Here is a 121,896-nt window from a genome sequence, read left to right on the forward strand (position 1 = left end):
AAATCAACTCAACGGGTGCAGCACTGTGTTTTCCTCTAGCAAAACAAAAAAAAACGGCTTTTGTAGTTAGAAAATGCTAAGAAAACAAACATGTAGGTGTTTCGTTTCCCCCAGAGACGACACGCTCATGGAAACTGTTAAGTGATGTTTCCTTTTGCACTGATGTGGTTACATTTTCCTCATCGCCATCCATAAATGTAAAATAGCCCAATGCCTCTAATGTTACACCACTTTTTCTTTTTAAGTTGTACACGAAAAAGGAAATCCCGGAGCCATCACATCATGGCTGTAAAAGGCTGGTGTATTCAGCCATTAACCCTTGAGGGATGTTAACTGGCTCGCGACCAGAGGCCAGTACACAGTGCCGTCTCTCTTCACTAAAGCTGCGGAACTGGTCGTGGGAAGTGACTGTGAGCTTGTTGTGTCTCCAGGACTTCACGTTGCGCTGCTTTCTACACGGGGCGGGGTGCTGCTCAGTTACGCGCATTGCGCACCGTCGCCAGCTACTCTGCCTGAACCGACTGCCTGTCTCTGACTCGACAACATGGGGCTGGAAAAGGATAAATCGGACACAAGCATAATTATGGACGAATATGAATTTAATAGGTCCATAGAGCCTATTCTGTCGAAAAAGGGAAAGTTGTACACTGCGGCTCCGGATCGAGATCCACACGATGTCAACGCGCATTTGAAGGTAAAGTGTGTGCAGTGCGTGGGAACTGTTTTTTTTAAAATGAAACTTCAAAAGGTCGGAGCCGCCCAGTTGAATTATTACATATTCTATGAACTCATTGTAACCCTTTTGTTATTATTTAACAAAGTGGTAATCTGCAGCGTAAATACCTGGAAGTCTCTGCATGCGAGTCAATCCATCATCTCTAAACAGTTTCCTGCCTGCACTGATGTACTGCTCGTTCACAGAGGTTAATTGTTTGGCCCCTGGCTTTTGTGATCCAACAGGTGGGTTTTGAGGATGTCATTGCGGAGCCCATTTCCACACACAGCTTCGACAAAGTGTGGATAGGAAGCCACGCTGCCTTTGAGCTGGTTAAATTCATCTTTTACCGCCTGCTGACCACACTTCTGGCTGTGCCCATGGCGTTCATCCTCGGACTAGTCTTTGGCATTCTCAGCTGTATTCATATCTGGTAAGAAGTTCTGCTCAGCCAGCAAGATTCCATTTGGTGCTGTTTGGAGTCTGAATTGTCTGGCATTGCATCTTCTCAAAGCAATACAATTTTTCCGAACACACACACCTAAAGAAAGAAAATAAAATAGAATGTTTAATTAAATGATTCTAAGCTTGAGTTCAAAAGTATGGTTAAGAGTGTCATAAACAAGGAATATTTAGCCAGAAAAGTACATATATCTTGTTTACGTGGTACAATATCTTGATCTTAGCGCCAAAAACAATGTTTAAATCCATGTTTCATGAGCAGAGTCTTTCTCATGGATTACTGCTTCCTGGCCACTGCTTTAGGCAAACACTGGACTTAGTTTTTCTAGTAATACATGTACATATGTTCCTAACCACAAGCCAAAGAATCCATTTATTAGCACTTGATAAAACAACATTTTAAAGCCCACATGTAAGCACTTTAGGGAAAGTTGGGAGGAATGTTGAGTTCCACTGGTAGTGTGGGGAAAAAACATCTTTTGCTTTGCCAGACAGATGGCATTCTCGAGCCCATTAAAGCCTGTTTTCAAACCAGAGTGGGACATTCTTTATCCGTAGATGTAGCACTGCACAGAAACTCATGCATGACCTCTCACCTAGGTGAGGTCACGAGATCAGGAAGTCAAGCCAAGTCTTCAATAGAGAGCTGAGCTGCCATACAGAGCTGATCAATTCATCTTGAATGTCAGGGTGGAAGATCACACGTCTCTTCAAAGGAAGCCAGTGGTCTCACAACCCTACAATACACTAGCACAAGATGCAAAATTCCATACAGTGAAATATATGTCTTTATAGCTGAACTACCTTACACAGAGGACAACAACTGAGGCTGATGAGATTATTCAAATTGGACCTCAATGCATCGTTACTGAAAAATATAAGAAATCAGCGTTTAAAAATAAGATTGGACACTTTCTATAAGATAAAAGAGGCATGGACTTAGACAAATCTTTCAATTGAATGGTCAGAACAAATATTTTATAGCAGTTGTGACAATTGTGACTCACCTGAAAGTTGCTTTGGGTTATGACATAGCTATGGATTTCAAACCGGACATTTTAATGCCAACAACGTCCATCTCTGTTAACATATGGGGATCTTCATGGTAGCTAATACTGAACGGGTTCAGAGTTTTGAATTTAAATTTCATCATATTCTCGCTGACTGATAGGAATGTTAAGATGAGGGAATACATTACACATGCAGGACCGTGAAACTGCACATTTGGTAATTCTACCTAGTGAAGCCATGTGGTCATGTGGAGTAAACTGTCTGTGTATGTACAGTTTGCAGCTTCAGTTTCATTTGGCCCAAAACTAAAGCAATTTCCACATATTGCTTATTTTTGGGCAGCATCTATGGTTTGGTAGAGCATATTCTTCAGTAAGAAATGTCATCTCTTTTAAGATACGTAATGATAAAAGAAAGAAATTTATGCCATGACATTTTCAAATTTTGATACTTTTACCATAAAGCATCACACCAAACATTTGTGAAAACATTGATTCTATCTATTATTATTATTATTGTTATTATTGATTCTATCTAGTGTAAATATGTACTGACTAATTGTTTTTGTTCTTTTCTTTTAATCTCTAACCTAAACAATGTATTTAACCTAAATGAACCTATTGAACATAAATGATGGTACAGAACATCTTTTATGGATTTGCTACTGAACTAATACCTTTAAATGCAAACCTATATCTTCCTTCAAATAACTTTATTGAACATGGGAGGGCTACTTGTATTAAAAGCTAACAAGTCCTCATTCTGCAAACCTAAAAAACTCAGAGATGCATAGTACTCAGAGAGTAAATAACCACATTCTTAATGTATTCTTAAAAAACTGTTTGTTGGCTTTGTCTCTGCAGGGTGATGATGCCCATGATTCAGAGTCTCATGATGTTCTTGCCGTCGTTGCAGAAAGTATGGAGGAGTCTGATGGACATGTTTGTAACACCACTCTTCCAAAGCATGGGAAAGAGCTTGTCCTCCATTCAAATGCAAACTACAGAAAACTGACACAGACATCTGTCTGTCCCAGAGGAGGAAGAGCTGGTGGACGGAGTCAGGTTGATGTTTGAATGATTCCAGTGGAACACATGAGCTCCTATAAAGTGAAAAAGGAAATCCTGAAAAGTTATATACAACATAATGGCGTTCTTAAAATTTGAATTGTTTCAAATTATGGAGGCAAGATTGCATCTTGCTACAGCAGGTCATCACCAGGGTGGACACATTGTTCAAACTGGGCCAAATTAGGTTAAAAAGTGAAGAATTTTTACGCTGTCGACAACATTTCTTTTGCTCTTTTTCAGTGTGTATTAAGTCTGGAACAGATACACAGTAAATGACCGACAAATCAACAAATGGAGGTTTATGGATGTTTATGATGAATATGCACTGCATATCTGTTTAAGGCTTTACACAGAGCTCATGTGAAGCATCCAGAATTCAGTTGTTTGCTGATTGTGACCAAACAAATTCTTGTCATTCCATTACTGTGTGGCTGAGAGAGATGTGGAATCAGTTAATTAAGGCAAACATGCTGCTGACATGCTGATAGACATAAAATGTATGCTCATGAATATAAATATATATTGCAAGGCATTCACCTAAAAGTTGAGTCAGTTGGCCGCCCATTAGAGTGTAGTTTATTTGAATATTAACAGCTAATATGCAGCTTGTTGCACATTTGAAAGCTTATGTTACTGTATCTGCTGTGTTGATCGCACAGTGCATTGGCAATAATGTTGGGCATTTGCTTTTATATGAACCTATCTATTATTTAAGTGTGTGAGAAGAAACGGGAAAGCAGGTGGTTTGGGAAGGGTGCTGTATAATCTTAACCTGCAAACACTGACACAAGTTAACTTTTTTTTTCCAGAGGCGATCCATATTTACAACATGTTTGGTTCAAGCCTCGGCAGAGTAGAGACTCTGGTACATTCATTCAGCAGTTTAGGGATGCTTTTGTTGTTTGTTGTTAAACGCTCCAAGTTAGTTGGTTGGGTTTGGAAAAGTTGTACAACCAAAAGGAAACAAGACAGCAAAATGATTTTTACCTTTTTGCAGTGGGTTTGATGGCCGTGTTTTACATATAGGTCTGAATACCTAAAAAAAAGTCTTAGTTAGCAAATAGCTGCTACAACTAAATGCTCCACTGTTATCAGCAGCGAGTAGCTAAATTTTTCCGTTTGGGGTTTGGTTGCCCATAAGAGTACTCTCAGATATCTGATTTTAGCCAGTTTATGAGCCAATAAGCCTGTTTAATACAGTTAACAGTCTGTAGCAGATGATCATCCAGATTTTCCAAGAGAGAGGAAGCACATCCGAGCATGCAGTGTTTGTTTTAACTACTTCAAGCAACTGAAACTTCTAAACCCCACTGCATCTGAACAATCATGGGATGGTGTTCAGCGTTTGTCTGTGCTGCCTTGTGTTTAGGTTTGCATTTGCCGGGATACATTCAAGATAAATAGCGTTGTGCAATAAAGGAAGACAGGTATGTGAAGAGATTGTTTTTTACTCCTCAGCAATACCATGTAGCACTTATCAACCTCAGTTCAGCCCAGTACTCATTCTTCAAATGTCATAAAGGCATTTAGATTAAAAAAAATAAAAAATGTAATAAAATAAAAAAAATTATACAATCTATCTATCAGGAAAAATATTTTTATCAACTTGGATTTATTTTGTGAAAAGCTTTTGACTTGCTTTACTCTTCAGATTGGAATGAAAATTTAGAAAGCTGAAAATGTTCTTTATGAGCTAAATAAAGACGTTTTTCCTAAAGGTAATAGTTCTATGTGTGGTTTCCTGTTTCTGTCTCAAGAGATTAGTGTGGTTGTGATATGCAGCTGAGTGCCAGAAAGGTCTCGTAAATCACTCGCTGAAATTGCCTAAGAAATTTTCCTTTGCAAATGTGAGCTGTGGGTCGATGGAACATCACCTGAGGCTTTGCTGTTATACCTGTAGGCCTGCACAGCTTTTGCACTCCACTCAACGTCGGTTACCTCTGAGATTCTTTCTTCATCAGCAAGATTTTGTGATGTTTTGCACATTCCAGCTGTTATCTTCATTGATAATCAGTTAGGGCTTTGCTACTCACATATTCTTATTGTTCTCCTTCTTTCTTTCTCTAAATGATCCAGATCCAAATGTGGTACCTGCTCTAAAATCCCTGCCATGTACAGTACAGTACACAAGATGGGAGGATACACTGGCTGAGAGGAAAAACTGAGGGTACATCACTCATTACTGAGGGTCTGCCTATTTCAAAACAGCATACCAGTACTAACTGACTCTGTGTTGAAACAATTTGAAAACAGTGGTTCAATACTGCTTAACAAAAAAACGTTTTTTTACTGTGCAACTTTGCCCCGTAAACTTCATCTGTTCCATCTTGCACTGCTCCATGCCAAACGCAGTTCTGTCTGAAACTAAGCATTTTGTGCACCGACATTGTTTTAAGTGACATTCCTTCACAAATATGTGCCAGGAGTGTCAAGGGGTTTGATGCACACCCTGACCTTTGACCCTCAGATGTTGACTGGTGTCCACTTAAACAAAATTCCCCCAAACGTGTTGCTGCAATCACAAGTTACACAATTATGTACTGTAACCACTTGATGCCTGAATGCTGAATGAGCCATCCTGAGATTAGGAAACAATGATCTATAAAGTGTTCAGCAGCTAACTGTGTCCCAGTTCCCATTCTGTCTTGATGTCTTTTTGGCTGGCAAGTCAACAGAGCCTCCACAATCCTCTGCTAGTTTGAACTAATAATTTAAGTGATGCAGCCTAGTACTGTTCTAACAACAGCAGTGATCATTATTACAGCAGCTGAGGCTTTCATTGCTTCCATTGCAACAGACAGCAGTTCTGCCATTTTGTTCCTGTGGTGTCACAGTTGCAGCTACTGTATGAACAAAAAAATGGTCATTGTGTAAAATGTAAATAAAAACAAACTGCAGTGATTTGCTAATCAGTTCAACTCCATGTAGATTTTTTTTAATCAAATGTTGAAAGGAATAAATTCAATTGTTTTTTTTTTTTTTAAATATATGCTATTTTTTTTTTTACTTTGCATTCACATCCAGAGAAGTAAAGATGAGGTTGAGTTAGTCACTCTGTGAAAGGCTGTGTGGGAAAATTAATTCAACAATTTAAAAAGAATGTTTCATAGTGTAAAACTGCAAAGAATTTAAAGATTTCTTTGTATATAGTAGGCCTGTATACGCCATCAAAAAAGTCAAAAGTCCAAAAACTTCTGTGTGTATGAGCTCATTTAAGATAGAGTGAAATGGACAAATTGTCCTCTGGTCTAATGGATCACAAATTGATATCTTTTATGGAACTCATGGACACGAGATCCTCTGGGGGGGATAAGGAGATGGATAGTCCAGTTTGTAATGAGAGCAGTGTTGATTAGCCATCATCCATGATGTTACAGTATATGGTATCATTAATGGACATAACATGGGTAACCTATTAGTGGTAAAGAATTTATGCAGGTTTTGGAGCAATATGCATATTGTAGTCATTTAGTCGATATTTGATTTAAGAGTCATTTACAGAGTAATTTATTTCAGCAAAACAATGAAAGACATATTTTTCCTGCATCAAAACAGCTTGTTTGGTATAAACCTCCTGACAGGAGGTCCCTTCTCATGCTGTTGCCTACTTATTTGTCTTTTCCAGATCACTCAAATATCAAATGTTAGGTTTGATGTAGATTTGAGTCATGCAATCACTGTCCTACATTTCTTTTGTTGAATACTTTAACTACAGTGTGTGACAGGGATATTATTGCATTTCGCTTCGTGTTTGGGGGCAAATGAGCACCTGGCAGCAGTTCACCTGTCTTCTGTTAAGTCTAGTCAAAGTGTCACATTCAAACTGTCAGAAAGAACCGGTTGTCATTTATTACTATCAATCACTGATCATATTACTCCTGTAAAAACTGTTAATATAGATGAACCACCCAAAGCATATTGAAGAAAAAGTTAAAAAGTAAGAGTAGCAAAAAGAATCTGCCAGAGAGCTGAAAGACAATTTAGAAAAAATGGATTTTCAAATGTCCTGGCTGCCTAACAAATTTACAAAAAGCACACACAAAGCCACTCACATTATTTACTATGACAGAAAAGCAACATTTCCTAACAAAGCTAAAGCCCAGTCAACTAATCTGATATTTCAATTTGAGAGTTGTTATGATTATGTGTCTTTCATGGATTGAGTCCTTTTCTTTTTTCTTATAAACAGCATAACGAAATGGCAGCCTTTTTATATCCTGTAATACTACACTGTGATTATTTAGGGTAGGTTAATATAAAGCTTATGCTAGATAAATGTTATTATGGACCATAAAAGACAGACATGACAGGCAGAACAAACCAAATCACTTGAAAATCCTTTAAAAAATGACCAATGTCTGATTCAATGTGTCTCCATAATGACATTTGCAAGCACAGATTGCTGCATATTCTGCAGTGTGACACACATGATCATACTTCAATCTAATAAGGGAATAAAAACAGACTGGCTACCACTGTAAACACATCATACTCTGTCTAAGTAAAAGAAATGTTTGAGACATTCCTTTGTTTTAAGTGAAAAGTAGCTAGTTAAAGCAGTAGAAGAGAACTGCCACCAGATGCTGCATATTGAGTCGGTGGTGGTGGGGTAGGGACTTTAATTGCATTCTATTCATTCGTGTAAATAAAATAGTTATGTTTATAATTGAATATTTGAAGGGAAAATAGTTTTTCCAAGATGTGGCAACATTTGCCTCGTGTCTGCCCCATGACTTCCTATGCAGACTGATTTCATTTGTCTCAATGACCCAATATAATGAATTTGCTCCATTTCTCAGAAAAAAACTTTTTAATATCGATAATATTTAGCTTTCTGTTGTAACCCATCAAGCTCTGCTTCACCCTCATACCAAACTACTGACACAAATTCAATGTTTACATTCTCATCTATACATTCCCAAGATCTGAAGACATTGTTCATCACCTAATGCATGTCTTCTCTTGATCCCATCCCCACCAAACTGTACAAACGCTTATTAACTGTATAAATGACTTAGAAGATATTATCAGTAGCTTCTTAAAAAGTACTGATCGATACACTGCCCTTCTTTTACCACACATCTCTTTCTTCCCTGATGCATTTTAAGGCATCTAACTGATGTTACTTTCTGCCAGCCACAAGGACAAATCTGGAGCTTATTTCCCTCTAGCCTACCACTTTTATTTTGTCCAACTACGCTCTCTTTCCTCTGAGAACTATTCTGGCCAGTTCTAGCCCTAGAGAATAGGTCCGTGCCCCTATCCTTCACTGAGTCGCGTCTCCACCTCATTCAAATATTAACTTCAGGCTTGAAGTTATACTTGTAAAAACTAGATAACAGTCTTTTAGATTATTGAATTTACGATAGGTACTAATTGGGTTACAGAGCTAATCACAAGCACTGAAACAAGTCTACTCAAAGTAATCAATGAGCTCAAGATTAACACTGACTCAAATAGCCTCAGTTTTATTTCTGCTTGACCTCATTATTGATAATGTCGTTTTTTAATCCGAAGGCTTCGTGTTTTGGTTGGTTCACCAGGTCAGATTCTGAATTAGTTTCCATCATACATAAGTAAGATGAGTCTTAGTGTTTTAATAGGTAGTTTTAAATCAGCAGAAAGGGGGTCCACAAGGGTCAGTTCCTGGCCCTTTACTCTTTGGCCCATACATTCTCCCACTTGGTAATAAGATACCTCAAACTGACTCTAAGAAATTGGTTCATGCATTCACATCGAACAGGCGAGACTTTGCAGGATTATCCAAACAATCACAGGGACAGCAGCTCATTCAAAAAGTGGCAGCCAGATTTTTTACATGAACATGGAAGTTACTCCCATTTTGGATTCAGTTCATTGCCTCCCAGTTAAAAACAAACTCACCTTTGAAAACCACTCCACTAAGCCTTTAATGTTTTTGCCCTCTCAGGTCATCAGCTGCAGGTCTTTTAGTTGAATTAGATCCAATTTTGCTGAGGGTGACTCTGCTCCAGCTCTCTGGAACGAGCATCCGGCTGAGGTCAATTACATCTGTGTCTACATTCAAAATCAAACTCAATTTTTCCTATTCTCACAGGCCTATGACTAATAACGGTGAGTATATGTGTGTGTGTTTGAACTAATGTTGCATTTTCCTGTACAGATCTTTATACACATTCCAATTACTGTAAAGTATGTTAGATGTACTTTTTTCGCATGTTTGTTTCACTTATTTGTTACTACTAACATCATGTTTTTGTGCCAGTATATGTGTGTGTGTATGGATTCGCATTCAAAATATGTGTGTGTTTGTCTATATTTATGTATGAATGTTTTAATTATTGTTTGTTTTGTCTTTCTGCATTGGACACATTGAATTTATATTGAATAAAATGTGCTCTATGAGTAAACTCCCAATATTAGATATTCTGTGCGTCACGGAGCTTTTCACCACAGGCACTTGGGCAGAATTTGTCGTTTCAGAACAGGTTCTGTCAGTGTTCTGAGTGACATTTACATGTTCTGCCATAAAGTTAAACTGGAGCAACTGAAGGTTCACACGCATCACACACTTTCAGTAGAAGTGAGGTGGTGTGGTGGTGGAATGCCTCAAGAGGAGTCACACGCTAACCCTTTCTATATTCTGTAAGTCAACAGTTGACCATGTCTATTCATCTCAGTGGGAAATGCTCATGCTCAAACCTGTGAACTTTGAGAGCAAATAAGGATGTTGAGTTTTCCATTTTCACTAAGCTGTTCATACAGTGCAAAATCAAGATGGTTCTCATGCTGCAAAATAACTTTAGAGTGAAACAGTTAATGTGGCCTCCTCTTTGCAGCCACAGCAGAATAACATCTTTATTTGAAACAGGTGCTCATCTGGATATTTTCACCCATGTTCAAAGCCACTCCCTATAAAGTAAAGAAGGATAAGTGGGTATGCTTATTTATATCACAGGTTTCCAGTGCAGAGGCCACAAAGTATCTAACAACAAAAGACACAGGAAACAGGATTTTTCTGTGTAGTTGCTGTAACAAAGAAAAGAGGCAAAGATGTGAGAATAGAGGCAAAATTGTTAACAAAGAATAAAAAACTCCTCTAGTTAAAACAACTATATTGCTGTTAATCTCAGTTAGTATAACAGCAGGCTTAGTCACCAAATAGTTGTTATAAAGGCATGCCAAATAGATATACATACTTATCCTACCCTCTAAAATACTACTAATACTACAACAATACTACTAGGATTTTGGACCGCTCCTCTTCTTTAACATTCACAGAGTCTTTGAGGGTGGAAGGCTTCTTTATCATTACTCTTCTCTGAGGTCCCCTGCATATTCTGGATAAAACAAAATTAAAATAAATTAAAAATACTTTGTCAATCCCAAAGGGAAATTATATTGTTACAGTTTTTTAATTTTTTTTTTTTACTATCTTCTTAATACTGCAACTCTCTTCTTGATGCTCAATATTGAATCTTGAATAAGATAAGAATCGTATCTCGGATTCAATCTTGGACTCTGTTTGGCTCCAAAGTGCTGATAATGCTCTCTGTTTTCTCACTGTTTTCTTCACTTTATCTGCATGTTTCGTTGAAGGGTCCAATGATGCCCAAGAACAAGCTTATCTACAATCTGCTGATTGCCGGATGTTTACCTCGAGAATCTTGATATTCCTCTTCTCTAATGATGCCATTTGTGTTGACAAGGTTGCCTTTGCTACAGGCCAATGAAAACACCACGGGGGTTCTTTGGCATTAATGCTTCTCTTTTCTTTTACCAAACAGTTCCATGTTTGTGTCATCTGTCACAAACAAGTTGCATTGTTGCCCAAAAGCTTTTTTCTTTTCTATGACTGGCTGAATGATTGGAGTCCTCCTCCGTCCGTGTCAGAGACTAGCCTTGAGCAGAGTCCACTTAAATATCTGCCATGAGATGTTGGTACCAGAATCAATGAGATTCACCAAAGTGTTCTTGATTATGCTCTGACAACTACGCAAAGATGATGCAGAGACAACTACACTAAGACTCTGGAGGAAAACATAAGGCAGTCTTGGACATGGCTTTTTATTAGAAATAACAACAAAAAAAAAACAGAAATGGCTCTTTATCATAAACATCTTAAAGACAATGTCCTACTGTGTTATGACTCTTATATTCCATTTCCAGCCTAAATAAACCTTTTAGTCAAGCACAAATTCACTTCAAACCAGGATTTGATATGTGAATGTATGAATGTTTTAGGGTTTAACTGTAAAAAGGCGGGCTGTAATGTTGTTAGCCTGATATTCCAGGTTGTAAAAACCTCTAAGGTGTTAAAATGGGAGCCACTGACAACTCTGTTGTCTTAATTAAGTATTTACAGTATAAAGAGCAATAGTCTTCATCCACCCCTCATTTCCTACATTTTGTTTCCAAGCAGCCAGACCTTCTTGTGTAGTCTCCAACAATATTTCTCCAGGCTTTCTGAAGGTCTTTCAAAGTTTTTCTTTGGGCACTGGCTGATTTTTTGCTCATTTCCAGTCAGTTAAAATGTCTCTAAGTAAAAAATTAAAAGTAAAACATTTAAAAAAACATTCAAATGTCTTCTAATAGCCCCAAATAACACTCATGGGTTGAAACTTTAAATTTCCAAGTACTTCAGTGAGTGCCGTTTAAGAAGTAAAGAAGTAGGAAAATCCAGCAAAGATGTGCAGGACTTGAGAGATGCATTTGACCTTTTACTTGATTCATCTATGTTGACTGGATTCTCATCAACAGCCACAGACCATGGAAGGGTGGCAATCAAGAGGACATCTGGGAATCAGAGAGAAAAGGCTGCGGTGTACGAAATTACACAAGAACTGGACTAAAAATCAGTGACAACAAGTTAAGAGGATAACACAATTTGACTGTCATAAAACAGTGTTTCTTCATCAACAAGGCCATTCTCAAAAAAACTATTAGTTAAAAGCTTGGCCTATTTCAGCCTCCTGTGCAGTGTCTCCTGAAAGAAATGAAGACACTGGAAACGTGAAGAACAAAAAAAGAAGTGGCAGACCTAAAAACCTATCTAGAACAGATGAACAGTATTTGAAAGTGATGTTCTTACAAAACAGGAAAAAGCTACAGGATACAGGACTTGAGAGATGCATCTGATCATTCACTCTACACTGAATCCTCATCGGAAATTGTCTCTATCGAAGGGTATCACAGGAAGAAAAGGCTGAGGTAAGTCAAATAACACAAGAATTGGACTGAAAATCAGTGGCAAGGGTCTTACGGAGTGATGAATCCTCCCCAGAGCCCGCACCTCAACATTATTGAAGCAGTGTGGGATCATCTTGACAGAAAACAAAGAACAAAAGGCAGCCAACATCCAAAGAAAAGCTTTGGAATGTTCTTAAAGAAGTCTGAAGAACTGAGTCTCTGACATGAGCTGAAATCTCTGCACTTTGCTTCCTCAGCAGAACACGATTGAGAGCTCAGAGACGAGTGAAAATAATTGTTCATTGTTTTTGTTTTGTTTCATTGACACGCCCATCAGACACACTCATACCAACAACTGCCTGTCACTTTTTCTGGCCGGGCGTGCCAGCTGTTTTCACTTCAAGGTAAGCTAAAATAAGAATACCAGACTAAAGTGGTCAGTGGGCAGATGGGCAGATGGCCAGTTCAGAAACACTGGGAAGCCTACGCCTTTATTTGCTAAAATAGTGTTTGCTTCTTTAAAACGTCCATACTCCATTAATTTATTAACTGATTTGAATTGTTTTCTCTTGCCCCACTATATCCATTTAAACCACTTGGACTGATTCCCCTTAGGAAGGCATCCACACCTTGCCATTCCCAATTAACGCCCACATTTCCCCGGACAAATATGCTATTTTACTCTGCCTTGATCCATAAATAAAGTCATTCCATGCCAGTTACAACAGCTCTTCAGTGTGAGATCACGTCAGTCTCTCCTCCAGTCGGACAGGTTGCGCGGTGGCTCGCACCGTCTGTTCTTACAGGTGACTCCCATGCAGCACGGACGAGCTCTGCAGAATTCGAAGAAACAATAACTGGAGGTTTCCCTCAGCTCTCCGGCATTACATTTTAGTCACGTTCTGAGCTAAAGGCAGGAATTAGTTCACTGTCAAGGTCTCTGAGAGGAACCCCGGTCCTCTAAGTTTGCCTCCACGCCTCCCACTCAGTTTCCTATATTGTCGCCTTGCCTTGTTCAACGCGAGAAACTCTCCAAACCTGAGCACAGAATGACAGGAGAACTGAAGGACGGCGAGACAGACGAGGTACAGTATGGCTCTCAGCTACTCATGACTAACTTTGTCTTGTAAGTTTGGAGCTAACACTGATCCTTCCTCATTCAGGTGGTAGTATTTACACTCATAATTTGCAGACACGAAGAGCTGTTATCATTTTCTTTTTTAAACCTCTGGCACATAGTTCTGAATGCTTCTCCGACATATGCTGGAGGGAATTTTGGAGGTCCATTGATTGCTGGCGTGAGATCTTACGCGCTGAAACCCTTGCGGAGTACCGACTTTCGTTCAACGCACCACCATAAAAATGTATGTTTCCTTTCGTAAAAGCCGGAGAGCAAATCAGTCCCATTTTTTTTTTTTTTTTTTTTTGTCATAAACTATCCACACAAATCAATGAAACCAAAAGACTTACGTGTTACTCAGAGATTCACTGATGGAGTGGAGCAGTGGGGGTTTTACGCACGTAGTTTTCAAAGTAATTTACACGGAAATTTAACATGTTTTCACGAGTCACAGTACAAATAAGAACAGATAGCTCCCACTTGCTTAAAATAACATGAAGATGTTCATTTGCATTGTCTATTTTGATAAGATAATTGTTTAATATCCAGGATATGACTTTTTACACATTTCTGTAAAATGTTGCCATGCATGTTAAACCAACTGCACGGAAGGGTCAAGATGTTGAATTTCTGTGTGGGTGGTGAGGACCCCTTGCGGCTGAACGTAGGGGTGTGGTGCTTCACTTTCTGTTCATTTAAACCCATCCCTGTTTGTGGGGCAGGCTGGTAACTTGCAGCTCCACTCTCGCTCACTCTTGGGTGCGCTGCGCACTATTCCTCCTCCTCTTCAAGCTGTTCTTTTTTTGTCTCTCCCGGATCCAGGAGTTTCTGCATTCGCCGTTCATCCGAAAACAAGGGAACATATACAAGCCTAACAACAAAGACATGGACAACGAGAGTCTGAACGAGAAGACGATGGAGGATGTCCACACCAAAGAGATAGACCTGGTCAACCGTGACCCCAAGCTCATTAACGACGATATTGTCAAGGTGAGTCAGAGCTGGAGAACTGTTCACTTCTGAGCGTGAACATTGGGAATGAACTGGAGTTGTCTGTCTATTTTTCTGCAATTAAAGCCATAGATTACCGAGACTATTTCTTGCAGAAAAAAAAACCAGCTACTGATTGGAGCACCTAAAAAATCTGGGCGAACTCGAATGATCTCAAAGAAAAACTGTGCTGAAGTTTATGAGCTGTCAAACTGGTGTTTTACGCGGCTGTGCGTCTCCGAGGCGCACTCAGCCCTCTGCTGCTGCGCTACCATCCCAGTTGTGTTGCCCCTCAATGTCTTCCCCGTATTAGGAAGAAGCTTAGCAAATGTAAAGCTCATTGAGGTGATACCATGTCACGCAGTCCTCATCTGTGCGTCTCTAAGCGGTGAAACGTGACCTAGCTCCAGAGGAAATATTACGAATTTCCTGTTGTTGGAACACACATTTCCCACAGTTGTTGTTGCACACGCTTGGCTGTTGGGAAAACAGAATTCTTTCCATAAGAGAGAAGTCTGGCCGCGTAAATACCGGGGGCTTATTTTGATTAAAGAGGTTAGGAGAGGGTGTGATGAAGCAGCAGAGGAGCGGCACACATAAAACCACCTGATGTGCCTGTATGCAGGAGCAGCAACGTTCTGAGCTCTGGTGGCCTCCTCTCCAGCTGGGGCGGGTTTTCACATCAGAGTGGAGTCACACAGCTCTCTGCGTGGGGGCAGAAGGAGTAGGATCTTTGAAATGCCTGAACTCTGACTAGTTAAAACAGGGAAACACCCCAGTAGCTGGTTAGGCTGAGGAGATCCCTCACCACTCCCCATCCTGCTGTTCTTCCCCCCATTCTACCCCTCTGCTGTCCTCCATCCCTGCATGTGTGTCTGCACCTAACCAAACAGCAATGATTTGTTTGTTTCGTTTGACTAAATTCTGTCTGCTTTAACAGTAAAAATGTAAAGGGAATATACTCAATGAATTAAGTGTTAGTAGACTCTGTGCCTTGTCAAATGGGTTGATTGGCAGGACAGTTAGAGATAAATATACAAACCATAATAAAATTTGAGAAACTTTCAGATTCACATAGAAAATGTCCAAATAGCTCTGGGTAATTTCATCACATATGTATGAATTCGGTTTCACATTTCTCAGATTTCTCTGTCTGGGAACCTTGTACAATAAGTAAGCTGCATATATCCTATAGGACAAGCTGTTTCACATGAAGTGTGCCTTTAGTAAATTCATATTGGCTTTAATGTGAGGGAAAGCAGGTGCTTTTTGGTGCTCTGGAGTATCTAAAAAGAAAGAAGTGCCTGAATAACCAATTCTTATACGCCATACTTTTAATTTCACTACGGAGGGTTTGGATAAGTGCTCAAGCCAAACTTTTCCTGTTTTCTGCTTCTGTGTCCACTCCTTCCACTGCTCTCTGCTTTCTCTCCCTCCCAACCCTCCTCCATTGTGACAGTGAGTCAGACTCTCCCTCTAGTCTCGGAATAGAACACAGCTTTATGATTGTCCCGCCTGCTATAATCAAGTCCGCGGGCTGCTGGTGAAATTATCTGACATCACATGCACATGGACTATAAAAATTACAAATGTTACACAGCATCGTTATAAATCCTCAGATGTTTAACTTATAACCAATGGTTGAAACCGAGTACATTAGCAAAGAACAGTCAAAGTATTATTTTTGTTCTGCTGCTTTGTGCGACTAGAATCCATATATTTGGTTCTTTGTTCATTTTTTTCATATCAGCAGTAACATAGGCGGGGGCCATTCTGTTCACATCATTGTAGTTTTGATCATTCTTTCTCATACTTTTACTTGTATCTTCCTACATCTCACTTGGCATGACTTTGACCTTCAGTGTCTCACCGAATCCGTTACTATGTTTGCTTGTGTTGGATGGCTGCATGATGATATACATGTTTGATACTGTTGTTTTAATCACAATTGCCAATAAGGATGAGTGGACCGGGGCTAGGTCATCAACTTCAATGTCAAAGACCACAAATTCAACACCTATCCTCTACGTTTTCTTCTGTTTTTTCACTTTCTTCTTCACTCTCACTCGTGAATGGTTAGGATTAAGATTTGAAAATACATGGTTAGGGATTTCACTCTACGTTAGAAATCCAAATGTGCTCACTGCCTCCCCCTGCGTTTCAGATTAAACTCTTGACGAGCTCTTGGTTTTTACTGTGTGCTTTATACAGCCGCTCTGAGGTGCTCTGAGGTCATGAAACAACTCTGCCAAGTGGAAGCGTGTTTGTTGCGCTGCAGTGAAAAGCAGAAGCAGGGAATCCCTTCCACCAACCCTCTGCCTGAAATCCACCATGACCGCGCACACACACCCGCACATGCAGAACATATAAATGTATGCAGCACACACTCACAGTCCAGGGGCGCAAACACATACACACACGTGCAGCATTCTCGCAATCTAAGGATTACACATTGTTTTCCTGAAGCTGCTGCAGCAGCTGGCCTAAATCATCTGGCCACATCAAACAGCTTCCATTGCTGCCATGCAGATGGAGATCACTGTACAAAGAGTTTTTTTCACTGGAGAAGTTGTGGCTTTTTATAGCAGAGAGGATGGGCTTAAGCCTAGTGGTGACAGGAGTTAAAATGCTCCCACAGGAGAACATTTTTGAGAAGGAGTTGTGAGAATTTTGTGCTACAACAGCAAAAGTTCAAATTGAAATGAATGAAGAATGTTATCAACACAGATGTGTGAAAACACTTTATTAAACAGGGTCATTGGATCTAATCAATCGATCAAATAGCAAATTAATGTCAGGTGAAAGCAAATGATAATTTACTCGGTTGTAATGGAAACACAACCAAACCGAGCCGTGCCGAGCCGAGCTAGTGGAAAAGCGCCATTAGGCTCCAGCTTTTAGGATCTCTGTGCTTTTATCTCAACTAGAGGATTACACGCTCCTCTGAGAGTGAACTCATCTTATGGACCTCTTTTTGACTCAGTGCAGTTTGCTTTGTCTCCATCCAAATGCAATGCAAATTTAGCAAGCGTAATGGGGATACCACAAAAATGTATGCAAACAAAAGATGTATTGATATGAACACATTTGAAAAATCAGCTATGATGCAACATGGTGGATGAATTTGCCACAAACATGAAATTCAAGGCTGTGATGGACTGGCGGCCTGTCCAGGGTGTACCCCGCCTCTCGCCCGATGACCGCTGAGATAGGCTCCAGCCCCCCCGCGACCCGACCGACGTATTCAGCGGGTATAGAAAATGGATGGATGAAATTCAAGAACATCGGGATACAATTCCTGTTTAAGCTGGAATGGGTCGATATCATTTGCTGAAAATGACTCCACTGCCAATCATCCTAATCTCTCCTCAGATAAATCAAATATTTATTTCCCCCCTTAATACTGAAGGCCTTCAACCGACAGAAGAGTCCATCAACGCACCACAACATGACAGTCTCTCCCCGGGACCCACTTTGTCCAGTCAAGCAAAGCTGACAGCCTGAAGATAAAATTCTGAAAATAGCACACAGCCGTATTTACTCAATAATACAGTTGCCTTGCCAACTGGTCACATGCTGACCCCAAGACTCTATTGTTACATATCAAACTTCCCACTGGACTCCAGAGGTTCACACTGTGAATCAGCTGCTGCATACAGAATAAAAAACACTGTTATGAAGGCTCTTTTTAAAAAATACTTGTTAAGCTAAACACTTTTATTCAATATCTGCTAAATCTTCAAACTTATCAGGCTTTTTCAAAATGAGTTTAATCTCTTGAAAGATGTTCACTGCAGAGCAAAAATCCTACTGTAATTCATTTAAATTGGTATTACCTTCAAATGCCACTTAACAATTAGGTGGTTTCTAGAGGAAATCTCAGGAAAAAGAATCAATTTTAAGGGATGACTTCTAGAAAATCTCGGGGTAACGATTCACCTAATGGAGCTGCATAAACAACACCAGTTGGAACAGCTTCACCTTATGAAGTAAAAAATGCTCCACTTCCCTGCTGTGGTTGTGTTTGTGCCTCTCTGCAGAAGGGCTCTCATTTAGTCTCAATCAAAGTTCTGGAAACTGGCGCAGAGTTGGTCCACTTTAAAATTTGTGGCTGTGGAAAAATTAAATGGATGGCAGGCTGGTTTTTGTGGCTGCACTCTGAGCTTCGCCAGTTGGTGATGTGAGGAGGCTCTATGTTGCTGCTGCTCATGGTAAAGGACTCACATGGTGCTGCTGCAAGGCAAGGAAACTAAATCAGACTGTAGAAACAAAGAGTCCTGGTTCAAAAGAAGTTGTCATGAACTGGGAAAATATACTAATTTACTATTAGAAAGTGTTGTATTTTTTCTTGCTGCATTTATATTAGAGATCGTGAACTGTCAACTTCAGAGAGTGACATTATGAATTTGTTAAAAATATTCATACTATTATGAATATTTAATATGATCAACACTTTAATCGATACTTCAAAGGGGACGAGACAACAAAAGCCTGGGAAAGTGGTAAACAGAAAACAGCTGGAGGAGCATTTTGCAACTAAATGCCAGCAGGTTGGTAACAGGACTGGGTATACCTTAGAGAGGCAGAGTTTATCAGATTGGGAGAGGTTTAGCAGTCTGCAAAAAAATGCGTCTACAAATTGTGGAGCAATGTTTCACAATATATAATTGCAAAGAGTATTTCATCATCTACAGCACATGATATCAACCAAAGACATCTTTGTGGGCATGGGACACGGAAGAAAATCAATGCTGGCCCCTGAGTTTTGGGTTAATAAAAACAGCCATGAGTCTGTCATGGAAATGACTGCATGGGCTCAAGAAAACTTCCAAAAATCCTTTTCTGTGAACACAGTTCACACTTCCATCCACAAATGCAGGGTAAAGCACTATCATGCAAAGGGGAAGTCATACGTGAACATAATCTAGAAACGCTGCCGTCTTCTCTAGTCCAAAGCTAATTTAAAATGGACTGAGGCAAAGTGGAAAATGGTTCTGTGGTCAGATTAATTGAAATTGGAAACTGTTTTCAGAAATCATGAGCCGCATTCGGACAGAGCAGTTCTAAGAACTGTCCTTCCTCAGGGGAACTGTTTCATTTTGCATTCGCACATGAATCAGGGACCTTGATAGGGACTCATGTGATGCAACCGTCTGCCACAGTGACATGTTACTTTAGCGCCACACTCAACAACAAAACAAAACAAAACCCACGAAAAGTAAGGACAGAAGAAAACGTCGTAGCTGCAACAGTAGTTTTTAAAAATTGTGGGGCCACAAGAAGCGGAAATCTGACAAGGGGCATAGCTACCGACCACCAAACAGCTACGTCATATGTGTTGGAAGCCAGAAAAGACCCAGCCTCGGAGAAGGAACTAAAATGATATAATAGGAACTGAGGGCCGTGGTCCCGAGTTCCTGTATGTCCGAATGCGCGAAAAACGTCCCTATTCCTGAAAAGGTTATAGGAAATGAAAAAGGTTCCTACAGTGGGAATGCGCCTATGGATACCACATCCTCCGGACGAGAGGAGCGGGACTATCGGGCTTTTTATCAGCACTTTGTTAAAAAACTTGCACATACTGCTTCCATTACAACAGTATGGCTTTCTAGAATGGCTTCCTGCCTGCAGACCAGTCCTATCACCATTTGAAAACATCGTGGGCATTATAAAACAAAAAATATGAAAAAGAACACCCAGAACTGTTGAGCAGTTAGAATCCTATATCAGACAAGGATGGGATAACATTCACAAACTGGTCCAACGACACAGTGGTAAACATGTCTCTGTCTCAACCTTTTGGAGGTGTGCTGCTGGCATTAAATTCAAGATGAGCTTTATTTTTCAATAGTAAAATTTTTCACTATTAATATTTGATATTCTCACAGAAACATATTATGTTCTGATGTTTTCTCTCTGTGCATGCTCAGCATTAAGGTTTAAATAAGCTAAACAATATTTTATAAATACTGACTACCGAATTAGACTGTATTGAACTGATTTGAGACCCTGTGATGGACAGGTGACCTGTCCTCTTGTCTGTTGACAGGTGGGATAGACTCAATCTCAAACGTGATATGAGGGATTAACATCCTCACAGTAGCTGTAGTAGTTTAAGGACACAATGACTACACTGACTTAATTAAAATTCGAGTGTGTCGCTCCGCCAGTGTCCCATCTCCTGCACTACCTACGAGTGTGTGAATGAATGGAGGGTAATACACACCTAGTCTGCGAGTCTGGCATTGAACTTGGTGGCTGTAGATGGGGGTGTACTTAGGGTTTTGACAGGTGACAAGCATTTAGTTTTTTCCAGAGTCTTTGCACAACTTCTTTGTAAAAAAAATACACAGTTCTGGGCACTTAGTATATTTCTCAATCTATGTATAGAACAGGAGTTACCGTACAAGCTATAACTTTTTATTAAACCAGGAGAGCATGGTATCCATTTTCTTATCTCACCAAGAGAGTTGACCAATTTGACAGTTGATTCTGTAAAACAAGGAGATGAGTGTTAAAAGAAACAAGTTCATCACATAAGAGAGTTATTTTTCAGAGATCTAATGATAGTCCAAGTAAACCATGGCATGCTTTTCGTTCAAGTTGTCAGGTAGGTTGTGTAAATTGGCATCATGTCCTGGATCAGTTAGGAATGAAGCACTTCACTTTTCTATCTCAATGTTAGCATGACACTGGATATTATCAGCTTGACTTATTGATATTATAGCTATTAGCTCTTAGCCCAACTGCTCTGTTTGATCCAGTCTCCAAGGAACTGCAAAATAAACATTGACTGCACTTAGAAACCTGTGAAGAGGATGAGAGACAGAGAGTAGGGGAGAGTAAGTTCTGCGATGCCACTTTTCATTCCTTAAACAGGAGAGGTCAGGTCGTGGACACTTGCAGAAAGCCTTCCATTAAAGGCATGAGAGATGTGTTTACAGCAAGGGGAAGCATGTCGTCCTGGTTCTCCTTCGTGGGAGGAGGAGGGAATCACTTGCCAGTCAAACACAGCCGGGTTGTCTTAGTCTTTCAGTGGTTTGTTCAATCAGTCACTGTTCGGGAGGCTCTGGAGACACAAATCCTTGAGCTGATTTGCAGAAAATGAAGCAGAGCTTGTGTGTGTTTTGAAATCAGTATTTTGGGATGGGCAGATATTGGACCGCGTACCAGTCGCGGCAAGGAATAATATAAATCTTGTCAGGAATCCCACCCTTCAATTCAGCAAAACTGACACATTAATAGGGAGTGAAGCAGTTGATTCATGTGGAAATAATGAGTTGAGACTATCAAGCTTGTGCGATGGTTTCATTTGCACCATATTGGAATTCTTGTGAAATACTGTTCTCAGTGAAAGAAGACATTTGACAAGTCATAATGATAAGAGCAAGTTAAATGTGCTTTTCACGCTCAGTTGTTAAAGGACCAGTTCATCCAAATCTCAGAAATGGTATCTAGATGCTGTATTGAAGTATATGTGAAGAAAAAATATACGCATTTGATTCCCTGACAGATTTTACTATGGTCTTAAAGGGATATTTTATTTTGTGGGGTTGTGTGAAGTACTTATAAGCAGTCAGTGTCTTTCGTGAAGTAGACAGCAGTCAGTGAATTCTCACTTTAGAGAATCAGAAAAGACTTAGAACCTGCAAGCCAAGCAAAAGCTACTCCCAATGCAGCCACTGGAAGAGGAAAACGCTCTCCATCTAAAACAACTCAAACTTCGATTGTGATTCAAGAAAATATTATATTGTGAATTTTTGGCATGCGCCACTTCTGCATCAGACAGTCAAAACAAACTGAAAAATTGCAATAGCAGAGTAAATAAACAACTTTGTTTATTTGCCTGAAAATATCTGAGATTAGGATGAATGTGTCCTTTAGATGGTGAAAATTTTGCTCTTGTGTTGTCCCACTTCTGAGTAGGTTTTAGATTTAGTTCTACTCTTAGGACACCATCGATTCTCCAGACTGAGAACATTCTGTCAGCTGCCTTCTGCAGGAAAGGTACTTATACTGTACTTCACACAACCCCACTTCAACAACAAGTGACTATGCCTTTAATCTGACAACAGACTAAGCTCCCAGCTGGTTGTGGAAAAGTTAAAGGCAGATTTTAACGCTGTACTTTTTATGGTTACAGTCACATCCTTTCTTAACACTGAAACTTCTTTGAATTGAATTTTTTAGATATTTAATTGAACCTTTATTTGATCTTAAGTCCCACTAAAAAAGAGAGCATGCATACCTTTTTATTTACTTTAAAATAGAAATTCAGTATTTATAGCTGATAAAACACCAAGGAATGGACTGGCAACCTGTCCAGGGTGTACCCTGCCTCTCGCCGAATGACGGCTGGGAACGGCTCCAGCCCCCCTGTGACCCTACAGTTGGATTAAACGGGTACAGAAAATGGATGGATGGTTGGATGTATGGAAAACATGAAAGAAAAATGAAAATGGACCCAAAGAACCCCAATTACATTTGTATTTATATGAATGCACGTGTGGATTTATTTGGTTTTGACTGGGACGTCTTATGAGCTTTAGGACCACACATTTGTTGACACTATGAATCATTGTTTGACATCACATAAACCAGCAAGATGCCTAATTAGTGTATGAAATCATAAAAAAGTTGATTGAGAGAGGTTTTCAGAGACATTCAGAATAGTATCATTGTACCTTAGATGAACAATCTTAGCCGTGTCTGTGAAGCATTTGCCAACATTTTCTCTTTTCTTTCCTCCTTCTCAGGTGGACTTTGAGGACATTATCGCAGAGCCTGCAGGAACCTACAGCTTCGATGGTGTGTGGAAAGCCAGTTTCACCACATTCACTGTCACCAAGTACTGGTGCTACCGGCTGCTGACAGCATTGGTCGGCATCCCCCTGGCGCTGATCTGGGGAATATTCTTCGCTATCCTGTCCTTCCTGCACATCTGGGCCGTGGTGCCGTGCATCAAGAGCTACCTGATCGAGATCCACTGCATCAGTCGCGTCTATTCTATCTGCATCCATACCTTCTGCGACCCCCTGTACGAGGCCATGGGCAGATGCCTCAGCAACATCCGAATCCGCATGACCAAGGAGGTGTAACGTCCAAAAATAGGAGGATTAAAGGAAAAATGGGAGGGAGGTTGGGAGGGCTGGAGCAACACAAATGGAGGGAAAAGTTAGAAGAAGAAAAATATAGACCTCTGGAAATATGTGAGACATTTCCAGAGCTGGGCTGGGGATGTTTGAACGCGACGGGGCGCGGTCATATGGCACCCAATCCCATCTTTCTCACCAGCTGTTTTATTCTCTCCACTGTTAGCATAATCAAATGGGTGGGCACAGGTAATCAGAGGGGTTATTCTTCTGTATCTTTTTTTTGTGTTTTCTAGTTTTTTTCTATTTTTTTTTATTATTATTATTTCTCACTGTTACCTTTCTTAAGCAGGCAACCAAGTGTCATATCATATTAATTTTGCAAACTTTATTGTCTTGTAGATTCCTTCCATTTGTTACTGCTTCTGTGGAGAGCTAATCACACACTGAGGGGATGTTAAGGCTGTACCACTGCCATCTCTTGCGCTTGTTTGTGTTTGTTTGTTTTTTTTTGGAGCCCCATGGCAGGTTGGGATGGTTGGATGTCAGGGTTGTGACGGTCAATCCTGAAACAAAGAGCAAACACTGCCACATTCTGTCTGACTCAGCAAAGATGAAACAACCACGCTCTGTGAGCAGCATAACAACGCCCCTCTGCCTCTACATGACCCCCAAAACACCAAATGCAACCTCTCTGCTTTCCAGCAGTCTGACACACTGAACCTGCCCTCTTGCCTGCATGCATCTGCTTCCCCTTGCCATTTACCACACTTGCCAAGCTGCCTGATGGTGCAGAAAACCATCTCTTCATGTCACTTGCTCTCACCCCCACCTCAAACTACATTATTCACTGCAGGTTTTCTCACCATCATCTTCATCAACTACAGGAATGTGTGACAGAGAAGGATGATATTCTGATTTAACAAAACCTGTTCTTCTGCTTCTTTTTTAACTCCATCCTGAAATTTGTAATCAAATTTCAAGCTTTTATTTTCCCCTGAGGCTCATTCCTTTTAAATGCACATCATCAGTGCCTCACAGTTTATTGTTTTTTCTACACTATGAATATGAAGAACTTTGGGGGCTTTGTTTTTATTTCCATTGTTTTAATAACCTGTATGTACTGTCTGGGTGTTAATGTAGAAAGCAATGGCCTCATTCCAGTGCACTAATCTATGGGGAAGTATTGTTAGTGAATTAAAATCCCTTTTTTATATTTGCAAAATCAGTAGAGAACTAGCAGTTAATTTAGCTAACTTTGCAGTTTAACAGTGCATTAATGAGTTTGTGTAGGGGTTGTAATGTGCTGTCATACTTATGCATAGGGATTAAGATAATGTGAGCTGGAATGTGTGATTTTGGATTCATTTTACTTTACTACCTGGACATAAAATTACATCTTCACACTGTTTTTGTCTACTCAAGTTCTGCTCTGCCTTGCTTCTTGACTGTGGATATGATGCAAGGAAGCAGCAAAGTGACACCTTCTATCCATAATTTGAGTGAATGAAGATATGGATGAGGTTACCTGGTGGTGTTCTGTTTTACCGAGACACTAAGCTCGCTTTGATTGTCTGCCACCTTCCATCTACCTGCTGTCTTCTCACAGAAATGATGATATCACAGATTTTTCTTGAAATTAGTTTTTAAACTCCAGAGGTGATATTTTTTGTAAGAAATGTTTTTTTTTTCTTCCTTGCTTTTACTGTACAATATCACGATGTGCACATTAAAATTTAATATAATCTGGTGAGCATTTGTTTATTTTTATTATCTATACTTTTATTGAAGTGATCACTAACATATGCCTCCCGAAGAAAGTATATATAAATAATTTAACAGTGGAGTTTTTGTTTGGCTTTACTTGTGATATTGAGTCATGGCAAATCTAACTGCGTAATAATTTACAGCAGATAACTTGGTGACTGCTTTCATTCATGTGAAGTGCAGCAACCAACCAGATGAAGCTGCAATATAAAATATACACACAAATACGAAGTTGGATCGACAGAAAAATCATTTCCAGGAGCAGTGCCCTCCAAACCTCAGCAGTGTTTGTATCTGACTGTGTTAGTAAGGCAAAATGCCTGCAGTGCTGCTCATACGGAACAAAGGCTTTTTTTTTCCATGCCTGGCAAGATGTTTCCATGGTTACTTGAGAAACAAATAAAAGTGTGAGCAATGCTCATGAGGCTGCCTCAGTTAACTGTACTCAAGTTGATTTCCACCAAAACTAATCACATGCTTACTCAGTTTGGCGGAAATCTTGACTCTAATCTGTATTTTTTCAACAATCACATTTTGAAGTGAAGTCTCTTTAACAATTTAACCAGGATTGTGTTTCAGTTTATGGATTATAAAGTAGCCTATCCCTTGTGATCCTTCGATTACCAAAAGTATATTGACAAAAGAGCCATATAAGACTAAACCAAGTCATTCCAAAACCGCAGGAATTCATCTGATGCTTTCAAGGCCTCTGCTCCTCCCATTTCAAGCACATTTCAGAACTTGGCTACAGGTATCTCATTCAGCTAGGAACACTTGGACAATAACATGGCTCCTTTTACACTTCATGAAGTTAAGGTTTTTGCAGATTATTCAGGCTCTTCCACAACAAACTGGAAAATAATTTCTTCTCAAGACTGGCCTTATGCACGAGAAGACTATGACACAGGCTGAGTTAATATCTTTCCTCAAACTTGGTAGTGAATTGTCTTAAGACAATTAATTTGCAAATGGCAATAGGCCAACTTGAAAACAAAAAAAAAAACAGACAAACTTTTGGCCAAGGAGTATACTACCACACTATTTTTCCTTAATGTGTTACTTTAACGATCCATTATCCGATTTAAAAAGCTTTAAAAGCATTTATGTTCATGTACAATAGCATTATCTGCCATTATTTGACACTATAATATATGTCCGTGCATCTTAGCAAGCCAGGATATGCATCCTTTTTACTTGTTTCTTTTTGTTAACATTGGAGTCCCATATTGGGTAGAGCCAGTTTATTATCATATTATTCATGGCCAAAATATTTAATAGCTGTATGGGCAGAAAATTCAGGAAAACAAAAAATGATCAGAAATTACTTATCATACTGTTATGATACTATACATGTAAGAAATAGGGGGGTGGACGAAGCTCACTTAAGAGAAGGATTAGAAACGCAGACTATTCTGTTATGTCTCTGCAGATGGCTTTAATGACTGTTGAACATATGTTTTGGAATCTTGGAGTTTGGGGCTTCGATGTCTGAGCCTGATTTCATAAGTTTTTGTTTCAAAGTCTCACGGCACTTTTTGGGGATTCTGACATTTACTTTTACAACATCACACTCTAGTGGAATAAACTGAGAAGTGCATTTGTTTTATGTTGTCTGAAGTGTCTTTAGACATGACATTTTAAGCCCATATTTTTAGATTTAGCAATATTGATTAAGTTCTAGTGTCAGTGATCTTTATCAAGATCCCAAGTGACCTTCTTTGTTATCACTCAATGACTTTACAGTACTGTGAAAGAAAAGTCTTGAGCCACACCTAATTTCTTTCTATATTGGCAGGACACTGTGAAACGAGAACAGCAAATTATCGAAACACATGAAAACAAAAGTGTAAATACTTTATATAAGGCAAACTTAATTTGTACAATTCTAATAAGCTTGAAAATCAACCAACCTTTTTTTCAACACAGCCTGAGCCCTCTTTGACAAGCTTTCTTTTAATATCTTTAAGTAGTAGGACATTCCAAAGCTCTTCTTTGGATGTCGGCTGCCTTTCGTTCTGTTCTCTGTCAAGATGACCCCACACACCTTCAATCATGTTGATATCCAGGGTCTGGGGAGGATTCATCACGCCATAAGACCAGTTGCCACTGATTATCAGTCCACTTCTTCATTTGGTGTACCTTCTTGACCACCACCCATCAATAGAGATCATTTCTGATGAGGCTTCAGTGTAGAGAAAATGGATCAACTGAATGGTTAGATGCATCTCTCAAGTCCTGTATTCTGTAGCCTTTTCCCTCATTTGTAAGAGCACCACTTTCAAATACTGTTCATCTGTTCTAAATAGTTTTTTAGGTCTGCCACTTTTCCAGTTAAGGAGACACTGCACAGCAGGCTGAAATAGGCCAAGCTTTCTACTAGATCTTTGAGAATCACCTTGTTAATGCAAGAATACTGTTTTATGACAGTCAAATTTTGTTTTTTCATATTGTTTTTTCATACTTTTTTTTCATATACGTGACAAATTACGTATCTTTGAGACAAGCAAAGTTTCTAAGGATACATTCTAAGATTTGTTCTTTGCTAAAGTTGTACAGACTCAATAGTGATTCATCATTTGAGCTTTTAATGCTTAAGTGATTCCCAGATAAGTGTTAAGTGGCTTATCAAACCTAGAAATTACATTCCGCTTAAGTCAGTCAGGTGCATGGACACGGACTGGCTTACAATCACATAACGTATCGATCACTTGTTAATTTTTTTATTTTGTTTGTTCTTTTGTTGGCTTTCACGAGCAGCTAGGTAACATATAAGCGATGAGGTAGACATGGAATTCAGTCATTCTTCTCACCTGTGGTCAGAATGACTAAGTCAGTGTCAGAGGTGTTTGTCAATGGAAAGACATAAACATTACAGCTTTCAGCACCTGTGAAAGGAGGGCTGTGGGACGAGCAGCTGTTTTCTCTCAGAGCAGAAAACATCAATCATGAGTGATTCTGTGTGGTTCATTGCTGTCAAAGTATATCAAGTAGAGACATTCACTTGCCCTGGAGTTGATGTTTAAGAGTATACATTCACATTATTACACGCTAGCTGTGAAGGCTTTGTTTAGGTGAAATATTCCTGACCCTGAGACTTCTATCTGTTGAGAGTTTATGACATGTTTCAGCTTTTTGCTCACTTTATTTACTTCATTTATCCAACCTGCAGGTTATTCTGTCACTTGACAGACGTAAGGGTGTTTTTCTCTTTTTGTTCTTTAGGGCTTGTACTTTTCATCTATTCGGGTGAATGTATTTTTCAGTGGGATCTGACAGGAATAAAAGGTATTTAAATTTGATCCATGAGCACTGTGTTCAGATTTCCACCTCATGTGCATTACATCCTGATAAAGAATGGAATGGATAAAAGAAAATTCTATCACAGAGTTTTAATCTCAAAATGTCAACATTGTGTATGTTGTGAACTATTTTAAATGTTAATGAATTTGTACTTTTGGGACATAAACCAACACAAATGCCTGACGATAAACTAAGGTGGTTGATGATGCCTCTAAAAAAAAAAGACATCCAAAAATCCACTCTTTCCATTAATGAATCAAGCACAGGATGTCCTCGAACATACAAATACAGAAATAATATCAAAAGGTGAGGTGCAATGCTACAAAAGGTAAAAGCAAATACTAAGTCGTTGATTTTATGGATTACAAAAGGTGTTGTATGAAAATATCTTTGAATAGGTGTTAAAACATGAGCAGACCCTCGCAAAAACATACAAGTAAGTTCATAGATAAAGATACTCAAAGTCATTTCATTTATACTTGTGTAATTCAAACAAATGAACTACTTACAGATTCGAATTTTGTTTGGAGGCTGTATAATTTAATTGAAGCATGTTCTGTTTAAGTTGCTTTTCTGTTCAGCAAAGTAAGAGAGTTATTTGATTTACTAGAAACTCTTGTCCCATACAGTTCATTCATCTCTAAAATTTCTCATAGACAAGGTGTTACAACATTCCTACAGACTATGAAAGTGCATATTCACAAAATCATGGAGTCTCAAAAAGTCCACAAACCAGCCCATCGGACACCAATAATCCTGGCAGGGTCAAAGTAAAAGAGCCCAGTTTATTTTTCATTGTGGTGTTTGATGAAGCTTCTGACCTGAAACTGCAGGACTGTTTGTATTGTACTGCTGCCATGTGATTAGATCATCGAGTATTTGCATGAATAAGCATGAGGATTGGTATTACTAGGTCTTAGTCTCAGTGGACCAAAGCTTTTGCTGGTTTCAGAAATCTTTTCCAGTCTTCGTCTATAAACAAACATCTTCACCATTTTCTTTTCTTGAATACACAATTATTTCCTTGTTTGCAAGGGCGAGCTATTGCTGTTGCTGATGGTTCACCATCAGTGTGCGCTGACTGACTGCACATGTGTCTGCAGCCCGGGAAATCTCAGTCCATCCTGATCTGTTGACAGACATCTGCAGCTGAGACATCTGAGGATTTTCATAAAGCCAGTTTCTCGAGTTTAATCCTACACAATACCCTTCGTGTTCTCAAGCATGTCCTCTCCTTGTGTGTTTTCAAAAAAAAAAAAAAAAAAGGGGGTTAGGGAAGCTGCTGCAGGCATGCTTTGTCCCGATCCCACATGCAAAGAGTTCCAGGCTGTTTGCCTGCAGGGTGTCATTTTTTAGATTTTCTTTTTAAAAGACAGAAATCAACCAAAAATTCAAATGATTCTTTTATTTTTTTATTTTTAAATTGGTACCACCTGCACGTCTGCATGCATGTCACAGCTTTTTGGCTGTTTTTACACACAGAGCACATGAGTCTTTTACTTGAGAAGATGAACTTTAACTTAATAAAAAGTAAGGTGATTACTTCATGGTTCAATTATCTGTGTGAGGTTGTTTTCGGCATTGCTGGGAACTTCTGGGCAACCAACATTTAGCCAAAATGAAACACTTACATTGTACGTTAATGATATATATATGTACTAAATTCCCTTTATCGCCCTCCAGGGTGTTTTTTTTTTTTTTGCTCTGTTTATTGACAAGTTTACAGAGGCTTCTTTGTAGACTTGAAATGTAAAGACAACTTCACACACTCTCACAGAAAACCCATATCCAACATTTCAGAACAATCTGAGTAGTTTTTGGCATCATGCTTTGTCAGCTGTTGCAGCAGTAAATGCTGAGACTGATGAAGCGTGCTATGACATCAAGCAACAGGAAGGCTGGCATAGATTCATCTCCTGTTCACCAAACCAACCCCTTTACAGATGTTCCCAGCTCAAGCGCACCTGGTTCTCAGTCAGTGACTGTGCTCTTTGAAAAGACACATCACTTTGACCAAACCTCTGTTTCGGTTTTAAGGCAGCTCAGTGCAATAAAGCTGGATCTGTGATGTCTTCACCTGTTGACTCTGTGTCATATTTTGTTGCTCTTGGCTAACAAAAGATCTTAAACTTGGATACGCTCTTCAAATACTTTGCTTTTAAAGAGCCCACACTTGTTATGCACATTTACAGGTTTATGTCTATTTAAAGGATGCCAACCAAAATAGTTGACCTGCTTTGATGATCCAAAAACATATTATTTTTCTCCGTATGCAGATTGCTGCGGCACCTCTGGTCACTTTCTGTCTGAAAGGTTAAGTTTTAGTCTCCTGAAAGGTTCATCCTGCAGTAAATGGTCAACAATTGTAGACTTCAAGACATTTGCTTAATCTTTGATAAATGCCAAACTAGCCACAAGGCAGGAATTAAACAAATGCTTGTCATGGAAGCATAGATAACTAACTGTAGAAAAACAGAGTTCAAGTGAGTTTTGGCAAGTCAGGAATCTTTTTCTTCTGTGTAAGAAAATGACTTTGTGGCTTTGTGATATTGTCTAATAAATAGAAATAGTTCAAAGAAGTATGTGTTCTGACACCAAAGGCATTGCACTGCAATGTATGTTTTTTACAGTCTGTTGGTCTGGCAGATGCAGGAATCCAGGTGTGAGGACATTGAGGCATGTAGAGGTAATTTCTGCACCATTAAATCTGGTTCAGTCTTGAAATGATTTAATAGATGACAAAAGTTGAACTGGAGAAACTTGCTGATGTGATTTTCGAGTTTTGGCACCAAAAACAAGAATGTTGTCATCATTTACCTGAAAAACATGCTCTGACATCCAATCAATCAAGTCTGATTTGATCAGATGTAAGAGATTAGAGTTATTATCTGTGTGACACTATGATGCATCCTCTGATTATGAAGTGACCAAGAAGTAAATTTAATAGAAGAGATAGAAAATAATTTAAAAGTATTGGTCCTTAAATCATTGTCACCAACGACGATACTAACCAAGCGGGAAAAAAAATGTCTACCCGTTAGGAAGCACAATCCATGAACAGTAACATTTTTATGCCCTAACCAGGATCTTATTCTAAGCCGCATGTCAGTTTAGTATCTTTCATCAGTGGCCCAATCAACAATATTTAATTTGTAGCATGACATGGAAAGTGGACAGAATGAAGTACATAGTGGATGTTAACTTGTTGAACATTGATGTCATGACATAATGTGACAAAAGCTGCATCTACATTGTAAATAGTGACACCTTTTAATATCTCATGTGATGTTGTTCATCTAAGGCTGTATTTTCCTCATTTTAAGACCTGGTAAGAATCAGATTGTAATATCATTATGTCGTGTTGTGTAAAAACTTACAAGTGAAATACCGTGGTGGACTGGCCACCTGTTGAGGGTGTACCCTGCCTCTTGCCCAATGGCAGCCAGGATCGGATCCAGCGCCCCCCAAACCATGGATGGATGGATGGATTGATAGAACTGAAAGATTGTGTACCTTCTTTTCAACATGACCAAATATATGGTGGTGGCAAATGTACATGCAGCATGAAGACTGAATGCTGTGCTTTGATTTCACTTGCACTTCAGTTTGGTGTATTCTTGTCAAAGCTTCCAGCTTCTGAAAGCTTCTCATAAACAGTTCATAAAGATGACATGGAAACACCAGAGGGGGGTGGCGGTGGAAAAAATCTATTCTTATACATTTTGCAACTTCAACGTTGCAAATAAAAGGAAGGAGGGAATAGAAGGGAGGAGAATCTTGTAGTAACTTCAGTCAAAGTTCTTTAGCAGTGAACCAAACAGAAGTTCTATTAAAGTGAATTACAGATGTTCTGCTACGTACAAACTTTCTATCATTAATTTGGAAAAATGTAGATATTCATGTATTACAGCCACATAAAATCAAATTAGCTTTTTTCTTTCGTCACCATGGAGGCATAGTTCAACTATGTGGAGTTAGTTTTGAAGAAGCAGTGCGTGCCTTCTCCAGACAATCCCGCCTCTGTTACGTTTATACCTCCACTGATGGCCTTCAGAGACTCTTGATGTGAGCTGTGTTGTGACTCCATTCAAGACAGATTATCAGGCACTAATGCAGTGAACAATTAATTGACTGCCAGTTTTTTCACCCATTTTCTGCCGTAACCATTTCCTGCGATGAATTAGACTGTAGTATTTTGATTTACTTTGTGTAGTAAAGAAACAGGTAATGGAAAATGAGAGTACTCATCCTGCATGCTGTATATGAAAATCTGTTGTCTGTCTGCTGTACAGTGATTTGATTAAATGTGAGGGAACACAATCACCAAAAGATGAGAAGAAATTTTAGTTGAGGCAACAAACAATATGACCATCAATGGGCAACATATTCAGTTACTGAAGAATAACAGTGGTGAGGGATATCCTCTATTCCCACTGACAGTCAAACTATTTCAAAACGTCCTGAGAATTTGGTTTCAAAGGCTGAATATGTGAACAAATTTCAGTTAATCAAATGACATTGTAATGCTTTTTCCTTTATTCAAAACATTTCCCCATTCAATTTCAAATAGTAACTATATGGAGACTGGAAAAAAAGTACACACACACCCAGAGCCGGCCCAAGGCATGTGCCAACTATGCGGTCGCTTTGGGCCCCCACGCCACCAGGGGGCCCCGAGAGCAATTTTGAATTCAATTTTGATTACAACTTTATTTTTCTGTAAGATAATGTGAATGTCATTTGATTCTATTCTGTATTTGTATTTTGAACATTTTGCACACCATTGCACATCTGAAAGAAATTAAACTATTTAACGTGTTTACTATAAATGCAGTCTCCAGCCTGCTGATGTTACTTTCAAATAGTTAAATTAATGAGCCATACTTATACATCACTCTTTATGTAGAAGTTAATTAAACCATATTTATGAGTTTGCTATCCCTTTAAGGTTAAACACAAGAATGACACCTGTATAATGTAAGAAGATTACAAATAATGCTAATGATTGTGGGTCCGTTACACACATAACAGTGTAGCCTATGGAATAATGAGGCATCTGGAGCTGAGGTGATGGTAGGGGGGCCCCAAATGAAATTCTGCTTAAGGCCCCATAAAGGCTTGGGCCGGCCCTGCACACACCTATATATTGATGCAACACAATTTTCTAAATATTTTTACCATTTCTCCAGACAACACCAGAACAAGATTAGAAACAGTGAAAAATAAGCTCCAGTTGGAGTAGTAAACACACTGAGAAACCCAGACAATGATTAAGAGATACTGCAGTATAATTTAGCAAAGCGAAGAGCATCAAGTGAATATCCTCACTTGACCCCCATCCTTTTATGAACCGCTCTGTCGTTATCCCTTATGATCCTGCTGAAGAGGCCTGATTGTGAAGTTACACATGACACAGTGATGGAGGTGCCATGCACTTAATCATCACTCTCTGCGAAAGCTAAAGGAACTGTGAGAGTCCATCTGTAGAATGAAGGAGGCAGGACCTTTGGTGGGTCAACAGCATCAATCAGAGTTTACTGTCCTGATCAGCAGAGAGGCAGAGTTTGTATTGACCCCACACGTGATAAATAACCTCCACTAGACTAGCTTTAGGTGCACAAGAACTGGTCGACAGCAACACTTAAATCAAGACTGAGTGCAGCCCTGATCCTTCCTGATGATACCACACTTTTCTTTGTGAGATTACTCTCTTCACTTTCCATTTATTAGTTTGAACAAAAGCCTGACCAATGTCGCTGTCAGTGTGTCCTCAAGGGACAAGCAATGTCTGTTCACCTCAGGTACCAGCAGATGGCGCCACAATGAGTCACATATATGCTGCTGGCATTTTTAAAGTAATATTTTCTAATTCTAATTATGTAAAAACTATCCCTACAGACGATTTTTTTTTTCTTATTCTTGTCCTTGATCTTGTCAAGGTTTGAACATATTACATTAGGTGAGAGAACAACAAAACATTACAACCATGTAAAATGTCGATGTTGGCATTGGATGTTAATAAAGCTCTGTTATTGTTCAGAGAAGTCTTTTTTTTAATGTTTAGTTAAAAATGAAAGTCTGGCATTTCTAAGACCGCAACTGAATGGGGTTGACTGGGGTTTAAACCAGCAACCCTCAGCTTGAGGGATGACTCCTACATTTGGGCAAAAGCCCTCCCATGGTTATCTTAACTACTGTGCAGCCTCCATTGCACGAAAAACAGAAACACAAAATAAAACCAAGTTGTTTCATGTTGCAGGTGCTGTGGTTGTGTTGTGCACATCATTCCTGAAGCGTGTGTCATACTTTAAGGTTACCACATTCTGTGCGCTAGCATGTGTTAGGTTCACCACAGCGCTGATATTTTCCATCTTCTCTTTCCTTCCTTCCTGTTCCTCTTCTTTGCTGCTGCTCCCCAACATGACAACAGCTCGGGCCAAAACTGAGTTCCCCACCACAAGAGCCACACAGACACACCCCTGGAGTATAAACTGAAACACAAAGACACACCCTGTTTAAGACACACCCCTTAGCAAATGTGTCAGATATGCCTTGAGGTATGGCAAAACACAGTTCATCCAAAGAAAAAGCAATTAACACAGTAAGCAAGGGAGTCTGTTGTGAAACTCTTTTCTCATTAAAAGGCTGAAAGTGGTGACCTTTTCATTGCTGTCTCCCCCACAGAAAATCAAAATCCAGTAAAACAGCTTGATTTCTGGGCCTATTTGATGCTAATTATGCTTAAAGTTTGTGAGCCCTCAATGCTGGCATCTCTGCTGGTTGCCTGGCAGCGTCAGTGGCTGTACTACCATGAATCATGCCAGGAAATAGACTGCTGCATAAAACCACAAAAACTTGAATGGATGCCTTCAGGTGTTGATTTCTGAAGATGAACGACGAATATTTTAATCAGTGATTGTGTTTTCTGAGCTCTGGTTCAGAGTTATTTTTACTGGAGTTCTCTGTCTTTCTAGTGTGTTTTCTGCTCTTATATTAACAGTTTCTTTTCTTTCTTTCTTTTTTTACTCTATATCATTCTAAATGAGTATTTTTCTTCAGTGCTCCTCTGAGGTGAAAAAGCTTAATGATGCACACAGTCACTGGCTGATGACTCTGGTGTGATGTCAGAGGTAACAGAAGTAGTCCACTGGGAAATGATTGAGTTGGAAAACCTCTGAGAATGAATGGAAAAAGACATCTTAAAGTCAGTGGGACCATTCAACTTTTAAAATTTGGGAAAGGAGGACGAGAAAGGCAACTATTACTCTGTAATGACACTTTACGTGACTGAGACTCACATCAACTTTTAAGCTGAAGATGTCACAAAGTCCATCTGATCACTCACCTACTCAATGGAACACGCTCATACTCAGCCTGTCAGCCACCATGTGAGGGTCACCGTCCTCAGCAGGTCCTTACTTATTTGCTTTGCATCAACACTCTGTTATCAGGCTCTGCAGTCTTTACTCCAAGTGCCCTCTTTTCAGGAAGTGGGACAAAGGAATTTTTTGTGCTGCCCGCTGTGATTCATTGCTGAGACACACACACACACACACACACACACACACACACACACACACAGAGAAAGAGTTGGTTTAGCCTCTATAACTTAGGTCATTATTTTTGGCTGAGCGAGACGTTTGAACATGACGAAGTAGTCTGACTCAGAAGGGTGCTGGAGGAGAGTCAGGTGGAAGCAAGGGAAGAAAAAAGACCCTCCTCTACAAAAGGCCAACCGGACCAGCATTTTTTTTTTCCTTCTAATTGCCACACAGTGTTGGATGACAAAAATAAACCGAGCTGTAATCAAGTTTTATTGGGTTGAAATTCTTTCTACAGACACAAAAATGCTTAATAAGTGCCTTCAAAATGAAAACTTGACCAATTCTGGGTCAATAAGCGCAGATAAACTGTTTGTGGTGTATGAAAGAGATATTAAACTTATTTCGGTTGTTTGAAGAAAAAAGAGTAACACACACTCACGCGTCATTAGTCGAATTAAATTTTGTTTTGAGTGATGATTCTGCGCAACTCGAAGGCCACAAACTCATACCTGAGAGTCCAGGAGCCTGTGAGGCACCTGGACCCGTCACGCGGCGCTAGTGGAGACCAAGAGGCGGGGCTTCACGCACCACGAGAGGAGTTGAGATTTGAGCGCAGCAGCGGGTCTCCAGTGGATGCAGTCAGTCTGGTCAGAGTAGAGTCCCACGCGTTACAACGAAAGAGCCACTACTCTTTGTAACTGATTTAAAGCAGGCAAATATTTCAGAGAAAACTTCTCTCTTGGATCTTTTTCCCCGAAGAGCGCAAAGAAGAATCCCCTGCGATCTCTTTGGACTATATGAGAAAGTCAAGAAGTCTCATTCTTGGACGAGAGATCAGCGGAATATGATTTGAATTAGAGATGCGAACAGCGCTGTTGTTGCTCACTAACAGGTGAGTTCATCTCTAGATCTTTTTCTTTCGTTTTTTTTTTTTTTTTTACCCCCATTAAATCTTATTTTCATGCGTAAAAAGCGCAGAGATGGTCCCTGACCCTGTAAGTCCAGACCATCATCTCCTACTTTCCCTCCTTTGAATTTAACAGCCTGTTTTGAAATGTTTTTTCTGGCTCACAGCACCATGCCGCCAACTTCCCATATGTGTTTTCTGAGACCTTTCGCCATGAGTCACTTTCCTTTCAAACCGAAAACATTATCAATGCTTTCCTCTCCTCTTTTGTCTTTTGACAAAAAAAAAAAAAAACAACAAAAACACAGCCGTGCGACGAGGGTGTCATTTTTGGTGCTCTGTGCAGGTGCGCATTAATGTGCCCCTTATTACTCATAATTTTAGAACAAAACAAGTTCCTTGTTATCTTCCCCCTCCCCTTAATAATAGAAATTATCTTTAGTATTGTCCATCATTTATAATCAAATCATCGTTTCAGGTTTTGTCTCCGATACATCCCCAGTTTTACTTTAATTTTCTATAATGCCACCTATCCTCACTCAGTTGTGGCTCAGGTCTCTGCCAGCTGTATTTTTTTGATAAGTTTGTCCATATTTCAGCTCTGTCGATGTAACAGTCTTTTTAGTAAAGTACTACAGGTATAATAAATGAAAAATTGTGTTTTATCCCTCAGACTTGCTGTAAGAATGAGCCCTTAACAGTTAGACATCAGGCATAAATCAGTCAAAATGAGCACACAGGGAATCCCAATAAATGCATGTATAGCTTTGGGCATGAGTATAAAACCCAAGCTTACTGTGCTGGATGTTATTGGCCTGTTTTGGGTTGCATCTGGGAATCCTGTTAAAACCGCATCCACATAGGGAGCATGCAAACACACATTTTGAGAATTCTCTGTTGTGGCTTGCCCCTCTTTCTCTCAAGAGTGCTCCGTTCACTTAAAAGCATCTCCCAGTGGATTACCATTTAGTCAGTGGGGTTATTTATCATTTTCTGGACGGTCCCCCTTGCCTACTCCCTCCCACCTCTTTTGTTCTAATTGAGTTTATCTCCCGTCCCTTGGGCTTTTGCTGTCTAAACTTAGGCCCGCGGTTGCTTTGCCCCGTAGAGCGGACTCCTCTCTGGGTGATTCACTGCTTTGCCTTGCACTCTGGTCACTTGGGAATAGAGCTAAGCATCATAGAGGTGCTCACCCAAATCTTGCTGCTGCTTTGTCCAGGGACAGTGGTGTCATACGTGGATGTTACCACGATAAGTAGGCTGATATAAACGTTCTTTGTCACCATTAAAGCCTCCAGTCACTCGAGTATGAGTATAATCACTGATTGTGGTGAAGTGAGTAAACCCTGGCTTTAGCCTCTATTTATGAGCCTGAAAGGGAAATTCAATGTTCCACTTGTTTTGTCTTCAATAGATCAGCACAGTTTGCAGCTTTTTACAAAAATTCACTTTTCAGACAATTGAGGCCAGCTATTCAGAGAGGCAAGGCAAGGCAAGGCAATTTTATTTATAGAGCACAATTCATACACAGGGCAATTCAAAGTGCTTCACAGCTACATAAAATCCACAAGAAGGCAATAAAACCATTAAAAAGGAATAAAAGAATAAAATAAAGAAATTAAAAACCCATTAAAATAATCATTAATTAATTAAAAAGCAAAGAGTGCAGATAAAATACTTTCAGGTGTCATATGCACAGCTAAATAGAACTGTTTTCAGCCTGGATTTAAACATTGTCAGAGTTGAGGCCAGTCTCACATCTTCTGGAAGACTGTTCCAGATTTTAGGAGCATAAAAGTGAAACGCAGCCTCACCTTGAGATGTCTGTGATTAATGCCTTAGGTCTTTGTGTTCCAACATAGATGTTTTACTAACTCATTTCTCATGTCTCTTGTTTCTGGAACAGGATGAATCTGCATTTGCTTCATACCATCATGTTACTGTGGGCTTTGTGCCCCGGCATGCAGAGCTGGTGCGGTAATTCTTCGGAGACCACCAAGCTCAATCTCTCGGTCACTTATGAGCTCCTAAACTTCACTGCAGACTTCCCAATCCAGAACATGGTGGTGCTGGATGGGATCATTTATGTCGGTGCCGTCAACAGAATCTACGCTTTGGCCCCAAACCTTACCAAGCTGTCAGAGTACCACACGGGGCCACTGCTCGCGAACCAGACCTGTGGCCAGACACAGATGAAAACAGGCAGTGGTGGAAGGGTTGACAACCACAACATCGCTTTAGTGGTGGAGAACATTTACGACAAAGGGTTGTACAGCTGTGGCTCAGCAGATAATGGCGTGTGCCGCCGTCACGTTCTTGACGAAGACAATATGCTAAAAACTGTGGATGAAGATGTCTACTGCTTCGCCGACAAGGTGAGGCCAGGCGAGGGTCAGCCTGGTGACTCAGATGTTGTTGTGAGCCCATCAGGCTCTCAGGTGCTTAATGTGGAGAGCAATGTCATCAAGTTTTTTGTTGGAAACTCAGAGATCCCAAGCGCAGGAAACGTATCAGGCAACCTAACAAAGCCTCACACCATCTCTCAGCGGAAGATGAAGACTAGCCAGAACGGCTTCACTTTCTTCTCAAACTTTTCACACATGGACCTGATTCCATCCCTCCGTGGAAACTATTACCTGCGCTACGTTTACTCCTTCCACAGTGGACCGTTCACCTACTTCCTCACCGTTCAGCGGGTGAGCAGGCATTCTCAGGCCTACCACACCCGCATTGTCCGCATGTGCTCCTCAGACTTTGTGATTCGCCGCTATGTGGAAATGCCTCTTGAGTGCATCAGCACAGATAAGAGGCGACGGCGCTCCGCTGAAGACGTCAAGGTGTTCAACATCCTTCAGGCCGCCCACGTCACCAAGGTGGGCAACGATGTGGAACTGCTGAAGCAGCTAAAGGTGGACGAAGGTGACGACGTGCTGTTTGCAGCCTTTGCTCGAGGGAAGCCAAACTCTCCTGAGCCGACCCCTGACTCGGCCGTCTGCGCCATGTCCCTGAAATACATCAACAGCATGTTCAAGATGTACATGCAGAGCTGCAACACAGTAGAATTGTATCACTTCACTGGATCAGACAAGAAGTCCTGCTACAACGTGGTAAGAGCTGGGAGGGGGCTGGTGTCTACTATGCGGGGGCAGCCATTGTAGAATGCCCACTAAGCATTTGCATTTCCCTTCAAGAAATGCAAATGTTGCTTTTTGTGAGCTCTTAAAAAAATGTGTCAGGACAATAACATTTGTCTTGGAAATCTCTTAGCATCTCTTCGTGATTTTTAACCTTCTCCCTGAGGGCTGACACATCCACATATTGGGATTTGTTTGTTTACAAATAGATATTATGAGACTTGATTAGATCAATTCAAATCAAATTATTTCTGTGTGGATGTTTTGTAGATTGGATAAATTGAAATTTCCTACAACTCTGTTTAATGTGGACTGCTGCAATATCTCCTGTTGTATTGTCACGCACTTTTATTGCTCTTTAAAGTGATTTCTCTTGGAGATGCCAAGTTGGATTATCATCACAATACAGTTTTACGATGTACTGTAAGACACAGGAATTAAGCCTCTATCAGTCATCTGTGTATGCATGGCTTAGTTTTTATCGTTTGGAATCATAGACCTTGGCTTTTCATCTGTTTCAGACAGGTTTGGCTGGAGAGACTTTCTCAGAAACTGGGTGGTCTCAGGTACATACAGGCACCATGTCTGCTTTGTTCCTGTTTAAGTGCCCTTAAGCAAAATGCTGAAGCATGACCTGCTCCTGACTCTGACCTCTGACGCCTGTGGTCATGAGTATACGTGCGCATTGACCCGATTACAGTCAGGATCATATGTTTGAGGGTTCCCGCAAATCTGCATGTGCCAGTTCTGTATCCCGTTAATGCTAATGGGTTGATTGTTGGTCGTGTCCAGTTAAATTGTTGTTCAGTGGTTCCTTTTTCATTGTGTTTGTACTGTACTGAGAGAAAAATTACACTAAGGTGAAAGTGCCGAGCTTCAGCTTTAAGTTGAGGCTGTTCTTGTCCATATTTGGTGAACAGTGTGTAGCTTGTTGCCTTTTTTTTTAACACAGTACACCGGTACTATCGTGGACAAATTGTCAGTGTAAGGATTCTAGATATACACAGAGGGCAGCCAACCAAGAATATCTTTATGGCCAAATAGCGGAACATTCTTGTCTGGACAAGTCAGTTACCTGACCTGAGTCCATCTGATCATGCGCCTCAGTCGCAGAGAAATAGACTGGTGCCCAAAAACCAAGCAATGAGGAAATGATGGATGACGTTACAGGCCTTGCATACCAACAAGATACACCTCATACAATCACTGACTAGATTGAATTGGTTTCTCCCAGTTCAGTTTTCCTTCCAACTATTTTGGCCTTTGAAAACTGAAATTCAGCACCTTACCTTTATAGTTATGGTTTAATTTTTAATCTAATGTGCTGAGAAGTCTCCCTCCCCCCCAGTGCTGCTGGAAAACAGTTTTGACTCTGCTGAGCCTTCCTGCTTCGCCTCTGTCCTCCAATTCATCAATAAAGGCCCTGTCAATCGGCTGGATCATCTGATCAATAATGACACCAAGTTAACTGCCGACCACTAAGCGCCTTTCAATATTTGTGTTTGAGCTGTCCCCTCTGTGACTTCATCTTTATTTAACCTCAGCATCAGTCTGAACTGTACGGTATATCACTGGTCAGGCATAGGATTGCCTCAATCTCCTCAATATATTCCAGTGAATAGACTGTTTGAGGGCAAGCACATACAAGAGTCATGCGTAAACACCCAGCACAGTACTGAGGAAAACTCCTGTCTAAACATTGACTCTGTATATGTGTTACGAGGGAGCCTTTTTTTTTAAACTTTTTTGGGTTGGGTATCATGAACTAGTTGCAGCTTTCATGAGGAAATATTTATTTATGCTCTCAATTTGACAGCCAATCCCAACCATGCACATGAACACAGGGGATAAAAAGCTTTCAAAGTGGTTATTTTGCAGGTTTTATTCTATTTCTCACATCTTTTTAAAACTGTACTTGACTCTTGTAAAATAAGGAAGCTGTTTCTAGGGTTTAACAAACTCTTCCTTATGTAAATACCCGTTTTTGAATATTTGAACTAGTAACCTCAACGAGTGGAATGGCGTCACCCATCGGCTAATTTGGATGTGTGCTGATGCTCCATAAATGTACTACTAGATAAAAAGATTAGTCAAATAAATTAGGATCTGCTAAAAATAAAAAAATAAATAAAAAACCTGTGCTCTTTTGCACCTCTAGTTGTCAGAAATGATCCTGAATGTTTGTTTGTGAGGAGGAAACTAAAGACATTACGATGTGATTTTTCAATTGAACTGCGTAATCATGCAACGATCACATATTAGGGGTGGGAATCTTTTGGCACCTCACGATTCGATTACGATTCAGGGGCTATGATTCGATTATAAAACGATTATTGATGGGTCTTTAAGTTATGTGGATTGATGCACTTTTTCACAACATTTCTTTTTGTCTCACTGAATAAGCATTCATAACTTGCAATTTTGAAAAACAGTGCATTTGTAATAAGAAACCAGAGCTGAATTAATTTCCATTTTATTTTATTAAACTAATGGAAATGCGTGCAAACTGGAAAGTTAAGTCGGGTGGAATCGAGTAAACCCCTAAATTCCACCAGATACATGTGTGTTGCATCTGTGCTGCAGCAGCGGAGCTGATACGTTTCAATTCTAATCAATGACTGTGCTTCCACCAGCTCCGTCAGAGTTGCAAATCTGAACTTTTAAGCTTACATTCCTTGTTGTTCTGTAGAAGTATAAACTCTTTGTTTTATGTACTTAATTAGTTGTCATTGTCTGGTCATTTGATTTTAGAATGCACTCATTTTAAGGGCAAATATCAAGGAAGGGATCTGAAGGGTGACCTGCGGTTAAGCTCCTAAAACAGAATCAAACCAGCTTTTCAATCACATGTAAAAACATCATATGATGGTTGGTTGGGTCCATCAGTGCTGTCTTGATAGCTATCAGCAGTGGAGATCCACAGGGGAAAGTGAGGAATGCTGGGAGCTTGAGGGTGAGGGGTTAGGAGGCAGTGCATATCTGACTCTCAGCGAGCCATGATGAATTGCTCTGGGATAACAGGGCATCAGCAGCTGGGCGGAAGATGATCCTCCCGACCCGCTCTTGCAGCCAGCCACGCTGGCGAGGCCTTTTCCCCCTCCTCTCGACCTCCACCTGTTACCAGCACCTGTGAGAAAGTGAAGGTGGCATCAACATGGCACCCTTTTTAATGGGGTTGAATGTAGATGGGGTCAATATTCTCTATTGTCTTTTATCAACCTTTTTTCAGCAGCAAACTACCCTTTGACAGAAATCTGTGTCAAAAAACGAGATCATGTGATGCATGACTTATCAGAAACACTTTAAAACTCCACGTTTCTTGGCAAAAATGTGACTTCTATTGGGGCACAGAACCACAGACCTTCTGGCTCAAAGTCTCCTTTGGTGAACAGACGTGCGATATTTCTTAACCACAAACAAAGTTGGGAATGAGCAAAAGTCAGAGGTAGCTATCTGCTGTAGACTGATAACTCACAAGATCTTCTAAGCTTCTGTGCACAGGATCAAAACAAAAACCCTTCTTTCGCAACTCAAACAGCTCATGTCCCTGTCCACCCTTATATAACAGCAGCTGTATTGTAGCATGTGACACGAGCAAACCTGAAGCCCCAAACAGTAATTGTCAGTCTCCAGTTTTTGACAGTGACTGCCTGCATAAAAACTACTGTTTTGATCACTCCGAATGAGAATGTACTGTTTCATTATTAGACATTCTTTCCTTTTGACTCACTTGATTATGGGGTGACATCAGTTTTGCTGCAGCATCTCTTTGCCTTATAATTATCAGCATAGTCCCTCTGTCTCTAACACTTCTAGCTTTGCTTTGTCTGCAAACAGTTGGGTTGAAAAGTTTGCAGCTGCAGCCTACTTGACTCCGTTGTACCTGTTTGGTGCAAAGACAATTGGCACAAAAATCATCTGTTTCAAAACATCTCCATCACATAGTTTAAAACTCCACATGTGCAGACGCATCAGGTCAAATGTTGAATAGCTGCTGCCAAAAGAGCTTTTTATCTTTGTCAATCTGTTTTCCAATTTTGCTTTTATTGCTTTGAGTCTTGCTTGTAGCCTCCTGTCCTAAGCTGCCAAGCAGAGAAGCAAGCTGTGCACATTAAAGAGCACTGAACGACAATCCACCTGATGCTCTTGCTGTCAGCGTGGAGTGGAATGATCTAATCATAGCACCACCTAGATTTATGACTTGTATCCAGTGGCAGATGGCAGGTAGACATTCTGTTTTCATTAGGTTAGGGAGAGATAAGCACGGCCATAAATTCATAAAAGTTGTAAAAGCTCAGAGGATACATACTTAAGAACACATGAGGTTATTTTTGTCATTTTCTCCCACAAACTGTGTGTACCCGGTGGAACACTCCCACTAGGGATCTGGATGGGGTTGAAAGCTCAGAGTAAAAGCATGTTTGAAGTTTTTAAGTGGTGGTTGTCATCTCAGATGTGCCTCTCAGCTCCATCTTAGGCAGTAAGATTTGATAAATGTTGTAATGATGAGTGGCCCTCTTTTCAGCTGTCTATGTGACAGAGTAAATCTGAATTTCTTGTAGTTTTTTGGGGCCTTTGGCGTTTCTTTTCTCTGCCTTCAGGCCCCTCTCAATTGCATGAAAATGTTGTAACCGAGTAAAAGACAGCTCATCTTTACCAGAAGAAACTTGTACTTACTGGAATAGAAACTTATTTTGATTGCCTAATTTAGATTTTATTTTCATCTAGAGGAATATACACTTAAGATTAGCTCCTATCAAAATATGAATACCTTTATTAAATGGTTTAAATGATACACAAAGAAGTAATTACTAAAAGTGGTACACATACTAAATTTTGAGAACTTAATAAACTAGTCTTTCCAAGTATGTATGCCTGAATTAAATCTGACTGACTAAAGAGTTAATGTGATCAGCCTAACCAAATTTTCCCTTGGCTCTTCACCCCTCACAGAAATTCACAGATATCAAAAGCACTCTTTTAACTATTGATCCAGCCCACAGGAAATGCTTTGGTCTGACAGTATCGCTTTCAAAACAGACATGTAAAGCCATTTTCCTGGGTAATGTAGTATGCAGAGCCATGTCGAGAATTTGGAGCCCTCCCAACCCGCCTGGCATCCATTCCCATCAGCCCCATTGAGGGAGCAGGAGCATTTGAGACCAGAAATAAAGAACAGCCACATTCGGGGTCAGAATTATCATCTGATTACCATTGATTTGAAGAAAAACCCACCAAATGCTGATTGCTTTTAAATCGAATCTTCAGCTTGATTGATTATAGTGTGTGTGTGTAATATAATTCCAGCGGGGGAGACGCTTTTGACCGACAGTCATTTTAATTAGGCTGCTTGTTTTAATGAACAAGTTTAAAATGCTTGCATGAAAAAATGCCAAACAAGCCACTACACAGGCTCTTTGACATTAAGTAATGTCTGTGATTATAAAATAGAATAAACATCTATTTTTGCAAATTCAAAGACATATTTGGCGTTGGGGTTAGCTAGTTATTTGGTTACTAGATAAGATATGACATTGGATTTACACATAAAGATGTTTGACAAGGCTGCACAGTGGATAGCACCATAAACTGAATTTTATATTATTATCAGATAAAGGCTCCTATGGTCTTTGGCCTATGGGTATTGTGATACATTGTAAAAAAATGCAACATAAATTAATTAGCCTTGACATAATGTATATGGAAATAATTGCAAAAAAAATCAAGTTAGATTAGTTGAAAAACAACACAATATAGTAGAAAATAAAAAAATTCATAAAGTCCGCTAAACACACATGTTGTGTCTTTTTTACTGACGAACATTTAGAAGCCTGCAAGACCCGTATCCTGAGAAGCACTTTGATTAGATTTGTCCCTCCAGAGAGTTTCCGAATATAACTTAAAACCCCATTTCCAAAAGTGTTTGGAAGTTTTCTAAAAATGTTACAGAAACCTAAATCTTAGATTTGTTAGTTCATCTCAATCTTTATTTAGCATACATAAGTATAAGCGTCTCAACTGACCAACTTCAATGTATCTAGAAAATTTAAAGAAAGCTAGAGTTTGATGGCAGCGACACATTCAAAGAAAATCAGAAGAGAACCATTTTCTCAGAATATGTGTCAAGATTCAAGGTTTCACCTGGTCTAAAGCCTGTGGTTGTCATAGTATGACTCTCCTTCATGATGTGCCATACACTTTCAATATAAGACGGGACATGACTGCAGGCAGGCCAGTCAAGCCCACACACTATGTGTCCATGAAGCTAAGCTGTTGTAAGTCGTACAAGATGAGATTTTGCTGCGTCCTACAGAAATAACCACTTACCTCTTGGGAAACAAAAAGAAGCTGCCATGATTGGGGTTGTATTTCTCTCCAAAATTCGAATTTACTTCTTGGCATCAATGGTACCCTTACACAAATGGCATGCTATGGACACTGATACACCCCCTTATAGATGTTGAAAAGCCAAAGTTCTTTGTAATTTTGAACTGAGAAATATATATATTTTTGACTGATGGATGATTCTCTGATATAATTAGGCTTCAGGTGGTGAGCCATGGCCCCTTGTGTGGTAAGTCTTCAGCGGATGCTCCTTTTAAACTAGAAAAGAGTTTCTTGATTATTCGATAAACTTTTTTGTCTTTGTCTCTTTCTCAACTTCTGAGTGTCTTACTAGTGTTAAAAATTGGATTTGTTTATAATTTGTAAATGCAATGAACTCGGTCAGTGACGACACCAAACAATATTTATTTTGTACTTGTGTTCTATCAGGGTTCAAACATATAAACAAATTTAAGGGTTTGTTACATTTTAGAATTTCCTGCCATAGTGCATATGGCAGGAAATTGTATAAACATAATTGTCATATTCCTTATTAAAAGGAGCGCTATTAAAACAGTCCTGTGCTGATATACTCAAGGAGCAACACAAAGATGAGTTGCTCAGCATGATGGAAAAGACTGATCAGTCATCAGTTTGACTGTCCCTCACCTCTAATATATGTGTGGTAGTTTTCCACTGGTGTAATGAGTTCAAGTGACTAGACCCACGGCTGCCTGACAAAAGAAAATAATGCTGCAAATCTCTCAGTTGTGCTGCTGATTCAGAGGGTTCTGTTGTGGATGTCATGGTTTTCAGTCCCACATGCTTGTACCTGTTCATGGCATCACTAAGCTGGTATTTGTTTGCCTGAACATGAACCAGATGTGCAGATCCTTAGTTTTTTTGGAGGCCGGGGCTCATACAGTAGCATCAAGTCTACCATATATACCAGAAACAATTACTTCTACTCCTGCTACCGTTTAGAATATTTTGGGGGCATTTTTGCCTTTCTTCATACAGCACAGAGACTGACAGGGGATGTGTGGAGAAAGAGCTGGGGACCAATCTGCAGCAAAGAGAGTCAATCCAGAACAAGATGAATAAGATGAAGGATGAGCCTTTTTTTTAAAGAATAGAATAGAAAAATACTTTATTCATCCCCCAATGGGGGAAATTCAAATTAGTCAAGTGAATTCAGTGAAAGTGAAATTCATAATCAAGTCAATTATGTTGGTGTGTGCCACTTTTTGTCTCTATGTTTATGTGCTGTGACGTTCTCATCTCGTTAAAAAAGTTGAAATTTGTCAGATCTTCCTCTATGTTTATAAGGTATCACTTGCCTGGAACATTACATAAACATTTATCACTATTGGCAGTCAGAATTATGCTCTATCAGTCACTGGAAATCTACTGTTTTCTTTACAAGCTGTGATGGATTTAGCTCTCAAAGGATTTTCCATTCCACTTCGAGGACAGACACACAAGTAACAGATGCTCACAGGGAAAGGTGCAGTAGAGGAATTACACCACAGATAAATTATATTATGGCAGCATGAGCATAAAAGGTAGAAAAAGAAAAAAAGAACATGACACAAGGCACCACCATCCCTTACAAATTCTCTGTTACCACAGATGTCACAGATTGTGTACTGCATGCCCGAGCCTGTCCATGCCACCGCTAAGCTGGGAGCAGTATGCAACAAAAGAATGGGAGTACTACGTTCTTGTCAGGTCCTGTCCACTGTGTTTCACGGGTCTGTTTTGATAAAGAGGACAGTGAGTGCACGTTTGTAATGAGTATGGGATCAGATATGGTGTGTCCTGGTTAGATGCTTGTTGCTCCTAACACATGCTAACAGACATCCACTGATGCCCACATGGAGCACAGAAAAAGAGCTTGTTTGTTGACATCTGATGACAGCAGCAGAAGTCTGTAAGAAAAAGAACAAATTCACTGTGTAATGTAGCATATCCTTCCTAACATTAAATGATTAATTTGTTAATTAATAGATTATTATCTAGCAACACAAACCACTGATAATCAAAAGATAATCTTTAGGTTTAACAAGTTATTCGCTATTTAAGCAAATCTTAAGGGATCTTCTGAAAAGCTGCAAAAAACTCAACGTGAATCAGTGACATTTCCATTAATTAAGGAGAATGAACTAAGCTATGCAGTGTCACCAGCTGTTGGTGGCATAGCTTACACTAGATTTTAATTCGGTAAAAGAAGTAGTTGTCTTCACCAAAAACAAATCTCAAGGAAGAAAACAACAATAGCTTTGGTGGACATGCACAAGATGAAAATGAAGGGAGCTCTTCAGTAATTTAATCTCTGTAAAATGTCAAATTTAAATCTAATTTACGTGTCCTCGTTGTTATATAATATTTAAACTATTATTCAAGATCCTGAATCTCTTTTAGTTGTTAAGTCCTGTCATTTTAATCTTTGCCAGGTTAGATACAGTTTACAAAGTTGTTTACATTCCCCCAAATGCACATCGAGTTTCCTTAAAAACAGCCAAAAACCACCTCAAGTGAGTGTGTAAACTTTTTTTTTTTGGGAAATTAGGGACAGTTTTTTTAATAATTAATGTTTCCATTTACTTTTTCCATTTCACACCTTCTAAATTCAAATAAAAAAAAACAGCTATGGAGCCCCAGCAACTGGTTAGTCTTCTGCAAAAATCTAAAGGTGTTAGCCATTTAGCCCAGAAGGAATCTGTTTAAGAGCATATTTTAACCCAAATCATGAGCTTTTCCAACCCTGACCGAGGAGCTAAACCTTGAACAGTGTATTGGGAACTGTATTGCCTAACCTGAAGCAAATAGTCATCATGCATAAACAGTGAGTGAAAAGTATAAAAAAAAAATCAGTGAATTAAACAAGGAACTGAAGACTGTTGTATTGTGAATTTGAACAAGAGTCTTATGAGTGAAAACACTGAGTCTACTTGCCTCATTCTCTTAATGAGGACTTTGTGGCTTGTTCAAGTAAATGCTTCATAGTGACGATACAAAATGATGAAAGCAGCCTGCCTATGGGCAGAGTAACAAAATATGGGAGGCAATTTCAGCATGTTAAATGTATTCATGGTCCTTTTCAATTTGGACTTTTACTGTATTATTACATATATTGACCCCATGATTAATGGGGAAAACATTGATAATCAGAATGTTCATTATACTGGAGACATTGCAAAACTGCTGTTCTTGTGTTACAAGATCTAAAAACTTTTGCATGCCCTGATGCTGCCATAAGAGTGAGAGCTGGCTCATCACTCCACACTCCCAGTGTGTGTGAGCTCCTCTATCACTCTGCAGCTGCATGGCACACCAGGAATAAAAAAAAAACAAAAAAAAAACAATGTATCTTAAGTCAGAGTTTACTTAAGTTTAGCCTCAAAATAGTCTCAATTTACTTTGAGCCGTGCCAGTCATGGCGAGCCACGGATCGTGCTCAAATAGAACGTTAATCTCGATCAATGCTCATCTTTATGAAGAACAAATTTCGCAATTCTTTGATTGAGCAAAATGAAACCCATGTAAAGACTTGTAGAACAGCAGAACAGAACAAGCTAAGAACACTGTCCATCCAGATCAGCTCTTTTGGCAGCAGTGTGTGTATGCCTGTGCATGTTTGCAGGCATTTCCTGATGATTTTCTACATGATTTCACATTAGCTCAATGGCATGGTGTTTAGTCTTGAACCTGCAGTTAATCATTAGCTCAGGGGTTCAGTTTCTTGTTTTGCTGCAAAGGTAAATCCTTTTACACAGACTTTTGTGTGCACATCTTATCTCTGTTCCTAAGATAAAGAAAAGAGTAGTAAATATGCAAACCGTCAGTGCCTGCAAGCTGTCTTTCAGTACACACTGGGAAATCACCATCAGCCAAAATCAGCCTAATACTGTTCAATTTAGGACGCAGCTGCTAGGATTTTTATTATTTCTTTTCTGTGAGATAAACATCCATTACTTGTTTCTGTTTTTTGGGGTTTTTTTGCTCTTCTTCTCTATCTAACTTCCCAAATGGGATGTTTAGCTTTTTTTTCTCTCCATATTTTTGGACAGTAAATATCTTTTAGGCTTACCGTCTTAGACAGTCAAAGCAAACAATTTCACCTCTTATTGTGCATCTTTTTCTTGTCGTTCCATCTGCCTGTACACCTGGTAAATTGCCCTTTTCCTCACTGACTGACAGTAATTTTCAAATCTATTCTCAAATTATTTCGTTTGGAGAAATAATTGAGTTATTAGATTACATTTTTAACATCAGAAACACTACAAAGAGGTACTGGATTTCAGTTTTTTTAGAAATATGTTAATGTATCAAACTATTTCTTTGCTGCAACTTCCAGATATACTTTATGTATTGAATTTTTTTATCCATCCTCTGCTTTGGTGGCTGATGTAATGCTGGGGGTGGGGGGGGTCTCATTTTCCAGCCAATTACACAAAGTGCTTTGGTGATCTTTGTGGCAGAGTCATTTCATCTCTCTGTTTTGACACTGTTGCAAATTACATACTTTCCGCAAATACCATCCTGCTGACTGTTTCATCTCTGATTTGATTTCTTAAATGCTTTCCTTACAAGCACAGAGCCACTTGCCAGCAGGGCCACAAGCTATTCATGATACACTTGTTTAGTGTCAAATACGGAGGAGCTTTGCTCTGCTGAGCTTGTGAGTCAAGGCCTCCAAGCTATTTCCTAATCAGCCACATGCCTTCTCCTCTTCTATTTCATCACATGGTGATATCCTGCTCTCGACTGCAATGAGGCATGTGGATGCTTATCTGTCTGCCCCTCATGCTCCAAATGAAGGACCAAAAGCAATCTCCTCTCCTCCTGCTGTCCTGAGCAGCAGCCTCACCTCGCCCTCTTATTTCCTTGGCTCTGGGTCCTTCACGTTTTGTCATAAAGTTTGAATCTGCCCATTTGAAAAGCTCATGATCGCAAAGTTCACTGGAGCGGCGAATGATCCCAACAGACTTGCTGCAGGAGATCTCATCTCCATATTATTCAAGCTTTGAGACTTCTTGTAGTAGCTGCACAGATGGAAAGCAGCGACTTTGTCTTGGAGATGCATGTTTACTCAAAACAGTCGATCGAAAGTGACAACGGGAGGCGCTTGTTTGGCCAACAGGAGTGACCTGGGGTTCCGTGTGTTGTCCAAGACGCTTATATGTGCTGTTTATCAATCCCTGCACCTGAATACTGAATCTCTGAAAAGTCAGTTCACACAAAAAATGTAATATATTTTCTCTTTCGCCTCTTGTCAAATCACGTCAGGCAGAATGTTGATGGTTTCATCAGCCCAGGCTCGGGAACTTATTTCTACAGATTTCTGCCTTTGTCCTAACAAAGAGGATAACAATTGACTTTTAGTTTTGAAAAATTATATTTAAACTAAAGTGTCCATTAATCTAAATGGTGTTGATTTACAGACATAAATCTCAGTGACAAATATCTTAAAACCTAACCTAACCAAAATGTCTTGCATACTGCTAGAGATAAGAGAGAAAAGTTAAATACACTACAACTCAAAAAGACTACTTTCATTTGATTGAACTGATCCTTTAAGTGTATATTGATTTGCTCACTTTCTTCCAGTCAGATACAGATTTTATCAGAGATTTCAGCATGTTTTCTGAATACAGGCATAATCAGTGAAGTAACCTGCATATATTCTCACTAAATGGAAGTGGACACCCTTTCATTCCACAGGAAAGTTTCACCTCAGATGAGAACTAATCCCCCCATTCCATTCGACCAGTAATCCTTACACAATGCAAGCGAGGGATTGCGTCTGAATGTGTGCTCAAGTAATGGAGGTAAATGGGGAACAGATCCTCCTTTCCATCTCTCAGTCCACACACTTGTATGACTTTTATCACCCTGCTGTGCTCCTAAACAATACCCCACAAACGAAGGCTATCTCTTAAATCCCTGGGACACGGCAGACATTGTCTCCACAGGCTTTGATCTTAAAGTTCTTAATGGTGATCATGGCTCGAATCATACCGCAGGAAGAAGGAAAGCTCACACCTGAGCATCCTGAGTAGCTTTCCTTGGGAATGAGTTGTGTGTTTTACGGTTAAAGGCCTGAATTTTTCATCAGTGGGAGTCTGCCAGAATTGTTTTGGGCTTTTTTTGTATAAAGAGTCCTAGAAATAAACCAGGAAAGTAGCTTTCCTAAACAGCTTCTACAGAATTATTTGTTGCTATGTTTGCAAATTTGGCTGAATTGCTAGTGCAGGCTTTCTTTCAAGTAAAACAACTATTGTTATTGTTTGGTTGCATTACACACCTTCAAACGTGCTGATTTTTCATGGAAGAAAGCCTTTTTAATGATGTCTACATGTGGAGATCCTCCAACTCTGAGTATTAAAAATTCTGGCCTCAGGTCCTGTAGATTTGTGAGTGAGTGAGTGAGTGAGTGCAAGCAAAATTATTTAGAGCCTGATCCTTAAATATTGTTGATACACATGTGCGAGTGTGTACAATGGAGGATGAGCAACACTGGCAAAGCCTGATGCCAACTTCCAGGATTTTTACAAGTGTGAAAAAGCAGAACAAAATTGCATTGTTGTTCTCATGGTCAGCTCTCTAAGGACAGGCTTTCTTGTTAATTTCTTGTTTGCTTCCTCATGCAGTCTTGAGGCTCCCAAATGGCTGCCACCTGCAAGCTTTCACAGCATGCTGAGAAATATTTTATGGTAGCTTCATAAAGATTTGCTTCTATAAAAAGAATTGTGTTTTCAGAACTGTTTTGATGAGGTTTTGACTGTGATTCAGTGGGTTTTCTGTGTTATTTTTAGCTGCTGGAAAATTACATTTGCACTTGATGAACAGAAACAAATGTGAAGGGCCGTGCGGCTGTGCAATAAAAGGCATGCTTCCTGTCAAGAACATTCTCTGCCACATTTCATATTCCACCCTAGCAGTCCCATCAGTTTGGAGCTGCTCATCTGGCTCTGATCTCTGCTGTGCTCTGAGTGTGAGCACAGCTAGTACTATGCCTGCTGGTGATCTCACCTCATCCAGGACTGTGCTGAGATGTGGAGGCCTGTGTATTCAGACCCTGTGTTGACCCTCAGTTGATATGCTGCCTTGCTGCTGAAATGTGGGCCGGTGCTGTCTACAACCTGAGGTTATCTGGCTGCTCCTTAATGGCTGCTGCTGAGCCACAACTCTCCAGCTGCTCTTTCCCCGCCTTACCTCATGCATCAGGAAGCACCTCTCTTTGCCTCTCATATCTGAAAAAAAAAGAAGCAGAGAGAGACACTTACAGTCATGACTGTTCTATGCTTTAAATGGTAGCGAGAAGGCCTGAAGAGCTTTTTTTTTTGGCAATTTCTGTTCAAAGTGAAATATTTACTGTGAACATTCAGCCAAGTGTCTGCACTGGTGGCTGGATCTGATTATTCCAGACTGCTAGGAAGCGGGAATTAAAAAAAAAAGAGGACAGACAGATTCAGCCGAATAACTATTAAAAGTATCAGTATTTTTAGAACTTTGGTGCCTATCCCAGCTTAAAAATGAGCATAGAGTATTTTGACATTTTCAGTAAAGCGCTTTTGCCTCTGCACGACACAACAGCTGCACTTTAAAACCGCTCTCTGACTGTAGTAATCAATGGAAAAGAGTAACGCTAATGCTAATAAAGTCATGTACATAGATGATTGGTTGCTAACTCCCCAAAGCAGCATGGACACTAAATCAGCCTCCCCTTTAAGTTCATGTCTCTCTATAATCAATGGCACATGTAAGATAGCAGCTTCAGTAAATACGACCGCTCAGCTGTCAGATTGGAGATCAATGTGACCTCAGAAGGACAGTAATGCTCTAAAATAATGTCCTGTGTGACTTATGTACAGGCTGAAAAAGCAAGGCACTATTGGATGCTCATTTGCACCCCCCCCCCCAAAAAAAATACATTTTGTCGTTACTCATTTAGTTACAGTGCAGTCAGAAAGTATTAGGACAGGGTGTTGTCCACATCTAAATGCATCCACATTACATTTGTTGTCCTCTACAAAGCTCTACAAAAAATACATCTGAGGAAAATGTCAACTCTTTCCAAAATACTTAAAACATCTGTTGCACTTGAATGCACTTGAATAGTTATGTAGACATGCTGACAGTTTTGGCTTTACTCATCTTGGTTTTAAAACTGTCTCTGAGATGAATGCCTATACAGTAGCTGTTACTAACGTTTTTTTTTCTCTGGTGGTCTGAATATTGGGGGGAAAAGACATTAACTAGAAGAAGTAGAAAGCAGATCATTCAACTGGAGGGCTTTTCTAACTTCTACAAGGAAAATTTTCTTGTGAAATCCTTTCAAAGCAAAGATGGAAAGGTCCTTAGGTCCGGCAATTAAGATTAAAGGTCACTGTCAATCTTGAGAACAGGGGTGAGCACCTAAAAGCAAGTCCTGAAAGCTGGCCCAGCATGCTCTTTGGTGTCATTTATGTGCTGTACAAATCCTGCACTCAAAAAATTGACAAGCTGGAGTCAAGAGTGTTCAGGCTGGTCAAGATCTACACACATCTGTATGACCCATTAAAACCCAAGAGAGTAAAATTGTCACAAAAACTTCTCACACTTGCATTCTGTACAGGGGTCACTGGCACAGCATCCTCGCAGCAGATGTCCCAAATATCGACATGACCTCAGTATTTAAACAAATAAAAGTCAAGAAGAAAAGAATGGGTCCAGCAGGGGTGTTTTACTGTATTTCTCATGTGGAAAATGCAAGCCACGCATGACAAGCCTGAGTTTATATGGAGTAATGTATCTCATATGTCTGAAGCGTTTATGAAACACCTAGGATAGGAGCCTCATGGATGTTCCCCTAATCAAACAATGTGAGACAGACTCATCTGTTATGTAAATGCCACAGAAATAAGTCTGATTGAATCATTCCAGTGACTTGGAATAATGCAAAAATGTTCTGTCTAGATTTCTCTTCTCCGTCTGTAATTTGCAAGAATGTATTAAGGAGCTGACCCAGCTAATTCCCTTTGATCTGCAGACTGTAACTTAAGCTGCTGTGTCAGTCTGACCAAAAGGTATATTTGCAGAACACTTTTAAAGAAGTGAAATCAAAGCAATGCTCTGAGAGCAGCTGTAGTGTCTGTTGGACTCCATCACTGAACTCAACGGTCCATCGTTCTTTGCTATGTTTTGAATCGCATGAATCCTCTATCTCAGAAAAGAAGAGAAGAAAAATATGTTGATTCATACAGGACCAGAAGTAGTTGTGACAAGCTGAGGGAAAAAAATCCTTTCCGACTGTGTTCTCAGAGATGATATTTTAGGCTACGGCTACACGAAAACGAAACAAGGTTTTTTTTTAAAACGGGTACGAAAATTATTGCGGCCATACGGCAACGCTGCTGTAAAGAAGGGTAGTCGTCCACTATTACGGCACGTCAAGCCGTATCCAACGCATTCAATTCATTTTCAATGAAATCCGGCCGATCGTTGTCGCCGTGCTCGCAAAGCATGCTGGGATTCTGGCACGGCGAGCGGGGGACTTGCGGTACGTCAAAAAGTTCGGCTCGCTCGAACTTTATGCAAATTTGCCACGGCAGACGGAGTGCGTTATCCAATGAAAGTAGATCATGTGATCTCCTGTGTCGCAGCAGCACAGCAGCGCTCCTCGCTCGCAGATCCACAGCCATGGTGAAATACGAAATAATGTTCCATTGCTGACGATTTATACACATTCATTTCCCTCCAAAACTCAAATTTTTAGAGGGAGAAACTTCGGTTGGTTAAAATCACAAGTTATTTACTTTCCCCCGGAGCCATTCTACACGCCCCTCTGTACACGCCCACTGCAGTAGCAACACGGCGAGACTAGGCATCCAATCCGGCGAGTTAAGTTGACGTGCCGGAATAGTGGACGACTACCGTCAGGTCCAGACGAAAACGATGAAAAACGATGAAACGATGCAGTACACACGAAACACCTCTAGGTGCGCTGTAAGCCACCCCCACCGGTTACACCAGAACAATAGAAGAAGCAATGCGCATGCGTGTACGCCCCTACTTCTACCAGCACGAAGCTCACGTTGTTCCTTCAACAACGCCGCTGTAGTTAGCAGTGTCTGCAGCAGTGCGGCTATCAATGTTGTGGGGTCCATGATGATCGCTGTCTGTCCTTGTTGTGTTGTCTTCTTCTTCCGGATTTTGAATGGAAGCCGCTTTTTGTTCTGGTCACTGACGTATGTGTATACGTCACTGCGTTAGCCATGTGGCTGACGCAGATGTAAACAAATCCGTTTTCGCTGTAACAATGGAAACGAAACGATGCCGTTTTCAAATCTTCCCACTCTGGAACCCGTTCTCAAAAACTATCGTTTTGGGGTAGTGGGAACGCCGGCTCCGTGTGGCCGCGACAGCCAAACGATAAGAAAAAGTATTGTTTACAGTGAAAAACGTTTTCGTGTAGCCGTAGCCTTAGTCTTTTACTGGAGGAGGACAAGACAGGGAATGCAGAATCATCTCTCACCCAGCCAGGTTTCATACCATTAAGGTGGTTAAGTAGCGCTAAGAGGCTGGACAATGCATTGGTCTTTTGTGAGAGAAGCTTGCAGAATTCACAGACATACCAGCAGATTATTTAGAATGGACTGTACAAATTTGTATGTGGAGGGAGGTAAAGGAAATAGGAAAAAGAGTGGAAGGTGGTTAGTGAATAGAAGAATTAAAGAGGATGAGGGGCAAAACACAGCTCAGGGTGGCTGGAGGAAGAAGTGAGAGACAGAGGGGCTTTAAGACCTTGTAACGTTTTCACGAAACAATAAGATTTTATTTTCAGTCATAGGCCTGAACAGGAAAATATCCATCTGCACGTGTTGCCGGAGAATTTTTGGTTTGTTCAGGAAGTGACTTGTTAGAATAATCATGCCGTCTTTCTCACTTCTTCCCTGCTGGAATATAGCTTCAAGCTTGAAAACTTTCATAAAATGAGCATGAACTCTGAAATGCACATTCTTTGTTGTGAGCGTGAATAACGTAAGCTTGGACTTTATTTTTGTTAAAGTATAGGATAAAAGATTCAGTATAAACACTATAGTCGTTGTCTTGGTGGAATGGTCGGTTAACAGTGCAGCCTCAAAGTCTTAGATTAAAGGAATACTCCAGCAATGTGCAGTCTGCTGATTTAGTTTAACTCTGAGGACAGACAAGACCTTTTAGTCTGAGAAAAGGGAGCATGGGATGGATTACAAGGTTTAAGGAGATCAGGTATGAACGAGCATGCCACTTTATAATTTTGGGGACAGAGATGGTACAGAAATCAGATGAAGGGTAGCTCAAATTGGTGTGAAACTGTGTTTAAATGTAATAGTTTTTTTTCTTGGCTCTACAACCGGACAAGACATGCTTTAAAGCAGAAAAAATGGCAATAAACCTTTAGAAAGCATACAACTATGTTATATTTGACCTACGTAAGGATAATATTAGGTGGTGTGACAAAAAATATGTAATTTTCCTCATTTCGGGTGTTTTACTCCTCGCTTTACATTTTCATGTTTTCATCTTTACAGTTTCATGAACATAGTGCTATTGCCTCCATTGGGCTCTCTTATGGCAGTCTTTGTTCCAGACTTTGGGTAGAGTAATGGCATTAAGTGCTATGTTCTTGGTGAGCTGTAAAGGTACTCTTACACTGCTCATTTAAAGGTTAAATATACAATGATTTATACCTTAACACAGCAGTAAACAATTATTTACTATGTCATATGTAGCTGTGTATTGACATTCTTGCAGAGAGCACATTCTCTCTTGTTCGGAGTGTATATTAGTGGATATATGTCCCTACAGCATTGTTAAAATTGAGTGAAGATCCAGATTTGTCATGTCTTTGTGGTCTGAATACACCACATCATTCAACTGTAAAGCCTCACACTAAAAAGAGATAAGACCAGAGTCCACATTGTAATGGTTTTCCTTAGATAAAGTGATCTATGACCTGTTTGAAGGCTCCCAAGTTAGCTTTCATTTTTGGTTTCGATTCTACTGCGACACTCAGTACTTTTCTAAAGTTGTATATTGGACCTTTAGAAATTGCGGGAGAAATGTGTATTTGCTGAGATTGATGATTTCTAAGAAAGAACAACAGAGACACATCTAATGTGTCTGCTGGATGAACTGATTAATGTTTTTTTTTTTTTTTTTTACAATGCAATAAACTTCTTCTATCTATTTTTGACAAATTTGCAGCCAGAAGCTTGGGCCTGTTAGTACACATCTCATCCAAGATTTATTTAATTAAAAAATCCTGTACGTCATCTGATGGTGTAACCACATCTGATATATAGTAGCAGTGGAAATCAGTACCATAAATGTGTATAATTTGACCAAATTAATGACTTGAATGTATGAAATGTAAAATGATGACACCAGAAGGCTTGGTCATATATTGAAGGGGTTGGGTTAGGGCTAAGAAATGAAACAGTCTCTATAATTGTATGGTTAAGGTTAGTTAGGAGCCATAGCAAACTTTAGATGTAAAGAGGAGAGTAAACATGCTGTATGTATGATTCCCCCTGACTTGGCTTACTTACTTGAAAATGACCCAGTGCAATTGACACATTGCCATGCAAATTTTTGGCAATATTGCAAAATTTTGTGTGAAACCTGCTTTTGTTCTGCATTCATGTAAAAACGTCACTCTTCATACACAGAGCAAAGATATCACAGTTGTTGCTACTTCGTGCCCCAGGGGCTGATAAACGAAAGTGGTGGAATTCTACATGATTTGCAGTGCACTGACACATTCACAGTTGGTGTGAGAAGAGTTTCTACTTTAGAAAACATTACAGCTAAATGCTAAATCATTAAATAAAGCCAGGGGTACACGATCTGTGTAATTAGCAGCATGTATACTTTTAAGTTGAATGTCTTGAACTGTCAATCTCAAAAAGAAGCAGAGTTTTTGTTTCAGTTTAGTTTAGTCTTTTTTTCATATTTCAGTGGGATTGAAATGTTGTTGCCTATAACTTTTGCTGTATCTGGGAAAATTTCCCGCTGTCTCACCTGCAGTGTTTATCTTCTAGTATAAACATTTGATATGAAAACTCTGATACAAAATGCTATACCTGTAGTACCAAAGTAATAAATCATCAAAACGTGTTATGCAAACAGTAATTCCTGTTTGTATAAATAAAGTTAAAATAGGTTCTAACAGCCCTGTTAGGCTACTGAGACTTAAATTTATATAGAAAGAAAAGACTTCACTTTTATTCTCCCTGTTTTCTGTTGGACCTGTTTATGTGTGTGGCCATTTTCTGCTCATGGTGGTGGCCTCCTTTGCAAAACAGAGCTATAGTCCTTCTTGGCATCCTTGGCGCCACGCAAGGGCGAGGCCAGCTTCACTATTAGTGCCCGCGTCTGTCCACGCCTTATTGTTAGCTTTTCTCACTCACGGATTGTCCCCAGCAGTCTTCTACCACATGCACACATGTCAAAATACATTAATGTATGACAGCATGCACTTGTTGCCACCTGTGTTTTTAAACACTCACACATCACGATTTTTACAGCTACAGAGAGTCAGGTTGCAGAGTATTATGTGCCTGAGTCCAGGTGGGGTGCTGTAATGCATGTTCCAACATTACAGCCGTACCCCCCCCCCCCCACCCCCACCCCCACCCACCCACACACACACACACACACACACACACACACACACACACACACACACACACACACAGCATATGTGCATTTCACATTCTTTTGCATTCCCCTCTCTAAAAAACACATTTCCTCACACTCCAACGACAACCAAATCTCTCTTGAGTCCACCATTGCACAAACAGTCCACAGGTCAAAGGTCTGTTATTCCAGTGAGAGAGTCAGCTGAGCAGTCTGCGAGAAAGACTAAGTTTGTTCATGTGTTCAAGCCTGCACATCATGCTGTGTATTCTTGAACGTTAGGAACTCTGCCTTCACCCTATTTTTTGCACTGCCGAGACAGTGTTTGTATCCAGAGTTGCTTTTGCCAGTAACCCATTCCATGGTTTATAATTCAGTCATTAGTGTGTTTATTCACACAGGACCTAGGGGCCACAGTGTGAGTAAGAAATTGACTTTAGGCTACACGGATCACCTTTCACCCCCCCTTTTTACTGTCCCAAGCAGTGCCGCAGGCTTTGGGAGCTCCACAACACCGAAATCCTATCGCAGTCCCGTTGTTCTCGGGACAATGGCTCCTGGTTAAGTATGGGGCAAAAGGGTGTACAGTGTCTCCCACATGTGCCCCACAGTGCTTGTTCTATAGCTGAAAGTCACATTTACAAAATGGCCTAAAAGATGTAGAACACGGAAGCACTTGCTAACTCAAGTTATATGCTATTTTGATAATGACTATGAGAGATGATTGCTTTGTACTGAAGTATTAAAGCTGCATACGATATTATATCTTTCAAAACTGAAATTGAAAACCCATGAACCATTGAAAAGTGGGCAAGATTGTGTCAGTGCAGTTCTGATGATTATGTAACAGGTTCCACAAGATCTTGTGTATTTTATGATAGACCCGACATCTGTTAAAAACTGGCTTGTTTTCTTCCATTTACAATGGAGATGACTCCATAAAAAAAAAATTCAAACAATGTTTAACCCTACCCCCAAGCATTTCTGTCTTTATAAACTCTTGGAGCTCTAACTCTGGAGAAACTGAAATGGACACGCACATGCACATGGCCAACTGTGGCTAACCACAGACTGAGCCATTCCTTTTATTCTGTCCACTCAGAGGATCTTGTTTTTGTAGATAAGCATTCACTCAAAGTAGCATGAATTAGGTAAACTGATTATTTGTCATGGTCAAAACAAATAGCAGTCATCGGAAGTCTTGCAAAGAACCTCATGCACACTCTCTGATGACATTTTGCAACACTCTCTGGTTGTGGATATTGAAGAGCCACCAACGCTAACATCACAGGCTTTAAGGCCCAGTTAGAAAAACTTTATCTTCCGTACTTTTACCTATAAAGATATTTAAACTGGGAGGCTTTTTGTAAAAAATGTTTAACTGCTGTTTAAATTCAGTGGCCTTTCTACTAATTGGTGGCTGATTTCTTCTTAAATCAAGAGGATATACTCAGGTCTTCATGAACTTTGTGTGAAATTTTCCTTAGTGGCGTGTGGCAATGTGACGCCCTCTAAAACTCTGTCCTCCCACCAAGAAACATCCAAGGATAACAGCAGCAGAGCTTCAAACAAAGCTTGTCAAAACAGCCTTTCCACTGTCCAATTTCATTGCCTTTATCCTCAGGAATACCTTACCAGAGGCAGAGGAATGCCTGCTAGACCGTTTCAGTCTTTCATCCTAACGTCCTTCTCTGCTTCAACAAACACCCGAAGTCCTGTTTGTTTGCTCTGAAAATAATCAGCCTGGAGCCTGTTTTTTTTATCAGTGTGGCATAATCTTTCCAGTAATGACGTCTCTGTGGGCTTTAGTTTTTGAGAAGCCAGAGGAGTTTTTTTGATGATTCCCATATTTCTCAAATGTGCTCAGTGCTGGCTGCTCTGTTTGAAAAGTACAAACAGGTGTTGTGATGTATCATATTTTAGACATTTCCTGGTAAAGGTAGACATTGTAAAGGTGTTCTTACAGACACTGGGCACACATCCTGCCATTGTATTCAAAGAAAATATGTATCTTCTGCCTTTCTCTCAAATGTCATTTTTTTCTACTTTCCAACATGTCCAAATCATCATCCAATTCTTTATTAGCCTCAGTCACAAACAGTCATTTCTTATCCTTTTTGAGCTACTCTTCCTTTCTTAAGCAGGGTAATTCAGTACAGATCAGCTGGCTTCACCACCACCCAGCTGTGCATTTGGCTTCAAAACATCCAACCTTTTTGCCAGCTTTCAATATCCCCCACATTTCCCTGGGTTTAACTTAGCTATTGTCTCTCAAACTGCAGCCCCTGGCCTTGAGGGTATTTTATTTAACCCAGGTTTGTTGCTGCGTACTTGTCAGTTAGCCAGGTTTCTCTGCCTTCTTCGCCTTTCCTCTTCATGAGGTTTTGTCCGTCTTAGCTAAGTCACCAAGAAGAACAAAAAAAAAAAACTGGCCTGATTTATTACACCCCCATTGTTCTCCTCATCTTCAAAGCTTGCCTAAACAAATGATGCAGTGAGTTTTACACAAACCACAAATAATAGCCCTGTGACCCCAGGAGTCAGTTGGTAGGGGGAGAAAGAAATCGTGAGAATTAAGGCTTTGGAAAGATACATTTTTGGCCTTTAACACAGAGTGAGAGCACATTTTCTATAAAATCTTATGATAATTCCACCTGTGCCCCCCACCCCCCCCCCCCCCCCTCCACCCCGTCTTGTGACTCCAGTGAAGAGGTCATCATCCACCGAAGTAGAGAAAACAACCAAAAGCTGAGGCCTGGTCAAGTAGTCAGGTCAAGGACCTTAAGTGCCACAAGAGGCCCGCCACCTTTTCGGTCATTAATAATTAATGAAACCTGAGGCTGGGACAGGAAGGCATGACTAAACGCAAAACGAGACAGAGCAGTTAGAGCATGGCTGGGCTGTAAGGGACGGGTAAGGGGGGGGGGGGGTTCTTTAGAAAGTAAGGCCTTAGATCCAACTTTGGCCACAGTCTGTACTTTCACTGTATGCTTCAGAGGCTCCAGACACAGCAATGTGCACAGCCCACCGATATTTGAAAACCAAAGAGGGGAGATGGACGGAGAGATTTCGGTCCAAAACGTATGTGAGCATGCAGATGCACAGAAAGAGGAGTTTCCCAGTTGGAGAAAGGAAAAGCTGTTCATGGATGGAGAAACAGCATGGAAGTCTCCTTGCAATTTCCCATGAAATGTGTAGTCCTCAATCCATTTTCTACCAACTATGTTTTTGTCCTGGAGGTACTATCAGTGCCGAGACCTCCATTACGAGCTTGGCCTGATGAAAGAGTAGCCATGGGGGGCTTTGAAGGTTTAGCTCATAACCCTCCCTCATTGGGTCGGATATGAAAGGAGATCGTTAAGCATGACATTATTGAACAACTAGTTTTTGGCAGGCTCTGTTTGCTTGAATGAATCCAGTTTCAGTCTCAACCTCTCTGCATTGTGACCGGCAGTCTTTCGTGTTCACTCCAGATTTTACTCTTACATATATGTGTCCTTGAGGATGTTTTTTTTTAATGTTGAACATGACCACACTGACAGTGCTGACATTTCTTGACTTCATCTTATGTCATATCACTATCATGCTGTAACCACAATAGAAAGCACTCTCTCACTGATGTCTGTGGTTTCTTTATAGAGTTCTTCAGATGACTGCGACCCCCACGAAGGAATCCATGAAGGGAAAGAGGGCGTGTACCGCCTGCAGGTGACTCAGTTTGTCCACAGGTTGGAGTACTTGCACAAAGACTTGACAAACACATTGGTTACCTCAATTACCGTGGTTCCAGTTCATGGCCGCACTGTAGCATACCTCGGAACAGCAGATGGACACCACATACAGGTAAAGAAGTCAATAGGAAGTTCTTAATCTTACTGTAAAATGATAGTAGTTTGGCATAAACAGAGACTAGTGCATGTTGTGCATGAGGGATTTTGGGGATACAACACAGAGTCAGTTACAGGTGCCTCTGTTGGAGGCAGGTTGGGAGACTCTATGACCCAACACCAGAATCTGTTTGCACTGTTTGCTTACCATTGTACTGTGTTCAGTGAGCTTCCAAAAAGTCCATGTTCCAGTCTGCCATTTGAGCAAACAGATTCCCTTTTAGCACATCAGTGTACACACCAGCATATACCCCGCTTTCCTGATGGTGTGTTAGCAGCTTTCAACATCTTTTACACAACACTGTTTCTTTAGTTTCAGTAGGCTGATGTCAGGTATTGATTCAAATTAAATGGGACTATGCCCTCTGCTTGTACTCATGCACAAGAATCAGATATGTCCGATTTTTGATAGCAGAGAATTTTTTTTAGACATATGCCAACATGTGTGTAAACTGATTTGTGTCATTTAAGTAATTTCTGTTATTTATTTGGTAAATGTTAAATGACTTTTAAGCCATAATATATATCCAAAAGTAATTTCAAATGCAGCACAGATTCAAACCCATGTGCTGAGAAGTTTAGGAATGATTCTCGCATTTTTTTTCATGACTTGCACATCAAATAATTTCCTTTGTTTTAGTGCCAGTGCACCTGCAGTTCACATGAGGATTTGACCTTTTGTTGGTCCGTTAGCTACATTTGAGTCATATTTGCAATGATTATCAAGGTGAAATATTGCAATTTGACATTTAACTTAATTAACCCAGTGTGGTGTTGCTGTATTTCAGAGTATGAGTCACTGTGTTGACTTTGCTTTTCTATGTGGAGTTTAAGATATTTCTACTCTAACAATGCAGTGGCAGAATGAAGCGCAGCAAGCCATGTTGCATAGTGCATCACTATGGCGAAAAGAATGAAACACATAAAGTAAAAGCTGAATTACCTCACGTGTTTTTGTAATACAAGAATGAAAAGACGTGCATAGAAAAAAAAAGCAGCAAGGGAGACATGGAAAAAAAGGACTGACAGCTGCACGGAAAGGCAGGGAGGGTTGAAACGGTGGTAGTGGGGTGCAAGGGGGCTTACAAGCTGAACGGCACGTTAATGGTGAACGGCGGGCTTCGCCGACTCGGTCCCTCACATGGCATTTTCTACTCGCTGAGGGTCCCGTGCAGCTGTTGCTGTGTGTTTTTCTAGCATCAACCACCACTCCACTCCACTCCTAGACCATCTTGCAGTATTTTTTTTGTGGATGGCTGAATTGGCTAAAGTTCATGGTTTCAGCTTAAGGTCTGATGAGGAGTCCAGTTGTCCTGCACTGCAAAATTCACTGCTCTGAAAACCTCAGTTTTTTTTTTTTTTTTTTTTTTACTAAAACAAACTTGGTTTAGAGAAAAAGTAAGATGCTTTCGATTTATGTTTATGAAAACTTTTTGTATACATAGTATAATATATAATACTTTTATAACATTAAACAAAAATGACAGAGGTATGTGACAGCATGAATTGAACAAAGATTTTTTTTGAAGGTTTAATCTATTCTAGTTATATAAGTATGGCCCCCTTGTGACCCTGTACAGTATGAAGCAGGTATAGTGAATCTATTGATGGATAAATATTACTAAGATTATCGACATTTCCGATAGCTTCAGCTGGATTGGAGTCCAATTGCTTGGCATAGTGTCTGCTCTGATAGTCAGGTACCTTATTATACCTTATTATAACCAAGATGAGTCAACTATTTTTCAAGAGACAAAAGTAAACTGAATTTTCAAAGCAAGAGAAAGAAATTAAATGCCAGAACAGCTATTGTAAATGTAGTAGAGGCCTTAGAAATGTTTTTAAGCTAGCATAACCTTTCAGAACCCCTTTAATAATGGTCAAAAAACTCCTGCTAACATGTAGTTTTTGAGTGCAGTGGGGAAATTGTGTAATCAACATTTAATTCCTTGTCAAATGACTCTGCAGTCGTTGCGTGTATTTTAGGCTCCAGCTTCGATTTGCATTGGTTAGGGCACAACACTCAGGGGCGCATACGAAATTTCACTGAGAGTGCCGCGCTCAGGACTGCAAGAGCCGTCATGGCTACTTTCTTCTTTACAGAGACATGTTTACTGACTTTAATGTTTTACATGGAGGTTCAGGTACAGTGAAAACGAACAATAAGGGAACAAAAAGTGGAAAACTTCATCAGCTTCACCTGTCTGCATGACAGCTGTCAGCTCACTCGCAATCCTAAACATCATAAAACCAGTTTTGTGTTTGTTGCAGCCATCTGCCAGCTGAGGGTAAAGACACTTCTGCTGGCAATGGAAAAGCATTTAATCACTTCCTTTGGTTCCAGGGAATATATTGAGGTTACTTGTATGCAGAGGTAGCATCTTGAATTTTGAGAAACCCAGGCCTTGTTTTATTTAGTTTTAGCAGCAATGCATCTTGGTCTTTATTCACCCTAGTAGTGACTGAGCTTTGCTCTTGAAAAGTGGCCAAATTTAGCTACTCAAGAAAATGTTTCCCTGAGAATTGCATTGTGGCTTATTCTCATTTTAACTCCTGATAGTCATTTAGAGCTGCGCAGTGGTGGGGCGGTTAGCACTGCTAACTTACAGCAAGGTTTCCAGTCGGATTTTCAGCCCAAGATTCTCTCTGTAGTTAAAATTCTCTCCACGTGGATTTTCTCTGTGTACCCCTGCTTCCTCCCACAGTCCAAAAAGCATGTTAGGTTGATTGGTGATTAGAAATTGACCCTTGGAGTGAGTGAATGTGCATACTTATTTGTCTCTGTGTTGTCCCTGTGATGGCCTGATGACCTGTCCAGGGTGTATCCTGCCTCTTTCTGATGGCAGCTAGTAGGCTATTGCCCGTCTGTGACCCTGATTAGCATGAAGCAGGTATTGAAAATTGACGATAAAATGATTTACTACCTGTACACTGTATCACTTGTGGGTTGTTGTTGTTTTTTTGCTCATTACATCTTTAAGATGTTGCCTTGCTTCCAGACTGCAATTCCCAAGTGTGACCAAGTGTGCACTATTTCATTCACTTTTCCATCCAAGTTGCAAAGGCGTATATTTGAACTGGTGACCCTCCGGCCACCTGCTTCATCAGTCCAAATCTAGGCAAAAACAAAAATATATAAGAGGTGGTCGTCTTTGTCACTGCAGCTCATTTCATTGTTAGTACGATAAAAAGAACCTGTCAACTTTTCATGGATTTCAGTTTCCTGGTTGGTCCCAGTGGATATAGCAACAGAGAACATGGAGTAGAAACAGGGAAAGAAAGAGAGCGTTGTTTGCCCCCCCCATGGACTCCATTCTGGCTCAGGAAGTGTTTCCCTCGACTTCAGTTTGCCTACTGTGGGAATAACACAGGGTCCGTGTTTAGGCCAAACTTCCCCCCAGTCTGCTTAATACAATAAGCTGTAATTTACACTGCTATTACCTCCAGAGAGATGCCTGTTGTGTGGCTCTGTCCCCAGCGGAAAGCCACGTATTATACTCACTGTTACAAAGCTAACGTTGATCATGAGGCTCAAGCAGTGAGAGGAATAATTCTGGAAAACAAGACATTTTTTAAGGGTGAAGCTAAGTGCGAACAGTGTATCAGCCAACTGGCAAAAATCACATTTAGAATTTAAACAATGCTGAGTGTTTCAGGTATTTACTGGACACCCTGATATATAGTAACTTATGATAAGAGTACAAAGCAGTCATTAGTTTTAGTTCCATGTGTAGTGTTTGTGCCCAATGCAATACACACATACCACAACTCTCCTCTCTGCGCTTCCTTCACAGTGTGTTGCAGGCAGCCAGGTGTGGGTTATACTACGTGGGATTAGTTTTTGCTGGTGACATCGTGACACGGTGGTTTGTTTTTTTGGTAGGATGAGCACTGAAGTTCCATTTAGACACACAAACAAAAAAAAAAGCATGTCTATCTATTTGTGTGTGAGTGCATATGGGTGTGTGTATAATTTAGAAGGTCTCATGTAACCGGAGTAACCACACACCCCATTAGAGACCCTGTTCTGTTCAGTTTGCTCCAAGGCCTGTAATTGTAACGTAACCACAAGTGATAAATGCTGTTCCAGGTGTGTTGATGTGTGTGTGTGGGTATTTGGAAAATTCTGTGGATTTGTCATTGCATGTGTATGAGTGGCAGAGCTCTTGTTTGAATATGTGTGTAAAGGATATTTGATTTTGAAGTCAACCATGAGATTTTGTGCGCGTGTGTGTGCGCGTGTGTGTGTTTAATTTTTTTGTGTGTGTGAAGCCAAACTATCAACAATATATTATATGAATTATGAAGTGAGTTATTGTGTTTAGGCCTCAAAAGCATACATCAGTTTGCTTGTAGCAGTTTCAATAGCACACAATAGACAGTGCAGATGGATAGATGTTTATATTGTGTCATTTTTCTACAACTTCCCCTTTAGTGACACCAACTAAACCCTAAGTAGTTTTAATTAAACACAGGTCGTGTATGGATGGATACATGTGACATTTCCAGCATTTGTGTTGGAGATCCTGAGCTGAAATGGCTCTGAATTTGAACAAATGTAAGACTTTCAGAGCATTCTGTTGGCATTAATAGAATCTTGAAGTGCTCACCCTACTAGCTATAGTGCAAAGACTGAATTAATTTTTTTACATCAACTAACAACTAAGTATTCCTATAGGGCCTATATAAACGCCCAGCAGCCAAGCCGAGTTTGTCCAAGTATTCCCAGTTTTGTCACAAATGCTCTATGCAGTTACTGTTTTTACTAGAGTAAGCTAGCTTCCCAGTCCATTCTTTTTTGTTATATTAACCTGAATACTCACAAAATCATATTAAGTGAATGGCTTTGGAGTTTTTCAAAGACACTTTTTAAAAAGCTACAGCTAGCTAGCCTTCCCTGCTTCTGTTATTTGTTAAACTAAGCTAATCAGGCGCTGAACTGTTTCTCCACAAGATACTTCCTTCTTAACTTGAAAGTGTTAGATTTGTTACATTTTGAAAACTGAATCACTGTCAATAACCTAGCCTTGTCCTGTGTACACCTATATGCATGCCGGTCACGTCTCTGCTCAATGCCCTTCAGCTGCCTCTCAAGTGAGACTGTTGTCCCACAGACTGACTCTAACTGCAGCAGTTTGGACTGCAGCTGGCGTCAGTCGTCCTTGTTCTGCTCTGCAGACTTGCTGAGCTTGGTCTAGCAGCACATGAGCCAGTTCTCCTCCTGTTGTTGGTTCTGGTTGATTTCTTTGGAGAGTAGAAAAAGGACAGCTAACTCCACCTGCCTATGTGCGGCATTTACATTTGCACATGCGCAAGAAACCTGGTATTGTAACCGTAAAGGAAACAAAGACATAATCTGTGGTATTAGTTACTGTTCTTTTCATGATAAAGCATTAGTAAATGTCTGCAGTCAGATGTAGCTTTTAAAGCTATTTGTGTTTTAGACCAAGACACTGGGGTGTGTGCAATGATAAAACACTGCTTTACATTACAAATCCTATCAAATGGGCCACACTCCAGGCAGTACACAGGGACAGACTACACTTTCGGGATAATTTTTCTGGACCAACTAGCATCCAAGGTGTGCTAACAAAGTATAAGGGTAACTTTCTGATGTCTTCCAGTTTTTCTATTGTTAAATATTCCAGACTAAAGTTTCCTATTTATTTAGTTGTCGGCTTTCATCAGCATGTCACAGCAACAATGAAAAGGTGCAACTGGAAAAAAGATCCCACCTCCGAACCAGCTGTCCTCATCTGACCTTTCCTTTTACTTTGCAAAAAAAGGGAAGGGAGGAGCAAACACCCAATGTCTTTACCAGGTGTCTTGTAGCTTCATGCACAAGTAGCACTGGTTATATTATTTTTTCGAACTATATGCTTAGATATTTTTAGACGCTGAATATTCTGATTAAAATAGATTAAATACATGTTCCAAATGTAATTTAACTGCCTAAATTGCAACGAGGAAATCTCTATTTAATGGCAAGTAAAGTTTCCCAGTGAGTAGTATTATTGCTACAGCACTAGAACATTTCAAATAGTGTCTTGTAGGTTGTTTATTCATTATTATATATATCACATATTAAGGATTTCTTGCTCTGTTTCAACAAATTGACATTGATTTTCACTTTTTCAGTATCTGCTGATGATAAGCAGTTCCACTTTTACTGTATTTTTTCTAGCCCTTTGAACATATCCTCTTCTTCTTCAAGGTACAGTTCTCCCGATTTACCTCTCCCCATGTGAACATCCGACTGGACTGGAGACCCGTCTCTGCCAGTGTAGTACTGCTAGATGCTGACCACTCAGATGGAGCTCTGCTGATGGCCACAGGGAACAAGGTACGCTGTAAGCCACTGAAACGGGACAAAAGTCCATTGATTGTTCATTCTGGATATTAGAAAAATGGCGTGACGTATTGGCATAAAGGGGTTTGGCAAATTTACTCCGCTAGATTTTAATCCTTGTAGATTTTTTACATAAGTAAGACCATTACAAAAACGTATGCAAATAGGCAGCGATGAAAATGGTGCTGAGCCAGCAGAAAAAGAAGATTGATGTGCTTAAATGCTCTTCTTTCATCCGAACATTTTGGTTTTGTCCTGTTTTCCATTCCTGCCTGAAAGGAAATGATTTCTGTGAGACCTAATTAAAAAGCCACACTTTGCCTGTTGTTTTTTAATGGTTTTTATACTAAATTCTGTCCACCTTCTAGATCACTAAAATTCCACTTACTGGCCCCGGCTGTGATCAGCTGACCACCTGTACGTCGTGTTTGCTGTCATCAAGGGTGACAGAGTGCGGCTGGTGCAATGGGCGCTGCACCAGAAAGAACCAGTGTCCCTCCTCCTCTGTGTGGACTCAGGACTACTGCACACCAGTCATCACAAAGGTAACCACAATTACTTGTTTCCATGGACATTAACAGCACATCGACATCACAATGTTGCAATTTAATGATTTCTAGCCACTGTCATGAGTTTGACATCCAAGTCAGTATGAGATTATTCATCCTCATTTGTAAATAATCAGAATATAACAGCAAATGTACGTTACTTTCCTTCTGACTGAGTCTGCTGAGACACCATCATACCATACCACACCAACTTTATTTATAAAGCACTTTATACACCCACAGGACCAAAGTGCTATACACAATCATAAATTACAATGCAATCATAAAATAGAAAGGTCAAGTATAAAAGCAGTACTAAAGTAATTCAAATATAAACACAATAAAACGAAGTCAAACATCTCAGATTGTGCCAAAGGCCAAAGAAAAAAGATGGGTCTTAAGAAGGGATTTAAAAACAGCAAGTGAAGAGGCTTGTCTTATGTCCAAAGGAAGCTCATTCCATAGCTTGGGAGCTGCCACAGAAAAAGCACGATCCCCTCTGAGCTTGCGCTTTGTCTTCGGGACCCTCAGAAACAACTGGTCAGCTGACCTGAGGGAACGGGAGGGTGTGTAAGAATGTAACAGCTCAGACAGATAGGGAGGGGCAAGGCCATTAAGAGCTTTAAAAGCAAATAAAAGGATTTTAAAATGAATCCTAAAATATACTGGCAACCAGTGTAAAGAAGCCAAAACAGGGGAAATGTGGTCAAATTTTCTTGTACCTGTTAAAAGTCGTGCAGCAGCATTTTGAACCCTCTGAAGCTGGGAAATGCATGAATCACTGACACTTATATAAAGTGTATTACAGTAATCCAGCCGTGTGGTCACAAATGCAGATTCAGATATTATCCAAACTGTCTCTCACTCCTCCCGCCTCCCAACAGCTCACATAACTTGTCTGTTGAATCTTGGATATTCATGGGTTTGCACTGTATTTGTGTAGCATTTAAGATGGTTATGGTCCTTCCTGAAAGGCAGACTTTTTACAGCTGGGCTTCCTACTTAACAGTGCTCTGAGAATGTGCAACTTTACTGAGACAGTGGGGCTGCTATTCATTCTATCTAACTTTATTACTCCACCCCATGCTGTCTGACTGTCTCCATGTAACAAAAAAAACAACATCCAATCTCCAAGGCAATAAATGCAACAAAAATGTTTTAGCAGGACAAGAAGCTCTAAAACAGGCAAAAATTTTAAAAGACTATAACTCGCCATGGAAAGGATGGATGGATTTTCCTTTCTCAAACCTCAATGCTGCGGTTTATTCGCTTCATCACATAAAATAAATGTTGAACTACTAAATTTGTTAAGTGCTTCCGAATTGGTGTTTAAAATTTGCATTAAACTGTCATTAGATATTTAGAAAAATACCAGTTTATCAGAAAGGATAATAATTAAAGTGACATTTAGTTCAGAAACAAATAAAATACGCTCCCAATCCCCAAATTGAGACGCCATGTAAATGGGGGGGAAAAAACAAAATGCAATCATTTTCAAATCTCATAAACCGATATTTTATTCACAATAGAACATATAAAACATATAAAATGTTGAAAGCATTATTTTTACTATTTCATGAAAAATATTGTCATCTTGAATTTGATGGCAGGAACATGTCTTAGAAAAGTCGGGTCAACAAAAGACGTGGTACTGAAGCAAAACAGCTTAAGAAGCATGTTGCAACCAATTAGGTTTATGAGCAACAACCCAGAAAGGGCATCATGGAGACACAAGGTCTCATAAGTGAATATGGGCAGACTTCAGTAATCTGCAAAATTATAAAAATGATGTTCCCCAATGTAATTGTCTTGAATATTCTATCATTCACAGAACATAATATCATCAAAAGATTCAGGGAATCTGGAAACATCTCTATGTGCAAGGGACATGTGTAGCCAAAAATCACTATTGGATTTCTATTATCTTCCATGATCTCAGATGGTACTGTATTAAGAAACTAGCACATTCAGTCATGGAAATCACACATTGGACTGAGAAACACTTCCAGAATTCATTATTTGTAAAGACAGTTCACTGTCCCATCCACAAATGCAGGTTAACCCTGGAACCCAAATGTACACTTTTCTTATACCATCACTAACGTTGGGTGTATTAGTGTTAGTGTTCTAGGGTTATAACTCTTACATGCTGATAAGAAGCCAAGACCCAGAAACACCACTGTCTCTTCTGGGTCAGGGCTAATTTAAAATGAACTGAAGCAAAGTTAAGAACTGTTCTGTGGTTAGACAAACTGAAATTTGAAATTTCTTTCTGGAAATAATGGACACTGACTCCCCTGAACCAGAGAAGAGGGACCAACTGACTTGTTGTAAACTCCGTTCACTGTTGGTAGAAGAAAACGGGGATGCTGAACAGTCAAACAATTCATTGCATTTTGTTTTCACTTCCATTTTACGCAGCATCCAGAAAGGAGGTGAACATTTAAAATGCCTTTTTTGTTTGCACTTATTAGGTGTTTCCAACATCTGGGCCGGTCCGAGGCTCTACAGTGGTGACCATTTGTGGACGTAACTTTGGCTTTGACAAGACAGAGGACTTCAAGGCCCAACTGGTCTCGGTGGAAGTGGCGGGAGCCCCCTGCAAACTACCCAGACAGCATAATATCAACAAGTATGTGTGTTTAAGTCTGTGTGTGTGAGAAAGTGAGTGTGTAATGTCTTTCGGTTTGCATGTCTATGTGTTTCATATGAGTGTAAATTTTGTTGGCATTCTGTTGTGTGGGACAAAAGTACGCAGTATCTGCACAGTATCTGCAAAGCCAACTTTTTAGAGGCACAGAGAGACACAGTATATGTAAAAAGGTGGGCGTTAAGAAGATAAGAGACCCGTACACTGGCATCCCATAAGGGAGCAGGTTTAATAGGGGTTATTGTGCTTAAGGGAGATTGTTAAGAAGTGCTCCTCCCTCTCTCTTTTTGCTGCAGCCTGCCACATTCAACACATGATTGCCTTAACTGAAAAATTGCTGGGAAAAAATCGCTGAATCCAAACTTTCCACTCCACTGGGGCCATGTCTCATTCAAGAGCCCTTTTTTTTGCTACAAACAACCTCATTACAAACTGACGGAAAAAAAATATAAACACTGCCCACACAATCCCAGATGAAGATTGTGTCCTGCATTCCTGCAGGGTACTGCGTGATCATTGAATTAGGCTAAATGCTGGGAGCTGTGACAGGGTATAATGCCTGGTTTGTGTGTTGTTTGGGGGGGCCGTGTTTAGATGGACTGAGATCCAGTGTTCCCCGGTCTTCATTGGGAACTTCACCCCATCCGGACCCACAGTGAAGGTCACCAGTGGTCACAAGGAAGCCAAGATAGAAGGTTTTACATTTGTGGTAAGAAGTGTGTTTTTTCAATTTTTGGTACAAAATCTGTATATTCAAAAATCTTGAAATATACATGTTTGGCATGATGTATCAAACAACAACAACAAAAGAAAAACAGTGCCTATTTACAAGTGCTCTCTTAAAAATCCTCCTGAGTTTTGAGTTTTTCCCATTCTGTTACCTCTCAAAATCAATTCTATTAAACTCCACAAGGATGAAAATTTCATTTTCCATCTTAATACTATTTACACTGGTAATCAAGTTCTCTTTTTTGACACTTACTACAAGAATAATGCCTGCCTACGTAAGTTGTCATAGTTTATGGTGTATGTCAGAGTGTGAACCTAACCATGGCATTGGGAGCACCAGAAACACCCCAAAAGTACTTTAGCCTTTGTGATTCTTAAATGGGGTAAGTTTGGAACCCCTAACAGACTTCCTGTATCTGACTACCAAGCCAAAACTGGGTAGCCAGAAAAATGGTGATGGCAGCATCATTCTGTGGGAATGTTCTACAACAAGGGCTGGGAGCATAGTCAGGATAGAGGGAAAGATGAATGAAGAAAATATACAGCAGTCCTGATGTGAAATCTTCTCCCGACAACCCAAAACATACTGCCAAAAAAAAAAGAAAAAAAAAAAGGTTTTCAGGCAAAGTATAACTGACCAGGTACTACTTTAGATACTTTAAAATGATCTAAAATATGTCAGACTTTTTCCAAGACTGAAATATAAATGGGATATTTCAATCTTTTTTTTGGTGACTTTACAAAAGAACAGTTTTTGAAGAGGACCCTGGAACAACAAAATGTTAAAAAGGCCAGCAGCACTGCATAGATGACAGGTGAAATACACTTCAGCTTATTTTACTGTCAGTCTACAGTACGCTGCTGTGCATAAAGATATTTAGTAGTTAGTCCATTCATACAGTTTCATACAGTCAGTTTCAAAATGGATAGGTTGGACTTTATAAACATAGTCTTTATCAAAGTATCTTCTTGTGTCTGCATCAAGGAACCAATAATCAACGATATCTTCCCGACTTTTGGCCCAAAATCTGGAAACACCATGTTGACCATCAGAGGAGCCTTCCTGGATACAGGAAACAACCAAGAGGTGACTGTAGGAAAGGTGATCTGTAAGATCCAGAGGTCAGTATACATCTTTTCTGTCTTGCTCTCACAGCTCTAGTGTGTGCCTCTTTCATTTTTTTCTTAAAAAAAGAGTTTGCACCATACTTAATATGCTGTCCATGATGTCCTTTTACTTTGAATATTCTCATTTTGGTTCCCTCTTTTTCTTACTGTGCTACGTTACCCATTCAAGCAGGAGGAATTTTTCCGCAGGACTAATGCAATATAACTGCATGAATAGCGACTTTGACAATACCTTCTATTGAACATACCCAAAATAACAATAAATTTGTGTTGTTTTTCATCCCTCAATCCTTATCTCCACCACCAGCTTGTCGTCTACCATGCTGACCTGTAAAACGCCTCCGCATGCCGTTCCCTCGGAGCAGCCCGTAAAGCTGACTGTGGATTCAGTTGAGCTCCTCGCCCCCATGATGTTCACCTACAACCAAGACCCCATTATCAACAGCATCCAGCCCTCACGCTCCTTTGTGAGGTTAGAATGATATTCATTCAGAATTTGTTTCAGTTTGATTTGAAGTTTATGTCCTAAAAGTCTTCCCATCTGAGTGGTGGCCAGCACTGAAGGGCTTACACATTCAGGAATGGTTTGGATATCCATCTTTGTAAAAGTCACCTCGGCTAATCTCCTTTGAATTTGAGTTTGTGCATGTTTCTGCACCTCACAGGAAGTAGAGAGAGAAAGAGGAGATATTTCGTGGATGGTCCGAGACAGATTAATGCTTTAGTTTTACCGCAGTAGGAAACGAGTGGGAGGTGACGAGTGACTAAACTCCTAACGCTAACAGCAGGTCCCTCCCAGTGGGAATCTCCTGTGTCTGTGTCTGATGCGAACGTTGAAATCCGTTTTCATCCCCCTCACTGTAGCGGAGGATGCACGGTATCGGCTCATGGCTTCTTCCTTCAATCCGGCCTGCAGCCCCAGATGGTTCTCACCACCGGTCAGGATGCTGCAGTCTTCCATGTGGTGAGTACCAGATTGGTTCTGATTCAATATTATTTGGGATCTTTACACAAATGTTGGTACATTGAAATCCTCTCTGAGAAATGCTTCCCTCATTCCTTTTGGAATTCAGGAATATTTCAGGTTACATTTAGGTTACTTTGCAAGCATTTTTGACAACAACCCCAATTCCTAAAAAAAAAGACCAAAACCAACCTCCACTTGGTTGTGCAACCTAAGTTCAAAAACAGGTAGGATTCTGTGTAAAATATAAATGAAAACAAGAATGTAATGAATAGATATTCTCATAAACCTTTTTTTTTTTTTAATAATAATAGAACATTGAAAATATATCAGATGCTAAAAGGGTTACATTTTACAGTTTCATGAAAAATATTAGCTCATTTTGACTTTGATAGCAGCAGTACATCTTAAAGAAGTTGAGATTGGGGCAATAAAAGACTGGAAAAGTAAGTGGTGAGGAACATGTTGAACATGTTGCAACTGATCAGGGAAATTGGCAACAGGTCAGGAACATGATTGGTTATAAAAAAAAAAAAGAGCACCTGTGAGAGGCAGACTCAGAAGTAAAGATGGGCAGAGGTTCTGTCATGATTCTGTCATTACAACCTCTGCATGGGCTTTACGAACACTTTCAGAAATCATTGTCTGTCGAAACAGTTCATCATGCCATCCACAAATGCAGGTTGAACTGTTAACATGCAAAGAAGAATCCATATGTGAACATGATCCAGAAACACTGTCATCATCTCAGGGCCAAAGTAATTTAGAGGCAAAGTGGAAAACTGCTTTGTGGTCAGATTAATAAAAAATGTATATTCTTTTGGGAAATCATGGATGCTACATCCTCTAGACTAAAGAACATCGAATTTGTTATCAGTGCTCAGTTCTAAGGGCTGCATCTCTGATTGTATTGAGGTGCATTAGTGCCTGTGAAACTGGCAGCTTGCACATCTGGAAAGGCTGATGATAAGTACAGGTTTTTGGAGCAACATATCAACCCCTTGCATATTTAATCACGATAATGCTAAACCGTATACTGCACCTATTACAACAACATGGCTTCATAGTCTGCTTCATAGTAGTTCAATGTCTGGATGCTGGCCTGCCTGCAGTCATCAGTTGAAAATGTTTGATGCACCATGAATTATGAAATCCCACAAAAATGACCTGGTACTGTCGAGCACCTAGAATCTGATATCAGACAAAAATGGGATCACAATACTCTCCTAAAGGTTCAACAGCTGGTCTCCTCAGCCCCAGGTCTTGGTGGACTGCTGAGCACTGCTGCACAGTGGTAAACATGGCCCAATCCCACTGCTAATATTAACACAAGCTAGTATTTTTCATGAAATACTATCATGTCTCACTTTCAACATATTATATATTTTCTATGTTTTATTGGGATAAACCATTGGTTCATGAGATTCACAAATGATGGCATTATTTGTATTTATTCATGTTTGACACAGCATCTAAACTTTTTTGGAATTCAGGCTGCAAACCAAGTGCAGGTATATAGTTCCTGCCTGCTACAATGTCAGAGCTGAGACTACAGCACTGAGCAGGCCTCATCACATCACAACCTGTCATTGTTATCAGTTTTTGCTTTTAGGCTATGAATTTTTGTTTTGATGCTGTTTTCACTGGATCTGCTTTTCTGTAGCAGTTGTTTTTTTTTTTTCGTTTTTTTTAAACCCCTTGTCCTGTCCAGCATTATGGCAGCAGAATTGTAATCTGAATACCGTTTATGCTATAAACACATTTGCTATGCCAAGGGAAGCTTTATGAATGTAAAGCTCCCCTTGATGTCCATCAACTCCTAATTTTTATTTATTTATTTTTGTTACAATACTTAACATGTGATAGTGCCGAACCGGACCGGGGGACAGAGAGAGAGGGAGAGCGAAGAAGGGGAAAAAAGGAACAGAAATGTGAAGAGAAAAACATAAAAAACAATGAAAAATCAGACAACCAGCTGCTACACCTGTAAAAACAAAACTGAAGACAATCCACGGCTTTTGTGGGGAATCCAGCCTTAGAGGCACCAAGAGCACCTGTAAGCAGACAAACAAACAGAGAACAAACACACAAACAAACAAACAAACAAAAAAGCACAAGCAGCAGCAATCTCATATAATACAACTGTGGATACAGATTACCTTTTTGTAGCAGTTCAAATAAGATCGAGGAATGAAAATGAATCTTGATCACTATTTTGGATAGGAGAACTATAAATAACACCATTAATGAAACTATTGTTGCTTTCAAGAAATGTGTCTTTCCCTCCTTGTCATGTGCATACCTTTCTGTCATCTTTCAAGCACATGTTTAAACATCCCACTGATATCACAAATAAAGCCATTGTTTCAATCTTTGTGGTGTTTGAGGTGCAGTAGAAAGGCAAACATAGATATGCCAAATTTACTTTTGATTCCTGACTTAGTTCCTGAGTTTAGTTGAGGCTTTGCATATCCCAGATCCATTTAGTTAAATGATAAAAAGAAGACCGATTAGTGATGATTTTGTTTAGCAGGCAAAGTGGGAAAATAAACATTTCACTACCTCAGAGTCACATGGATGGTATTCTCATTATACATACTTACCCCCTCCAGAAACGATTAAGAAGAAAAAGAATTCCTGACAATGGAAAAGAGCTACAGTTTCAGACAGACATGAGAGAAAGGAAATGGAAAATCCACAGTCTGATGTGTAGGATCCAGCTGTCACCTCTGACTCACGGACAGTAGCAGAAGTGAAGCCTTTAGGATGCTCTGGCTCTCCTCACCTCCGTCAGGCTGTATTTTACTTATTGCGGGGAAGAGATACACACATTCACATATTCACGCCTGACGGACGTCGTGTCTGTCTCAGCCCAACCGCTCTTTACAGCATCAGTCTGGAGCTGTTTCAAATTATAGAAGCTGATATGCACTATGCTTTCACCGCGCTGTCTGCAGGCCTTTAAAATCTCTGATATTCATGTAGCTCAATTATAAAAGCATTGAAAAAGGCGTTAAATCCACATAAAATGTCACCTAGGTCATAATTCAAAAGCGGCTTGACTTGGTTTCAGCTGTTTCTGTCTGGCTCCATTCATCAGGTCCCGTGCCAATGTAACTGTAGTTTACTTGTGTATAAAGCATTAAATTACCTGAACAGGAGGATCGTGCATGGACAGAGGGACGGCTGCACAATGTCATCTTTCATGATAAAAAGTACTTGCACCCAACATGCTACGCATACATTTTTAAAATTAGGTTTATGTTTATGCATTTAGCAGATGCTTCTATCCAAAGCGACTTACAGTTAAAAAAAATATATATAACATTACAGCGAATATCAAAACTAACAATAAGCCACATAGATGGAAACCACGAGTCAGACTCTGTCAGGGGTGACAGGGGTGACAGTGTAGCGATAGAGTGCAGGCATAGAGGGAGGTACAGAAAGATAAAGTGCAGCAGAGGGGGTAGGAAGTACAGGGTAAGTGCTAGGATAGGAGATGCTCTCTGAAGAGCTGGGTCTCCAAGAGTTTCTTGTTCTGGTAGCGCTCGGTAGGTCATTCCACCATGAAAAGAGTCTGGATTGTCTTAAGCGTGGTGTAGGCACTGCGAGACGACAATCCTGTGACGACCCGGAGTGACCGAGTTGTGACATAAGCCTTTGCAAGAGCGTCCAAGTAGATGTCTGTACATATACATATATTTATGATTCATCTTTTGGATGAATTAACACATTTTTTTTTTGTAATTCTCCTGCACAAGTGTCATTCATAATAATTGTCATCTTTCATTTTGTTCATTTTTTTCACTTTGAAATGTTTCAGATAGTTGAAGTTCCATATTTCACTGGAGAAATTTCCCTTATTTTTGATTCATTGAGATACTGACGGAGACTAATGCTATTTGTTTCCTTTTGGAATTTCGATGAGATTACCTGGTGAAATGGAGAGGTTCAGCATGCTGTTCAGCATTCCCCATGTCTGTGTTTTGGAGCTTCTCTTGACAAAAGGACATAAAGCTTTACGGGAAGATAAAGACCTCCAATTCATAACACAGACACAACATTTGGGGGGGGGTGGGGGGGAGTTGGACAGACCAGTCTTGTGCTGTCTCCGCCAACTTTTCATGTTACAGCCAGAAAAGACTCAACACTGTCCAAAGTAATAATACTGATCACAAAACTCTCCAGCACAACTTTCTGACATTCCGATCCATGGTCAAAGAAACTAATGTCTCACGCAGGTTTTATTGCAGCTACTGCTAAAATTATACTCATTTGTCTTCTTTTCAAATAGAGAAGTTAAGAAACAAGAAAAAAATCGTATCTTCTTCTCAGGCCAACTTTATAGAAGCAGAACTGGAACAGAAAATCCACAAAAACAGCTATAACATTGTCGAAAGCCACTTTTTCTCTACAACCGAGGGGACGTGGCAATTGCAAGTGTCTTAAGTACACATTCTATTAAAGTAAAAGTGACATGTTTCCTGGTGAGTCATAAACAAGCAGCTCTTCACATACAGGGAAGGTATGCTGTTGTTTGTTTGATGTTTGCCTTCGGGTTTCAGTTTGAGAACAAGCAGTAATGATAGTATCTGTCGTCCTGAGGCACACACTGCTGCAGGTTCAGTCATGAGATAATGATATGCTCAGTAAACACACAATTATAGGACACCTACTCTCAACCAAAAAGACTTACAACTCATATCCTGGTCAGGGAATATCCCTATAACACTAATCAGCCTTTCTCTCAGATACGCACATGCACAGACACACACGAGCACCCCCTGTCTCATCTTACAGTTCCCCCTTCCCTGATCATTGACCTGTGTTCAGGTCAGTGGTTGATGGGTCTCCAAGGACCTCTGGCTTCTTTACACACAACCAGGAAAAGTAGACGGAGGTTTGAAGCTGAAATCAGGTTTATGGTCCAAAAAGGTTCATTCCCCCCCAGGTGTTTTTATCAATGCCTCTTTGATCAATCAATTTCCACCCGTTCCAGTGGAGCTGCTTTGAAAGACAGCAGCAGGCGCATGTTGCTGCACCTGGAGGCGTCCGCATGGGAAAGTGTGCATCTGTGTGAGTTGTAGCAGTATGTTTGGACGGCTCTCCGAAAATAAGAGTTAACAAAGACGGTTAAAAATACGCTGTTTTAGGGCTATAAAAAGTTGTTTATATTGTATTTAATGTACCATAAGATCTAATATGGAGTCTTTTAACATTGCCCTGACCTTCCTCAGAGACAAGTTGTGTTTGAATTTGTTGTTTTTTTTTAAGGGGGAGGGTTTCAACAATTTCACAAATTTCATCAGTGTAACTTATGGTTGAGTTAAACTCACCTGTTTCACCACTGAAAGTTAATAAGTAACTAGGAGGAAGCAAAGACGTTATTGCTGGAGTTAAGTGAAAAAATATAGACAGAGCCCAAAATCTCTAAAAATTTTCCAACATAGGCCACAAGCAGTAGTTGGTAAAAGTTTCACAACGCAGTGTGCTGCCTTGATACAGTAGAAACTGAAATATCACCTTACTGCTCAGTATTGAGTTACTATTGAAACGCTATACTAGGGAGTAGTGACGGACAAGGAAATTATTCCAGTCACAGACATTGTTTGCTCTCTGATTTAGAATGTTGATTAAGTAGAATGCACCTTTTTTTTTTATACACTATGTGCACTGAAGCCCTAAACAGGGTTTCGTCCACTCCAGGAACTGTAAAATGTTTGACCTCTCCAGGCTGTTTTGATGGTCAGTCTCATATTTTTTTCAACAGTCTCATAAGCCTCTTATTCTGATGTTACAGCAAAGCTACAGCATTACTGGTTGTAATGTCCCCTGCGGTATTTGAATAGTAGGGTCAATCAGGATTTAGTTAGCTCAGGACGTGTTACCTGGTCCTCCAGCAGAGGAAGTTAACACCATGGTAGTCATTGTTCAGTTCCTTTTCAAGTAGATAGCACACACCGCTATAATGAACGGCTGTAAGATGACTGAAAGACAGCATGTCAAATCTTTAGCCCGAGTAGTTGTTTTTTTTCAAACTTGACCAAGACACTAATCTTTGCGGAAGAGAGAATGCATGAAGTGAAAGGCTTGTGTAAAATAAGTATAATTTCTTATTATTTAGAGAGGGATCATGTGCCATCGAGCCCCAGCTGTCGCTTGTTAAATTCCTTCCAGTAAACGGGATGAGTTAGGGCTCAGCCTGGGAAGGGACAGTATAAGTGTCTTATTGTCTTAACCCTTGAAAATAGAGGCAATGATCTCTCAAAAACCAACATCTCAGAGGTTTCCATCCCAAGCAAACTGGGAAATGTGAGCCAGCCTGTCATCCCTACAGAGCGATGTTCATAAACATAAATTAGGGCCATGCGATAAGTCTCCAAGAGGCTATTGTTTAAGAATGACGTTTGCAGTGTCCAGAATGTGTCCTAGAATAAGACAAGAGCTATGAAATGTTCACACCAAAGCAGGGTGCAGAGAAGAAAAAGAGCCACACCAAAACACCAGCAGAGGTTCAGGGGTCTCAGCTGGAGCAAAGCATAAAAAAACAGCCAGTGTTGACTTGATATCTGCCCTTTAGATCTCCAGCAAAGCCTGGTCTCAGCCAATCTCAGCTTTCCCACAAACATGAAAGAGTTTTTTGTTACAAACTGTCGTGAAAAGCTGGCATGGTTACATAGCCAAAGGAGCCTACATATACACCCAAAAAAAAAGTGATCTGTGAATTTTCACGTTGCAGCACTGCGGTCCCTTCCTAACACAAAGCTCAGGGAGTGGATTTCATGATGCCAGCGTTGCTTTACAGAGCTGCACTATTACAGATATTTAAGTTTAACAAGAGGCTTCACAGTAGCCAGACACCTGTTGCTTGAACTCTCAAATTGGTTTGTTTTGTGTCAGTGTTCTCTTCCTATCTCCTCCCAGAAGACTAAATCCTTCCAGCTGACACCTGAACGACTCTTGAAGCTTCTTTCCTTTCCCATGCCCCCCACAGCTGGGGGGTAGCCTTAGAGCAGGAAGTCAATGAAGGTGAATGAGTAACATTTTTGCTTGGGTCAGCAGTAATTCATTGCCCCTGATGTGTCCAGTGGACCTGTTGATTGGTTAACTGTGTTTTTAAGTTTACGGGGTGAAAGTAACTCATTTCATCATTGTAAAATGTGAAATTTCCTTCCAAGGAAAAAAAGGCTAATTTGTGCTATTTGTACATATCAAACTGTGAGGGTTGTTATGTTTAGACCTAAGTTGAAGGATTATTTATTTATTTGTTTGGTTTGATGCATTGGGTGAAATAATTATAAATATATATGAATAATATAAATGTTTTTAATTATAAAAGAATATGAAATAAATGGAGAATCCATTTTGGAAAGATTTACGCTAAGCTTTATCACTAAGGCACAGGAGTTCAGACCCATTAGTGCCCTGTAATGGCAGCTACAGCTCCTTGTTAAATGGTACTTTTTGCTTTGGAAGGTGTGAACTGTGTGAACTGACATGGGAGTATCAAAGTGGGATTTATGATAAATGCTGTCCATTTCTCTAAATCCTAAGGAAAGGAGCCTCATTACTTCATTTATTATCTTCTTTTGCATAGGAAATACTGGACTATCAAAAGATGGAAGATAATTCCGTTCTGTTGTCTGTTGCATTTTTTACCAAGCAGCACAAAGTTGTGGTCACAAGGATTCATGTAAATGACCACAGGAGGATGATGATGAGTTCCTGTGACAACAGTATCTTTCAGTTTTGTGAATATTTTCTCCTTTTTTTAAAGATCAACCTTGATAATGAAATAATATTTTTCATGATATCTTCTTACACTTATAGGGTGCAAGTGGTAGAGCCTCTGTGAAACAGCATGTTAATATTGTATTAGAGAAAGCATCTAAAGCAGTTTTTGTACAATATCCCTTGAACACTTTTAGCTTTGGTGATCCTGAGCCACATCGCAGCTTAGTGTAAGTGCGGTCAGATTTTGATTGTAGCGTGGTCATCTTTTTTCGTAGTCCTTTTAGATTTCTTCTGCCATCTTACTTTAACTCCATGGCATGTTCAAGCGAGGTCAAGGAAAAGAGCTGAAGAAAAGATAAAAAGAGGTATATTCTTTTCACTATTTGACCATAGCCACAAACTTGTAGATGATGCTGGCAGATGGATGATTCATCTGGTCAGATTCTGAGTATTTTTAAGTGCCCGCTCAGTTCCAAACTGACAACTTTTTCTATAAAACATTTGGGAAACTCTGTCTTACAGCTTTGCTTGAACAGCTGCTCTGTTAGAATCCAGTTCGGAATTATGTCATACTTATTGATTCATACTCAATGCATAGCCTACAAAGGACCAAGATTCTCATGACATTTGCCTCATCACAATCATAAGAATCCATCTGGCCAGGCTACAAGGTGTATGATTATGGCAAAGAAACTATAGTTCAGATCAGTCAGTGTCCTTATGGCTATTGGTGAGTTATAGATGTGATGACAGTCAACAAAAATGACTCTAAGAGAGATGGCAGATGCTGCTATGTTATCAGTTGGTTGAGAACTGGTGTATTCCTTCTCTCAAAGCAAAAGAAAAGCCCCAAAGAAAATCTGTTTAATCTGATCTCCCTATTTTCTGACCTCAAAATTGTTTACTCATCTGTTTCTGGGTCCATCATGAAAAAATCCTTATGGAGTGTAACACTGAGAAGTTAACTTCTGGAAGAGTCTAACCTTATTGAGATGAGAGAGAAGACTAAATGAATGAATGTTTAAAAAGTCAGAAAAGAAATAGATACAGCACAAAGTATTTTCTATTAAAAAGGGATGGGAGCAAAGTTCATGAGACGCAAAATCGAGCTGTGAAACAGCTGGACCAGAGACTTTAAATCCAAAGCAAATGATCACACAACACAACATGTTAGGAAATAGAAGAAAACCACTCTGGTATAAATCACTCTAGATTTGACAAGCACTTTTGTATGTGGGTGCTCGGTTATGACTTGGCTTTTTCCAGGCTGTTGCCACTAATGATCGTTCAGGGATGGTGGAGATTTGGGGATGGCTGCTTCTCTCATCACCCCACAGTAAACCTCTTGGTCTGCTGGCTGCCCCTCTCACGCAGCGATTGTATTTACAGCTGCTCCCACCTATAGCCCTTCACCTCCTCTCCCTAAATGAGAGGAGACATCGACTGAACAATGAAACTGACTGAGGTTTCCTTTAATTCACTGGATATTTTTCCTTTTGCTGCACCCATGCGGAGGTGGTGTGGGTGGGAAGATGGCGGGGGTTGATCTGCAGTCCAGTTTCATTTGTTTCCTTGTTGGTATGCTTAGGAGGGGGGTTAATTGGACTGCTTTCGTTATGTGACCTAGTGCCCTCACACAAACGTACACACACATTTTATATATTTGTGCGTCTAAGTTTTTGATGTCTTTGTGTTTTTGCTAAAGATTTAAGCATTTGCAGATGTACATAACATAAAGAGTGTGTTTGTGTGGGTCCATCTGGGCTGCTATAGCCCACTGGGGAGTCAGATTGGCAAGTGAACGAGGAATTTTCAGCCATACTTCAACAGAGCCGCTGCTACTGCAGTCAGTGCAACACTCCAGGGAGTAAGATATCAATCAGTGCTGGAAGTCACACTTCAGCCAGTTTGTCAAGTGTTTTTGAGTCTAAAAAACTTGAGACAAACCTGTTTTATTTCATGAACAGTATTTTTCACTTTTATTTAGTTAATCTGAAACCAAATTAGAAGAACTTTATTGACATGTTTCCTTTTTACATACAGCTTTGATGACTTTCTATTAATATTTTCCGCATTTAGAAATAAAATAACATATTGAGAACAAGTGCCATGACTTTTACACTACCACATGTGTAATGTTAGTCCTCACTCGTACATAATTTATTTACGGTTCATGACCCATACACGCTTTTCTCATCATTGGTTCCTTTATCAGATGACACTCTGTGTTGAAACCTACACCTATTTTATTAAACCCTAAATCACACAACAGATATGTGTGCTGACTTAAATTATGCATGTATTCCTCTAGTTGAGACACAAAACTAAGTGATCAGATCACTGTAAGTTATTCATAAGGATTTATGAATTATTGTACTATGAGGTTTTCTCTTCAGGATAATGAACATTTTCATCCAATTTTGGGGTTCGGCATGAAAGTATCTGCACCTGTTAATTCTCTCATCAGAATGTCCCATTTGTTTGTTTTACCCATATATCGCATCTTACTAATATTATTGCACAGAAATCCATCCATAGCAGCAATCTATATTTGAGGAAAAATGACTAAGTTGAACATCAAGAGGTTTTTATAGAGTTACTAAGAGTGTGAAATACACTGAGAAAACACAAATCACATCATAATAAATACGCAAAAAATGCTCCCTTTTTGGCAGAATAAGTGGGATCGTGTAAACTCCAGAATTTACCTTAACTACTCACGAGGAAGATATGATTATTACAGGTTTCTTTAACAGTATTTTAGCTGCATACAGAGTCTCCACTCATCAAACAGCAGTATAGAAGCGGTACAAAGGTTGACTCCACATGTTGACCCAAGGGTGCATGTGTCGTTGCTACCTAGAAGATACACACATGCTAGCATTAGTTGCCACTGCAGAGTGAACATCAACAATATTGTTTCAGCACACGGACAAACAAATAGGCTAAGTGCACTTGTGTATATCTGTGTGGGGGAGTATTGATATTTGCAGTGTGTAAAGAATTAACCACGATTTTCACAGCATCCTTTTCAACTCATCAGAAACGTGAAACCTGAGTATAAAAGCCGACAGAACATAAACAAAAGGCGGGAGGTATCTGTTGTGAATGTCGATTGACAGGCAGATTTATGCGTATATCATTTTAGATACACTACTGGCCTCATAAGTGTAGGGATAGCTTGTGCAGTTATCATCAACAGAAGCTTTTAAAATTGGTGGGCTCATTTATTTCACATGTCCCTGTAAATTTGTGTCCATTGTTTTTGCCTCTGGCAGCTGTGCCACTGATTTGAATCCATCGTCTGTATAAATGATGGACGAGTAAATGATCAGGATAACATGCCCTTAATTTTACATTGCATCCTATTTCCAACAATAGTTATTAAATAATGTAATCTTTATTCATTGCTGATGTTACTGACCAACTGTCAACATGTTTCACACTCTGAGGTCTACTAGGCTATGTGAAGTTCAACCATGGAGAACACCACATGCATCAACGCAGATGTTGTATTCAGTCTAATTAGTAGCTCTCCTTCTGGCTCTACATTTATTTATCTGAGCTACCAGCTGGTTTCCAACTGAAATTGGGATGTCCAGCTCACTGGCAGGTTGCTGATTTCCCTTTTGCAGGTCTGTGGGTCTGTGCCACCGAAACTGTTCTAGTTGTATATCCCTTAATAACTGCACATAGCAAAATGTGCAAATGAAGACATAATGGCCAGTCCTCCTCTAGAGTGGCCAGCAAAAGTTAAGTTAAAGTTGAGGTTATTTCACTCACATTTTCACAAAAATTCTTTGCCAGCCTCAGAAAATGTCAAACTCAGCGTGTCTATCCCTCTTACCTGTACTCACTGTTGACAACATGAAACTTTGCCACACCTCAATGAAATGTCTGTTTCCTATTTTGCAAGCTGTCTCTCGCTCGGGGGTCTTAATAAGCACAAAAGCTGGAATGCCTGTTTTGGCTGAATCTAACGTGGGATAAAACTCTGTTGTGCCCTAAGGCCTCATGTGTAAACACAGCAGTGGCTGAGAGCAGGTGTTGTCCCATATTATGTGTTGAGTATTAAAGAATCTGCCAAACTTAGAATCACTACAATTTAGTGCTTGAATATGAACTTAAAGCTGTTCTGTTTGTTTATGTAAAGTCGGAGGGTTCTGTTTCTCTAACCAATACATCCTTGTCTCTCTGTGGTCTCAAACATGTCTCCTCTTTAGATCTGTGTGTATGGTGAAAACCGTACCTCCATCCAGTGCACCACACCATCCCTGGCTAAATTGGCCTTGCAGCCACCAGTGGTCACCAAGGTCGCATTTGTTCTGGATGGCTACTCGACAGATCAGTGGGACCTGATCTATGTTGAGGACCCACTGTTCCAGGACCCCAAGCTAACCTCCAAGGACAACAAGAGCATTGTGGAGCTCAAAGTAAGGATGCTTTTACAATAAAACAGCAACATCGGTTACATTTGTTTTTTTCCTTAAGTTTCACAAAATAGCCCTCGCAATTTGATCCAAACAGTAGAGGTCATCTACAGAACTGTAACCTTTGGTAAATTTCCTGCTTTAGCTATGCCGCAGGAGAGACACTGGCAGAAACAGGTGCAAAACTCAAGAATGCTGCAGAAAATTGTACTGTTTACAGATGTTAAGTAATATAATCTCTATTTATGAGCTGTAGAAAAAAATTTCAAAAGCTAAAAAAGTGCCCTGCAGAACCGTAAAAGCAAGAAAGGAGCAAGAACAGAAACCAAACGAAAAGATATACAGGCACCAGTCTGTGAGACATGGCAAAAAAAACTTATACTACTACCACTAGTCTGCTGAGTTTTCCTTTGGAGCCAAGTTCATGCCCACTGGTCGGTGCACTTTACCTCGTAATCTTCACACACATTCACACATACAGCCGGCCAGGTTCCAGGTCAGGCTGGGAAGGAAACAATACAGAAAGAAAAACAGGACGTGGAGTCTGTTTCCCATCGTGTACACCCTCCACCCCAACCTCCCTATCGCTCCTCCACTGCTATACCTCTCTATGTACACTCTCTTTTGACTTGTATTGTTCTTGCTGTGGTCAAAGCTCTTGACATATTAATGCTACTTTTCAAACAAGCAACCAGAGTCCCCAGAGCCTGTTTTAGGAACACAATGAAATACATATTCCCCCCCCCCCCTTTTTTTTTTTTTTTTTTGGCTTTTTGACTGCGACAGTTTGTGGCAGCTGCTCTGAACCTCTCGCAAGGGATCCTGGCTTTTTTTTTTTCTTTTACTCTTTTCCCAGACATGACCTTGGCCCCAGTGTTAAACCCACCAGCAGCCCAACATCTATCCCCCCCTTCATCCCTCCATTCGACCGAGACAAACCCCCTGTTTTTATTCGGGGGAGGGATTGGTACGAGGCATCGCACCGAAACAGGCCACATTTAACGGCATCTGATAACCCTGCTCTGCAATGGCCTTCAATAAAGGGAGAATGCTGGGCTCATTTAGTGCCATCTGATAAGTCTAGCCCTGAAAATTCAAGCAAACAAAGGAATATTTACATCTAACTGACAGCTCTACGCCACATGAAAGGCAGAGACTTTGGCAGAGAGTCAAGCTCTTATCACTTTCAATCACTATACAGAAGACTGAAAAGAACTCACTTCCAATTATAATCCTCACAGTTTATTCAGGGGGATTGTTATTACTGTGACACCTTTATTAAATTCAGCTCCTCCCTACACTCTGTATGCTATTGTCACACGTAGAGATGGGAATTACGCACGATAATGTTTGTATTATATGAACGTGTTTTGTCTCTGTGTGGAGCTTAATTGCAAGCACAAGTGAGTGAATTAGTGAGTCGTCCTGCTGTGTGTGTTGACTGACAAAGTGCTGTGTGTTTGCGTGAGAGAAAAAGTGTGCATAGGCAGGAACAGGTGCAAAGCTCCACTCTGTGTCAAATTGGAAAATCCCAAACTGTCACGCAAGGAATGTGATCATTCTCTTTATTGCCCTCTGCTACACTCAAACAAGTGTGTGTGTGTGTGTGTGTGTGTGTGTGTGTGTGTGTGTGTGTGTGTGTGTGTGTGTGTGTGTGTGTGTGTGAGAGAGAGAAAGAGACAGCGAGAGAGAGTGAGGTAACAAAGAAACAAAAAATGACTGACAAAAGAAAGATGGTGAGCAACAAGTAAGGCAAACAGAAGAGCAAATTAGGCTTTTTGTTTTATATGTTAAACACACTGGCTAACTCAGTTACCCCCCCCCCCCCCTACACACACACACACACACACACACACGCTCAAATAGTCTGCAGCTTTGTATGCTTCCAGTCAAATCTCAGAGGGGGTGTTTGTTGTCAGCCTACTTGGAGTCACACAACTGGAAAAGACTGCTCTGTTGAACTTGTGAGATGTTAGGTTTATTGTTTCAATCACTGTGAATCGCAATAACCGAAACAAATAAGATGCATTTACCTCAGCACTATCTCACAGTTCCCTCAACGGGATCTCTTGACAGAACATGCAATGGCTACGTTGGTCCACAGCACAAAACGTTGCAGTTTCACAATGAATGGTCAAAAATTGTGCTATGACTACATTTTTTATTCACTTCCAAACAGACATCCAGCTTACGTCTAGATATTCAATCATGTCAAAATTGAATGTCCCCATGCTCCAAGTCTTTCTACCTATAGCATCAAGTTCCAAACGTACATGTTCAACACTCGATTTAGCCACTAAGGCAAATAAAGAGTTCAATAGGGATAATCAAAGATGTTTTTCTGGGGACTTCCATGTAGGAGACTGCAGTTCCAGACCCATCCATCACGTTGTTTTACTCAATGTTTTCAGTTTTTGTCTTACTTATCACCCACCAGAGATTATGGGATTTGAGTGAAGTGTCTCGATATTGATCCTTGTCATTTTATTACAAGATCTAGATATCGATACAAGGCCGATAGTACAAATATGATAATAGTATGATATGGTCTCAGCTAATAGATTAAAACATTACTGAATGGAGATGAATGGAGATTATTTTTGTACCATTTTTAAAGTGAAAACACATAAAGATGAATCATTCTGATAGCAATCAGTCTAATCAAATTTTCCATTATTACCATAATAATAAAATTATTATTAATGATTTTGGGCAAGGTATTCAAGTAATTAAAGTGAGATATCATGACAACCTTAATTAACACTTAAAAGTACTTGTTTAAAGTTAAGTTGCATGGTTAGTTTTAGATGTTACAAAATACATGGTTAAAGTTAGAAAAATATAGATGGTTAGGGCTTAAGCATAAGCTTAAACTGTTCATGAGTTGCAATTCCCATCATGCCGCAGGGACTTGTCCTACAGAGAATAACCACCTCTGGATAGGTTGCCATCCCATCAGCCAATTTATAGCCATGGATTGTGGCATAACTATGTTTTGAAGATATGAGAAAAAAAACTTATAAGTTCTGTAAATTGAGGTCTTTAAACTGCAAAGAGCAAAATCTCTTAAAATTTGTAACTACTGTACGCTCTCTGATCTTAACACACTGCACAAGCTACTGCAAACGCACCAACAATAACTGGCCCCACTGGGACCGGGTGGCGTCTTCCTCCTCCTTTTAAAAAGGTAGCCCAGCTGATTAGGCCTACTCAGCCACAGCTGGGACAACTCACCTGGCTGCAGCACTAAGAGGACTTAGTGTCAACAACAGGGAGCGCTGATAACAGAAACATCGCTGGGCATTGAGTTTTATCCAATTTTACATTGATTAAAACCTGTTGTTGGTTTGAGTTTCAAAGTACAAATGATCAAAATTGATCTTTTTGATCTTATCAAGGTATCCTCAACTTAACATCAACCCTTGGGCAGTCTTTGGTCTTGCATGTCTCTCTCTTCAATTCTTCTTTCCTTCCTTCCCACCTATCTTCTCTTTTTCAGTGCTTCTCTCTTCCTAATACCTTGTTCCCTCATCTCACCCTTTCTCTCCTCTCCCACCTCCTCTGTGCTGCAGGGTGATCGGATGGACAAGGAGGCAATGAAGTGTCAGGTGCTGACTGTTTCCAACCACAGCTGCGAAAGTCTGACTGTGGTAGGAAACACCCTGGAGTGTACCGTTCCCTCCGAGCTACAGACCACCACTGCCAAGGAGCTGCAGGTGGAGGTGAGACACACCCTCACCGAACAGACATACAGACACATGCAGTGTTTGGATTCTTGTTACACCACCTCTCCATCGACTGTTCAACAGTTCATACACAGTGACACTTTAATTAAGACAGCCTTTTGTTTAGTGAAACACTCAGGTCACCACAAGCACACAAACACACCCCAACCACAAGTTAACACACATATCCATTCACATATGCACACAAGTACTCTTCCTTCCACTCAATAGAGGTTTTGTTCCAGTGTTTCAAAAAACAAAAACCTCTTGTGTGCATAAAGTGATATTTTGATGACAGCACGGAATACGTGCGTGTATGTTTGTGTGAGAAATAGTTTTCTCTTCCAACATAAAAATAAAGATCACTGTTTATTAGGTGGTTAGGATACCTGTGCACTCATGCCCTCTACTGATAAGTTTTCACAATTTCCGCAGGCCTGTATGAAATGTCTGTGACGTGATTTGGTAAAGATACCACAAGATTCAGTACAACAGCACCCTTTTCAACTTGGTCTGTGCTGTCTAGAAAAGTCAGTTTTAATGGGTGTAGCGAAAACTCTGCGCCACTCCCTCTCTTCCACAGGATGTTCCTCTTTTGAGATCAATTGTAAAGTTTTCCACTATCATGCAAACCGAAATTTGGGAACATATTATACTCAATAACCGTTGAAGCTTGTTATGGCCATAAGATAGAATATACAGCCTGAACACTCTCAGTAGCACACACAGCAAGCCAAGCTCACACTACCACACACGGAGTTGCAGTCTACGAAGAGCATCCTCACATAGCTCTGCCGGTTCTCCAGATGACTCAATCCAATCCAATCCATTTTATTTATAAAGCACAGTTTATATAAACACAAAGGTGCCATCTGCCTTAGTTAGAAGAAGAACAAACTTAAGATGCACGTCGACTTTTACCCTCAGATCATTAATGATAGGTTTGGCATACTGTGCCAAGGAACCCAGGTCGACTGAGGGTGCCACCAAAGACCATCACTTCAGTCTTTTTTTCATCAAGATTTAAAAAGTTTAGAGCCACCCAGGTCTTTACATCCTCTAAAGAGTTCAACAGTGGCTTAAGGGAGTATGAATCAGCCTTTTTAAGGGGTACATAGATCTGGCTGTCATCAGCATAACAATGGGATAAGCATGCTTAATATTGAAATAAACCTGATCAAGTGTATTATCCACCCTAGGACACTTGACATGCTGGTGTAACTTTAGGAGTACAGTTCGTAAAAGTTGAAATCCCCACGATTATGTACGCCGTCAGGATGGGCCCTCTGTTGTTTGTTTATCATGTGGTGAAGATGGTTTTGTGCCGAGCTAGCATTAACGTCTGGTGGAATGTAAACAGCATTAACAATGACCTACCGAGGCAAAATGAACGGCCTTCACTGAATGGACACAGCCTCTCGGTCCGGTGAGCAGTGGCTATTATTCTGCTCTTTGGGCACCAGAAAATCCCTTTAGAAAAACTAGAATTATTACCTGCCTAATAACAAAAACATAGGCAAATTCTTGTAATAGATGGTAACAGGCTTACCGTTTACTTATCCTAACCTTAGTCATCCATCCATTTTCTATACCCGCTGAATCCGTCGGTCGGGCCGCGGGTAACCTTAGTTATATGAGTCGAAATGCCTATTTGTGCCAAGACTGACGATGAAACAGATATTGTGTATCAAACATCTGCTGAAGCAGAAAATCCATCAAGCCACTCGTAATGCATTTATATGAACTTTCTTCACTGTTTATATTATCAAGCTTACAAAAGGAATTTCAGCAATGAAAGCTCTTACCATTTCATTTCACAGCACCTGCTTCTGCAGGACAAAGAGGTTGACCTGCCACAGAACAAAAATATATTGATAATAATATAACAATAATATAATGATATATACACTGATGAAAGATGGCAACTTAAGTGCTGCCTTTTGAGTTATCCTGATTATTTTATGTAGATTTGATTTAATCTATTACTAGCTAATAACATCATAACATAATTTTATCTCTGTAATAAATTCTTTGGCTGAAAACTGAGAAAAAATAGAGACAGAAATGCTAAAACAGGTTAAAGACAAACTGTCTGTGATGAGCCACCACAAGGCAGTAAGACAGCTCGGCGGCCAAGTTGAGCTCTTCATTATATGCTCTGGGAAATTTGTGGAAAACTCCACATTCCTTCAACGTAGCAGATCATTTACAGAAAACTTCAATAACTTCACTGTCTTGATGTAGTCCTTCATAAAAAGCAGCTATGGGAGAATTTATTACACAGTGTGCTGATTGAATGGGCTCAGACACCAGCTGTCCATTTTGTCACTTAAGAGTAGTCAAACAACTTCTGACTTGCAAGAAGGGGATGTACAATAGGCAGATAATATGGGACCCTCCCACCCCAACACACACAATCTTCTCATAGACTTTTCTGACTGATAAAACAGATTTGTTAACTTCCACCATGCTCTTCAACTCTTTAGTCTGTAAAGATATGGGTGACAAAACAAATTGTCATTGTGAAAAGACATCATTGTTGTTTGCTTTCCGTTCATTTATTAACGGATTAATTCATTTATTAATGAACACAAAATGTTCAGAACTTCCCATCACCAGAAGCTGAAAAGAGTGAGGACCCAATGAAGTATTTAAGGCCAGTTTTGAACCATTTAGGAAAACGTTACATTTTTGAGGAAATTTTAGAAGAGGTGGATTGTACTGAAGTAGATCTGAACAACCAAATACTGATTTCCTCAGTTACCTGCTGTTACTGCACTGTCCCAAGAGTCGAACAGCAATATGTGAAATCAAACTGAAATAGGGAGCTTAGACCCAGTAAGAGAAAAAACATTTTTTATACAAGTTAGCTGTAGAAAATACTTAGACCCTTTCACTTCATAAATATTTTCATTTACATAAACTCGTTTATCAGTCACTTTTATCCAAAGTAATGTACAGGTGAGGAAATAACATTAAGCTGAGCCCGCCTTGGGGCTCAGCTCCTCCGTATGTCAAATACAAGGAGGAACAGTGGGAGGTTAAAGAGGACGTCTGTTTTTCACCAATAAGGCACAACCAGTAAGTGAAAGACCCTTTAGCTAATGATGGTAATCCGTCATTCATGTGTCAGAGAGACAAGCTAAGTTTGTGCTTAAACTATGGGGTCATCTAGCAGGAATAATTGATGCAGTAAAGTATCATCTGTATAGCAATGAGAATGACAAGCCATGCAAATAGATGACCTGACCTAAAGAGGTGGTGTTTATTGCAAAGAGAAGGTCCCAGTACTGAGCCTTGGGGCATCTCAGTGGAGAGGCGATGGAAGGCTGATGTTTGTCCACGCCATGACACTTTGATTGCTACATTGATTTATAGCACGTTTACATTTAACTGGAAGTACATTCTACATCTCATCTCTCTCATTTCGCAAATAATTGAGACAATCACTTGGTTTTTTTTGAAGGAGCTCCTCAGTCCTTAATTTTTCTTGTGGAATTCTTAAAGCTTTTGACAACAAGATTGTGTTGCGAACACATCTTATCAAGACTTGTTCAGACGAACAGGATGCACCGGACCACAAGTTTTTTTTTTAAACATTTACAAAGGTATTTTCGCTTTGTCGTGACTTGTTGTTGAGTATAGATTTTATCACTACACTTATGCAAATCAAGAAAAAATGGATAAAGGCATCTGATTACTCTAAAACGCTGATATTGCATTGTGAAAATAAACTATTATACCATACAGATTTTATTTTAAATCTTATTTAGTGAAACATGACTCATACCCTGCAGTCTGAGATGTTCTTGTGAATTTTAGCATCTTTTGTTGAACATTTTTCTGGACATAATAATGCATTAAGCTTGTTTCAAAATGTTCAACATTTGTAATATAAGCTATCATAAAAATCTGAGCTACAGACTCCCTCATGTATTCCCCTGAGATAATACCCAGCGACCGTCTCCAGACCAAACGCTATCAGGCTCATCACCGTTGACTTGTGAACTGAAAGCCTTTATCTCAGGGGAGGGTCAGCCACATATCCCCTACCACCAGACATGCCCAGACAGTCTAAATTACACACACGCATACACATGGACATTTATCGTCCCATCTGCAGCAGGCTGTAGTAGAAACCTCATTTCCACTAAACCTAATAATGACAGAAGCAATATCACTGATGTAATCTGCCCCCAGACAGTGGCAGCAGACACTCTGCGTATGTTTGTTTGGATGGTGGTATAATAGCATATGTCTGAATGCCAGCTTCATGGTTTGCGTGTAGCCTGTACATGCCATCCATTACATACTGAATGCGTTATGCGTCATTGTGTCCACAGCAGTTTATCAAAGGTAGCTGATTGGTAAATATAATCTTTCGTCAAATTATTAAAATCAAAAAAATAAAAGGAAAACAACTTATTCTTACATTTCCTTTCATTTTTATTGCAAAAAGTATTAACTATCATTTCATTTGTTAATATTCATCACTTTTTGCATTTCGGATCAACAACACATTTCCCAAAAAGCTAAGGACAGGGCTAGTAATGATGTAAAGAAGAAACATGGTATTTCAAACAGATAGTGAAAATGGATGATGAATGAAAGTGGATAATCCACTGCATATTTTTCCCTCTAGAGTGCATAATATCATAAAATCATTCAAGGAATTTGTGGAAACCTTCGTGTATAAAGGGAAACAGCACAAGCCTAAGCTGGACGTGCGTGAGTTTTGATCCCTCAGAAGACACTGCATCAAGAACTATCATTCCTCAACAGGTGATTTACCTGTAACCACATGGCCAAGGGATTACTGTGGGAAACCTTTGGCAAACACTACAATACAGACAATACATTTACAAATGCCACTTCAAACTTTGCTGTGCAAAAAGAAGCCTCGTGTTAACCATGTCCAAATGCAGCAATTCAATTCAATTCAGTTTTATTTATATAGCGCCAAATACAACAAATGTCATCTCAAGGCACTTAAATAGTATAGTCCAATTCAAGCCAATTCAAGCCAATTGGAATTCAATTAATTGTAATCATAATTATTTTCAAAATAATCCAATTCATTCATATAGAGCCAATTCAAAAACAATTTCCTAGCTAAGGAACCCAACAGATTGCACCGAAACTTGTCTTCAGTCCAATCTCCCGTCCTGAGCGTGCCTGAGGCGACTGTGGAAAGGAACGACTCCCTTTTAACAGGAAGAAACCTCTGACAGAACCAGACTCAGGAAGGGTGGCCATCCGCCTCGACCAGCTGGGGTTTGAGAAGACAGAAAAGAGAGGAAAAAACCCACTGTAACGCCATTCAAAGGATACCTGTTGGAACAGGAAAACACGAGTTAATGATCACAATAATGTCACATGTACATAATATCATTTGAGAAATTAAACGGGGGAAAAAGAGAGTAAAGTGAGGAAAGGTGTGACAGATGAGGCCCCCCAGCAGTCTAAGCCTATAGTAGCTTAACTATAGGATGTTTCAGGATCCCCTGAGCCATCCCTAACTATAAGCTTTATCAAAAAGGAAAGCTTTAAGCCTGGTCTTAAAAGTGGAAAGGGTGTCTGCTTCCCGGACATTTACTGGCAGCTTATTCCACAAGAGAGGGGCCTGATAACTGAAGGCTCTGCCTCCCATTCTACTTTTAGAAACTCTGGGAACATCGAGTAAACCTTCAGTTTGGGAGCAAAGTGCTCTGTTAGGAAAATATCTTATAATGAGATCTTTAAGATATGGATGGAGCTCGGTCATTAAGAGCTTTATATGTGAGGAGAAGAATCTTAAATTCTATTCTGAATTTAACAGGGAGCCAATGAAGAGAAGCTAAAACTGGAGAAATATGATCTCTCCTGTTGGTTCTCATCAGAACACTGGCTGCAGCATTTTGGATCAGCTGAAGGCTTTTCAGAGAATATGTGGGACAGCCCAATAATAAAGAATTACAGTAGTCCAATCTTGAAGTAAAAATGCATGGACTAGTTTTTCTTCATCACTCTGAGACAATTTGTTCCTGATTTTAACAATATTACGATGATGAAAGAAGGCAGTCCTAGAAACCTGTTTTATATGCGAGTCAAATGATAAATTCTGGTCAAAAATAACTCCAAGGTTCCTCACTGTAGAACTAGAAGCCAAGAAAATACCATCTAGAGTAACTATCAGGTCCAAAGATAACAACTTCAGTTTTGTCTGAATTTAGAAGCAGACAGTTCTGAGTCATCCAGGTCTTTATGTCTTGTAGTCTGACCAACCTATTGGGTTCATCTGGTTTTATAGATAAGTACAGCTGAGTATCATCAGTATAGCAATGGAAATGTATGCCATGCTGTCCAATAATGTTACCTAATGGAAGCATGTATAAAGTGAAAAGGATTGGTCCAAGCACAGAACCCTGAGGAACTCCATGACTTACTCTGGTGTGTGAGGAAGATTCTTCATTTATATGAACAAACTGAAATCTATCAGATAAATATGACTTAAACCAGCCTAATGCAGTTCCTTCAATCCCACTAACATGTTCAAGTCTCTTTAATAAAATACTGTGATCGACCATATCAAATGCAGCACTGAGATCCAACAGGACAAGCACAGACACAAGTCCGCTATCAGAGGCTAAGAGGAGATCATTGGTAACTTTCACCAGTGCCGTTTCTGTGCTATGATGCACTCTGAATCCTGACTGATTTTCAAACAGATTATTTCTATGTAAATGATCACAAAGTTGAGCTGCAACTATAGACTTTTCTTGGCTCTGAGGCATGTGGGATGGACCACCACACAGTGGCAACGTGTATTATGATTAGATTAATCAGTATTCAAGATCAAGGCAACAACTTTTCCAGGCATGTCCCAATCTGCACACAGGAAGAAAAGGATACAGGTACTGGAACAGCGTCGTCTGCAGTCCTTACCTGTACTGTTGCGCATCGGAAGTGTTCGAAAGAATGGGACCGATTAACCTATGAAATGCTTCAGTGGATAGTGTCTTCAATGCGTGAACGTATTTTAAATGTTGTGACATAGAAATGACAACATCACGGAGTGGTAGACGTTTTCTGACCCCTTCCGATGAACTTTGTTTGGAATGTGTTGCAGATGTGAAATGCAAAAATTGATGTATTGTAACAAATTAAATCAATTTAGTAAAAGAAAACATGAAATATCTTAGGTTCATACAGTCTGCAGTGAAGTAAAAACAAAAATCTATACTTTTTTCTTCTTTTTGTTTTTTCAATTATTTAATTAAGAGCAGCAACAAGAAAAGGCGAAGGGGACACACTAGCCAGAATGACTGGTGCTTGGCTTGATTGGCTGCTTAATGTTTAGGATCAAAGTCTTATGTCAAATTGGGGTCATTCTACAAGTCCTACAGTCCTAAAAAGCTATCACAGTTGTATTTGAAGATCATCAGTTGAAAAAGAACTTTAACCTCCTCGCCATGTTTGTTAAAAATCCGGCAAGAGTACATTCAGAGCTGATGGGATGAAAACCAAACAATACAGATCAAATGTTTTCTGACTATGGTGGCTGCATTCATCCATGGAGCAAATGCAGCAATGCTATTTCAGGCAGACAACTTAAGTCATGCCATTTGACTTGGCTTGATGTTGAATGCTAACTTGAAACATGGGTATTTTCAACTTTTTCTTTGCAATCAGGTGGCCTGTTTTGGCCTTTGATGAATTAATGCAATGCATTAAAGCATTCATGTTGACACAGAAATGATAGTTTTATGTAAAGGACAGTGGAAATATAGTGCACAAACTGGGGTCCCCTGAGAATGAAAGTAGATTTATGGTATTTGTTACTGGTTTTGAAATTCACTTCTCTCTCCACTCAAAACCCCAAATCCTTTCCTATTGTGCAGTGGCGCCAGGCAGACTCCATTAGGCATCTGGGCAAGGTGACGCTGGCACAGGAGCAGGACTACACAGGCCTTATCGTGGGCTGTGTGTGTGTCAGCTTGGTGCTGCTGCTACTGGGAATGCTGCTGATGTGGAGGAGGAACAAACACATCGATGGTAAGAAAATAGATGTCAGTTTGCAGTGTAATCAAAGGGTCAAAGGCCTCTCCACTCCTGCTCTTGCTGCTACATATTCAGAGACTCTTGCCCTTATGTATCGAGTGTAAAGTTCTAAAAGGACTATCAAGTATTGGCTGAACTGTTTGACTATAAGCTATTGTGACCTGACTACTGGTGTGTGAGCTTTTACAAGTGTATTTGTTTGTGATGGAGTTTATATGTGTTCTTACATTTGTATACTTTGCAATAAAGTTCTATGCATCTTTTTTAACCTGTGTGCATGTGTGTCTGCTGGGTTTGTTTTGCCTGGTGGGTTTACAGGAAATTTATGTGTGGGGCGCACTGGTGGAAACGCTTCGCCTTCCTCAGTAATTCATTTCTCCCTCTCTTCTACAATTCCGCTCCTTCATCCTTCCTCCCCTCTTTTTTCTCCCCTTTTTACTCTCCTTTTCCCTACCGCTTCACGGTTTTCCATTTATTTTCCTTTACCCTGATCTCACCTTCTTTACCCTGTCCTCAACTCTCTTTCTGTCTCTTACACTATTCCGCCTTTGTCTCTAGATCTGTCTGAGGTGTGGTATGATGGCCGGGGTCACATCCAGCATCTGGACAGGTTGGCTAACGCGAGGAGCGTCAGCCCCACTAACGAAATGGTCTCCCACGAGTCAGTCGACTATAGAACAACCCTGCTGGAGGGTACGTCAAGCAGATAAGCCCTACCCACACCTGACTCCCTCTCCTTCCACTCCACTTCACTCCCACCTACCTGCTTCCCTCCCTGTTGGGCTGAGCGCTATGTTGGCAGTGCATGCCTTTCTGTAAATGATCTAAACTAACACCAGCAGTGCTCTAAATTTATTGGAATTTGATTACGTCTCGTGTGCTTTGAATCAGCTCATCAAAAACTATCAGAAGCTTATTGAATCATTTGGCAAAACTCGCGCAACTTGAGCCTAAATTTATTTTTATTTTTGTTAAATATTATATCAGATATATTATCAGATGGGATTAACATTCTGCTAAATTTAGTACAACTCATTAAATGTTTGATCATGATGATAAATTTATACTTTTATCTAAAAAAAGAACAACCTCCTCCTTATAGTCAGAATTCCTGTAAAACATTTTCTAAAAAGTTCGAAACCCACCTGAAAATCAATATGTTTAGAAATGATAGAATAATTGTAATTTTCATGGCTTCATGGACGATTCAGCCAAAAATGTCATTACAGTGCTGTGGTGAATTGAAAGTTTTTTCAAACTCAGTGATGTAAAGCACTTCTCCTGAAAAGCTGGAATGTCAAAATTGTATTTAAGTTTGACTTGTTTGTTGACACAAAACCAGAAAGGTTGCAGATTCTTTAGGACTCTCATCATCAAGCAAACTTCCCAAACTTTGATGTAGTCTCTAGATTATATGTGTTTTTTGTTCATTTGGGTCCTGAGGGCTCCTTGTACTGTGATACTGAGTATGACGGGCGAAGCAATTTTCGTGCTGGCTTAAAGTCTGAGAAGGTAGACTTACTAATGAGCTAATTCTTGCCTTCAGGGAGATTTGGCTTGTAGGATCAGTTGCTAAGACTAAGTATTTACGCTTGCCATCTCTATTAGCTCTGCTGGACTGTTTCTGCTTGTTTCAAAACAACTTTTGCCTTCACTCTACAAACAGCATCAGAACAGAAATCAGAAGCTTCTTTATTACAGCTCTGCCTGCCTCCATCGCCATGTCTAATCGCTTTCTGCCTTTATAGCCATCCCTCTCTGATCATGTAACACACCTTGACCTCTGGAGGCCCTGCTGATACAGTCGCTGACCTCCGACCCCCTCCGCCTATTTTTTACCTCTTCAGATCAGGGTGGCGACAGGCCCGAGACGTGCCGGGCTGCTCCTCCCATCTACGGAGGCAATGGAGAGCTGCTGTCTCCTAGACTAGGGGCTCTGAGAAGTGGGATGGGTCTGGGGATGGAGAACGAGTTGGTGTCACCCCTGCTGATGGCCCCTGTCCACATCGACCCATCCTGTCTTCACCCAGACCTGCTGACTGAGGTGCAGCACGTGGTGATTGCCAGGGAACAGCTGCTGCTCCACCTCAACCAGGTCATCGGCAGAGGTCAGGCAACATTTTTACTCCTGAAATGGATGTTTTCACCACTTATTCTGCTAAGGTTTAAGGCATCTTTATTTCTCTTCCAATTGCTAATTTTCTCTGCAGTCATGACAGAGCTCCTGACTTGTGACTAATGCACAAGATAAGGTAGCAAAACAGAAAACATTGCAGAGATCTAATCAATACTACCTGCTGGCAAAGCTTTTAATGTAAATATTGTATGCAGAGCTGTAAATTCAGTATTTGAAGTGACAGTGAAGCAACAATCATGGTGACAGTGACATGACGCTGCAAATGAATGATATCGATGTAAAAAAATAGCTTAGTAAAAAATGAAAAGTGATTAAATCCCCTCTCACTGACTTAACCTGTGCAGATGTCTATGATCTTGAAATATTTGGTCAGTGTTTGAATGTAGGATCAGGAAATATGTTGATACTTTGGTGGATCCGCATTCACTGTGTAAAGATTTAGATCTTTAAGAAAGTTTTACCCTTATCTTTAGGTCCATTTCACTGGAGCCATCACAATCCATTTAGTATTCTCATTGTTCATGCTGCATTTGTAACTTAAACCTGCATTGCTAAATAGAGAAATAATAAAAATCTGATATTCTTACACACAGTTTATGGAGACTGCAGCTGATGTCGAGTGATACTATCATCACATCAGCTTAGTTTAATGCTTTAGACTTGTGTAAAGCCATACTAAAGCTAAACTCACTCCAAAAGAGTTCAATTTCCTGCTTTATCAAACCACAAGCTCGCCATGCAGACACAAAATCACCTCATATTGCTGCCTTTAAGTAGGCAGCTCACTGATCAAATTTGATATCAAGAAGAGACCCTAAAACACTCAAAAGTCCCAGAAAATAGAACCTCTGCCCCCTTGGCTAAATTATCCCCTGAAGAAAAAGGGCTAGATTTGGTGGCTGCTGGAGCGTTTCAAAGTGGCGTAGGATGATTTGTTCACAGGATCTATTGTTCAGATCTGTAATTTAACACCCTCAGCCATCTGCAAGGACGTGGTTGGAGAGCTCCGCGCTCATTTCACTCCTGCACCCTCCGCAGTCTGGGGCAAGCCCCCATGTCTTAAAGAAGAGATATAATTCAATAAAATGCACAATAACTCAAGGGGGCTTGACACTGGTTGTTAGTTTGTGTAGGGAATTAATGAATAAAACTTCATACTGGGTTACTTGGAGGGGGCAGATTTAATGTGACGGTAACTTGAGAGTGTTTGCTGTTTAAGGTGTGAAATGCATTAACCAGTGAAAGCACCTTGATCCTTAGGCTCCAGACTTCAATTTTTATGTAAGCAGAGGACATACACATTTTCGTCTGATTTCTGGAACTGCTGTGATCATAGTCGGCTAGCGGTGCCTGTAATCATATGGTCACTTCTGTAATCCAAGATATATAAATGTAGGAGGCTGATTGTACTGGCTGAAGTCTCAAAGCAGGCTAAGTAGGTCATTTAGATGCTGCCCTACAGTTGTGTCCATTTATGGATAAGATTTAGAAACTGTGGTTTTACTGGCTGAATCTGTGAGCACATGAAACAACAAGCCATGAAGCAGAAGATATGATCAGACTCAGACTCAAATTTGCTGTCCAACTGTGCTCACACAGTTCACTTTGCAAGGCTGAGTGTACTTTTATACACTGCCAAAATCTATCCTGGTGCTAGTGTTTCTTGCTTATGGTGTCAGAACCATCAAATTTTATGTCATCTTGGACCTCAGGAGCTCTCATAAGCATTTGCAACATAACAGAGTTGAACAAACAGTGGGATTGTGTTCTGGCTGGATTTGTTATTAAATCACCAGTTTCTGGGGCTCACAGTTAGCGCAGTGGCAAAGAACCAACTCCCCACATTCATTCTCAATGTCATTGGAACAGAAAATTACACATCTCTCAAACAGGACTGTTGAATAAGGCATGACCCTTGCGTGGGCTAAATGTAGAATATTATAATGAAGTTCTTTACAGGTTTAAACATGAGTTTTTGAACTCCCAGGTGCTGACTGATTTTGACTAATGCTGTATATCATGTTGTAACCTGCAGGCCACTTTGGCTGTGTTTTCCATGGAACACTGCTTGAGCCAGATGGGCAGAAGCAGCACTGTGCCGTCAAGTCCCTAAACCGTAAGTACAGCCCCCTTTACATGCAGTAGATTAGCTTTAACCCTAAAAAGTAAGAGCGATGATGAAGTTATTGAGGAGATTTTATTTTGAAGGTAAGGGGTCTTACTTATGATATTTTGTCATCAAACTAGAAAAATGTTGCATGTTCTAGGAGATATATATTCATGAGTTGATGCAATTGCTTCAGGTCCTAAGAAATTATATAATTTGGTCAAAGTAGCACAAGGATAAAGAGTCACAGCTCCATTTTTAGCCATGTCTTCACAGCTCTGTGCATGGCCAATGGTTTTCGGGGGCAAAATGAGTCACTTTTCTCTCACGTTTAATATCGGTGCTACATCTTCAAGCTACCATGCAAGAATGACTTTGGACATAAATTCATTCAGTAAGCCCCGAATGATGTTATTACCTGAGAGCTTACACTAGCACACACAGAAACCCAAACTCATACTGCCACAAACAAATTGACAATCACCATAATTACACCATCGAATTTAGATTCAATAGTCTCTGGATTTCACTGTCAGGCAAGTTTTTAGAGGCAGATTTGAACAACTTACTTATTTTACCATGGAGTAATGCTTCACCGATGTTTGCAAGTTTGTTGTTGCAATGGTGTTGCATTCAATAACAAAAAGGAACCAACTTCTGCATTTGAAGTCAGGTAGAAAGTTAGGTAGCTTCGCATGCAAATATAAAATCTTTCACTTGCTAAACATGATCTAATAAGACATTAGATAGGTTAGGTAGTTGTGTATAGAGAGAAATATTTGAGGCTGGATCATTTTACACTGAAGTGATACAGTGACATTACATTAACCAGTAACTTGACGACTCACTGAGCGATATATTTTCAGAAATTACATGTTTTTGAGTTGGTCGTCATTTCATACACCCAAGTACACCCTGAAACCCTGATTTTTTTCATAACACCTGTATTCCTCTTCCTTTTACATTGGTAAAGATCATAGTGCCTGAGATTATTAGAAATAAGACACAAATATATGCACAGGATCAGAAACCTGGATACTTAAATGACCAAGTATCAGGAACAGGAATAACTAGGTTTCATGTTCAAGGTATCACCATATCCAGATAGTGGTCAAAACCAGACAAGACTCAAAACCGGGATGATAATGTGCATGTGAATGCAACAGGTCACAGAATTTGGTGGCAGAATTCTTGTTTATTGCAATTGAAGGATACCTAGTTACTTTATATAACCAAAACTTCCCCACCATTCAACACACAGAAAGAATCGACACACTTCAAACATGTTTATGTTTAGCCACAATTATTCAATCTTACATGTGCTTACATTATAATGCATTATTATTGAATGATGTCACGGCGCTCTCAATAGAATTGTGGTTCTCAGCTCAGCAGAATCCGGAATCCCTCTTGGCTTGAGATTATGGTGATGAATGACCGTCCAATAGTGAGGACGGCATTAAGGTCCTGCCTAATCTTGTAACCTGTCAGCTGGAGCAGGGAGATTGATGCTGGAACAATATGGAGGAAGGTCCTATACGGTCACAGGGAGCCACCAGCCACAATGAGATGGGTTGAGCTCAGCCGAAGGGGGTCTGGTCCAGAGGGATTTGAAGCTTTTTTTATTAATTCTGGTGAACCCAAAGGGCACAGTGTCATCCCCTTGTTGGCTTTTGTTGCATTTGAGAGCTTGAGCTCATGCTTTTATCTTAATCAAGCTGTTTTTGGGATAGTAAGTTGAAAGAAATATGACTCAAGTCATATTTTGGATAACAAGAATAATCAATGTATTGTAGATAATATTCATCCTCCTCGTCATGATAAAGTAATTATTTTCAGTAACTTTCACCGAGGCTCTGGAATTTATTGTCATATCTTTTTGTGTTTGGGGTCTGACCTCAGCTGAAGGCTAATCATCCACCTAAAGAGCTTCCATCATAAATAGATTTCAAAGTCAGAGAGGCTAAAGTGCGGGACACCAGAAGCAGGGATGCATTTGCCAAATGGGAATTGGCAATTCGATGAGGGTTTTTTTTTTTTTTAGTGAGCTGTCCGTCATCGTCTTCATTCCTCAAAGATAAGCAAAGGAATGACCTTCCCACTGATGTCAGAACAGCAGAGTAACAGCTTATCTTCCTCCAGCCTGCTCTCCCGCAGTCTTACATTTGTTGGTTCAAAACTTTTCCAACTACACAGAAGTCAAAACTTGAAACATGATGGTTTTTCAGACCGTTTCTTTTTTTTTTCTAAACAAGGTATCACAGACTTGGAAGAGGTGTCCCAGTTCCTGAAGGAGGGTATCATCATGAAGGACTTCAGCCACCCCAACGTCCTCTCTCTGTTGGGCATCTGCCTTCCCCCCGAGGGCTCACCGCTGGTGGTTCTGCCCTACATGAAGCATGGGGACCTGCGCAACTTCATTCGCGATGAGGGACATGTAAGGGCACACACGACTGCAACAAAGAAGATGTGCAAATTTAAGACTGCCTGATCACACATTGTCTTGCTTTAAGATGATGTAAAACAGTTTGATGGTGACTGTGCCTTGCAGAACCCAACTGTTAAGGACCTTATGGGCTTCGGGCTGCAGGTGGCCAGAGGGATGGAGTATCTAGCCAGCAAGAAGTTTGTCCACCGGGACCTGGCTGCCAGGAACTGCATGTGAGCTCTTGTGCAAAACATAACATGACGAGGCAAAATAGAGACATTTGGAACACAACAGTTCTATATCGCTGGTATTAAATGGAAGTTCTGCCTTTGGACAGGTGGAAGGTTTTCTTCATGCACATTTCAGCAGTAATTGCAGTTTTTTATATTACATTTATGCCCAATTGCCATTACTATGACTTGGAGGCCTATTGTTGTCACCACATTGTTTTTACTGTAGATTACTTTATTATTTTGCAGTCCAACAAAACATTTGAGAAAATCCTCAGTACTTACCATCAAAATAATGTCACACATGATAAAATTATATAAACAAGTTGGCAAGGACCTAAAAGATCACTCTTCAGTGAACATTTTAAACTAGCCACTTTAAAATCTGAGTTACTGTTAAACCCCTTGTTTGAGTCTTTTTCTGTTTGTGCGTGTTTTGTGAAATATTATCACGGGACAAATAACTGAAACGTGTTTAAGGAAGAGAGGAGAGCACTGAAAGTAACATCTTCTTTGCCCTGACAGGTTGGATGAGAGCTACACAGTGAAAGTGGCGGACTTTGGCCTGGCTAGAGATGTTTATGACAAAGAATATTACAGTGTCCACAACAAGAGCGGAGTCAAGCTGCCCGTCAAATGGATGGCCCTGGAGAGTCTGCAAACCCACAAATTTACCACCAAGTCAGATGTGGTAAGGACACAGCCACATTTGTGGTGGAAACTTCTGTTTCATCTCTGTTGCCCGTTTTTATATTGCAGCAAAAGAATGTGGTGTTAGTAAAAGGATAATAGTTACATAGGGAGCTATTTTCATCTCTTTTCCCGTAGTGGTCGTTTGGGGTGTTGCTATGGGAACTGATGACCCGTGGAGCCCCCCCATACTCTGACGTGAACTCCTTCGACATTACCGTGTTCCTCCTGCAGGGGAGGAGGCTCCTGCAGCCGGAGTTCTGCCCCGACTCTCTGTGAGTGTGCAGTGCAATTACTCTCTCGTTGTCATACACCTCGTTCAGCACAGCACCACGCCTCAGTTAGCATGAGTGATATCCTGTAGATACATCAGGAAAAGAGACTGACACCAGGATGGAGGAGCAGGGGAAAATGGTAAAAGTAGAAGAGCTGTATAAACAATGGAAGTCATAAATAAAAAGTAGTCCAAGTTTAGGCCATCCGTCATCGTCAGGGAGAGACTCAAACAAACTTCAACAAGAGTTACATCTCATCACATCTGTGGGTCAAATAAGAGTCACTTTTCTTGCTTCACCTCAAGTTTAAATGGAAATCCAAGAGAAGTAAGGCATTTATTTTCTGTATTGTCTGCTTTTGTTGCTAGGCACTGCTCTGGCAGCAAAGTGTTTCTAAAGATCAGCCATCCGTCTGAGCAGTGTGGGCCGAGATGACCTTTCTGTCTTGAATTTGTTTCAGGAGTTTTCAGCAAGATCAGTTGCGATCTTCAGAAAAATTGAAAAAGTAAATACAATTCTGCAGCTGCCCGAGCGAGCAAACATAAGAGCAAGCTCTATTTTGAGAAAATGGCGGAAAGAAGCAGACTATATGTTCTCTGACGTGAAAATGTCAGCGTCCGTACAGCGCTCACATCAGCTCACTTAACACAACATCATCTGTACTTATCCATTAAAGTCCAACCTACTGGTACTGTGAAGCACACGGCGATAGTTATCTCACATAGTGCAGATAACGCTATGAGGTGGCCTGCATGTCTGCGGCGTGTGTGGAAATCAGGAGGAGAGAATGGGAGTGTTCAGGTGAGAGGGAGGCAGAGACCCAAAACGAGACAGGAGGTCAGGAGGTGATGTACGTCTGCAAACATTACCGCAGTTCTTCACTGCTGGTCGTTCTCAGGGTGTTCTGGATAACAGCAGGCATTGGTAGCAATGCCATGTAGCAATGGGGTCATGTATCTTTATTTTGTAACAGTGAAAGGATTTCTGTGCAAAGTAAGAGAGAGAAAAATAGCAAAGATCAGAATTTCTGACTTGTTGAGTAGTTTTGTTTGGAAATGATAAAAGTGAGGCCCAGTTTGAATGTTTAGTTATGAGTCAAGCTTATCTTCTCAATATGATTAGCTGTTGTAAGACCTTTTCAGTTTCATATACAAGACACCGGTCAGAGAGCATTAACTTGCACTTTTCTCTTAGACTACAGAGTAATTCTTTCACTATTAATAATAGCTACAGGTTTTTGGAATGAAGTTTCATTCCACAAATCTGTTCGTGTTTACATTTCTGGTCAGATGACTTAAATTAAGAGCACCTGTGACTTCCCCCAGAATGCAAAAACAGTCATCTTACAGTGAAATAAATCAGAGAAACACTGCTTATTCTCAGTTTTGAGAAGTTTTTGACTTAATTTCATTAACTTTTATTATTTTGGAAAAGCACTCCAACCTATTTTGTCTTTTTTTTCAAGCCATCAGCTCTTTTTAATTTGATGCCAATAAGATGGCAACAAAAGGCTGGAAAACCATATAATATATTTTTTTAAATAACCCATCTCACAACTGATTAGCTTATTTGGTAACGAATCAGTTACTTGATCGGTTATAGAAAGAACATCCAAGACAGGCTGAGGCTTCAGCAGGAATGATGAGAAGAGAATGAACACAAGGAAAACTGGTTGAGCAAATAGTTAAATGATATAAGAATAAGAATGCAATATATGACCCTTAAATGTCTGTACTGAAAAAGAAAAGTTAAGTGATTATCAGAATGAGTGTTTTGTTAAGGTGATGATCTGGCAAAAATATCCAAATTTGAAAAACGTAACGCAATAACATACTTTCCCTCAGCATAACGTCCCTAAACCCAGTGGTAAAGATTGGTTTGGGTAGGTTAACCTCTATAAATGTTTGATAAGATACAGTACAGTATAGTTACTGAAAAATGTGCCCTACCAAGTGATAAAGTAGGAGGGTAGAATGAGTCAGAATCAGCAGAAATCTCTGTAAACAAGAGACAAGGCTGAAAAAACTATACTGAATGGCTGTGATGTTATAGCCCTCAGCCATTGGTGCATCGAACACTTATTGAACTCATAAATTGAAATCACTGGCTGGGCTTAGGGACACCTCTGAAAAACATTGTCTGTAAACGCAGTTCATTGTTTTTGTTGCAAACATTCAAACACAAAAATCAGAAACGCCACAACCTGCTGTGGGCCTGAGTTGATTAATGATGGCCTGAGGTGAAGTGGAAAAGTGTGCTGCGGTCTGATGAAAGAAAATGTGATATTCTGATTGCAAATGAATCATTTAGATCTTATCAGCCCACATTTCAAAAACCAGCATCTGCGATTGTATGGGGGTGCATTCGTGCACATGGCATGAACTTACAGAAGCTGGTTTCTTCAGTTCCAAAACACTCACAGAGTGTTGTTATTAAAGAAAAGAGCTGATGCAACACAGTGTGAAACATGCCCATGTCCCAACTTTTTTAAACAAGTTGCTGGTATCAAGTTTAAAATGATCATGTATAATTAATACTAAGTCAGAATTCTGAGATAACAATGGGCCTTGTGTCTGTACTACCGTACACTAAATATATAGTTTGAATGATATGCAAATCACAGCATTCTGTTTTTATTTACATTACATTTGGTGTGCCAACTTTTTTTTACCAGCTTTACTCCAGCAGCTGTAACCTAACTGTGTCGCACGCTGATGCGTCTCTTCTTCTTCTCCAACAGCTACACAGTTATGATCGAGTGCTGGCATCCAAAGCCGGAGCGGCGGCCCACCTTCTCTGAGCTGGTGTCGAGCATCTCTGCCATCTTTTCCAGCTTCAGCGGGGAGCACTACATCCTCCTCAACACAACGTACGTCAACATCGAGAAGATGAGCCCCTACCCCTCCCTCCTTGCCTCCACTGCTTCTCCCTCCTCATCTCCCTCCTTTTCTGAGCCCTCTACATCTACGTCCCTGCCCACCAACTCCTCGTTCTTTTGTCATGTGGAGCGAGACTGCTGCACCTGAGAGAATAAAGAAGAAGAGAGGAGACCTGGAAAGAAACTCAGAAAGAGAGGACAGGGCAAGGGAGAAAACGTAGGGTGATTTGAGAACTACTATATGTACTTGCCAAACACTGGACATGGCATGCCGAGGAGAATAAAGAGCTTTTTGGAGCTTGGGATGTTCTCTCAGTGTACATAGCTCGTGGACCTTTGATCATCTCAATCATCGCCTTTTGACAGGGGCCTCCATAAACAATCGGGATGACTTCATTAGGTTTCCCCGCTGACCCCAGGGAACGCATATTCCTGCGTCTAAAAGCATAGGGATGTCTCCTCGAAGATTTCCAGCAGACTAAGCCTCCCTCACAGAAGATCCTCTCATCAACCACTGCACCCACACAAAGAGAGGAGAGATTTCCACTCTTCTCTGGGTGGCATATGCTTCAAGACGCAGGTTCGGCTCTTCACCTTCAAACTTTCTGTAATGTGAATGTGTTGCAAATGGTAATGTATTCACGTTGTGCAAAAACTTTCACACCTCCTCGAACCATATCCGCAACTTAGTGTCATCTTGAGGGACAATGCGACCTTCTGTGATAGATTTTGGTGCCTTGGGTGAGCAAACTGAGGCGCACTGGAGGTCAATTTTGGCAGGCAGATGAGAAAAGCAGAAAAAGCCCTGCTGTGTGCAGATCACTGGATGCTTTATTTGTATAATCATCTTTGGGCCATTAGCTTTTTATGCACTTGGACAAAAAATGTGTCGCTGTGTCAGTGTGACTCGGCTCTGTGAAGTCACCACATTACCGTAATCATGTCAGTTTTATCATCATGTCAAGAACACTACAATTCTCACACTTGAAAACTTTGAAGCCTTCTGGGAGACAGAAGGACAACAATTGACAGCCATATCCAGTTTTTCTTTTTCGTTGGTTATGAACTAACCCAAGTTGCTTACTGTATGTCGACCCTGCATTTGTTTTGCTTGACTTACATCTTATTTTCTGTACGTGATAAATTAAGGAGGGTTTGCAGCTAGATTTTTAACTCACATTTAGTTGATTAAAGTTTTGTAATTTAATTGTTTATAAAAAAATAACATTTAGTCTAGCTTTTCTTCAACTCCTAAAGTTTCACTAAAAATCTTGGCTAAAGCTTTCATTTTAAAGGGCCCCTGTGGCGATTTTCAGTAGCTTCGGTCACACAACTTATTCAAGATGGGACTGTTCTGTTTAATAGGTACAGATGCAGAATGATCCCACAATGAATGCATGCTATTTGAAAGCACACACATGGGACTGTTATGCCACATCTGTTTGGTCTGTAACTGCATTATTATGGCATTAAGGGACCACTGACAGATGTGTATCACTGTGTAGTCAAGATGAAGAAACATTTTAATGATTTAAGGCCATATTGGTGAGTTTGCTCATTTTTGCTGTCACCATTTGCTCCCTTTAAATGCAGCAGATCATAGAAGTATTGAGTTGTGTAACTTACTGTTGTAGGCATTCAGTCATACATCTGTTACACTATAGTGTTGAAATATATCAAACTATTGATAGTTCAACTGGTATATGTCAATTTCTGCAGCACCTGAGGATTTACTTTGGGAGGAGGTTGAGCATGTAGTCAAAAACTGTATGGATATCCTTCTTACTTTGAGTGGTCAACTTGAGTAGAAAAGCACTACTTAAAGGGATAGTTCGTTTTTTTTTTTTTTTACCTGGACCTTATTTCTGGCACAAAATACGTTCATCTACTCACCGATAACAGTTTGGTGAAAGTCGAGGGGCTTTCTACACACACGTCTAGTGAGATGACGTCATGGACACGTGTGTAGAAAGCCCTCAATAACAACAACACGGCAGCTCTAAGCTAATAGTGCAATAGTACAGGTTCATTCATTCATTCGTCTTAAAGTATTGGTGAAATAAAAACAGATAATGCCTTATTTAGAGGCTGTATTGTCTATGCCCTGTTCACTCCTGTTATATTGATATACGCGGATCTTGAGTGATCTTATGGCGCTTTTCCACTAGCTCGCCTCGGCTCGGTTTGATTGTGTTTCCATTACAAACGAGTATACTTCGTGCCTCCTCGACGTGGGCGGGGTCATCGTAACACGGCTGCACGTGTTGCTGCTCACCCTGTGGCTTTTTGTCGCACAGAAGGCAAGAGAAGAGAGCCAGAGAAGACTCCTGGCCGCCAGACAAAACAGTATTGAAAAGTACCGGAGAGTTTTGTTACGAGCTTCAAAAAGACGACGTTTGGAGGTAAGCTAACGGTTGCTAAAGCTAGCTTTTATTATCCGCGTTATGACGCTTCCAGTGACGACACTCATCGCCCAATCAGTGGAAGGCAGTCGGCTGACGTCACGTTTTAGTAACGCTTCGGCCCGCTTGGAACCAGGGCTGAGGTGGTACGGAAAATCGTCCCGGTTGCAGGTACGGCGTGCTAGTGGAAACACGCAATAGCGCGCCGAGCCGAAGCGAGCTAGTGGAAAAGCGCCATAAATATCTTCCGAAGGACGCCGACTTTCACCAAACTGTTATCGGAGAGGAGATGAACATATTTTATGCCAGACATAAGGTCCAGGTTTAAAAAAAAAAACTTCCCCTTTAAGTACAGTCCATTTACCATTTATCTTAATGAATGTAATATTTGATTTCATATGACTATATGAAATAAATGGCTACCTGGAATAATAAATAAAAAAAACAGGGAGGTCAGCTGTGGTTACATTGAACTTGTCACAAATAGGCTAAAACTTCCAAACTACAATGTTGCTTTTATCTTTACTTTGTGTAGCTTTTTTTCTTCTTCTTCTTTTGAATGGCTGCTGATGTGATTGGGCCATTGATGGACAGGTATGAATGTTTGCTATGACAAGAAGATTGCTGTACTATATTTTTGTATCCATGATGAGCCTCTTCTTTAAATATGGTTCATTGGGGAGACCAGTGGTGAGTGAATTGTGCCACAAACAAGGCCACCAAGTCAACCCTTTTCTTTTAAGACAAACCACTGCCATTTTGTAAATACAGAGAAGGGAGCACTGTTTGGGTGCTCATTTGGCCTTTCATCATTATTGCCAGATTATTGTGAGAACAGTAAAGAATGTTGAACCAACTGGAGCCAGCACACAATACTCAAAGGCTGCTGTCACTTTGATTGTGTGATTCTCCACCACTTTGTCCGTGCTTAACACTGTCTGTTCTCTGTATGTAAGTGTGAATTTGTTGTTATTAAAAACAAATCTTGAAGGTACATTTTCCAACATGATTTCCAATGAACTTTGTAAGTGTAATAAAACTATACTATCAGAGTTAATGCCTGTTTATTTTTTTACTCAGCAAACTCCTGAGGCAAGCATTAAACACAGTAACTGTAGAAAACTGGAACTATTATGAATGCTTTCCACGTGGGTGTTTTTGAAGGTGCCATCCAGATGCAATTTAATTCAAATGCAACAGGTTTAATCATGTTTTAAAACACCTCTGAAATCAAGGAGAGATTGCAGGGTTTTTAAGAACTTAAACCAAGATACATTTTTATTTGCCCACGGATAGATTTGACATGATCTATGCTTGTGCAACATTTTGTGTCATCTTTGTTGACATTTGACCCTTTTTGCACTGGTCCTCCTTCGCTTTCCTTGCAACCCCTTCAAATACCACGGTGGAGACAGATTGTCCTTCTCTAGTTGCTTGGTGACCTAAGCATTTAATCGACATACAAATAAGTGTATATTATAAATGTCCACTTTGAAATCAAATCAAATCAAATTTATTTATATAGCACATTTCATGTACAAACAATTCAAAGTGCTTTACATAAAATAAAAGCATTGCAGCACGGAGTGTAAGAAGCATTAAAAATACATAAAAGAATATAAAGAGAAACAAATAAAATGATTTAAATGAATTTAAAAACAAGCAACAGTCTAGATAAGTTAAAATATTGCGTGAAATACAGAACTATATTTACTCTCTGGGACAATGTTGTCATTGACACATTGACATTGACTTGCAGGCACAAGGTGATGTAAACTGGATATCCCTTTTCATTGGATTCTCCTTGTCCCAGGATGTTCTGCCAATGGTTACAACCCTCCTTTGTTTGGAGTTATCTTCATCCAAGTTGCAGAAAAGACTGTCAAGGTCAGTCATACATAAGATTATGAAATTGGGTCAAGATTAACTAGACAAGATGCTGTAAACACCAGTCTATATTTGAAAAAACTCAGCTTTCTTCCCACAATGCCCCTTTCTTCTCTGTTTGTCCTTAGCTAAGCCATACATGGAATTCATATTTACTAGAAAGTGATAAAAACCTGGCTCTTGGCTGTGGGCTATTTAACCCATTCATCCTTAAGTTAACTTTTATACTGCCTGACATCACATGATCTGTAAAGAATGGTTGACATTTGCTGTCACTCAGATTTTCTATCGCTTCAATGCAAAGCCAAGAGGACATCCAGAGATCTGGTTTCATCTCATCTCTAAATTGCAATATGTTGAAAGTTTTTTTTATGGAATTTTTGCCCAGTGATGCCAAAGGGTTATTGCTTACAGTTAATTAAGTATCATGATCAGCTGAAATATGCTTCTGGTTTGTGAGTGTCTTGTTACCACAATATCTCAAGAGCATAAATTGGGGGGAATTTGCTCCAAATTTTCTTCTAACCTCCAGCTTTTTAATACATTCAGTAATACATTAGCCTGCACATACACGAACTCAGAATGTTTCATGCCCTGCTGAACTGTTCTATACAGTTCTCCTTTCTTTTATCACTCTTGTTGTTTTTACTGTTTGAGTCAACTAATGAAGTTTTCAGAGACTATAACTCATATGTGCATACACACCCAAAGGTGAACAAACACAGATAAACTTACAAACATAAAACATACACAATGTCATGAGGCTTTTATTTGTCATTTTGTGGATCAGACATGGGCTTTTCAAAACATCTGGAACATGAAATGTTGAAAAATGAAACAAACGTGGAAGTACCTTGAACCTTCCTCCTATCTAATGGCCATCTACAGTTCCTGTAGTTGCAAAAAGAGGATTTTCTGGAAGTTTTTTACATTATAACCCTGCATCTCTCCTAACCGGTTACTTTAGATATTTTGCGAATGAGTTTGTGGTCTCTGTCTCTTAACTGAATTATTTGTTTTCCTCAGTACAATATGATGATGTTTTTTATGAACTGGGGACACAGCAGGGTATGATGTAAAGTGAAGTTACCACAGCTTGCTCCTAACATCTGATTTCAAAGCAGCAAGATGGTCACGACCAAATTGCTAGAAGGGATCCTTCAGAATGAGAGTACACAAACCAATAGATGATGTCATGGTTTTATACTGTATATGGAAGCATATGTTTTTGGTTTTGGAACAGAGAAAAATATGTTTCATGTTTATCATAATCAGGGATAAGCCTAAAAGAACTTGATTTTATACATTTTTGCAAATCGAGATCCTTTGTTATCAAGAGTTAAAGAGGCCTGCGAAAGAATAATAGTGGACTATTAGCTTTATCAGAAGAAAAAAGATAGCAGAAGTGGAATTTTCCAGGACACCAGAAGAGCATGGACCTGATGTAGGTATCCTTGTCCTAAGGCTTAAACCCAAACCTCTAAGTCAACTTCTCCACTCCCTTTTACTAATCCCTGCTAACAACAACAGCTTTTAATTCTCCCTCCAGCAACTGTTTTGTACCTGTGTCCGTTTGGGTATTTTAGTGGCTGTGCCTGTCTCCTCATGTAAGGGATACATGTTAAAATCATGACCACTCACGTCTTCAAAGAGGGGACAGGTGCAAATGTTGATAGAATCACAGCAAAACTGGATGCAAGCTTTTCCTGCAGGAGTCATCAAGTGAATCAGCGTCATCGGTATGCGTGTGAGCGGGATCACTGAGCTTGAGCACACACACACACCTTATTAACGCTCACTCTACATGCATGCAACGACACACACATATCATCAAAATCAGTTGGATCTGAGAGGAATTTAGGCCATCACCGGAATTTAGCTGTTCTCTCTGGCAGAAGAATGTGTAGTGCCTCCTTTCAAGCCTTGGATGAGTATCGCTGTAACAAATTTTCACACACGCATAGACAGAGTCTTATCATCATATAAAGTAAAGTCAGTCTGTGCCATTCTGACCTACTGAGTCAACTCAAACTCATTAAACTGTTAACGGCTTTTGGCTTGAGAGAAACCTGGGAGGTGGATGGCACTGGGTGGTAGTGTACACCCGCCACCCCACAGAACAGACACGCACACACAAAGTAAACTTCAGCTGTTTCCAAATCACTTTTGTGAAGATACTTTTATAAGATAATTCTGAATATGTATCAGGCTGAAACTTTAATTTTGAAGCCAAGGGGGCTTGTTCCTGGGTTGTGAGCTCCCCCTGTTGATACTACATTGTTTTTGCACATACGGAGACCTTTCATCATGGAGTGGGCACTACAAAAACAGTAATGAGAATACCACATGAAAGAGAGGCCTGTTGACTTTGAAGTATGTGGGACACATCCAGCTGCAAAGTCACAGATGGGCATCCAACTCAGCATTTATTAGTCGTAAAACGTTATTATTAGTTCTCGACTTGATTTTTGAGTTCATAAAACCGCATGGGGCAACTAACCAAGATCCAGAGAAGCAAAAATCAGTTTAGCGTGGTGAGGAAAAGGAACTCAAAATTCAAGGCAGATTACCTTGTCGTGTCTAAATAAAGCATATGACATGATTTTTTTCCCCCCTAACATTTCACACCAGAAGCTACTCTCAAGACACTATGCGCTTTGTTGAGTTTTAACGAGGCCACATTTGTGTAAATTGTGCAGAAATACACTTTATACTGTTTGGGTTAGTGTTCAGGTTGATTTGTTTCACAGAAACTACAAATATCTTGTGTAAAATGGGTGTGGAGGTCTTTAAGTTGGGACAGATTGGACAAGATAAACTGCATCAGCAAATAAACAACCAAAAACGAAACATGCAATATTAATTCAGAGCTCAATTGCAGGCAAAAACAGCTGACCAACCCAAGAGAGCCATTTTTAAATGCCACATAAGCTTCAGCACCTCTTTGACTCACAATATCTTAATGAAAGTTTATAATTCTGCATTTCACCAGGTTTGAGTTTATGACATTGTTGCCATTTGACTTCCATCCAAACTGGAGCCATCAACATTGTAGTCTGAGAATTCATCTTCTCAGTGTTTGCGAACAGGCTTACTCTGTGAAAAAGCCAGTAGATCCCCTTAGTCCAAAACCTGATGATTACAGAATAAGATGGAAGATCCTTGATTATATGGATACTAAATTATCATAATAGCTATTGCATGGACATTGAGATCAAGTTAAATGTCTATCATGATGTTTATGATCCACTTTCTGCAAAATCAAAAGCCATTGTTTCAGATTTCAAACTTCTTGATTATATGTGCAGTACCTCAAGTGATTCAGTATGGATGAAAATGGCAGCTTTTTATATTTAAACCACTATTTAAACCACCATTCACTGCATATGGGATATATGCAGTTTACTTCTTAAATGATCCAAGAGTATGTTTCCAGTTGATAAACATCTTACTTTGGAAAAAATAGGTTCCTATTCCCATCCAAAAAAAGTTTTGTTTTTTTTAATCTGACTCCAATAGCTAAAATATGAGCTTCTTATAACATTTTTCACCTTTTCACCTGCAACATCTGTGTGTGAGTGAGCCTGAACCCATAATTTACAGTGTTGTCCAGGGTACTTTATGATGACCATGTCTTAAATTCAGACCTGTAACTTTGTTGGCAGTGGATGTTCATTCCAGCATCCAGTTTTCCAAGGGATTCCAATTGGCTGCTAAAATATTTGCAGATTCAAATGTTTTAAAGTTGTTGCAGTTCATCAGAGGTAAGATAGGATCTTAACTAAATATTGCTACTTTTATTTTCGACTTTCATTTTAGAGGTAACCCTGACATACATAGGCAGGCACAGGGGGAGTTCAGCTGTTGTGCTATCTTGGCTGGCTTAGAAAGGTAAATGAGGAATTTCTAATTGACTCCTCTCAAGAAATAACTCACACAAAATTGTAATCACTGTGAAAAGAGCCAGTAATCAGGGCTGGGAGTGCTGGCCTACCAAAGAATTCCAGGGGAGTGTAATCAGAGTCAGACTAGTGTTGAAAACCCATATCTGTGGCTTATGGGGCACCAAAGTCCCAGAGGGCCAAGTTGAGGTTAAGCAGTGAGAATGGTATTACAGTGTATCATAAAGTCTCAACATCTACAGCCAGAGGAAAGTGCAAGTCCTCCGAGTTCTTTTTATCAGCAAATAACAAGTGGCACATAACAGAGCCCTCACAAAACAAACACAACACCTGTAAATGACACTTACATTTCCTTGAAATGCAAAATGTAAAAAGTAAAAGTTGCACCAGCGTCTCTGCGAGGCACTGTTTTGAACTAAATACTAATGCTAACATTATGTATGCTTATTATGACAAGTTTAATGTGCTAACATGGTAATACCATGTCAAGGGACCACAAAAGTCATTAGGATTAATCTTCAGGAGAACATGAATGACTACATAAATTCTCAATGAAAATCCATCAGGCAGCTGTTGAACATTTTTTTGTAAAGGTACAAGATTTACAGCCCAAAATATAGCATCCATCTGTTTTGCTGCTGCCCTCATTTCAGCTTTCAACACAGCAGCTATTGAACTAGCACAAAGCAGAGCACACTAGATAATGTCAGGAGGTGTGGAAATACAGTCTCTGGTTCCTTGGACTTTGATGCTCTGCCAGGAAGGCACTTCTTGCTCAGGTCTGGAAAGCAGAGAAAGAAACAATCACTCAGCATGGTGTAACCAAAATAATGCACACAAAAGTTGTACTACTTTTTGTGTAACATTTCATCATTCTGCACACATAATGCCTCACTGACTTTATTTCCTTTGAGTCTTCTGGGTGGTTATTGTTTATGTGAGAACAGTGTAATGAGTATCTGAAATGACTAACCAGTGGCAGGGTGTGATTCACAGAGCATCTCCCTTTTCTCGTGCAGAGAAACTGTGTTCTCAATGCTTCTTTTGGTCGCCAGAGGGGATGAGTAGCTCCAGTGTCCACACAATGACTGTAGTGCAGGCCATTCAAGTTCAAGGCAGATTATAGGTTTTATTTTTTTCAATCCCCCGGTTTGATCCTGTATGATTCATCATCCCAAAAATAAAGTCTTACAATCATTTAACCACTTGCACTGATGATGGGGAGAGTCAAACTTTATTCAGGTGTGTAATGACAGATGGTACATTAGAGGGATCTATTGTTCTCTCAACGAAAAGTCATGGATGAAAGCAAGGGTTAAAGATGAGCGGAGATGGGCTTGTTTTTCAGAGTTGATAACTATCATCATTTCACCACTCTTGCCCTGTAATAGTGCTACAATACAGTTGTAACATGAGTACCAAAGTGACCCCACCTACGCAAACAGAGACCTACAGTGTTGGCATGAACATTGTGATTCTTCACAAATGATAGATAAATTACAGCCTGACAGAGAGAAAAAAAGCTCCAAGGTATTGGAGGAGAACTTTGCCAGCAGGCAGCAAACACTTAGTTTGAAGAGTTTAATTTGTGGCTAAATGGAGGTTAAAAAGTTACTTCACAAATATTTGTGTGGATAGCTGCCTTGCTAGAAAAACAGAGCGAAGTTGCATTGATGTACCTGTAGGCATTTAAACCACAATGTCTTGTTTAAGAGCTTTAAAACACTGTAACTTGAGAGGATTCAACTCAGGTAACTAGTTTGCTAGTTTGCTAATGGGTTAACTTAACTTTAGGCTATAGCCAAATACAAAACATATTTTGGTTGAAATAATCTTAGAAACTTCTAAAATCTGCAAACAATAATGATAACTTAAAACTATAGCTGTGTTTTACTCCACAAAGCAAGACTTTGTTAATGAGGTTTCTATATATATGTATGGATCAAGTGTTGTTTTATATGGATCAGGAGTGGCAAGAATGAAAAAGACTTCTATGACAAAAAAGGATAGGAAATCATTTTCTTCCTTTCTTCTACTCTGTGTTCAAAACAAGTTCCTCAAGTATCATACCGCTAACAATCCCTATCCAATCCATATTTGACAAACCTCTACAAACCTTTGTGGGTTACATCCTCCCTCTGGTGGACTGGTTCTCTAATGTCTCATTTTTGTTTGTGTGCGTGGGGATTTAACCTATAAGCTTCAGAAAATGGTCTTACCTCACCATCTAGTGGTCAAAAGTGTGGTATACACAACAAAACAGAAGGTTCTTTAAGATCTATGGAGCACATGACAAAATTAATATTCTTCATAAAAATATAGAGTTATCTGTTGCATTGAATAGCCTTATAGTCATTGCCATATTACTGCAATGTCCACACATACATTCCACCCAGGCTCGAGCCTATCCCAGCGGTCATTGGGCGAGAGGCGGGGTACACCCTGGACAGGCCGCCAGTCCATCACAATATATAAAGCAACTCATGTAGAGAAAAACA

At 40.0% G+C, this 121,896-nt stretch overlaps 3 protein-coding genes across 4 annotated transcripts; all 3 read left to right on the forward strand.

Moving 5' to 3' along the window:
* The first annotated feature begins 392 nt into the window (after positions 1-392).
* Positions 393-4,929, forward strand: cav2 (caveolin 2). Its single transcript, XM_075471093.1, has 3 exons — positions 393-694; positions 961-1,148; positions 3,052-4,929. The coding sequence occupies exons 1-3, from the start codon at positions 545-547 to the stop codon at positions 3,200-3,202; spliced, it is 489 nt and encodes a 162-aa protein (XP_075327208.1). The 5' UTR covers positions 393-544; the 3' UTR covers positions 3,203-4,929.
* An 8,232-nt stretch (positions 4,930-13,161) lies between these two features.
* On the forward strand, positions 13,162-25,381 carry cav1 (caveolin 1). The gene is made up of 3 exons (XM_075470525.1): positions 13,162-13,511; positions 14,369-14,536; positions 23,293-25,381. Exons 1-3 carry the CDS (start codon positions 13,476-13,478, stop codon positions 23,632-23,634), a joined length of 546 nt encoding a protein of 181 aa, XP_075326640.1. The 5' UTR covers positions 13,162-13,475; the 3' UTR covers positions 23,635-25,381.
* Positions 25,382-36,825: 11,444 nt separating this feature from the next.
* On the forward strand, positions 36,826-114,653 carry met (MET proto-oncogene, receptor tyrosine kinase). 2 transcript variants are annotated; one of them, XM_075470526.1, is made up of 21 exons: positions 36,826-37,131; positions 39,053-40,253; positions 63,915-64,118; positions 70,377-70,505; positions 70,880-71,056; positions 73,534-73,691; positions 74,304-74,418; positions 75,424-75,560; positions 75,874-76,038; positions 76,431-76,530; positions 88,491-88,700; positions 92,270-92,419; positions 100,303-100,456; positions 101,021-101,155; positions 102,310-102,570; positions 104,635-104,715; positions 106,962-107,143; positions 107,258-107,367; positions 107,890-108,055; positions 108,193-108,329; positions 111,070-114,653. In XM_075470526.1, the coding sequence occupies exons 1-21, from the start codon at positions 37,100-37,102 to the stop codon at positions 111,353-111,355; spliced, it is 4,290 nt and encodes a 1,429-aa protein (XP_075326641.1). In that variant the 5' UTR covers positions 36,826-37,099; the 3' UTR covers positions 111,356-114,653. The 2 variants fall into 2 exon arrangements, with proteins under 2 accessions (XP_075326641.1, XP_075326642.1); XM_075470527.1 differs by lacking the exon at positions 101,021-101,155.
* Positions 114,654-121,896: the final 7,243 nt, after the last annotated feature.

The sequence above is a fragment of the Odontesthes bonariensis genome, chromosome 7 (genome assembly GCF_027942865.1).
Source record: "Odontesthes bonariensis isolate fOdoBon6 chromosome 7, fOdoBon6.hap1, whole genome shotgun sequence".
Classification (NCBI taxonomy): domain Eukaryota; kingdom Metazoa; phylum Chordata; class Actinopteri; order Atheriniformes; family Atherinopsidae; genus Odontesthes; species Odontesthes bonariensis.

Bases quoted from the DNA above. Each gene is read 5' to 3' on its own strand.
- cav2 (XM_075471093.1), top strand. From the start codon at position 545: ATGGGGCTGGAAAAGGATAAATCGGACACAAGCATAATTATGGACGAA. The intron at 695-960 runs GTAAAGTGTGTG...GTGATCCAACAG, and splicing joins ATGTCAACGCGCATTTGAAG to GTGGGTTTTGAGGATGTCAT. The intron at 1,149-3,051 runs GTAAGAAGTTCT...TTGTCTCTGCAG, and splicing joins CTCAGCTGTATTCATATCTG to GGTGATGATGCCCATGATTC.
- cav1 (XM_075470525.1), top strand. From the start codon at position 13,476: ATGACAGGAGAACTGAAGGACGGCGAGACAGACGAG. The intron at 13,512-14,368 runs GTACAGTATGGC...TCCCGGATCCAG, and splicing joins AGGACGGCGAGACAGACGAG to GAGTTTCTGCATTCGCCGTT. The intron at 14,537-23,292 runs GTGAGTCAGAGC...CCTCCTTCTCAG, and splicing joins TTAACGACGATATTGTCAAG to GTGGACTTTGAGGACATTAT.
- met (XM_075470526.1), top strand. From the start codon at position 37,100: ATGCGAACAGCGCTGTTGTTGCTCACTAACAG. The intron at 40,254-63,914 runs GTAAGAGCTGGG...GTTTCTTTATAG, and splicing joins AGAAGTCCTGCTACAACGTG to AGTTCTTCAGATGACTGCGA. The intron at 108,330-111,069 runs GTGAGTGTGCAG...CTTCTCCAACAG, and splicing joins GAGTTCTGCCCCGACTCTCT to CTACACAGTTATGATCGAGT.